Genomic DNA, 121,896 nt, shown 5'->3' with positions numbered 1-121,896 from the left:
ATACTACAGTACTTGCTTAAGCAGCATATAATGAATCCCTCATTTCATCTGGGACTCCTCGCAGATACCGGTGACTTCAACACCACCAGATAATGCCCCCCCCCCACCTTTTGTAGTATTTTGCCTGATGAGGGACCTGGAGATCTCAAACGTTTGTGCCTCTTTTGGTTGTTCTAATAAGGATGCTACCTTAATACAGATTTTGGACTCTTCCACATGGGCAGGCAACACAAGGACCTTTGTTATGTTTTTGTACGATAGCAGAATCCTTTATCAGTGGAACAAACAATACTGCTGCTGTTACCCCGGTCTACTAACACTGGGAAACGCTAAAGGCGGCAGGAAAAGGGGAAGACCACATACTAGATGGATTGGCACCCTAAGGAACCCACAGGCTTGATTTTGCAAGAACGGAGCAGGGCTGCTGAATCCAGGACATGGTGGAGATCGCACATTCATAGGGTCAACATGAACCGGTGGCGACTTGACGGCACAGAAGAAGAACATGGCATCCGAAATAGTGTCACAAGAAATTTTGAATCCAGATAAAGGAATGGTCGACCTAATACTTTTAGAAATCTATGGTGGTTCAGAGGGGCGGCTTGGAAGATTTTCCGCGCCAGCGGAGATACAAAGGAACTTCCAGTAACTAATACAGTAGTTATTGTGCGCATCAGATTTCTTTCCATTTTTCTTTCAGTTAAAAACAGAAACGGAAATGGCTGGTGAAATGGCGGCGGAGAATAAAAGCAGCAAGAATTTTGAAAAGGAGAGGGTATTGTTGCGGGTACATTTCCGCCACGCACAAGATGACGGACGCAAAAAAAACCAGTTGTTTTTTTTGAATGGCCTCAATCAATTTCTAACCAGCGCCTGTGACTGACGTCATCGAATCGCGCCAGGCCGGGCGCTCGGAGATGACGGGCGGTGGGACACCTCAGTCTTTGCCGGGGCAACCCGCCAGACAGCTGATGTAGCGGGCATGAGAGGGCCGGCTTGAGGAGGTGAGGTGGGCGTTGTGCTAGGAGTACAGTATTAGAGAAGCAGGGGCTGCACCTCGCCTCAGATGCTCAGGTGTTATTTGGTCTCAGACTTGAATAAAAAACGAATTTCTTTCTTTTTAATTCCCAGGGTCATTCGATCTTTTTCTCTGTCCTTGTAAAGTTTTCGATTGGGCTGCTAGATATCAGTAATAATGGGAAGAAGCTATTATGTTGAAGAATCTGTTGGACAGTATCTGTCAGAGCTGAACGACAAGCCCAAAGCTCTTGTCACTGGTCTTTTTATAGGTCAGGTAAGTAAGTTGTTGCTGTTGGTTGGTTGGTTGGTTTGCGTATTAGCAACGAATGTCCAGTTTTGGTCCTCTAGATGGGAAGGAAAGGGATTTGAGGAGTTGAGACCCAAATTATTCAGAGGACCAAAAGTTGAGAACCACTTCTTTAAGGGAGTCTTCTCTTTTTACTCTCACACCACATGTTAGGAACCTCTTTTCTGAAGAAAAAAATATACATGTAATTTTAATGACAACACCAGTTAACCCTAAACATCTTGCTCTGTTATTATACATACTTAGAGAGATCCATAGAGTTCAGCATGCTTAGAAATGCCACCTGAAGGCACAGTCTGGTAAGAGAGTTTGTCCAAGTCCAATGGAAATGAATGGCACTGTACTTGTAATTCCTGGTTTCTAGGAACTCTGCTGATATACTGTGATGGTTTGTACATTGGAAATGGGTTTTTCTTATAAGGAGCCTTCTCAAGAGTGGAAAGCATTGTGAGTACACTCGGTTGTCCCCGGGGTATCATGTCCATCATTTTCAAGAGCATTGCACTGCAGACTTGCTGATGAGCAAAGTGAGCCAACAATTCTTTTAGGATCACAAATGACAATAATTATTAGCATTTTAATTTTTTTAAATTTTTACCTAAATTTTATAGAGATCCATAATTTAAGCAACAGACTTACATGAATAAAGTAAGATGATGAATGGTTTGTATGTATGGAACAATGTCTATGCCTTGAAAGAACAGTTGTAGAGCAGTGACAGGTTTCAATTTCTTGTGTTTTAGTACATTATAGATAAATCATGAAAATGCCATTTTGATAGATTAATTGTTTGTAAGCAACTAGCTTCAGCTATATGGCTTTTGTTAATTTTTTTTACTAAGGCTGAAATAGAATCATATTTCCCAGTGAGTTGTATCAGACCTCAGTAATGGAGAATTGTGTTTAAGAAGTAGAAGAGAGCTTAGGAAATTACTTCAGTAAATGATTGTAAATGTAGGCTATGTTAACCCATTAATATCAGCCTTCCTGAAGTGCCATCTCCATAGACCTGTTTACTAATGTATGAACTTGGGTTTGTTGTCAATTTAGAGCACTTTTTTTCCTTTTCCCTTTTCCAGTGTGCCCAGCAAAGAGACTATGTCTTACTAGCTATCCGAACACCTCCCAAAGAGGAAGGAAGTGAAAAGAGTGCAAATTACTATTCAAACTTGTCTAATATTGATGAAGAATGGATCACAACACACGCCAATCAGGTTATAAACTGTTTTATTCAGTCTGGTTCTCAAAAATGCTACTGTTCTTACCAATCAATTTCCTTATTGGGAATGGGTTTTTGAGCTATTGCATGCCTTTGATTTTTAGCAGTTTAGTTGCTTAAACTAAACATTGACAAACACTAGGATAAGGTGCATAACTATGATGGCCCAAATCCTGCCAGTGTAGGTCTGTCATGTAAATCTTAGCTAGGAATTTACTTGGCCTCCAACTGTAAATGACTTTCCAGCCTTTTTTAAACTTGCAGCAGTTCACATTTGAAATTTATGCCTTGGCATAATTTATGAGTTGGATTCTGCTGTTAGCTATCAAATTAACTTAAGATGCAACTATATTGCAACACACTCCTCCAATTACTTTTGGTTTAGCATAATGCAATTTGATTCAAATTTTCCTTACTATCCCGTATTAGGGGAAACATGCACTTTTCTTTGAAGAGTCATTAAAAAAAACCTATCAGGATGTTGTTTCTTTTAAATGATTTTGTGTTGTCCTGTTTTTTGACCCATTTTTGCTTGTGTGAATGACGTGTTGTATTCTGTGTGTTCCCTGTGCTGACGTCTTGGTGATGTGTTTGAGGTTGTGCAGCTGCTGGCCCATTGAGAAATTAGCAATTATGCCTGCTGTCTGAACTGTTTCTCTTTTTTAATAAACTGTTTGACTTTAGCACTGAATCATGTAGGTGCTGGAGTCTGACTGCAGCACTGATATAGCACTATGCCACTTAGAATTAAAAAAAGAGAAAAAAATAACTTTGGACAAGACAGTTAAGGACAAGAACAGAATGTAGGTGGAGTCAGGACAGACCTAAATCAAAGTGCCAACCCCAGGTCTATATTTAGTGCCATTTAAAGAACTGTTCAGTCCCTTGCACCAAATCAGCTCAGTTCAGTTGAGGCTGCCACATGAAGATGGGGATAGTGACACAAAGAGCATGTGATGTAAATCGATACAATAATAATCCCACACAACTCTCAAATTATTTGTAGTTTAACCCTAAATTGTAGTCTCGCTCTAAGTTGAATTTTCCTGCCACACCTTGACAGCAGAATTTTTAGTTCCAGATACTTCCATGTAATAATAATAATTATAATAACTATAATAACCTTTGTATTCTCAAAGGCTTTCACGGATGGCATCTGATGGTGGTTGTAGGTTTTTTGGGCTCTTTGGCCATGTTCTGAAGGTTGTTTTTCCTAACTTTTCGCCAGTCTCTGTGGTCTGCATCTTCAGAGGATAGGAGTCAGAACTCTGTGCTCTGGTGCATTTTTGTGGGATAGCTGAGTATTTATAGCTGTGGGATCAGCTTTTGTCCTTTTCAGGAGATTGGGTGATTATGGTGATCAGCGTGTTTTTTGTTGTGTATGTATTGTTGTGATGGGGGGGAGATGATCTGTCACTGTGATTGATTGGCGTTGTTAGTTGGTCTTTTGTGTGCAGTGATCACTGGTCCTTATGACTGGGTAGAGTTTATTGACCTTTTTGCAAGCTGTATTTTTCAGTGCTGGGAGCCAGGCTTTGTTGAGTTTTAGACTTTCTTCTTTTTTGTTCAAGCTCTGCTGGTGTTTGTGGATTTCAATGGCTTCCCTGTGCAGTCTAACATAATGATTGCTGGTGTTTTCCAGTACTTTTGTGTTTTGAAATAGGATTTCATATCCAGCTTGTTTCAGGGCAACAATATGCCCACAACAAAAAACATGCTGATCGCCATAATCACCCAGTCTCCTGAAAAGGACAAAAGCTGATCCCACAGCTATAAATACTCGGCTATCCCACAAAACTGCACCAAAGCACAAACAGAGTTCTGACTCCTGTCTTCTGAAGATGTCGGCCAAAGAGAGTGGTGAAACATTAGGAAGAACAACCTTCAGAATATGTCCAAATAGCCCAAAAAAACTCAAAACAACCAATAATAGAAAGCAGTAAGACATAATCAAACTATTTTGTTAAGAACTCATATTTACAGAATCCAAAAAGCAAAATGCAGAAAGCATTCAATTAAGAGCAGAACATTGCCTCCTAACAGCTTAGCAAAAAAAAAAACAAAAAAAAAAACAAAACAAAAACAAAAAAACCCTGCAATTCTTTCCATGATATCATCTACCTTCACTGATAACATAAAACAAACTTAGTCCAGATTTCCCCTCCAGCTTTAATAAAATTCAGGCAACATACTTTGTACAGTAGTCCTGGTGGAGTGGACAATACAAAAACATATTGACACTATCCTAGCCTATGTCATCTAGCTCTGTTAGATAACATAGCCTAACTCGATCTGAAGGACCATACATTCCCCACCTTGTTCTCTTATTTTGTATCTTTGCCCTAACATTGCATAGTAGGTACTGTGGACAGAAATGTAATTTGAAATTGAAGGCAAGTCATTTGTTGATAAGATAGAACTGCTGGATAGCTCAATGATTTAGGTCTCTGGCTGCGGAGCCAGAGGTTGGGAGTTCAGTTCTCCACTGTACCTCCTTGACAGGCTGGATTCAATGATCTGTAGGCTCCCTTCCAGCTCTGCAGTTCTGAGACTATTATTATTATATCCCTTAAGTTGTAAAACCCCATTTAAGTTGCATCTCAGTATAATGGCCTCTTCTGGCCAACTGAATTGTGAGACAGAATCCCTTAAAGAGAGCAGAGTCCTACTTGTGGATTCTGTATTCTTTATCCCTAAATAGGCATTATGTGTATTATTCATGAGATTTCAGCAATATCTACGTTGGGCATGTCGTGAAAATGGCTGATGGTCAGATTCTAAAAGATCTCTTATATCGAGAATTAGTGCAGGGAAAGCGCTCCAGAGGGAGACCACAGCTGTGATACAAGGATATCTGCAAGCGGGATCTGAAGGCCTTAGGAATGGACCTCAACAGATGGGAAATCTTGACATCTGAGCATTCAAGCCTGGAGGCAGGCGGTGCAGCATGGCCTCTCCCAATTTGAAGAGGCACTTGTCCAGCATGCCGAGGCAAAGAGGCAGTCCCAAAAGCAGCAAAATCAGAGAGCTGGATAGGGGACAGATTGTATTTGTCTTCAGTGTGGAAGGGATTGCACTCTCGAATTGGCCTTCTCAGCCACACTAGACACTGTTCCAAGACCTCTATTCAGAGCACATTACCATAGTCTCTCGAGACTGAAGGATGCCTACAGGACATGAGATTTGTCAACAAGGCAGAGCGAGGAATGCTCTACTTATTTGCCACATCCCTTGTGGAACTCCTGTGGTTCATTGAGCTATACAGGTGGATCCATTTAGAAAGTAACCCTGACATGATTTCTATTGGCTTGACTCATTAGGTTTCAAGAATGCTTCCTGGAGGACTGCTTGTTCTGGGTGTTTTTACTATTGCAGTTCCAGAGGTGGCAAAAGAAATCCAAAATACTCTCCGGAAGGTAAATTATGCAGAAGACATAGCTAACGCTCACTCTTAGACCCTACTGAATAGCAGTTTTTAACCTACAGACTTGTTTATTAAACATAGATCATCCTTCTGTTCTATGTAAGTACCTATGGAAGCTTGTACCTGTCTAAGTGGTCATGTTGTTAAATTATGCAGTTAAAGTAATGTTGAAATGAAAAGTCTACAAGGACAAGTTAACAAACAGGTAAAAGCAGTTTGATACATATACTTCTCTGTTACTTTATAATTTTATCATGATCAGCTAAAAATTCCAGAAGACAGCAGAAAAAGAAAATATGCAAATGAGATGTCTTCACTTGTTGGGACAGAAGGTTATCACAAAAGGGTTTAGACAGGCATCTCTACGAAAGGAAGTCTAGAGCCTGGGTACAGCAGTCCTTTTTAGAATCTTCTCTAGAGATGTCTCCGTTATTCTGTGAGACAGAGGTCTCTGCAGGTTTATATGGGAGAAGCAACACTTTTCAGCCCTGTATGCGGTGATGCTAATACAAATGCTTGAATCGGAATACTGAATGTTTTCTGCACTGAAGAATTCATTGAAGCCGCTCATGATGAGTACAGAAATATCTTGCCTTGGAAACAGCTGCCAGCTTTTGGTTTTAGCAAACATAATTTGAGGTTTTTTCCCCAGTATATTATGGCAAATGGAAATGAAATGTAACTCTGTTCTTATTTTCTTCCTCTCGTAGCTTGTTTTTTCAGTAGAAAAAACTATAGCTAGAAAAAGGTTGTGGAAGACATCAGATGACGACATGTCAGACAGAGTGGCTCTTCATCTTTGTTCTGTTACAAAGAAGTATCCTTTTTACAACAGTCTACCATGCAGGTAAAGGTTCCCCTTGACAGTTTTTGTCCAGTCGTGTTCGACTCTAGGGGGCGGTGCTCATCCCCGTTTCCAAGCCATAGAGCCAGTGTTTTTGTCCGAAGACAATCTTCCATGGTCACATGGCCAGTGCAACTTAGACACAGAACGCTGTTACCTTCCCACCGAGGTGGTTCCTATTGATCTACTTGCATTTGCATGCTTTCGAACTGCTAGGTTGGCGGGAGCTGGGACAAGTGATGGGTGCTCACTCCGCCGTGTGGATTCGATCTAATGACTGCTGGTCTTCTGACCCTGCAACACAGGCTTCTGCGGTTTAGCCCACAGCGCCACCACGTCCCTTTAGCATGCAGAGAGTATGCTAATATTTCTACTCTGATTCGTCTGATTTTAAATAACACAGGTGGCAACCCTATGCACCGTTACTTGGGATTAAGACTTACTGAATACAGATTGATTTCTACGTAAATCTGTATAAGATTTTAATAAAACTGTTTTATAGCCATGCTCATTGACAAAGCCTGTCCTGCCACCAGGCATACCATGAAAAGCTTGGTAGTATTTGAACTAATAAATTATAAAAAGCTGATGTTTTGAATGTCCACTTGAACTCATAAATCAATTTATATATACTCATGTATATGTGCCTTTCAGAAATCGCATTTGATTTTAGAAAAAGGTATGTGTATGTGAATAGATATCCTTTTATTTATAGGTGTTACCTGACATTCCTATGGCAATCCACATTTCAATTAACGTAATTTTTGCTTCACGTAACATCCCAGAGAATGCATTAACGTTGTAAGCTGAGGTAAAGGTAAAGGTTCCCCTTGACAATTTTTTTTGTCCAGTCGTGTTCGACTCTAGGGGGCGGTGCTCATCCCCATTTCCAAGCCACAGAGCCAGCGTTTTGTCCGAAGACAATCTTCCATGGTCACATGGCCAGTGCGACTTAGACACGAAATGCTGTTACCTTCCCATCGAGGTGGTCCCTATTTATCTACTTGCATTTGAATGCTTTCGAACCGCTAGGTTGGCGGGAGCTGGGACAAGTGATGGGCGCTCACTCCACCGTGTGGATTCGATCTAATGACTGCTGGTCTTCTGACCCTGCAGCACAGGCTTCTGCGGTTTAGCCCGCAGCGCCACCACGTCCCTTTTGTAAACCGAGGTACTACTGTATTTATACTGATAAGCCCTCATACTGATCTTTTAATATATGGTGATCTGAAAACATGAGTCTGAGTTCAGCTTGTCTGAAATGAAAGGATGTATATTCTACAGTGAGTAAAGTGACTTTTCTCCTAAGAGTTTGTTATAGTGTGCTTTAGGAACACTTTGTTAATTTTTCTTAACTGAGAACGAATATTTTGTCGCACATATGATGTACAAGACCCAAAGGTAAGGGGTGTGTTGTGTGGGCATGTTAACTCTGGGCTCAATTTGGCAAGGCTGTCTTTGCAAACCTCACTTCATAGGAATAGAACTTTGCTTAGAATGAATGGGCTCTTTTGTTTCTTACTGATGCAGGCATTTACATGAAATTTTTAGCTAGAGACCGTTGTAGAGATATAATTAGTACTGGGCAGTGTTTTTTGTCCTTCCAACCCCTCACCCCACCATCCAGGAACCAGGAGGTTTTCCAGAGCAGCAGGGAGAAGGAATGCTGAACACTGGTGCTCTCTCTTCTTGCCAGATTTCTGTACAAGATTTAGGTTTGACTGTCTTTTGCTGCTTGTGTTTAAAGGATTATACGCTGAAGGATTTTTGAATCTTTGTTGCTGTTACCACTTTCAGGTTCTGGTTTGTTTCAAAAAAGTGTGTTAGACATGCTGAGATGGTGCACAATCAGAGCTATAGCCTGAAATTGCCAACAGCTGCAAAAGAGATACAAGAATTCTGTGGAGAACAGTGCTTCAGGCTGAAGCAGTGCAGGACTGTCAAACTTAATTTTGCAAAGGTAATCAATGAGAAGGGGAAAATGTTTCTATTTTGAAGCCCGGTAACATAGTCATAGGTTTAAAATACAGTGTGTGTGGTATAAAAACACAGCATAACATAACAGACTGATTCCCACAATGCAGGAAGACTCAGAGAAAAAAAACATTGTTACCTGGATGACTTAACATCTGCAAAATGAGGGTCATCATAGTTTTCATTGTTTGCTGTTTTGTACTTCATGGCCCTTTCACGGATTGCTGCCTTGTCGCCACGACAAGGCAGCAATCCATGAAGGGGATCTACAAATATGTAGATCTTGTCAATTAGAGAAGTGGCTTATTTTGAAAGTTTGTTTCTTCTTATTTTCCCTTTTAGAGTACGGCCAAGCCAGCAGACTGGAAATATCAGAATGGCCTTGCCAGTTCCTGGGCATCTTTAGAATGCACCATTAATGTGAATATACACATCCCACTACCAGCTACATCGGCCAGCCATGACCTGGAAAAAAATACAAGGGTAATGAAGCAGATGCAATTCCCAACTTGCATGTTTCATTTTAATATTTCCAGCTTAAAACAATATTTTTGTGAATTCCTACTTTTGTTTCATCTGCATTGCTGTTCCTGAGCCATGGTCTGCCCCTTAAGACACTCCCTGCTCTCAGATCTCCCCCAGCATACTTTTTATCTGGGCCTATCCCAAATCATCACAGTGCTAGTAGTCTTCTCCAATCTGTTTCCAACTCATTTTTATCATATTTTTGCTATTGTCTTTAAAAAGATTTTTCTTTATCCTTGTTCCATTGTATTTTGCCAAGTAAATGCTAAGTTCTGTATAGTGCCTAGTGCTACTGTTAGTACAATTTATCAAAATGCATAATGGGAGAGAAAAGGCAAAATGTAATACATATTGTGAAAGGGTAAATCATGTATTTAACTTTATGATATCTTTTTCACTTATCAATTTTTGTGGAATTGATAAAATGAAAGATGTTTGTACTCAGAATTCCACTGAATAGTAAGATTATACTATACTATAAAATAAATCAATTGATTTATTTTATCTTATTGAGCGTTTTTAGGTTTCATAACTTGGTGCCTGAAATCCAATAGTAAGTTGCAATGGTAGTAGGTCCACTGAATCAGAGGAATTCTGGGTACAAATACACAATGGCAAAAATTCATATGGATCCAGTTTGAATTTACAACAGGGAAATCAGATAAAATATAGAAGTATACAAATGTTCAAAAAGGAAACAAATAAACATCACCCTAAAACAGTAAATAAAATCAACACAAAAATCAAATTCAAAGCAAAGCAACAAATAGGTGTTTACTCACCAAATATTCACTGATTCATTGAGCCTACTCTAGTTATATTTTAACTATTGCATTTTAGCTATAGTTTGTTTTTCACTGAGAAGCTGTTTTAAACATTTGCTTGAGGTGTGAATCTTTTCTAGTAGTTGTGGCAAAGAAACTATAATTTTGACTGCTATAATGTTTGCAAAATGAGTTGGTTGGTGCATATTGCATTGTGAATCTCTCTTGGCTTCTGCCAGGCGAGCGGCTTCTGTAACAAGGAATTCACTACAGCGAAATGCTTTTAACATGACACCAGGAACATAATTCCTTGTTTTTTGTTAGTGGGATACAGTCTGAAGACAAGGTTTGAAGTTGGTTTATGATTCTTAGTTTGTTTGGGAACAACAAATGAGGAGTCTTGGCTTTATTGTAGCATTGTGTTCTTAATGGCAAGTTCCTCGTTAGTAAAGTCACTCAAAAAACAGGATGATGTGAATGAGCCGTTGGAGAACACATTTGATAATGAACACAAGGGCTAGGCTTGTGTTATTGGGCTCTTTTTGAACTCTAAATCAGTGGTTCTTAACCTTTGTTACTTGGATGTTTTTGAACTGCAACTCCCAGAAACCCCAGCCAGCACAGTTGGTGGTGAAGGCTTCTGGGAGTTGCAGTCCAAAACTCCTGAGTAACCCAAGGTTAAGAACCAGTGCTCTAAATCCCAGAATTCTCCATTCTGGGAGTTCCACCTGTCAGATCTACACCTGAATTTTCCTCACCTGGAGGAAGGTTGGGTGGGAGGCTTCAAACAGAAAGTTCTCTACAGTTTAGCCTTCCATGCTCGTTGCTTTAAAAAAGATGTACTGAAGAGTCTTAACTCTCTTTGAAGGGAAAAAAGTGTTAGATGGTTCAGTTGTCTCCCTGTGAGTTAATTTTCTTTCACATCTTCTTTCCAGAATGGAATAGCGCGATGGGCCAAACAGATAGAGGGAGCTGTCTTTTTGATCAATGGTCAAGTCAAAGATGATGATAGTGACCTAGTGGAAGGGCAGGTAAGTGCTCTACAATGTAGGCTTAATGCTGATGTAAAACAGAGTGTTTGGTGTGGCATTTTTCACTGATAGGCTTATAGCCTGGGAAGAGCCACCAAGAATGTCTTCCATCTGCATTTTTGTTGTTGTTTAGTGGTTAAGACATTTCCGACTCTTTGTAACCCCATGGACCAGAGCATGCCAGGACCTCCTGTCTTCCATGGCTTCCTGGAGTAGGGTCAAATTTATGCTGGTAGCTTGGATGACATCGTCCATCCATCTCGTCCTGTGTCGTCCCCTTCTCCTCTTGCCTTCACACTTTCCCAGCATCAGGGTCTTTTCTAGGGAGTCTTCTCTTCTCATGAGATGGCCAAAGTATTGAAGCCTGAGCTTCAGGATCTGTCCTTCCATTGAGCACTCAGGGTTGATTTCCTTCAGAATGGATAGGTTTGTTCTCTTTGCAGTCCAGGGGACTCCCAAGAGTCTCCTCCAGCACCACAATTCAAATGCATCAATTCTTCAGCAATCAGCCTTCTTTATAGTCCAGCTCTCACTTCCATACATCGCTACTGTAAAAACCATAGCTTTGACTATGCGGACTTTTGTCGGCAAGATGATGTCTCTGCTTTTTAAGATGTTGTCTAGGTTTGTCATTGCTTTCCTCCCAATCCATCACCATACTAATCTGCATTTTAAAAAACAACAGTCTGCAGACAAATGTATGCATTTTAGCAAATATTTTGTGATGACATGTAGATTATTATACAGTGTTGGTTATTTTGAAACTGATTTCTTTGTTTTAAATTCAGCAGTGCATCAATTTGGAGTTTCTTCATTTGGGAATCAAACTGGGTGGCTTCCAAATATGGACCAAACAGAATCCTCAGTAATCTCTTTGAATTGACCATAGCAATTACTTGTTTCTTTTTAAAAACAAAACAAAGGATCTCGCCATCAGTCTTCCTTTTCCGATTCAGTCATTATGCATCTCCTTCTGACCTAAGTGTACCTCTTTATTTTGAAACTGCATTTCTTTGGTTTGGAATGTTTAAAAAGTCACATAGTAAAACTGCATTGCAACATGTGGAGACCCAAGAAGCTTCAATGAAGATTTGTTATCTCCACTTTTTATATATAGTAATGTTGTAAAAATGTTATTTTAATTCTTGTTTTGAAAAACTCAATGATATATAATTATTGAATTATGCAAAAGTTTGAATAGGCATCCTTCTCCCTGTGGATTATGTTTTAGAATATAAGACCTATGAACATTTTGCTTTCTGTGTTTCAATTATCCTTACAGAAAAAGTCTACAAGAAACATGCCATCAGCTACTCAAACCTTTGATGTTCAAGTTCTAACACAGTTGGTAAGCAAATTCAATGGCCCTGATCCCCAGAAGCTCACATATTGTATTATGATATTTTTATTTATTAAAGTATTGCATACTCTTGCATTTGTAGAATAGGTATCACCTGCTCTTGCAGCTTCCCTTTTATTTTAGTAAATTCACCAGGTAGATGATGAGGTGGTATGAAAAGTCCTTGATGCAAATCTCACCTCCTTCTGTGAATCCACTTGTTGTGACTTGACCTCAGATCAAATGCTAGTGGCGGGCTGCTTCTAAGACTTACTGCAGGAAGGAAGAGGTGTTTTTCAGAGCTAAGGTAGGATGGTGATCAACAGATGCGATCTGGGACATCCCTGCTGCAGATTTCTTCTCAGTGGTTATCTCTATTAAGGAGCCATAGATAAGCTACTGTCTCTCAAATTAAGAGCTAAATGTTCTAGAAAGTCTTGTTAAGTACTGTGTTGCCATTTCTGCACTGCAGGTTATGAAACTTGTACTACAGCTTGTCAGGCTTTAAGGATGTGGTTGCCACCCTTAATTCTGTAGGAATCATTCAGATGTTCCAGGAGACTAGATGAAAATTAGAGGGGTCTCATCATGTTCAGTATCCTGGTGTTAGTCTTCAGAAATCAAGATTAAAGGTCATTTAGTTTTGCCCCTGGTGTTTTAAACTGACAATGAGGCTAAAGTGGTAACATTTTAATCTGTGCTATTGCTTTTGTATGTTATAAATTTGTGGGTGTCCTATTACGTTAGTCAACAGTATAAGAGCAAGATCTGTTGCACTTCATGCAAAAATAAGAAGTAAGCTAGCTATATAAATTTAATTCATTGTAGAATACATTTTAATTATAGAAGGTCAAATTAAACTGGTTTTTAAGGGAGAAAATAATAGCTAGTGGAATGTAGGGTACTATAAAAACTACATTTCTAGCAGCATTTGCAAGTTTTGAGACAATGTAAAACTGACTGTTTAATGAATAATAAATTATATAATACTTTTTTGTGTGTTTTTTTTCCCTTTTCCAGTCACAAAGTTCAAATTCCAGATCCACAGCAACGGTCCAGGTCTGCAGTGGGTCAATAAACCTTAAAGGTGCTTTAAAATGCAAAGCTTACATCCATAATAACAAGCCCAGAGTTAAAGATGCTGTTAAGGTACTTTTGTTGTTCTTCAGTCTGTTGAAGGATTTGGTCATAATATCTTTCCTGTACCAGATACTCTGTTCACCTGACATTGAAATCAACTTCAAATTAGCATACTCCAAAAATGATAATTGCAGTGGGCTGTAGTTTTCACCCACATATTTCACTGAAAAATCCCAAGTGCAAACCAATCGTTTCTATTCTGCCTTTGTTTGAGAAAAGTACAAATTCTGTCTCAGTTCTGACAAAAGTAGATTGGATGTTTGTGTTTAGTTCTGGGAGGAAAAAATGGAGATGTTTTGCTTTGCATATTTATGACCCCTTGAATGCAGTTCTGTATGTGTCAGCTCAAAAGGAAATCTGAGCTTGCTGGGACTCCTCTGAGAATGAGCAGATAAAAGATTAGAGCCTCACATATTGGTGGCAACATGAACTGAGGCAGGGGCATATTTGACCAGCTGGCCAGGACCTGGCTGGCAGTGTTGTCAAAGGGAAGAGGGGATGAATCGGAATGGGAGCTCCCTTCTCCTTTATTTTTCTCTTCTGCCTGTGCACTTAACAGCCCTGAGAGGGGTTGATCAAAGATGAGACACAACTTTCCCTGTTTTGAAGGGATGACAAACATACAGGATGTACACCAGCAGCTGTCTCACTTCATTGCTGGATTCTGCTGGATCTTCTTTCCTCCTTTAGATAAAATAAAAGCGGTTCAGCCCTGAAGGAAGGTTGAGTTTCCACATTGCTGTTTAATGTTCAGCTTCTTCCTAAGATGCGACCAAATTGTGGAAGCATAGTCACAAATTACTAATAAATAGACAAATATAAAAAATGGTGGCATGTTGGTCATATAAGGCCTAATTCTTTCACTTCCCTTCAAAGCTTAAATATTATGCATTTGATTCTAGATATCCAAAATAGATTTATTTTATTTCATTCTAATCCATGTCCATGTGGTTTTTACAGCAACCAAATGTTTTCTGACTATAGATGCCTATGGAGAAATGGAAAGGAAATGCACTGCTGTCTTTTGATCTTAGATTTGCTGTGTGTAACTATACTTCATTCATTTCACTGGAAAAATGGGCGTTAAATGTAGAAGACAGTTATTTTTTTAGTTGGGGGTAATTTTTTGAACTTTAGCACTTATTTGTATCTTTTTGTTCTTGACTTTATAGGCTTTGAAACAAGACATAATAAACACCCTCTCTGATCGTTGTGAAATCTTGTTTGAAGACATGCCTATAAATGAAACATCACAAGAGAAAGGTAATGGGGAAAAGAAAGTGTTTGGGCACTTGGAGTTTTAAATTAAGGTAGTTTTGCCACTTTCGGTTAGGTTTCCCCAGGAGAATTGCCTTTGATAAGATGAACAATGTGCTCATTAAGTAGTGAAAAGAAAAAATTAGAATCATATAAATCTATGTGTTTGACTGTTGCCTATTATGGACAGTAATTAGTGAGATGCTGCCCCTGGTAAAAGTGGGAAGGGCATAGTCCCTCCCCCTTGCAGTCCCCTGTATGCCCTAAAAATGAATTTTGAAGGAATGGAAAACCCTCCAGAGGATACTGTGGGGACGAAAAAGAAGTCCCAACGCTAGTGCAGTCTTGCATGTTGCAGTTTGGACATCTCAGTTAAAAAATTTCCCCACAGAGTGAATAAAGTGGATTTTATAGCATCTTCTATCAAGTGCATATTCTGTCATATGCTGGATAATGTTGTGAGCAGTTTCTATTCAGTTCAAGCAAATAATTTGCTAGAGCAGGTAAGGAAAGAAGGTCCCCCTGCAGTGTTGAATTGAGGCCTGTTTTTTTTTTATTGGCTGTTGCACATTTGAGCACATAAATAATTGATTATACTTATTTTTGTGCCGTGAAATGCTTCCCTTGTAGATTTCTCCTGATAATGCTCTTGCAGGAGCAAGGCATTCAGTGGATTCTGCATTTAAGATACATGTAAGCTGCTTTGAATATGTACTACTAGCTGCTTGCTTCTCTGAATTTATTTGCTCATTACAGATTTTGCAACTGCACACTGTAGCAAATGTGGTGCTTCACAGGTCATTCTGCTGAGATATGGAATAGCTCCCCCCCCCCAAAGAAAATGCTGAGGAAATGCAAACCACTTCTCAAGCCTTATATTGTGAGAGCTGGGGCAGTTTCTCCCATCTTCTGTGTGGGTTTTTTTTTCCTATTTTGTTTTCACTTGCCATAAACTGTATGGAAACTGTTGGCAGCATAAACTAGTGCATAATAAGATACAGCCTAGATTCTAGGTGCTATTCTTTGTGGAACTCCATTAACTAATGTATCTAAATGATTGTGTTATTAACTGTCTGCAATTTTCATGTTTGTCGGTAGGTGGCACATATTGTCTATATTGTGAAGAGTTTGGCATGCTGCGTGCCAAGGATGGCTTAGACTCAAATCCTCTGTTCATGATTGCTTCTGCTTCCTGTAAACATTCTGAGCCCCTCAGGTTCTTCCCCCCCCCTTTTTTTTTTCTTTTTTGCAGCTTTCCAGCTTACAGTGTCTTAGTTTGCTGAGGCAAAAACAACAAAGAACTACTTGGCACTTCTAAAGCAAATAGCAGTTCTAGACCAAAGTCTCCTGCATCAGAAGCTGTGATGCTGTCCTGGTGGTTTAGAAAGACCAGCAAAATATATTCTGGGCATAGTTTTTCCTTTCCTAGTTTTCTTATTCCCTTTCCTTTGCTGGGAAGTTTATCCACAAGGATCCACATATACACATCCTTCTATATTTTTGCTGAGAAGTCCTGCTTATCACAACAAGCTGATTCTCCACCTGCACATTATTTATCTTAGTATCAAAAGTAGGTGACAAAAGGATATTGAATCCCGTGCCCAGGAAGCAAGAAAATGTAGTGTGGGCAACTGTGTTCATCTGCCTTACTGTGCAAAGGCAGATTGTGCATATATTTATTGCAAAACTGGAATTTCTTACAAATTTGTGGGCCCATCTAAGTGATCACTTTGTGTAGTGCAAGAACAGTGGGCTTATTACCACTTTGGACAAACTATGTTAACACCACAACTGTTTTCCACAACCAGAACATTTCTAAATAGGGAATGTTACATTATGTGTGATGTTTATGCTTTCTTTTTGAACATAAAGCGTTAAAATATGTGTAACATTTAATACCTTACCAAATAATTTTGAGGGTTTTTTCCAAACTTTTAAAGATATGAATAAAAGCATTAAAAACAAATGCCTCTAAAATTGGATGCTGACAGCCTAGAAGGACGCATAATTAAGCTGAAGGAAAAATGTATGCAAAGGTAGCATTGATACTATGTTTACATCAACACTTTCTTTGTTGAAAGATTTTACAGTTGATACTCTTATACATACATGTGCTACAGTGCATGCCAATATTCATACTGTTCTTTAATGCTGCTTAATGGGGGTTTTGTTTATTTTCTCTCTTCCTCATTTTTTGCTTTTAGGTTCAAAAAGGGAATACCACACCTTGCCTTGTAGAGTGTTTGGTCCCATTGCAGGGTCCAATGTACTGCTTTGTGATTATAAGTTTGGTGATGAGACGGTCAAGGAGATCCAAGAGCATTTTCTTGAGATGCTGGATCAAGCTGTTCAAACAGAGGATTTGTACACAGTCGAAGAAATGAATACAGGTAAATTTAGCTACTCGATTAAGAGCAGTAGAAATCCTGCTGCTTACCATAGTAAGTAGCAATTAGAGGAGGCTCACTGAATCAGTGGTGATTTGGTGAGTCAGCTCCTTCATAAGTTCCCTTGATTCAAATGGCATACTCTAATTCTTATTTACTTTAGCGCAGTGAGTTGCAACTAGAGTTGGCCCATTTGAATCAATGGAATTACAGAGGAGTTGACACATGAAATCACAACTGATTGCAGTAATGGGCCTTCTTATAGTGCAGTTTATTTTGCTAAGAAGCAGCATTTCAACCTATATTTGTGTAGCATATACCCATCTCTCCTTTTTTGTTCTAAGGAATATATAGAATCCTCATCAGATGAATAGAGAGAAGGAGCAGTTTAGATTCTTGTCACCCAGGGTCTGAAACAGATCTGTAATCACAAATGTGGTAGTAGGGTTTTGGGGGAGGCTGAAGGGTAGGACTGTTGTAAGTAAGGCTAAAAACACAAACTAACTAAATATAAGTATCCTAATAAAATGAAAACATGTAAATTTGAATTACTAAGGCTAGTATGGTTGTTAATCATATTGGTGAATTTGACTCAGTGGTCAGAAAAATCGAATCTCAAAGCAGGTTTACTTTTTATTGAGACTTATACCCAGGGACCAGACCAGAAATCCATACCATTATCTCTTCAAGGCTTCCCATGACATGGTCCTGATCCAAATCAGAACTGCTCTAAGCAAAAGAAAGATGTCTTTTCCACGCTCAGCTGCAAATAAAAGTGACCCCTCTCCGGAGTTTCAGAATGAGCAAAATAAAATCATCAGTATATTAACTTGCATATTTTTTAAAAAATTACAATTTTGATGCATAATTTAATATGCACATGAGAGATGTTCATTGTTAAGGACGTCTGTTCTTCGCCATGGACAAATAAGATTTGCATTGGCAGTTGCTTCTGCTAAATCCCAGCTTCTCGTATCAGAGGGTTACATCCACTGAGTAGATAAACACAAATAAGATTTCAGGGAGGATAATCTCTTTCCCTGAACTCGTTCCCTGTTACCTAGTTGAGGACCTAGAGCTGGGCTGTTGTGACTTACATGTGAGTAGTTGCAGTGTCATAATTGAGATGGCATCCAAGGAGAAGCCAAGCAGAGCCCGGTTTACTTGGTAATGCCATGCAGTTGAATATTGTAGAACAGAGATTTCCTGAATTCCAATTTATACACTGACTTGAAATTTGAAATTCATTCTTTCCATTTCGTAAGTGTGGAGCAAACTTTGCAAGAAACAAAGTGCAACGTTTTGAGCAAGATGGTATCAATATTGTATATTAATATTGTACCACTTTTATTTATGGTATGGACTTAAATGCATTGGCAAAAGACTTAAAATAATGTGGGGACTGAGTCAGATAAACTTGAAAAAGAAGATTTGAGTGTTGGAAATATAAAAGGACAATGTCTAAAATGTTGCTGAAGTTTGAATGTAACTTAAACCTTGCTCTGGGTTTAATGGGTCCTACTGGATTTCAGGCACATAGGATTATGCCAGTGATGCATCTATCTCAACTAACACTGTGATTATCTGTGTATCTGCACAGAAGCTAGTTGTACTTAGTTTGGTGGAACTGAATTCCAGATGAACATATGTAGGACTGCAGCCCAAAGAGGCTGAAAGGCTGGTGCATGTAAACGTGCCACATAGCTTTTCCTGAGCTATGCCTTTTTATACTCTTTCTCCATTTCCACATTATTCTTCCCATGAGAAATTCTATATGTGACTGGAATATTTGCCAGGACACTGACATGCCTGTCAAAGCAGCCTACCACTGTAGTTTGCAGCATGGGAACAGTGCTAGAAACTAAGATACTGTGACAATACTGAGGATTTTGATCCAGCTCTTTGTGTTTCTGCTACAGGAAAATCATGAGCATTTCTTATACGAATTAGCAATACTTCTTATTCAGGTTTTGAGTGGATGATGGCATTTTTATTTGACTTTATTTTTCAAATGAAAAGTGTAGCACTGCAAGTATTTTGCAATTACCTTTGAGCAAAATTCTATGAACAGAATGTATTTGGAGAATTACCATTGCCCCCTATTGTGTTGTGTGTGTACTCTTCACAACTTCTGTTGGGTTTTAACCTGTTATTTTCCTTTCTTCAAAATGTCACTACATGTATTATATACCCATTTCTAAATTATTCAGCTGCTGGGACCAGAAAGAGTTTAACAAATTGCTCATAAAGTCTTGTTTAGCATTTCAGTTCATGCAGGCTAGTCTTGTTTTGTTACTTCAGTGGCTGTGACACGTAAATAAGACTTATGTGCTATTAGTATCTTGTAGATACTCTTAAGTCTCAATCTCAAGATAATCAACATGATTTTGTACATATCTCCAGATTTTTACCCCCAGTCTTGGTTCCAAAAGTGCATTTTGAAAATAAATTCTGTACGTTATTTGTTATGCAAGCAAGGTTGAAAACAAGGTGAGAATATAGAGCAGTGGTTCCCAACCTTGTGTCCCCTGTTTGTACTTGGACTAAAACTCCTAGAAGCCTTCACTACTATACTACCTGTGCTAGCTAGGATTTCTGGGAGTTTTAGTCCAAGGACATCTGGATATCCAAGGTTTCAGAACTCCTGGTCTAGAGCCATTGTCTGAGATATGGAGGGTGGAAATAGGTGTGGCCACAAGGACACATCATCTTGTATGTTTTTTTTAATGCAGTAGAAGTAATCCCACCGAAGGAATTCCAGGATGATGTGCAACAAAAGCGGTTGACAAAGGAAGTGGTTCTATTGAAACTTCATCAAAATATAGGTATGTAGGATTCAGCCATTGCTCTTGCACTTTGCACCTCACAGTTAGCTTTCCAGGCATGATCAACAACGCTAAATAATTATCATTGTATTGCCTCTTACAGCAACAACTTGTACAGCTGCGGTGAAAGGGGGGTAGCTAGGGTGGGATGCAACCTGCATTTGCAGTTTGTGGAAGTTGTTAGAGTCATACAGTGCTGCCCTTTGTAAAGTCCTTATTCTCCATGGATTACCAACAGTTATGATAGGGGAAAAGAATGGGACTAAGATTATTGGATTCAGACCATTAAAATGTGTAAAGGGGAAATAGGGAAATATATTGACTTCCTGACGATAATCTTTGCTATCTGAAATGTGATGATTCAGTCATTCATCCATTCATTCATTCATTCACTCAGTTTATATACCGCTCATGTAGCAAAATGCTACTCTGGATGGTATACAACAAATTATACATTATATAATAATATAAACCATAAATTATTCAAAGTCATAACTCTTAAGTGGTTACAAATATCTGTGCAAATCAGAAAGGGGACCATTCTATCTACAAGCAGCTTTCAAAACACTCAGCTGAATTTTAGTAGCAACTGGAAAATACCTGCCATGGAAGCTAGCATATTACCTGCTTTTAAATGTAGCATAGTAGTCAGCTGAAAAAATTCAGTGATGAACAGGAAAAATAGCAAACCACTAAGATGAATTTGAAGCAAGCAAAATACATGTTTTTAAATGGATTACACTGAAATTCAGTGGTGCAGTGAGGGACCAGATTGTAGCAGGGGTGGATTCTTGACAAGAGAAAGGTTTCCCAACCATAATGTAAATATTACATAGAGTAACATATCTCAAAGGCTCAGGGTAGCATTCTGAACTAATATTTGAGTAGCTGGGGACAATTTTCCTGAATGAATAGTGGGGATGCAGGAATGCACATGGCCTCCTCCTGAGTCATATTTGCCTTGTATGTTGCATATAGCATGTAGCAGTTCTATGTGTCTGAAGGTCTGTAGCTCTGCTGTACAGAATTTTAATATGCTAGACTCCACAATGGTTCCGGCAAGGCTTAACCAATATTTCAGTCTCTCTTTGCACAAATTAAGTCCACTTTAGGAAGCTGTGAAAGTTCTGATGAGTTGTGCTCAACATTTCCAGGTTTTATTGAAGTTGTCCCATACAGGCTATCTATTTGGATGGCTGTCTCTCTGCATGTTCAGCAGGGACGTCCTTCCCAATAGCTAAAGGAGGCTCATGCATTTAAGGACCACACTTTACCAGACCTTCAGAGATTAGACTGTGTACACAGACATTCAGTTACATGCTACATCCAATACACACAGGCATGTCAGAGCCCAAATTTGGTCACAGTGTCCCTACTCCGTGTTGATTCTTAATGCTTTATGTAAATAGGATCTGTATATGAAGGAACAGAGAAAATATATGCTTTGCTGAATAGTATCCAGGTAGCTGTCTAAGCCTGTTGCTGCCATCTTACATATTGTGAATGTTTTGATTGTATATCTGTGTTTGTATCATTCCCACTCCTTGCTTTCTGCTTAGATACTGAATTTGCTTCTCTTGTCAATTTTTAGGACTGGTGATAGCAGTGGCTGTTGCAATATCTGCTGCAGCTTTCTCGTTTAACTACTTCAGTGATTAAGCTTCAGCTGTTAAGAACCATCCTGACCTACTCCTGTCACTATGGATGCATTCAAATGATGCACATCTCTGGAACAGAATACTGTTAACCACCTATGTGTCACCCAACAATACCAATTAGCTGTTCTAAATAATGATAACTCCTGCTTTCTCTTGTTTCTGCATGCAAATGTAGGTATTATGGTTTTAAATAGCCAAATGGAAAACCCAACAAGATCAGGTGGCAAGTAATAACTGTAACATAATATTACTTTTCCAGGAAGGATAGTCAAATGTCTAATTTGGTTTTCCCCATATTAAATAAAAGGGCCATTATTAAAATTGTTTCTTGTTTTTTTTTCCCCCAAAAGGTTTAGAAATTGCTTAAATTTAGGGGATTTCACCTTCCCTGTGAATTATCCCATACTGCAGGGCTTTTTTTAAAATGGTTTCCTCCCATTTCAGGAAACACTTCTAGAGAGGCTTAAGGTGTGTAAACATTAGAGACACAAACTGCTGTAATTTATTTAATTTTCCCAGGGATTAAGAGGAACTCCAGGTCTGTTAAGAAAGACTAGGAAATGCTTAGCAGACTAGTTGTCATCTTCACTGAAGTCCCAGAATTCCATGTCAAAAATCATAAGAATTACGTTGAACTGTACATATGTATAGTAATAGTTCTTCTTTGTGGCCTCTGTGAATCAGTCCCTGTAAGAACTTCAAGTGTGGAGTCCTCCATTTTCACTTATCCAGATTAAAACTCCATCTTTTGGAACAATCCCTTCAATCATCCAAAATGGCCCAACCTCCTTGTAAGGCCATCGCACAAACCAAAGCAATAGAGAAGACTCTTTCTGAAGCCTCGAAACAAAATCCATTGACCACACCATCCCACTCTGACGCTCCATCCACTTTGTTTAAAACTTCAAAAACCCATAAATCAAAGCACTCAATATCGAAGCCCTCCACTAAATGTTAAATGTCCACTGAAGCCTCTTCGGTTCTGGAGCCCTCTCCGCCTAAAAGACCTAAACAGCATAAATCTAAAGCTGCAGACATCTCTCAGCAGCTTCAACAAACCGCCAAATCAATCTCCGGAATGGGATGACAGAGTCGATCGATTAACCTCTTCTCCTCCCAGTCCTCAACACTCTGTTCTTTTGAGCAACCCTTCTGTAGTTGCTTCACCTAACAGGGTTGACTCCGAACAACAACTAGAGGCCATACCTTATTTGGTAACATCTGATCGTCCACCACGACCGCCTCAGAGACATCGGCCCCAACAGTCCCTGGAGCCGTCTATTTCATTACGCATGGCTCAGACCCACGTTCAGCACTCTCATTAAGTTGCCATTTGCCCTGACCAGTGCTTGACCGGACAAACAGCAACCACCAATGTCAGTTGGTCTATCCAGCTCGGCCGTACTTTCTCATGGCGGGCCTCGATCTTGACAGCCATCACTGTTGAAATGGCCATATCACCATGACCCACATGGACTCCAACCTGCTCTCTACCTGGCACCTAAAAGATTCAGGACAGTTGAGCAATTTTTCCCCAATATTTTCCTGCTAATCCAGATGAGAGAAATCATTCCTCTCGCTTGGCATCTCCAGTGTCTATATACGCCAGTGGTCCCCAACCTTGGGCCTCCAGATGTTCTTGGACTTCAACTCCCAGAAATCCTGGCCAGCAGATGTGAAGGCTTCTGGGAGTTGCAGTCCAAGAACATCTGGAGGCCCAAGGTTGGGGACCACTGATATGCGCCACTGCTTTATCAGCTTGTCAACAACCTCCGTTTTGACATCACAGAGACAGAGGCTCTGATATTGATGATCCTCGATATCCATCCTGGTACATGGACATTCATTCTGTCCCTCTATCGATGCACGATTTCTGGCACCTGATAGAACCAAGCCATCAAACTTGACATCATTATGACCCCGAATTCGACACCGACATGCAACCATATCAAACAACGTGCATGGACACTCAGATGACATCTCACGGTATCAAAAATCCTCAACACTGACAAATGCCCATGGACATGCCGACTCCATCGACATTGAGGCACAAATGTCAATACAGTGATGTCTTGCTAGACGGTTGCCCCGCTTGATGACGAAATCGGATGGTTCCAGTGGGGCTTTTTTGCTCTACGAAACCACCCGCGCCCGCTTTAGAGCACTTTGGAGGCTTTTCCTGACAGTGCATGAAAAGTCTCCAAAGTGCTCCAAAGCAGGCGCGGGTGGTTTCGGGGCACCCCCTGCAGGTTTCTGATGGCTTCTGCACCATCAGAGCCCTTGTGGGGGTGCCCCAAAACCACCCACGCTGGCTTTGGGGGTCCCCCGGGGCTTAAGCATTTTTCCCTTCCGAGGTTTGCCGAAGGCTGGAGGAAGAGGCGAGAACTTTAAAAAGGGTTTCAGACAAGCCTCTGCAAATGCCGATCGCTACGCAGAGGGACCCGGGCGAGTCCTCCCATGGTGCAAGGTAAGCCCCGGGGGACCCCCAAAGCTGGTGCGGGTGGTTTTGGGGCACCTCCACCAGGGCTCTGATGGTGCAGGAGAAGCAGACTCTTTGAGTGGAGCTCTGATTCACACATCCAGCCCGTCCTCCCCACTGTCACACCATTCTGCTTAATGTAGCGGCAGCTGACACAACTGAAAGGGGAACCTTGGCACCAAGATACTTATATGAGGGGGAGGGGCCTTACTTGAGCCTTTAACCACTGAGCCTCGTGGCGCAGTGGTTAAAATGCTGTACTGCAGCTAAAACTGTGCTCACGACCTGGGGTTCAAATCCCAGGTAGCCGGCTCAAGGTTGACTCAGCCTTCCATCCTTCCGAGGTCGGTAAAATGAGTACCCAGCTTGCTGGGGGGGGGGGGCAATGTGTAGCCTGTATAATTAAAAAATTGTAAACCGCCCGGAGAGTGCTTGTAGCGCTATGGGGCGGTATATAAGTCCAATAAATAAATAAATAAATAAATAAAAATAGAATGTGTTTTTTGCTACCACAGAAGCTCTAGAACTTTCCAATGAGGTGCCGCGCAGGCACGGATCACCCAGGGTGTGAATCACAGAGGTCCACTCGAAGAACTACAATTACAGGTAGGTAACCTGTGGCGTGGTGGCGCTGTGGGCTAAACCGCAGAAGCCAGTGCTGCAGGGTCAGAAGACCAGCAGTCGTAAGATCGAATCCATGCAACGGAGTGAGCTCCCATTGCTTTGTCCCAGCTCCTTGCCAACCTAGCAGTTCGAAAGCATGCAAATGTGAGTAGATAAATAGGTACCACCACGGTGGGAAGGTAAAACGGTGTTCCCTAGTCACGCTGGCCACTTGACAACGGAAACTGTCTTCGGACAGGTGCTGGCTCTATGGCTTGAAAAGCGGGATGAGCACCGCCCCTAGAGTCGGACACGACTGGACTAAAAATGTCAAGGGGAACCTTTACCATTACCTTTAACCTGTCGTTTTATCTGATAAGCCCATAGATTTCTTGTTCAACCAATATGTCACCTTTTGTGAAGAATATGTACAGATTTCCCATTGTATATTTGGAGATTACCAGTTGACCCAACTGTGTCTTCAGCTGTAGGCCTGTAGAATAGGAAAAAGCGATCTCATCAGACTTACTTTTGCTAACCTGCTCTTCTCTCCCTCCTTCCCCTGCCAAACACTGCTGTGGTTGTTTGAGCAAACTCCTTTCAACAATACAAATGTTAAATCATGTTCACTTGCAATTTCACTGCTGCTCATGTTTGTGAATATATTTTGTACAGTGTCCTGCAGTAGGGAGATTATTTTTGTCCACAGTGCTGAGGCAGGAGCACAAATGGTCTTGATAGCAGAACAAAGCACAGCAGGCAAACAAAAAACAATACCTCATTATTCAATGCTACACTGTGCAGAGGTTCTTGAAACTTTATCTCTAGGGTGGTGGCCATTTATGCTTCCCAGGAAAGGAGGAAATGCATAATCAGAAAAGGAGCATTAAATGTGCAAATGCTAATTTGTAGACAAAGATGCTGATGGAGAAAATTAAAAGCAAAGTAGACATACCGTACAACTCATAGTAAAGATGACTGATCAATTGGCATGCTCATGTTTGCTGTTCAGGGGTTCTCAGTTCTAAGCAGACTTAGGCTGGGTAGGCCTTCAGACAAAGAACTGCTCTCCATAAAGTAGACCATGTGACCTCCATAAGTTTTCTGGCACAGGGTATATTGGCCCACAAAAAAATTGTAGAAACCTCTGTTTCACCAGGCTATTTCCCTTGCATGTATATGAAAAGGAGCATTAAAAGGAGCACCTACCATATTATATGGAGGCAAAGTGCTTCAAAGGAGTGTCAGAGAAGATGGATTTAACTGCAGCAAAGGAAGCTGGAGTCAGAAAAAGTTGTTTCGTTCCACCACTCTACAGAAGTACAAACAAAGCACCCTCACTGTTTTCCATCTCTTTGTTTTCCTTTCTTGAGGCCAGCCCTGAAAAACTGGTTCAATATGTGCCAATTGGTGCCTGATGTTACATAATTCCCCGTCACCACAAAATGCTTTCATTCTTGCTTTTTAAAACAAATTTAGCTTTTAAAAAAGTAACTTTAAAAAAAAAGAGAGAGAATAGATATAAATATGTGTGCTGTTTTTGTAGATAAGCAGGCACATTTTGGAGATAAGCAGGCAGATTTGAAGCATGGAAGTATTTGATAGTTGGGATTCTGGTGCCTCATGGTGAGTTGTGCAGGTGTCATGGTAAGTGTCCACATCTCTTAAAGGAGGATTGGGGGGGTAGATGGTCTGCACCCCTTTGCAGATGTTTGACTGCAACTTCTATGGTTCCTCACCATTGCCTGTGTTGTCGAAACCTGGTGGCTGTTTCAGCCCAACAGCATCTGGATTGCCACAGGTTCCCCGTTCCTGTTTCAGGAATTCCGAATTTATAGGAGGACACATGTTCTATGGGCAATTCATCAATGTCTTCACAATATTGGGAAGTGACTGCAACTCAGCTTACACTGGAAACGTGGATCTTTGCATGGAAAGGAGCAGATAATGACAAGAGATGTCTTTCACTTCCCTGGACGGCCTTTTACTTACAGTGCTGTACACTGACTTTTCTTCCTAGATCAATACTTCTTAGGTTTGCCAGGCACCAATATATTGTGCATTAGCATTAGGCAACATTCTCTAAGGCAAATAAAAAAGAGGAGTGCCCCAAACAAAAAATTATATCTATGAAACTGGACCTGGGATCTGCATCAAATATGGCACAGATGTAGCAGAAAGTCTGCTCTTGCTCTGTGCTAAATTTGGGGTTGTTTGGGTGAAGGGTTTTGTGATATTTTTAAAAAAATAAAAACACAGTTTTAACTCTGAGGAGAAACATAACTTCAGAGAATTCCAAAGGACCTATTTGCATGGTACAGCATTCTGGTAAAACCACTTCTTAAATATTTCACTTACCTTGAACGCCTTATTAGGGTCACTTTAAGTTGATTCCAATTTAGGAGGTTTATAAGATTTGACTGATGCAGTCAAAAACCGATTCAGTGGATCTACTATAGTAGGGGTAGCTACTGAATATAGAATTGTGTTCCCAGATTTGCTATCCTGATGGTCCCTCTACTGCGGTGGTTCTTAACTAGGGCTGTGTGCACACTTGGGGGTGCGAGATAGCATTTTAGTGGTGTGAATGGTAACAATTGTTTTTTTAACTTTTAGATTTGTAATATAAAATTTTAAACTGTATAAATTTGATTCAAGTGTACTATGTACTGACGGTTGATGTGAGTACATACATACTGGCAAATGGTACAATCAGATGCTACATTGATATGACCCCCACTACGACCCACCCTACTTTCGTCACTGTGCATGCACTCGCTAATACCACAAGAAACTGCTCAAAAATGCACTTTGTACACAAACGTTAACAAAGCAGCCCAAAGCACAAACACTAATTTTCTTTGTTTTCAGTAAGAATTATAATTAATTTTTGTTTACATGTTATTTTATAATGTACTTAAAATGTGTAATTACATTAATGTGTAAATATTACTTTATTTTTTATAGTAACCCTTGCCATGTCAAAAAGACACCAATGCAAAGACAATTAAGTTGCTTACGGATTCACTTGTACAACAGAAAGATGGTACCCAATGACCACAATGCATTTTATGTTGCAAGATATTTTCAAACTCCAATCTCAAACCATTGAAGTTGTTAGAACATTTCAACCACCAGCATGGTGGTGAAGCTGCAGGACGTACATTTAACATCTTGAAGTCTAAGAAGGGACGATTTGATACCAGTGATGCTATCACAAAATCTGACTTTGCGGAAGTTCAGACGTGTTTGTTTGAAGCTTCTTATCAGGTGGCAGATGTGTGCGCAAAAGCTGAGGAATTGGTAGAACTGTATGCATTAGAAATTGTGAAAATTGTATTAGGTTCTGAAGCACATAAGAAAATCCAGCAGATTTCCACTATCAAATGATGTGATTCAATCACACATTTAAGATATCAGTCAGGATATTTTACTGCTAGTACAAAACATTAAAGCCAGTCCTCTGAAAGTGAGGATGAGTCCACTGATATTGACAATTGCATTCAGCTATTAGTACTTGTGTGATGCATAAAGAAGTCCTAGTAAGAAAGAAGTCCAGTTGCCATGACTCAACTTCCAGATAAGTGTGAATGGGAATGAGCAGAAGAAGGCATCCTGTAGACCATCTTAACTGCTGCCATTGGTATTGCCAACATTCAGGCTGCCTTTTGCTATGTAAAGCTTGGCATCCTTTTTCCTGCTGGCAATGTGGGGCACGATATTATTCAACAAAATTGGGCCATTTCCTGACTTTTTGAATTGTGGGTACAGAAGCACAATATCCACCCTCATAAACCAAAGTGTGTGGGGTTTTTTTGGGGGGGGGGGGCGGGCAGGAGAGAATTGAATCTCTTCTTGCTTGCTTTCTTGACCTTCTCTTGGAAAGGACAGAGGAGGCATCTTACCATTATTCCCATGAAGTAGGAGGCAGTTGCAGTTCCGCCCCAGTTAGCCAGAAATAGGATTCCTATTATCTAATTTTCTAAGAACACTATCTTCCTTATTTTCCTAGAATAAGAAGACTTAGATGTGATTTCTTTCCAAAGGGGGCGGTGGCGGTGTTCTGCAAACCATTCTGATACTGAGATGCAGGCTCCACAAGCTAATTACCTCTTTCTGTTAGAGATTAGAAGACTCAGCAGTAATGATGCCTTAAATTGCTACTTTAGGAAGCTAACAGTAAAGAGAAGATGGGGAAAACCCAGGAATGCTGTGCTTCAGTGCATCAAAGAATTATTCATTGGGGTGTATCCTCTTAAGGGAAGTCTTCTGTTCGTAACTCCTCCCTGCCCACTCCCTCTGCATTCTGCCTTCACTTGTATTTTTAGGTTAAGGCTTGTTTTGAATTTTACCCACTTGTTTTCAGACAGGTAATTATCTCCTCTTTTTTGGCCAGCAAATGCCCACTGTGCAAGCCGGATCTGTGTAGTCATAATGATATTGTGCCAGTGGGAGTCATGGTAGCCTTAGCATCCTATTCCCCCCCCCCCGTTAAAGCTTAGAAATTATAAGAGTTAGCCTAAGTTGAAACCTCTGGTGTAACATAATCACAACTGTGGTTTGATGGTTTCTTCCCCTGCCCCTCCTTTAGGAACAAAGGGCAGGAAAGACCCAGCCCTTTTCCCTTTTTTCTGTGGGTAAAGTGAATAAAATAGCTATCAGAATGCCTTGAGGGGGTACCAAGCCCTGCAAGTATCCTGCCTCATGGCAGTGACGGGTGAGGTAGTATGTAAAGCAGGAATTTGCCTGTCTCATCTGTGTTGGCTTGCCACTAATTTCCATAACTGGGTGGAATGTAACTGGAACAGTGTTACAGTCAACAGGCAAAAGCATTTCCTCTGTCTTGCTTGCCAGTTGTAAAATTGCTGATGATGCCTCCCTTCTTATGACTCAGACCTACTAAACCTGGTCACAAGGCACCAAACTAGGTGCTAGTCTGTAACTGTGCTCTAAAGACTGTTAAGTTGCAAGTTAGCTTGCTTGGGACTGTAGTTTTAGAAGAGGTAGCTGTGGTATTCTGTGCACGAATATTGGGCAAAAACAATACTGTAATGATAAAAGTTAAAAAAAAAACATTGTGGCGCCTTAAGGACTCACTGTTATATTTTAACGTGAGCTTTCACAGATCGAATCCACTTCTTCAGACATAAGAGTGAGATTACATGGGAAAATTTTAAATGCTTATACATGGCACCCAAACTGAGAGACAAAGTTTCAGGATGAAGAAATTGAAGATTTGATATCTATCATGTGGTTCTGTATTATGCTTAGCACCTGAAGAATGCTTCACCAAAATACATTGAGACAGAGCTTTTTAATTACCCATTTAAAGAATACAGAATAAAGAACTTGATTCTAATTTCTACATCCTGAGACTTCATCTGTCTTTATAATCTGGACTTCCGTGGATGTACCAGTTGCTTTTGTTTTGTTTTACCCAAATTGAGAGACGTTCGTTGGTTGGTTGGTTGGTTGGTTGGTTGGTTGGTTGGTTGGTTGGTTGGTTGGTTGGTTGGTTGGTTGGTTGGTTGGTTGGTTGGTTGGTTGGTTGGTTGGTTGGTTGGTTGGTTGGTTGGTTGGTTGGTTGGTTGGTTGGTTTAGAAGATGCAAGTTGCAAATTGTGTGAGTCAATGTGGTATTTCACACTGGGTATTCATATCTTTTCCACTGAAAGTCTGGGAATGGTTAAGGTCACCAGACTCTGTGTTTAAGGATATTGGCCTCTTCCACTGTGGATGGTAGGCCAAGGGCAGATCCAAATGGGTCAGGGCAGGGGCAGGATGGAGCCTTATGGCTGGAACAAAGAAAAGACTGTAGGAGCCATACTCCAGGTGGAGCTGAAGTAAGATATGGCAGGTTTTAGGGTTAGTAGTAGTGGTGAAACAAAAAAGAAATTGGCCACCCTACATTCTGGTGGCCTCGTAGCTCAGATCTCTGAATAACTACTTCCAGGTCCAATATCTCTCATAATCCGCCATGCTGGTTGTGTGATTCTGAAAGTTGTAACTGGGGAAAGTAACATTGTCTCATATAATAATAATAATAATAATAATAATAATAATAATAATAATAATAATAATAATAATAATAATAATAATAATAATAATAATAATAATAATAATAATAATAATAATAATAATTTATTGTCATTGTAAGTATATATATACACAGTATACCATACAACGAAATTCACAGACACCCAGAGACCAGACACATGCATACACATAACATTCCCCAAACACTCCCCACCCACTAGAAGTCCCCCACTAAAAATACAAACATCTACACCTCAGGCCAAGTAACACAGTCCAACTAATTATTCACTACTGGTGGTCTTTAAGCTCATTATTAAGTGCAATTATAGCTTTGGGATAAAAACTATTCAGAAAACGTGTGGTCCGAGTCTTAATTGTTCTATATCTTCTGCCAGATGGCAGCAGTTCAAAAAAGTTATAAGCAGGATGGGAAGAGTCTCTCAGGATGCTGTGTGACTTTCTCAGACAGCGGGATGTGAAGATGTCATTCAGGGTTGGTAGCTGGAGCCCGATGATACTCTGGGCAGTTTTAATGGTTCTCTGTAGAGCTTTTTTGTCTGCTACAGAGCTACTCCCAAACCATGCCAGAACGACATAGGTTAGGACACTCTCAATGGTGCTACGATAGTAGGACAGAAGTAAATGCTGAGATAAATTTAACTTGCTGAGCATTCTCAGGAAATACAGCCTCTTCTGTGCCTTCTTTATTAGCATGTTGGCATTTATAGTCCATGAGAGGTCCTCTGAGATGTAAGTACCCAGAAATTTAAAACTACCAACTCTCTCCACTTCCTCACCGTTTATGTACAGTGGTAAATGTACATTTCTCTTCCTCCTAAAATCAATTATGAGTTCTTTAGTTTTTTTGATGTTAAGTGTGAGATGATTTTCTTTACACCATAGTATCAATCTTTGTACTTCCTTTCTATAAGCAGACTCATTGTTCTTATTTATGAGTCCCACCACTGTCGTATCATCCGCAAATTTAATAATTGCATTGGTGTTATATAGTGGGGTGCAATCATGTGTGTACAGGGAATACAGGAAGGGACTTAGCACGCAGCCCTGGGGAGCTCCTGTACTTAGTACCAGGGTAGAAGAATGGTGGGATCCCATCCTTACTGACTGTGGCCTATCTGTCAGAAAATCCTTTATCCACATGCAGATCTCCTGAGGTAATCCCAGGTTGATCATTTTTAAAAACAACCTATTTGGTAGAATGGTGTTAAAAGCAGAGCTATAATCCACAAACAACAGCCTCGCATAAGTTCCCTGTTGTTCTAAGTGGCTCAATACAGTATGGAGTACGATGGACACAGCATCATCAGTAGATCTATTTCTCCTGTATGCAAATTGCCATGGATCCAAAGAAGGTGGAAGACTAGCCTTAATGTAATCCAGCACCAATCTCTCAAAACATTTCATAATAACAGATGTTAAAGCTACTGGTCTATAATCATTGGGAGATACCACAGCTGACTGCTTTGGGACTGGCACTATAATAGATGTCTTCAGGCAAGTGGGGACAGAACACTGCAACAAGGATAGATTGAAAATATCCGTAAAAACTCCAGCTAATTCTGCAGCACAGCCCCTAACAACTCGTCCCATGATTCCATCTGGTCCAGCTGCCTTTCGAATATTAATATTCTGGAAAGCGCGTCTCACATCTGAAATCTGCAGTACTAGTGGTTGTCTGTCGATGGTAGATTCTAGTGATGTATTACGGACAGTAGGTGCTGGAATAATGGTTGTTCCTGTTTCCACCTCAAAACGGCTGAAAAATTGATTTAACTGCTCAGCCAAAAAATCACTGCTGCTACACAGACTGTTTTTGTTACTCTGACCAGTGATTTGTCGTAGGCCGTGCCACACTCGGCGAGTGTCAGAACTTTCAAGGTGTTGTTCAATTCTCTGGCTGTACATAGCTTTGGCATCCCTAATGCCCCTTTTCAGTTTAGCTCTGGCCTCTCTATACTGTAGTTCATCACCAGAATGAAAAGCAGCATTTCTGGCTTTTAATAAAAGGCACACTTCTCTATTTTGCCAAGGCTTGTTGTTAGAAAACACTCGTACTTGTCTTGTGGTAGTAATAACATCGATGCAGCTTTTGATATAAAACAGTACTGTCGAGGCATAAGTATCAACATTGTCCTCCTCAAACAGTGTCCAATCAGTGCTCCTAAAGCAATCTTGAAGTTGCTCAGTTGCATCCACTGGCCACACTTGTATTTCTCTAATTGATGGTCTGATTCTTTTAACAAGGGGTCTGTACGATGGAATCAAAAAAAGAGATATATGATCTGACTGTCCCAAGCTAGGCAATGGCTTCGTCTTATATCCATGCATGATGTTACAATATACCTGATCCAAGGTATTTTCCCCTCTAGTGGGACAGTCCACATACTGATAAAAGTTAGGGAGGACGGTCTTTAAATTGGCTTGATTGAAATCACCTGCTACCACCAGCACTCCATCTGGGTAGGCCTGCTGCTGTTTGCTGATAGCAGTTAACAAACAACTCAAAGCTGTGGTTGTGTTAGCATCAGGAGGTATATATATATTGCTGTTATTATAACAACATTAAACTCACGAGGCAGGTAAAAGGGGCGGCATTTCACTGCCAAATACTCCAAATCAGGAGAACAGTGAATGTCCATTATTTTAACATCTGTGCTCCAATTATCGTTTGTGTAAACACAAACCCCTCCACCTCTGCTCTTCCCAGATTCAATACACCTGTCTGCTCGATGTACTCTGCGTCCTTGTAGTTCAATTACCTCCCCTGGGATGGAAGAATCACAGTTCTATAGAAACACACACACACAAAGAGTGGAGAACTGAGATGGTCATAGAGAAAGCAAATTCCAAGCCCTTCTCCTTATAAAAAATATTCTTGAAGCAACAAGCAGGTGTCTGGCAATGAAAAACACACCCGGTGGGCAAACAAAACCCCCATGCTGCTTTTGCAGAATTCTGGGGTTTGTTTGGAAGAATTGTTGGGTTATATTACTGCCTGAACATTAGAATTTTTTGCGATGCATACAGCTTCCTCTAGAAGACAAGTCTATTTGTTAGTTCAGTAAACAACAACAACAACAAAACCTAGCATATTAGAAACCCTATTTGAGGCTCCTTTGCATTTCTCTTTGATTTCAGAACTTCCATTTCAGGTGAACTCACAGTAACAGTTTATTACATATGAATAGGATTAACCATTGAGGATTAGAAATAGACTACCAGAAGGCTTAATATCAAATTAGTAATGATGTAAATGGAGCTTTACTGCTGTTACGCCCCTGGAATACATGAAATGGATTTGATAGACCAGTTGAAAATTGTGCAACTTGGATTGGATGACACACACCCAAGATTTAGTAGAATATTAAGTGTGTCCGATATGTCTCCTTTCAGCTAAAGTGGTGGGAGACAAGGAATGAGCACAGTGAAGAAAAGACTGTAGTATAGAACAAGAAGTCTTACTTCACTCAGATCACTAAAGAATAGTTAGGTACAGAACATACAGTTTGAATACAACAGATCCCAGATCAAATGCAGAGAAAGGTTCCCATTTAAAACCCTAGAAAACTTCTACCAGTAGGAGGTAGCCCTTATATAAAAACATAAGAAGAGCCCTGCTGGATCAGGCCAAGGACCCATCTAGTCCATCTTCCTGTACCTCACAGTGGCCCCACCAGATGCCTCTGGGAGCACATGAGACAACTAGATCCCTGTCTCCTGATACCCCTCCCCTGCATCTGGCATTTTGAGGTACGTAAGTTTTAAGCCTGGAGATTATACATCCCCATCATGGCTTGTAACCTGCAGAAATCTGTCCAATCCCCTTTTAAAGGCATCTAGGCCAGAGACTAACAACACACTGGGTCAAGAAATATTTTCTTTGGTCTCTTCTCACTCTCCCAGTACTCAATTGGAGCGGAGGTCTCCTGGTTCTAGTATTGCGTGAGAGGGAAAAAAGCTTCCCTCTATCCACTTTATCCACCCCCTGCATAATTTTGTATGTCTCAATCATGTCTCCTCTTTTCTCTAAAGAGTCCCAAACGTTGTAGCCTTTCCTCATAAGGGAGGTGCCCTAGGCTAGCCATCATTTTAGTCACTCTCTTCTGCACCTTTTCCAGCTCCACTATGTCTTTTTTGAGGTGCGGCAACCAGAACTGTACGCAATACTCCAGGTGTGGCCTTACAAGTGTTTTGTGCATTGGCATTATAATATTGGCTGTTTTATTTTCAATCCCCTTGAAATGCTTCCCCTAGCATGGAATTGCTTCTTCACTCCCGCTGCACACTGGGTTGACACTTTCATCAACAGTGGGTTGACACTAGCCCAGCAAGATCTCTTTTCTGATCCATTACGGACAGCTCAGAACTAGACATGGGGTTGAATAAAAATACGACTGTGATATTCGTGAAAAATCCCTAATCTGGCAAATGTTCATCCCTTCATATTCATCAGTTCCAGAGACCCAGACGAATATGAAGGGATGAATATTTCCCCATTTTAATTCATCCCCCATAGGCGTAGTGGCAGCAATTATGGGGAGTGGCAGCGGGAGGGCCGGGGGGATAGCGTGGCAGGAGGGGGCACGTCATGGTGGGGCAACAGGAGTGAGGGCTGTCCGTGTTGTTTTTAGATAGCCTTTGGCTGTCTAACCCTCGACGAATAAATTTGTGCTGCATCAGTTTATGGGGGGAAGCTTTGTGCTTTGTGATTCATCAACTTTGATGGATCACGAAGTAGGGCGAATTGCCAAAATGGCGATTCATCCCCATCTCTACTCAGAACCCATCAGCTGATAACTAAATTTTTGATTGTTTTTGCCCCATGTGCTTTACTTTACATTTTCTTATATTGAAATGCATTTGCCCTTTTGCTGCCCATTTTCCCAGTTTGGAGAAATCCTTCTGGAGCTCTTCACAATCCCTCTAGTCTTCACCACCCGGAAAAGTTTTGTGTCAACTCACTGCTTATCCCTCTCTCCAGCTCATTTATGAACAGGTTGAAAAGCACTGGTCCCAGGACAGGTCCCTGGAGCACACCACTCTTCACCTCTCTCCATTGTGAAAATAACCCATTGACACCTACTCTGTTTCCTGGTTCTCAACCAATTCTCAATCCATAAGAGGACCTGTCCTCTTATCCCCTGACTGGAGTTTTCTCAGCAGCCTTTGGTGAAGGAACACGTCAAACCCCTTCTGAAAATTCAGATAGACAGTATCCACTGGTTCGCCCGCATCCATATGCCTGTTGACCTTTTGACCTTCAAACAGTCAAACTCAGTACAATTTCCCACCTCTTAATCCCAAATGTGAAACCATTTCAGTGGGCTCAGGTGAGCATGGCATCCATCTCAGCTTCTCCTGCTTTTGCATGTTACGAAGATGTCCAAAGACCGCCTGTGCCACACCAAATAAAATATGACTCTGATTTCAAGAATTTAAGTCCTATTGAGGCCTTACTGTAAGCCTGGTGTTAGCCATTAAGCCTGAACTGGCAATTAATTTATTCAGGCAATAAGCCTGAAATCCTGTAGGGCTCCATGTATGGTAGGGACATGAGGATATTGGTATGTCCCCTCCTCATACTGAAGTCTCTCAGTCCTTCATGAAGGACCTTAGAAGTGCTTTCGGCTGAATTGACAGCAATCACATGATTTACCTTGTACAGGCTCCTGATCGCTTAACTGCTGTACATTCATTCAGCTGAATGTCCTTATGACTCTTTTGCAGACCTTCATATTAAACATGTGACAGTGTGAGAGACTTTGAGGTAGGACAGGGACCTGGAGATAGGGTTTAATCCATTTAATGCTTGAATAAGGCCTTAAAGTGTGAGGCTTCAAGGTGTAATGGAATAGAACTTCCCTGTGATTAACAAAAACAGGATAAGTTACGGAAAATTAAGGATCTTCCTGATCTGAATGATTAATGGAGGTTATTAGATTTTCATCATATGTTTCCCTGGAGCAAAAGAGAATCTTGCTATGTGATATATTGTTGGACAGTCATAGCATCTTGCTTTCTGCTGGCAGGAATCCTGGTGAGTGCTGTGATCAAAGGCCTAATGTAATTTTATTTCATCATATGCCACTATATTGAGAGCAGTCAGATGTGAAGGTTTGGCACCATGTAGATTTCAGATTCATTTTAATTTCATGATTTTTTCCTGGGAAATCATGTTTCTGCATGTTTGAATGGCTGCCTCAATTAACTATGCCTCATAGACACTCATTATTAGACTGTGAAACCATGCCAAGTTTTCTTGGAAAAGGTGGGATGTGCTTAAGCAAAATTTATGCTTTACTGTTCTTAACCATCAACCAGCCTTTACAGCACTTTACTCATCCTATTAACCATCTGCAATGGGATGTGCCCATAAGGTGTGTGTTTTTGTTTTGTTTCGTTTTTAGGAGTAGATATTCAGCCCATGTACTATACACATGCAGGGGCTGTGATTCATACTGATCCCATTAGTGCTGATTTTCACTTCACGCTTTACATTTGGGGAATTGAGTCAGACAGAGTCAGCTTCATGTTTCATCTAGGAAGTGTAACGTACAATAAATATTGAGCTGTAATGCAGCACCTCCTTATGTCAAATGGCACCAAATCTTGCTAAATTCACCCATGAACATTGCTGAGTGAATAAATTGCCAATATAGCAGAGGGAGGCAGAGACAACATTGTGTGCAATGAGAAACTATATCCATGAGCCTTTTTCTTCCCTTTGCTGTCACTTGGTAGGTTCCATCATGGAAAGAAGAGAAAAGAAGAACAGTTAGCCTATTGGCTCAGTTTAAAGACCAAAACCTGTTGCTTCCCATTTTCCTGCATATTTCCCACTTTGTCTAGTCATTATAGCAGCTTTGTGGCAGGGCTCATCTCTCTTCCTTCCAACCCCTTTCCCTTTGATTTCATGCCTTTTAAGGTTGCTCATTAATGTCCATTTGCTTTTTCTTTTGCTTGGTGACAGGATGACACAGGATGTAAAGAGATCTAGCAGCAGAGTGCCTCTGTCCTATGCTAGAGCAAGGATGAGATGGACTTAGTGAGCCAAGTGAGGCAAAAAGGGACCACTTCAGGTTGAACTTTAACATGGAAATCAGTGCTGCCAGTGAGAGACAAGATTGAGTTGCCACAATTCAGCCAGGGGTGGATCCCATTCTTCCAATCCCATGCCACATACTCATAACAAGCCTGCCCCCCGGGTGGGCTTCCCACTTCAAGGTGGCAGCACTGTGTGGAGAAAGCTGGACTTGTAAACAACAAATCTGGAACCTGTTGGATTTTAACCACAATTGCCAGTCCAAGGACTATAATAATATTGATAAGACTTTGGTGGCTGATGCTCATCATAGGCATCCTTCAGTCTCGAGAGACTATGGTAACGTGCTCTGTATGGAGGACTTGGAACAGCATCTAGTGTTTTGATGATGCATGTGAAGCTGGAGTGTCCTCTCCAGGGCACAAAGCCAGGGTAAAATAATATGGAGGATAGGCTGTTCCCCAACCAGCAAATCCCCCCTCTCCACGTCGCTGAAATAGTCCAATGGAAAGGCAAGAGCCAATACAACTGGTTCCAGCCATGTTGCAGGAGTTGACAGAACGACACAAACCGCCTCCAGGACTTCGGCTCCGGATTTTGCCTCAAGGTTAACTCCTGAAGCCTTTTCCATCAGTGGATATAGCCACAAGGCAATGGAGGTTTGAAGTCAGAGTTTTCCTTCTCCAGCTGATGCTCATAACTTACTGTTAATGTTTACAATCGTGTTAAAATACTTCCCTAGTCCAAATTGGCACCATAAAGTGGTATAAAACCAAGGGTCTTGCAGCAGTCAAAAAAAAAAAAAAAAAAAAAAAGCAGGAAGTCACAGGGGAAAACAGTGCAGAGCAAGTTAAGAGGAATGTTGTCTGGATGTAGGGGAAGTTTCCATTAAGACCAACTCAAATTCTGATACTTAAAAGGAGAGCAAATTCTCCAGCTGGTTTACACCTTAGACTGCTAGCCTAAGCGCAAGGACTGTCCTATTATTTACTGAATTTTTTAGTGAGACTTCTTTGGCTTATTGTTTAGTGAGACTTCTTTGGCTTATCGACCTTCCTGTAAAGAAATCTCTACAGCTTAATGTTTTAAATGATCTACCCCTGTCACACTACTTGGGCAAGGGCTACAGAAAACAAATGAATAAACTAAATATCTGGAAGAATTTTGAAGTATTCCAAATATGGAGTTTTAAGTTACCCTTGTGTATTCTTTTAATAAAATATCAGCTCCTTTTAAAATATGCTTTTTGGCTATTGTTTATTAATTACACTATTACAAAATATAAAGGTTTAATATACATTTTCAGCAAACATTAATGTTTAATGTATCTTGCCATATTACACAATAGTATTCAATAAAGAAATACATTTAAATACATGAGTAAATTTTTGGTACCTTTTCCAACCAGAAGTTCAAGAAGTTCACAGAAGTTCACAATGATTCAAGATAAAAAACATGTTCTTTCATTTCTATGTGACTTGCAAATATTATTTCCCTGATTAGCTGTTAGTAATAATAGTAATTTCTAGGCAGAAGACCTAGTAGCTAAGCTATTTTTATGTAATTATTTTTAACTAATGAGTGGGACATTTAAGTGGGATATAAATGCTAGTTGGTTTAAACAAAGCAGAAAAATGAAGGGCAGACTCAGATGTAGTCTTTTAGGAATTTGAAACTCTGGAAAAAAATTAGATGTTAATCCTTCGTGGGAGTTGTTGTCCACCTCTATTTTAATAGCTATATGCCTATTGTGTCTAACACAGTGGGTATCTATATTTTAAAGCTATTTTCCCATCTATATAGCACTTAAGTGCAGTCCAGTCAACTGCTGCTCAGCTAGTCATCATAGTAGTGAGTAATGATGAGAGATGCAGCCCTACAATGCCTGACAGGTTTCAGATTCCAAGTCCTGTTCTAAGCCTTCCCAGTTATTCACCAAGTAGCTGCTGGTGATACAGCCCTAGAAACTCATTCCAGTTCTGCAGGTGGGGGCACCATGCCCATTCATTGGCTTATCTTGAGGCCTAAAGCAATTGTGCCTTCCATTCCTTCTGCCATTCTATCGGACTGTCATTAACCCTATTGCCACACCATCCAGGCCATCTTGCTCTCTGAAAACTTTCCAACTTGCAGATTGTATAGAGGTGCATCACCTGCATTTCTCCTCCTGCCCTGCTTGTTTGCTAGCATTTTCTAGACATGGAAACAAAAAGAAAAACAAAAGCTGCAGCTAAGTGCCTCAGACTGGGCCCTGTGCATGCATGCATTTGTGCACTTCTGTGTGTATATATGCATACACTCATTAATTTTATTGAATTATCTGCACTTTCCTTTTAACCCTTATAATAATATAATAATACAGTGATGCCTCTCTAGACAGTTACCCCGCATGACAGTTTTTTCACTAGGCGTTGACTTTTTGTGATTGCTATAGTGATTTGCAAAACAGTGATTCCTATGGGAGGATTTTGCTGGACAATGTTTGGTCCCTGCTTCGCAAGCCAACTTTCGCTAGACAACGATTTTGACAGCTTCCTCTGTGCTCGCAAAACAGGTGTTTTCGGGACTAAGGTTTGCAAGACTGATTTAAACAGCTTATCGGCGGTTTGCAAACCGGCTTTCCTATGGCCGATCTTCGCTAGACAATGACGATTCTTCCCCACTGGAATGTATTAAACAGGTTTCAATGCATTCCAATGGGGAAATGCTTTTCGTTAGACAATGATTTAGCTAAACAGCGATTTCAGTGGAATGGATTATCATCGTCTAGCGAGGCACCACTGTATAATAATATAAGGGTTAAATATAAGGTATAATATAAATTGATATGTATAGAAGCAGCTCATTTTATACCGTATTTTTCCATGTACTGTATAAGACTATACTTTTGTCTAAAATCATTAGACTAAAAAATGAGGGTGGTCTTATACATGGAAGTAAGCTGAGGAGAGAACAAAAAGAAGTGGAGGGGAAAGCAGGGATCAAAGTGATCCTGCAGGGCTTTGATCCCTGCTTTCCCCCCCAGTTGCTAAGCCCCACTTAGATGTCTTAATTTTGGGTTAGAAAAGTGGGTGGGGGAGGAGTCTTAGACACGGAAAAATACGGTACTTTAGTTTGCAATCTTTTACACATTCTCCTGGGGATAAATCCTACAGAATGTATTTGGGCTTACTCATAAGCATGTCTAGGATTGCTCTGCCAGGCAATTCATTTATTTTATTACATCAGATATGTGCACTATTTGCATATATAGCAGAAGTACATGCCAGCATTTGCTAAATGATCATAGGCCAAGGTGAGATCCAGTTGCAATATGTACTGAGGTGATGTAGGAGATACTGAAGTATGCTGTCAACTACTCAACTTCCTGCTCCTCCAGGTTGCCATTCCCTAGTCCTGGAACATCTTTTTCGGGTAACAGCCCATACTCGTTTAAGAACATTTCCACATCCCCAGCAAAAAACTCTTCATTGAAATGCTCAGTCACGCTAATGAAATTACTCACTAGCTCACCAGCTCTGTAGACCAGAAGAGTTGGGAGAACATCAGTGGAGAAGCGTTCTCCAGCTCCCGTGTTAGAGGCCTTGATCTTGCAAAATTTCACTGTGGAGTATTCGGCAGCAAGGCAAGTCAGGCTGCTGTTGAGTGCCTCACAGCCCTTCACCTCGTCTTCATAAATGTGTACAATGACGGTGGTGGTTTTCCGTTCCTTCTCAACAGCTTCAAGGAACTGTTCCCCACTCTGCAGCTCTGCAAGGTAGCCGTATTTTGGCCCAAAGCTCAGTCGCTGGTGCATGTCCTGCATACAGCGCTTGCGGTACTTCTGTAGGCAATTTTCATCTTCTTTATCATCATTAATTAGCTCATATTCCTGCATACTCATCTGCAATCATTTGGAAGAAGACATTTAGTCACTAAACACATTTGGTCTATCTGTTAAACACAGAATGAAAGACTTAATGCAGTCCTATGGAGCAAAAGGACTACCGGATAGCTCAGTGGCTCGGACCTCTGGCTGTGGAGCCAGAGGTTGGGAGTTTGATTCCCCACAGTTCCTCCTTGACAAGGGAGAATAGGAGAGAAGCATTTGGACTTTGCTTCTTTAGTCGTAATGGTATTGTTTTTAATGTTTGTTGACCATTGCAATATTGGAAGCTCTTCTCTCAATGACAAGAGCAATTTTAGGAAAGGATTTCCCGGTCTATGAATGTTCTGGTAAAAATATGAATAAATACTAAGTAAGCATATAGAAAAATCAGGAGAGACAAAATAAATATTAGTGCACAAATGGATAATACCGTATTTTTCACTCCATAAGACGCACCTCTCCATAAGACGCACCAAATTTTTAGGAGAAGAAAACAGGAAAAAAATCTGTTTTCTTCTCCTAAAAATTGGTGAGCCTTATGGAGAGGTCTGTCTTATGGAACACAACCTAGGACCCTTTGGAGGCTCACCCAGACCCCCTGAAGGCCAGAGGGGGCAAAATCACCACCTTCTGGGGCTCTTTTGAGGTTTGGAAAGCTTCAGAAGAGCCCCAGAAGGTGGCAATTTCGCCCCCTCTAGCCTGGTGGGGGGGCAGGGTGAGCCTCCAAAGGGTCCTAGAGTGTGTTCCAGGACCCTTTAGAGACTCACCCTGCCCCCCCCCGAGGGTCAGAGGGGGCAAAATCACCACCTTCTGGGCTCTTTTAAGGCTTGGGAAGCTTCAAAAGAGCCCCAGAAGGTGGCGATTTTGCCCCCCTGGACCTGTGGGGGGGTGGGGGTAGCGTGGCAAGGGTCCGAGGGGGCCTTCCAGACCCTTGCCACGCTACCCCCCCCCCCCACGGGGCCAGCATGGGCGAAATAGCGACCTTCCAGGACCTTTTGAGAAGCTTTCCAGCCTCTCAAAAGGTCCTGGGAGCTGGCGATTTCGCCAGGGCTGGCCCCATGGGGGGGGTGGGGGCAGCCTGGCAAGGGTCCTGGGAGGCTCCCTTGGACCCTTGCCACGCTACCCCCACCCCCCCATGGGGCCGGGGGGGGGGTTAAAATCGCCAGGTTCTGGGAGTGTTTGGAGGCTCCCCAAGCCTCCAAACACTCCCAGAACCTGGCAATTTCGCTAGGGCTGGCCCCGTGGGAAGGTGGGGGCAGCCTGGCAAGGGTCCTGGGAGGCTCCCTTGGACCCTTGCCACGCTACCCCCACCCCCCCATGGGGCCAGGGGGGATAAAATCGCCAGGTTCTGGGAATGTTTGGAGGCTCCCCAAGCCTCCAAACGCTCCCAGAACCTGGTGATTTCGCTAGGGCTGGCCCCGTGGGGAGGTGGGGGCAGCCTGGCAAGGGTCCTGGGAGGCTCCCTTGGACCCTTGCCACGCTACCCCCACCCCCCCACGGGGCGGGGGGGGTAAAATCGCCAGGTTCTGGGAGTGTTTGGAGGCTCCCCAAGCCTCCAAACACTCCCAGAACCTGGCGATTTCGCCAGGGCTGGCCCCGTGGGGGGGTGGGGGCAGCCTGGCAAGGCTCCTGGGAGGCTCCCTTGGACCCTTGCCACGCTACCCCCCCCACGGGGCCAGGGGGGGTAAAATCGCCAGGTTCTGGGAGTGTTTGGAGGCTCCCCAAGCCTCCAAACACTCCCAGAACCTGGCGATTTCGCTAGGGCTGGCCCTGTGGGGAGGTGGGGGCAGCCTGGCAAGGGTCCTGGGAGGCTCCCTTGGACCCTTGCCACGCTACTCCCACCCCCCCACGGGGCCAGGGGGGGTAAAATCGCCAGGTTCTGGGAGTGTTTGGAGGCTCCCCAAGCCTCCAAACACTCCCAGAACCTGGCGATTTCGCCAGGGCTGGCCCCGTGGGGGGGTGGGGGCAGCCTGGCAAGGGTCCTGGGAGGCTCCCTTGGACCCTTGCCACGCTACTCCCACCCCCCCACGGGGCCAGGGGGGGTAAAATCGCCAGGTTCTGGGAGTGTTTGGAGGCTCCCCAAGCCTCCAAACACTCCCAGAACCTGGCGATTTCGCCAGGGCTGGCCCCGTGGGGGGGTGGGGGCAGCCTGGCAAGGCTCCTGGGAGGCTCCCTTGGACCCTTGCCACGCTACCCCCCCACGGGGCCAGGGGGGGTAAAATCGCCAGGTTCTGGGAGTGTTTGGAGGCTCCCCAAGCCTCCAAACACTCCCAGAACCTGGCGATTTCGCTAGGGCTGGCCCTGTGGGGAGGTGGGGGCAGCCTGGCAAGGGTCCTGGGAGGCTCCCTTGGACCCTTGCCACGCTACTCCCACCCCCCCACGGGGCCAGGGGGGGTAAAATCGCCAGGTTCTGGGAGTGTTTGGAGGCTCCCCAAGCCTCCAAACACTCCCAGAACCTGGCGATTTCGCCAGGGCTGGCCCCGTGGGGGGGTGGGGGCAGCCTGGCAAGGGTCCTGGGAGGCTCCCTTGGACCCTTGCCACGCTACCCCCACCCCCCACGGGGCCAGGGGGGTAAAATCGCCAGCTTCTCGGAGTGTTTTGAGGCTTGGGAAGCCTCAAAACACTCCCAGAAACTGGCGATTTTGCCGGTGGGAGGAGCGTCGCAAGGGTCTGAGTGAGCTTCCAGGACCCTTGCAACGTTCCCCCCACCAGGAAGCTGGCGATTTCGCCTGCGCTGGCCCCGTGGGGGGGTGGGGGAGCATCGCAAGGTTCCTGGAAGGCTCCCTCGGACCCTTGCGGTGCTCCCCCCCATGGGGCCAGTGGGGGCGAAGTCACCACCTTCGCACCATAAGACGCACAGACTTTCTACCCCCCTTTTGGAGGGGGGAAAAGTGCGTCTTATGGTGCAAAAAATACGGTATTTGTAATTACCTTTATCTGAAGAATGAAATATAATCTGCCCTTTTGCAGCAAGCAGGAAGTATCAGTCTTGTGAATCCTTCACAAAAATAAATATGTCACATTTGGACTGTACCATGTTTTAAAAATCTTCACAGATTAGTTAACCAGGATGTGGTGATGGGTGCCATTTCTGATCTGACTTTTTATGGTTCTCTTTTTCTTCAGGATTGTCAGGCCTAGCTTTTAAATCTCAAACTGGAAAGCCAATAAAGAAGTATTCCATGGGGCATATTAGCAGCCGGACTCTGGGAAGTTCGAATTATATAGGGCTCATATGTTCAAAAATGTATGACCGTGGCCCTACGCTGACTACAGCCACATTCACCTTCCCTCCATGGATTTGGTATGTGTCAGAAAGTACTGCGTTGTTACTGTCCAGTTACATAACAGGATTCTTGACTAGGTTAAGATCTCCCTTGCATGAAAGATATATATTTCTCTCTTTCTATGTTATGTATGTATGTATGTATGTATGTATGTATGTATGTATGTATGTATGTATGTATGTATGTATGTATGTATGTATGTATGTATGTATGTATGTATGTATGCATGCATGCATGCATGTATGCATGTATGCATGTATGCATGTATGCATGCATGCATGCATGCATGCATGCATGCATGCATGTATGTATGTAGATTCAGAACTAGTTTACTATTCTTTTCTTCTGGGGTGTTCTAGGACTGTGCAGCTTTCCCAAGGCCACACAGGCTGGCTCTTCTCCCATGGGACAAAGTGGGGAATCAAACTTCCAACTGGTTATCCAATTCACTGAGCTATCTAGCCAGCTAGATACATTAACACATGTGTAAATGCTTTCTCATGTATACTAGGTGATTCAGATGATGCAATCAGGGCCACTGAACACAGGGGCAATGAAGCAAGGCTATGCTCACAGACCACTATGTACACAGCCCCCTTGTATCATTTAAATTGTACATTGTATTTTTCACTCTTTACCTTACGACTGAATCGCTCTCTGGTGTCTTTATCATCTCTGCTGTGAGCACGGTAGGGTGAAGACATTTGCCTGATGAGGATCTCTTTTTTGCTTAGAGGAAGAGCATCTCTGTCTTTGCTTTCTAATTTGAACTTCCTCCAATCATTGATCACCCCTTTTGGTCCTAGAAAAAAAAATGCCATTTCATATTCTTTGAATTATTGATTGATTGATAAAGAGGATTACAGGTCCATTGAAGCTTATCCCAGAAACTCAAGAATCTACTGAATGTCAGATTCAGTGGATGATGGCTTCTTTGCTAACACCTGTGGGTCCAAACAGGGAAGGGGAGGCACACCCTGAAATGAGGATATGATCCTGAAATGAGGATATGATCTTGCTTGAACCTCAAGGCAACTTGGTAATGCTTGCAGTGCTGACTGGGTTGTATTCAATGGTGATGCAAGTGGGAAGCAGCTTGTACAACCAATATTTCTATTCCCTGCTTCATCCCGCAGTCCCCTCTGCAATATTGCCCCCAAACCTCAGCCTCTCCAGGGAGTCAGAGGATCAGTCCTACACAGCACAAGCTATGTCAAAACAGAAATACAGCGTGCAGAGAGGATTGCCTGAAATCAGACAGGAGAAGGAAGCCCATACAGAATGGAACTCTTCTCATGCAAAATTGGGTATATCCCTCTCTGAGATGAAGGGAAGAGGAGATTTTGGCTTGGAACACTTGCACCACATGATTTTCCTGGGCTGTACTCAACGCCCTGCCACAGTCAGTCAAGAACTCATGTTTGTATAAGGCTTTGTGCTACTAGAGGTATCTCCAACAGAGAGAAACTTCCCATACAGAATATGGAGAGAGGGAACACAAAGGACTTTGTGTGATACCCATTAGTTTACTTTTAAGGTGTGAGGTCAATACCTTGGTAGAATCCCTCTTGTTCACGACAGAACTCTGCATTATTACATCTGATGTTCTCGCCTACACACAATAAAATTGTGCAGCAATTGGAATGCTAGGCCAGTCTTTTGGAATGGCCTCTACACTATCCTATGGTCATGAATAAAGTATGTATTAAAGAAATACATACCCAATTAAGAAAACCATATATAATACTATCTGCTTTTATTGTTCATGTCCTATTACTTATTATTTAAATTTACATGTCACTTTTTTGCTGTGAGCTCAAGGCAGTATATGTGGTTGAGAGCAAGTTAGTAGCCCAACCACATCCACTGAACTTCATGGCTCAGGCAGGACTTGAACCAGGATCTACCATGTCCCCAGTTCAACACTCGAACCCCTACACCAGACTATCTTACATTGATGCACTGCAGATGTAGGCAACAGGTCTCAAAAGAGGGCATTGCTCTTTAAGAACAAAGATGCCATTACTTCCTTACCTGTATGTGTGGCTTCCGGTGCTTCAAATTCATCTTCCAGGCTAAGTTCTCTTTGCTCTTCCATTGTTGTGAATAGATTGATAGACACTGGTGAAGTCAAGAAAGTAAATTATTAATTTAAAAAGTAAAAATATGAATGAGAAGTTTCTAACACATACTACTATGTGGTTTCCTGTTGCCACTGCTTGCTAGTTATACTTTACAGTAGTTTTTCCCCCCATCACAAAACTTAGTGACATTGCATATATTTCATGAAGCATTTCATAAGTCACATAAAATATAGTTCCGGAACATTACACCATATGGATGACCCCTTTGTGACACAGATATGTTCCCAGGAGCCACTGTTGTCCATGGATTAACTGCATATTTTCAGAAATGTAAATCCCCTTAATACTGTATATGGGGTTGTAGAAGGGGGTACTCCTGTTTGTCTGTGCAAGTATTATCAAAAACAAAATAGAAATTAAAAAAACACATGGTGGCACCTTAAAAACTAAGTTTTATTTTAATTATTTTTTTAAAATGAGTTTTCATGGACAAGTCCACTTCATCCGATATAAGAGAAAGAGATTTAACATGGCAAATATTTATACACAACATCAAAATATAGATATCAAAATACAGAGATTGTGGTTGGTTGAGAGGAAAGCCATTGTGCTAACTGATCTGTAGTGAGAAAACCTATCCCAGGGCTGTTGCTGTTGAGTTTATATTTATTTGCACTATGACATAATTGGAGGAAGTGCGGTTCATAGAGTATACAGACTGTTTCTATCTCCCACATTAGCTTTTCCCAAGTGTTGGAAGAGCCTGCCGAATTAAGAACAACCATGGCAACTTTAGCATCTTGCTACCTTTCTCCTTTGTTTCTAACAAAACAGTGAAAGATTGCTAAGCAAATACTCAGGCTGGTATCTTTAGAGATAGTGTGGTGAGTGGAGGGAAAGAGTTCGGTGAGGAGTGTGCAGCAAGACTTAGCAACATTCAACCTCAAACTGCTTTTCTCCATCACTGAAATTTTTACACACACCACACTCAGAACTAATTAAAAAGAAATTCTGTTTAATTTCTTTAAAATCAAAAACTAGGGGTCTGATCACATATAACGACAGACAGAAACAACAAGACACACTAATCACCCATCTACAGAAAAAGACAAAAGCCTATCTCACAGCCATAAATACTGCACTCCCAAGCCAACTACACCAGAGCACAGGTTACTGTCCTCTGATGATGATGCTGGCCACAGAGACTGGTGAAATGTTAGGAAGAACAACATTCAGAACACAGCCAAAGAACCCAAAAAACCCACAATAGCCATTAGATCCTGGCCATGAAAGCCTTCACAAATATACAGACAGGAACCTTTATTGTCATACTGTACAAAATTAAAACACACTCAAATGCAAATAAAAAATTCAACAGCTAACATGTGGCAGGGAACAGCCAAATGTGTATTTAGGGCTCCACATTCTGCAACAGCATGCTGCATCGCCTTTTCATGATGGAGTAGATGTATCTGGCTGTTATCAAGGCAAGTTCCTTAACACCTAGGAAGTGTTGAATTTTTCTCAGATCGTCCAGAATGGGAGGAAAGGAAAGTGCTCAGATAACACAGGGAGATATCCTTATACAAGATACAGTAAAACAACATATGCTGCAAAGATTCAACCACTCCCTGACCACAAGGGCAGACTCTCAGTTCTGTGAGCAAACCCATATATCTGCCCTGTGCTTAGTTCGAAGGTACAATGTTGCACCTAGCAAGGGTAAATGCTCATCGATCTTGTGGATGCTCTAAGTGATGGAGGTAATTCAGTCTTCTGCCATGGGAGAGGGGCAACTGATAGTGGGGAACAGACCCTTTGTGAAGCACTATGCAGGGTTTGCCCCTCAATATCCAGAACTCTATTTTTTATTGTATGGAATATCTTGGAAGGGGATATTGAAACCAGCAGACCTCCAGGGTCTTGATTTTCTTGCGCTTGGAATAGGATATCCTGGGCTGAGAAGAAACAGATTCTGATCCACTATTTAAAGAATCTGAGCCAAGCCAGGCTCTCAATCCTGTGCTGCCTGCCTTCAAGGCATAGGGTTGCATAGGAGACACAGTGGGGCAGGCCAAAGATTTTATACAGGAATGTTGATTGGACTCTTTCCAGGGAGCTATGGAATGCAGACATTCAGATGGGGATACCATAAAGAAGCTGTGCTGCTGCTTTGGCATTAAAAATCTGCAGCGCAGAGGGGATGTACAAGTGGCCCCAAGTATGAAGGAAGTGTAAGATAGCCTGTGCTGAAAGCTTTGCTGACTTAAGTGCTGTCTTTCGGTGAGTCAACCAAGTATGTCTATAATGAAAAAAGACACCCAAACAATTAAACTCTCTGACCTGCTGGATAGAGTTGCCATTGAAAGACCAAGAAAAGGGTTTCCATGCTTTGCCAAAGACTATAATTTTAGTGGTTGTTGTGGGTTTTTCGGGCTCTTTGGCCGTGTTCTGAAGGTTGTTCTTCCTAACGTTTCACCAGTCTCTGTGGCCGGCATCTTCAGAGGACAGCACTCTGAAGATGCCGGCCACAGAGACTGGCGAAACGTTAGGAAGAACAACCTTCAGAACACGGCCAAAGAGCCCGAAAAACCCACAACAGCCATTAGATCCCGGCCATGAAAGCCTTCACAAATACTATAATTTTAGATTTCTCCAAATTTAGTTGGAGCTTATTGCGTATCAGGTAATCATGGCAAATGCTAACGAGCCACTTTAGGCCAACCCTTGTGAGGGACAGGAGAACCATGTCATCTGCATATAATAGGATCGGAATTTGTATAGGGCCTATTTTGGGACTATGGCCGTTAATATGATGTAGGAGTGGGGCAAGATAATTAATAAATAAGTTAAGCAGGGTTGGCCCCAGAACACAGCCTTGCTTCACTCCTCTGTTGGAGAAAATCTGATTAGAAATGGCCCCCTGCGTAGACATTTTTATGTAATAGGTAGAGCCCGCATGGAGATTTTGAATCAAAAAGAGGAAACTCCTACCAATGCCCGGCCTGGAGAGCTTTAGCCATATCTCTGTCTATGGAATTAAAGGCCCCTTTTAAGTCTAAGAAATCTGCAAACAGACAAGAGTTATGCTGTAAAGCGTATTTGGAGATCAGATGTGATAAGATCATACAATGGTCTAGTGTAGACTTTACTGCCTTAAAACCCACTTGTTCAGGGCCCAGAATATCTTGGTCTAGAAGTCAGTATTGTAATTTTTGGAATAAGTAGCTGGTGTACAACTTTCAAGTGATGGCAAAAAGGTTTATTGGTCTATAATTTGCAGGGAATTTCTTATCACCCTTCTTATGGATGGGAATCACTATGGCCTGTATCCATGCTTTGGGCGTGATACCAGATCGATTGACAGAAGTAAATAAAGCAGCAAGAACAGGTGCCCAACAATCGGGATCAGCCTTTAGCAGTTCCGGAGGAAGGGCATCAGGACCCGGTGCCTTTCCAGTTCTAAGGTGTTCTATGAGCTTTTTAATTTCGCTAGTTGTGACTGGGGACCATCTCTGGGTAGGAGCAGATCAGTTGGCACTGTGGACTTGCATCTATCATAAAAAGTGGCCAAGAAGTGCTGTTCCCATGTCCCAACTGGTATATAGGGAAAGTCCTGTGAGTTCTTATTGAAGATGGAAGAACCTGAAACCATCTCCCAAAATTTGTTGTTGTTGTCTGTATTGATAGCCTGGGCTAAATGAGACCAGCGGTCCAGAATGAAATGGTGATGCAGCTTCTTAATGGCTATTCTGAGGTGGTTTTCCAGCACAAAATACTGTAAAGGCAGCCTGGAGGCCCCTGAGGTCCTGTAGTGATTATAGATTCCCCCCCCCCCCCCATATCCAGCTTCAAAGCAAGACATTCCTTGTCTAGCCTAGGACACATGTCTGGGGCCTGTCTGTTCTGAGATTGTTGAGGGAACTGCCCAAGGCTAGCTATTATAGTGTCTGTTAGGTTCTCAAAGCCTTTGATGTGATCTTCAGGATTTACTGAAGATAGCCAGTTGAGGGAGCCTTGAGGTGTCGTATCTTGCTTAATTGTTTCTAATATAAAGGCAAGAATGTATTTCATCCTCTTACAATATGGTCCTTCTAGGAAACACAGATCATACAGTGCTCTGTGCCTGAGATATTAAAGATGCAAACAATGCTTACCTGCACTGTGGAGACTCTTTGCCCACGCCTCTCAGAAAGAGATGGGCAGATGAGGATGCCTAAAGGCACATCACATGTGACAAGGCTGGGGGTGGGACTATGCAAAGGGATTTATTAAGCCTGCCTGCCCCCAGCTAGCTCACTTTTGCAAAAGGCAACCCACTGCCCACTCTGGGTTCGGTGTAGCTTCTGTGGTCGCTTTGGGGCCTGATAGGAATTTTGGGCCTGTCTTAACAAATTGGTAACCAATTAGCCTTACCAAAAGCAAGGCTAATTTGCCAAATTCATATTGAAGCAAATTATGTGGGAATAAACAGATAGTCTTTTCTTCTTAAGGGTCTACTGCTTATAGAAAAAGAATCCGTGCATCACTTACTGAGGTTTTAACACTACCAGCTTGGAACAAACAAGCATCTCCCCCTTTTCCAATCAAAGGAGATTTGTGCCACTGGGAGGGATGGAACAATATACTTGGCATGTAATCTTACTTAAGTGGATATAATTGATTTTGGCCATGGAAGACACTACTAGACTGTTGCTGCTGCTGTTAGGTGCCATCAAAAAGATCTTCTATATGGAGAATTAGTGCAGGGAAATCTCCCCAGAGGGAGACCACAGCTGTGATACAAGGATATCTGCAAGCAGGATCTGAAGGCCTTAGGAATAGACCTCAACAGATGGGAAACCCTGACATCTGACCGTTCAGCCTGGAGGCAGGCGGTGCAGCATGGCCTCTCCCAATTTGAAGAGACCCTTGTCCAGCAGGCCGAGGCAAAGAGGCAATCCCGAAAGCAGCAAAATCAGGGAGCTGGACAGGGGACCGATTGTATTTGTCAGTGTGGAAGGGATTGTCACTCTCAAATTGGCTTTCTCAGCCACACTAGATGCTGTTCCAAGTCCTCCATACAGAGCATGTTACCATAGTCTCTCAAGACTGAAGGATGCCTAATCTAGGTGCCATCAAATCACCTCCAACTATGAATAAATGAGCTCCAAAATGTCCTGTCCTTAGTAATAATGCTCAGCTCTTGCAAACTCAAGCCTTTGGGAACCAAAACATCTTGTATTGGGTCTTCTTCTTTTCCTGCTGCTTTCAACTTTTCCCAGCATTATTGTCTTTTCCAGAGAATCTTGCCTTCTCATGATGTGCCCAAAGTAGGTTTCAGTTTTATAATTTTTTTTTATTCCAGAGAAAGATCGGGCTTGATTTGATCTAGAATTCACTTGTTTGTCTTTCTTGCAGTCCAGAGTATCTACAAAGCTCTCCTCCAGCACCATGTTTCAATTGAGTCATTTTTTTTTCTATCAGCTTTCTTCACTGTCCAGCTTTCACCCCCATACATGGTGATCAGAAATACAAGAGTGTGGATGATCTTAAGAACATAAGAAAATATGAACATAAGAAGAGCCCTGCTGGATCAGGCCAAGGGTCCATCTAGTCCAGTTTCCTGTATCTCACAGTGGCCCCACCAGATGCCTTTGGGAGCACACGAGACAACTAGATCCCTGCCTACTGATATCCATCCCCTGCATCTGGCATTTTGAGGTACCTACCTTTTAAGCCTGGAGATTATATATCCCCATCATGGCTTGTAACCTGCAATGGACTTTTCCTGGAGAAATCTGTCCATTCCCCTTTTAAAGGCATCTAGACTAGATGCCATCACCACATCCTGTGGCAAAGAGTTCCACAGGCTAACAACACGCTGGGTCAAGAAATATTTTCTTTTGTCTGTTCTCACTCTCCCAATACTCAATTGGAGTGGAGGTCCCCTGATTCTAGTATTGAGTGAGAAGGAAAAGAGCTTCCCTCTATCTACTTTATCCACCCCCTGCATAATTTTGTACATCTCAATCATATCTCCCCTTTTCTCTAGACTAAGGAACCCCAAACGCTGTAGCCTTTCCTTGTAAGGGAGGTACCCCAGCCCAGTCATCATTTTAGTCGCTCTCTTCTACACCTTTTCCAGTTCCACTATGTCTTTTTTGAGGTGCGGCAGCCAGAACTGTATGCAATACTCCAGGTATGGCCTTACTAGTGTTTTGTACATTGGCATTATAATATTGGCTGTTTTATTTTCAATCCCCTTGAAATGCTTCCCCTAGCATGGAATTGCTTCTTCACTCCCGCTGCACACTGGGTTGACACTTTCATCAACACTGGGTTGACACTAGCCCAGCGAGATCTCTTTTCTGATCCATTACGGACAGCTCAGAACTAGACATGGGGTTGAATAAAAATACGACTGTGATATTCGTGAAAAATCCCTAATCTGGCAAATGTTCATCCCTTCATATTCATCAGTTCCAGAGACCCAGACGAATATGAAGGGATGAATATTTCCCCATTTTAATTCATCCCCCATAGGCGTAGTGGCAGCAATTATGGGGAGTGGCAGCGGGAGGGCCGGGGGGATAGCGTGGCAGGAGGGGGCACGTCATGGTGGGGCAACAGGAGTGAGGGCTGTCCGGGTTGTTTTTAGATAGCCTTTGGCTGTCTAACCCTCGACGAATAAATTTGTGCTGCATCAGTTTATGGGGAGAAGCTTTGTGCTTTGTGATTCATCAACTTTGATGGATCACGAAGTAGGACGAATTGCCAAAATGGCGATTCATCCCCATCTCTACTCAGAACCCATCAGCTGATAACTAAATTTTTGATTGTTTTTGCCCCATGTGCTTTACTTTACATTTTCTTATATTGAAATGCATTTGCCCTTTTGCTGCCCATTTTCCCAGTTTGGAGAAATCCTTCTGGAGCTCTTCACAATCCCTCTGGTCTTCACCACCCGGAAAAGTTTTGTGTCAGCTCACTGCTTATCCCTCTCTCCAGCTCATTTATGAACAGGTTGAAAAGCACTGGTCCCAGGACAGGTCCCTGGAGCACACCACTCTTCACCTCTCTCCATTGTGAAAATAACCCATTGACACCTACTCTGTTTCCTGTTTTATTTTCAATCCCCTTGAAATGGAATTGGCCTTCCCTTGCATGGAATTGGCCTTCTCCACTACCACCGCACACTGGGTTGACACTAGCACACCAAGCTGTCCACTAGCACACCAAGAGCTCTTTCCTCATCCGCCACAGACAACTCAGAATCCATTAGCTGATAACTAAACTTTTGATTTTTGCCCCAATGTGCATTCTTTTACATTTTCTTATATTGAAATTCATTTGCCCTTTTGCAGCCCATTATCCCAGTTTGGGGAGATCCTTCTGGAGCTCTTCACAATCCTTTCTGGGATTCACCACTCAGAAAAGCTTCATGTCATCTACAAACTTGACCACCTCACTGTTTATCCCTCTCTCCAGGTCCTTTATGAACAGGTTGCAAAGCACCAGTCCCAGGACAGATCCCTGGAGCAAACTGCTTTTCACCTCTCTTAGTCTTGTTCTCCAGTGATGCATCCTTATGCTTGATGATCTTTTCTAGTTCCTTCATTGCTGCCTTTCCTGGTCTCAATATTCTTCTAATTTCCTGGCTGCAGTCTTTATTTGGCATGATGACTGAACCAATCAAATTCAAAATTCAGTATTTCAGTTTCTTCATTGTCAACTTTAAAGTTGTGTAGTTCTTCTGTAATCATGATTTTTGTCTTCTTAATGTTCAAATGGACTCCTGCTTTGGCATTTTCTTCTTTTGCTTTCACTAAAATGCATTTCAAGTTCTTGCTGCTTTCTGCCAGTAAGATAATATTATTTGCATACCTTAAATTATTGATGTTTTTTCCACCAATTTTCACTCCTCCTTCATGTGAATCTAGTCTGGTTTTCCATGTCATATATGCTGCATACAAATTGAACAGATAAGGGATAAAATGCACCCTTTCAGATGTCTTTCTTCTGGTCCCTGGTGAACTGAGTTTAGTAATACAAATGTGTTCTTTATATGGACTTTAATCAGAAATGTTCTTTAAAGTATATTTTTGCACTATTATTCTTTTAGAAACTTTTTTCCAGCTTTACTCTAATATCAGATATTAACAGTTCATGATGAGTACCACAATACACTCCTACTCTTGTTTTGGCAGAGAGAAGCCTTTTTTGCGATTGCAAAACGATGCTTCCTATGGGCAAAATCTGCTGTGTGATGATCAGTTCCCTGCTTCGGGAACAAATTTTTCGCATTAGGACAATCAGCGAACAGCTGATCGTCGGATTCCAAAATGGCCGCCGGCTGAAGAAAATGCCACCCCGCTGTTTTCTAGGATGGATTCCCTGCTAGACAGGCACCGAAAATGGCCGCCATATGGAGGATCTTCGCTGGACGGTGAGTTTTTAGCCCATTGGAATTCATTAACCGGGTTTTAATGCGTTTCAATGGGTTTTTTAATTTTCGTTTTACGATGTTTTCGCTCTACAGTGATTTCACTGGAACGAATTAACATCGTTAAGTGAGGCACCACTGTAATCTTATTCAGCATTAGTAAGTGGAGCATAGATTTGAATAATGATTATGTTCATAAGTTTTCCATAGAGTATGATCAATACTATTCTGTCAGACCCTACATTATAGCTCCTAACTGTTCTATCTTGCCTTGGTATTAGAGGGGCTTCATTTATTCTGGGTTTGTCATTTTCAAAGTAGAACCCTTTATAGTTATCTGACAGAAAATATTCTGTTCTAGTGCACTTGAGTTCACATAACCCTTATGTGTTATTTTAAATGGGGGCAGAATATTATTCTTCTATCAAAATAAACTTTCTATCAGAAGAACTTGTGGAAAGCCGAAAACTCCCTACATTCTGTTAACCTCTGATATTTCCACACCCTCAAGTCTAGTTCATCACATCTGTGGTGCTAGAAATGTCCTGTGGTAACATTAACTAGAGTGATGGAGGATGGGAAGGTGGTGACAGCTCCCCTCATTTATGTGCATCTTATGTTAAAAATTTGCTTGCTATACAAGTGAAAAAAACCAGACACATGGGCAACAAGCCTCTCTCTATAACATCTTGTGTGAGCTGCAGTGTGGTAAAATGAGGCAGTGAGCTGCCCTGAGGTACAGGTTCTCCTGATGAAAAATCATTAGTAGTCTGCATTCTGGGCTGTAATCCTAAATGTGCATACTTGGTCATAGGTACAATTAAATAAATGGATATTGCTGCTAGGTAAAATGATTGTAGGTTTAAAATGAGGTGTAAAAATACTCTCAGAGAGCAATGAGTGTTTTGAGGAGATTTTATTGTGAGGTGTGGTTCTGAAGAATGAGAAATATGGGCATTCTTGCTTTGTTTACAAGCCAGGACCAACCCTACCATTAGGCAAAATGAGTTGGCTGCCTTAGGTGGTAGATACTAGGGAGATGGATATTGATGGTACTGAAGTGTCAGGGAGCAGACTAGTATGTTTCCATGGCTTGCCTTGTTTTTAGCATGCTCTTCTTCAGTATGGTGTTGTCCCATTGTTAGCAGCAAAGGAAGATTCCAGTCCTGGTCCAGCTCGCTTCCATATGTGGAAGGTGAGCGAAGGAAGAGGCATCATTTTGACCTTTGCCTCAGGCAACAGAACGATTTGGGGTGTCCTTGTTAAAAAGGGAATTGTTTGATTTGTTTTGCTCAGTTTGGCCTGCAGTGCACACACACACACATTTATAGGATTATCCTAAGGACACAAGTTGGCACTATTAAGTGATATTTTTAGCTGTTGCAAGTGTGAACAGGAGAAAACTGGCTGCTGTAAAAAGAGATAAATATCTCTGGCTTCATGCAACTACTTACCATAATCATTTAAAATTAATTAGATAAATGTCTTTTACTACTTCCTTATATATTTAAAGGCCTGAGGGAATACATGATACCAAAGAAGAGCGCTCCTACAGCTCAGTGATATCTGAGATTCAACCCCTAGCAATTGCAGGGAAAAATTAACAGTCATAATTAGTGCAAGGCTGCTTCCAATGCTGTTTTTACATTTAAATCTTTCCCAGTATTTGGAAGTATAATACCCTAAGCAAAATTCTCTTTAACTCTCCCATGAAAAGCAGAAACATTGTGATATTGTATTTTAGTAGACGTTCTACTTCGTTGTGCCCATTCAGCTCCATTTCAGCCTACATGTTGCCCATGTGTATCTTTGTGCAATGATTCAACATACTAAAGCCCAATTAGGCAACAGCCCAAATCCTCTTGCATAAATATGCAAATGGCATAAATTTGGGAGGCAAATTATGCCATGTTAAGAAATCACCATAGACATTGTCAGTTGCAACTCAGTTTGCAACTTGATAATGTCTACTGTGATTTCTTAACTTGAGGAAATTCACCAGCATAATTAGTTAAGAAATTTTAGATTATTATAGGAGAGAAGTGAAGAAATTCCACCAATGTTTATAGTCAGGACAGGTTGTTTTGACATAGGGAGATGGCCTACCCAGGACTCTTTTAAGTTCCTGGAAGAAATCTTGCCTCCAGTGAAAAAATGAGACACCAAATTTTTTTAAAAACTATACTTTTTTACAATTTGCACAAAATGTCTCTAATGTCTTTTCCTTTTGTGAAGCTAACTGTGCACGTACAGAGGAAGGGCAAACTAATAAGGTGATTGCCCACAAAGATGCAAGCAACTCATCTAATGTTTCCGCTTTTGAAACTGTCCATGCAGCAAGGCCATGTTACCATGGTTTACATTTACAGGAAGTGCTCAAAAGCTGATTTCATAAATGTGCAAATTCTTCTGTAGACTCTCTTATTTTGCTCTCTCTCTCATTCACTGCAGAAGAACAACCCAGATCATGATTTACATTTCTAATCAGGGTACATAGGTGACCTACACTCCCAAAGTGCGCTCTCCAGTAAAAAAAAAAAATCATCTACTTCCTCCCAACTTGTTATTAAAAGCAATTATATGAAAGCACCCCAAAATCTCTTCACTTACGCTCTCTCATGAAATCTGTACAAATTGCAAAAAGCATGGTAACAAAACATGTTTGGCATCTTATTCTTTCACTGGAGGCAAGATTTCTTCCAGGAACTTAAAAGAGCCCTGGACAGATCATCTCCCTGTGTCAAAACAGCCCACCATAGCTATAAACATGACATTGGTGGAATTTCTTCACTTGTCTCCTATGATGGTCCAAATTTTCTTAACTAGTTATGCCGGTGAATTGCCTCAAGTTAAGAAATCACAGTTGCACATTGAGTTCCAACTGATAATGTCTATGGTGATTTCTTAACTTGGGGAATTGGTCTCCAAAAGTTATGCCATTTGTAAAGTGACCCTTTCCAGTGCAATAGAATACACTCCTTTCCTATCACCTCACCACATCCTTTGAATGGCAATGAGAATAAAAACCAGGGAGAATGCATTGAGGGAGTGATGTATGTCAAACCGAGCTCATAAGAATCTGTTATTACCTGGTTTTGCAAACATGCTTTCAGAAATCCAAGCATTCTTGTGGTTATATGGAACAAAACAAGAACAGATTAAAATGTTTCTAGAGTGAGCACTGTGACAGACTGAATACATTCAGTAAGAAAAAGAAATAAACATAAATGGAAGGTGTAGCATTCACCCTTTGTTACGTATAAGTCCTGTATTATTCATGATCTATGCAAATGTGGTGGAGAGGCGGAGCCGAGAGAGAGATTAAAAGACAGAGCCTGAGAGGAGGAGTTGGTCAGTCAAGAATCAGAGGAGATAGATAGAGTTAGAGATTGGTTAAGATAAATAGATAGAGAAGGTGGCAATTAATTATATGGCAAGAAGAAAGTATGTATAGAGAGACCTGTGAATGATTTGCTTGTGTACAATTGACATCTGAAGAACATCTGTGATTATTATTAACTTTGCTGCACTTCAATAAATAAGTTCTGTTTGCATTTACCAGACAAGTGTTTGGACTAACGTCTTTTATATTGTGGATAGAGGTAATCCACTGGTGGCAGTGAGGGAAACAAAGACTGGAACCTTTGTGAGGGCACAAAAAAGGTGGTGCTTCATAGAGGTGAACGTCACAGAAGGCTTTTCCTTGTAATGTTGAAACACAGTCATTTAAACACTTCAGCCACTCTGATGTAGGAAACCTGTTGTGAAACACTAACATGTATTCAGTAAGGGTAGTATATTCTGTGCATGTGAAGGGAAAAAAAGAGGAACACCCACCAAGGATGCCAAGCTGCTCACCCCGCCCCCTCGGGAGTGGCCTGGAAGGAGCTATAGGGCTAAAGGCAAAAATGGGTGGTGGAGAAATCTCTCTCTCTCTCTCTCTCTCTCTCTCTCTCTCTCTCATACCCACTTGCCCCTGTCGCCTGCTATTCCAGACAGAGCATTGTTTCCTTGAAGCATTAAAAGGCTGTGGCAGGAGTGTCTCCAGCAGCGAAACTGTGTTAGGGAAGTGGATTTCTTGGATTCTATTGAAGATTTCTTCAAAATAGCTTTTAAACAGAAGCAGCTTTCATAAAGAGAAGAGGACGCCGCCTAGAGTGGTCGTAACTGACTAGATCGGCGGGATATAAATTCAATAAATAAATAAAATAAATAAATAAGGACACAAATCCTGATAAGCTGCATGGTCCTTTGGCATCACCCAACAAAAGAAGAACGATGAATGCTCCTTGTGGAGGAGCCTTCTCTTGCGCTAACCCTTGTTCTCCCTCCATCACACTGCGATAAACCTAAACCAGTTACGTGAAGAAGGCTTTTGTCATTAGGCTAAAGGTTGCATATAGCTTTAGAAGTTCAGGCCACCCACACAGCGTGTCAGGTTGTTACAAAACAGAAGTTAAGAAACACACTGAACTATAGGAAGTCTTGACAGAAGAATTCATTCTTCTCTTCCCCACCCCACCCCGCAAGAATACTTTTCCATGTAGTGTCTGGGAAACTGAGGTGAGAAGTGGCAATAGACGGCCAAAGAACTTTTAAAAGAGATACACACGGTGGGCTATACCTCCAGGAATGACAATAGCTCATTCAGCCTATGGGATTCTGCAACAAAAGTAATAGCCTTCTCAATTACACTATAGTGATAACTACAGCAATAATGTTATATTCAACAGAAAATGGAAAGTTGTTTTAATTTTTTCACAATAGAAGTAGCAGTTTGAGAGGAGACTCAATTTAATGAGACACATTCGAACCTCCTGTCTCTCCAGGACATTCTGATAAATTTGTTGTTTATGACTTAACAGGTATCTGTGACAGAACATTAGAAAAATATTGCTGGATTGGATTGGGCCTTTCCAGTACAAAATTCTTCTCCCAAAGGGGCCAACCAGATGCCTATGGAAAGCCCTCAAGCACATTAGCACCCTTCTACTTGGGAACCCCAGGAGTTGGTATTCAGAGCCATGTTGTCTCCAATATTGGCAGAGATATCTAGCCAGCTGTCCGGTCTTGAAGCCACTGATAGGTTAGTGCTGTATGAATTTCCCCAATTCCTCTAATTTTGGTGACCCTCACTACATTTTGTGCTATTCTTTAGTTTCATTGTACTCTGTCTGAAAATATATTTCCTCTCGTATCTCCTAAATAATCTACTACTTTGCTTAACTGGATGACCCTGTGTTCAAGGATTATGAGGCAAAAAGCAAATGAACAAAAGTGTCCCTCATTCCTCCCCCCCCCCCGTGTCATACATAATTTGATACATTCAGTTGCCACAGTGAGAAAGCTAGGTGCAGTTTATGTTGCAGAGTTTTGAATTTTTGATTAAATTCCTTTAGTTATGCAGCAGAGGTGCAGGGATTCACAGAGCATAATAGCTTCAAGATCCCCTAATTAGTCTACCCCTTTTCTCATTGAGCTGGCATTTACGGTCTCAGTAACTTACTCTGAGACATTAGTAAGAGAAAGAATAAAAGGTTTCATTATTTACAATTGAAACGACCAGAGAGCAAACTAACAAACAAGGCTCTTTTCAGTAACAGCCTTCTGCAGACTCTAGAGGGGGGAAAGAGACAATGAGCTCTTTGAAGAGGGAGCTATTGATTCATGCTGGATAGATTTACAGTCACCTCAGCCCAGAAAGTTTCCTCCCGGGCACATCTACTAGAGACAGCATGCAAGATTGCAAAAACTCCAACAGTTTGCAAGGCCCCATCTGCAGTTTGTAAAATGGAGTTTAATTAAATTACTTAATCAGGTCAGTCAAGGAGGTTTAATTAATTTAGATAACTGGGTCGCTCCAATGGCCAATGGATGAAAGAAGCAGTATGCTGTAATGTTGAAAATACAGAACCAAGTAATTTTTGAAAGATCTATTCATCATGTTGGAGTTTGATGCTTAAGATAAAGATGACTCACAGTAAGTTGTGATCCTCTATCAGAGAAACGCTCTCAGTTTAACTTAAAAATATAAACCAGTGGTTCTTAATCTGGGTGATATCGCCCCCAGGGGGCGATTTTGTTTTTCAGGGGGGCAGTGGAATGAAAAGGGGCAATGTGGGGGCAAAGAAACAGAAGGGGATGGTAGGGGGGGCCATGGAGCGAGCCGCCGCCAGCTGGGGAGCTGCCTCTTTTGTTGGCTGGTTCTTTCATTCTTTCCTCTTCAGGCTGGTGTGCACCGAGGTTGGCTTTGCTGGATGTGTGCGTCTGTGCCCTCCCAGGCCCTTTCTCCCTGTCTCCCTCTAGCTCCCACTGCTGCCCCACTCCTCCCTCCTGCCGTCACCCCCACTGCCCCCCTCTCGCCACCAAACCTGCCCCCCACCGCCGCACCACCTCCCCTGTGGATAGGGTCACTACTTCCCTAGAGTCCCTTTGTATGAAGACTGAGTGGCACCAAGGTGTCCCTTCCTTTATTTCTATCTGAAAACATTTTAAACTGCATCCCAGCCTCTGGAACTCCCTGACACTGGAGGCCAGACTGGCCCCATTCATTGCTCTCCTTCTGTGACCCGGCAAAGACCTTTCTCTTCAGGCAAGCCTTCCCTCAGTAAACCAGCTATGGTTGTGATTTTTAGATAGCTTGCTGTTTTGATTGGATTTTTAGGTCTGCTGCGCTGCTGCCCCCTCCCACTGTTGCCGGGCCGCCGGGTGGGGGGTGATGATAACTTCCTTAATGGCTCAAGGGGGCGATTCTTTCAAAAAGGTTAAGAACCACTGATATAAACTACTTCAATATTCCATTAGTATTGAGATAACTGGGAAATATGGGTATGAGCTATCCAGGCAAAGTCAAAACACTTTAAAGCTCCAAGAATTTGAACAGGTGATTTTAAGCATTGAAATCTGAAATCAATTGGATGCTTAATAAATGCTTAATTTTGGTGCCATCTGTACCCTATCTCTGTAGAAACAGAATTGTGTAACTATTGTATACTGTTTAATTGTTTTATATCATTTTGATTGTTTTATATCTGATTATGGATTATTTCAAAATATAGGAATTAAATTTATTTTGGGTGTGTTTGCATCTTTGTAATCACAAGAGGCCTATCCCTATGACTGCTGAAAAATTATTAAAGTGTTCAGATTAGTTATCAAAATGTGTGTTGTAGAAATGTCTGGTGTGGCCAAACACACAATGTCCTAAGGGTACACGTTATATTTTCAGTGAAGTAACTGGGACCTGAAACAAAATGTGACAATGGGAGTCCGCCCCAATTAGGGTTTCAGTTGGCTAGCCAAACCCTCTTCCATGTTCCACTGTACCTATCTCCCAAAGCACCAAGAGTCAGTCTTTAGATGCTAAACCACCTCAGTCCTCACTGAGTTATGTTTTGGTTTGTCCGCTGGATCATTTTGTACTTCTGCAAACCCTTGGACTTCCTCAGACCTGCAAATACCTCTGACTTGGGTCTCGATCTTGCCATTTTGTGTACATAAAGATCTACATTCCTCTCTGAACTTTGGGGAAAGACAGAAAGGAGAAACATACCCACATTCCTGTCAGAATTTGCACATCAAGGTTATGAAACTGAAATTCAACACGTGTATTTTTCACAGTTCAAGAGAGCAAAGAAATGAGGAAGATTGACTGCACTTCAAACAGAGGTTTTTCCCCCTCTCCTTTGATTAGCCACGCTCGATGCCAATCCAGCTCTAGCAATGCTCAACAAAGAAGGGCATGTTTCCATCAGCAGCGGAAGACATGCCCAGCCATCTTAAGTGATATCCAGTATGATAATTAGCTAAAAGGGCACATCAGAAATTCAACTGCAGATATAGCTTAATGAGAGAAACCAATTAACCTGACTCTGACCCCAACAGATGAGAGGATGATTGAAGTTTAAGGCTGGAAAAGTTCACAGTACATTATGAAACCTTCCAGGCTAGCTGAGGGACCCCACCAACCATCCCTGTTTTTTTATCCACAGGAAGTGTCTTGTTTTGGTTGTCTGCTTGCATTATACTACAACATAACTGGAGGCTACTGTAAGATATATTATTCACTCCAATACACAACTCTTTCCAATGTAGTATGTTACAAGTTGCATAAACCTGAGGTAGAGGATACATTATAAACAACTTTGCTACTGAAAACTGGTTTACACTTCTTGAAATCAGAGCTGATGTACATGTGCTCTGCTTTGTAAACATGGAAATTTTCCAGTCATATCTTTGTTGAATTTCCCATAATGCTACCAGCATTCTGTCCCAGTTCTGTAACAAACTGTAGGGGGTCTTTAAAAAAAAGTACTCCATGGAAGTTGTGTGTATGCATATATGTCTACAAACTGTATTCACTTGGGAATGCTCTTTTCACTAACTACGTTCATTTATGTGCATATGTTGCATTTTGGGGGGGGAACAATACATTTTTGTATACACTTCTCCCTGAAATGTATGATGAACATGAGAGATGTATGGATTTCCAAAGAAAGATGGTCTCATTTTACCCACTGTGTAAGGTACAAAATGTACAGGAGTTTGTCTGGTAGTAAGTGCATCACCCTCCAAAGCAGATATAAAATAGATTTCCTCATCCATCTCCATCATTTTCTGTGGAGCACAGAGGGTATAATGTAGAGTATTTAAATTGTGGTGCAATAAGAGGATGAGAAATGACAAGAAATGTGGGACTATAGGTGGTCTTAGGGTTGATTCACACATGTATTTTCATGTGACGTTTTGCATGGGTGAATGTTCCACTATATATAGTATGCCAAAAATAAAACTTTCATACCAGCTTGCAATGTCCTGGTGCAATGCTTTTCTAGAAATGTTGCATCCCACTGATGGGACAAATGCAAGATACAAATCAAATCCATCAATCAATAATGTGGTGCCAAATCACAAGGATTTATATGGTTATAGCAGCATGTGAAGTATATCCAAATTTATTTTTAATGACCCAAGTAGCTGCTCCCTCCTTTGCGCCATATACTATAATAGCATTCTTTGCCATACTGTATTTGGGTCAATATGTCCTTGTGTATTACACTTATAAATAATGGTGGTCAACAGCACCCCTTTCAGCTCTTGGCTTTTGAAGTGGAGTCTATATGCTTCTTCCTGGGTATTCTGTACCTTGAAATAAACTTGCAGACTCTTCTTTCATTCTGACTTCTATTCCTAGGTTTCACCTGTTGCGCCTGCACCAAAACTTCAGCTTGTTTAAGACCCTGGGAACAATTCAGTATGCTTTTAGATTATACCCTATTTCCCCAAAAATAAGCCCTAACCTGAAAATAAGCTCTAGGATGATTTTCAGGATGTTCATAATATAAGCCCTACCCCACAAAATAAGCCCTAGTTAAGTGAAATTCTGCCCTCCACCATTGTGCAACATTGTGCAGCAGCCAGAAGATGACATGACTGTAAAATAGAACATTCTCTGAAAATAAGCCCTAATGCGTTTTGGAGCAAAAATTAATATAAGACCCTGTCTTATTTTCAGGGAAAACACGGTACCATTGTGGATGATGCTATTGGCTGGTCTGCTTCAGTATATCTCAGTGTCCTGGGTTGGCCCAGATCAGTGGTGTGAGCACAACTGACAGCAGGGACAAAGGGTTAAAGCACACTGCATTGCTGATTGGGAGTAACACACCCAACCGTGACTACTGTTTACAGTTAGTAAAATTCAGAAAACTGACTACTGAAACAATAATGTCACGCCTTGTTCAGTCCTATGGTTCCAGATCTGTGTGGAGGTGACAAAAGAGGATCAAGAAAGTATAAGAGCAGGTCCTTAGGAATATATGTGCTTGGTTTTTAGATCTGGAGGCTGACGTTTGTGATTGAAAAGGGCCCTGGGGATTTTAGTGGGTTCTTTAAATGAATCTGTATAGTACAAGCCGTTATAATAATCATATACATAAAGTGTCTCCCCATATGAAAAACATCCTGCTGCTCTAAAAACAATCTGCTGGGGGCAGATTCAGGATGAACTCTACATCACTATTTCTGATCATGTTGGAAGATATGACATCACAGATTTAAGAAGGGATCACATGACAGGAAGAGGATGAATAAACCCTGAGTCGGCTGGCGTGGTATACTGTCAGTTTCACTTAGTTCAGTGGGACTGATGAGAGGGTCAGTGGATTTACTCCACCTATCCTCTTTAGCAGAGCTAATGCAGTGTTTAATTTGGGACGATGGAAACATTGCAAATAGTTGCAGGGCAAAGTTTCACTGGTGATTAAATGATGCTGAATTCGCCCGCTGTATGTGCCGTGTAACAGTCCACAGTGAGCATAAATCTTTGAATGAATCTGAGAAGGAATGTGAGAATGTGTAGATTTTTTTAAGTAACTGCAGAGCTCCTTGTTGTATTAGTATATGTACTCTTGTACTGAATACAGGTTTGGTGGCCCAAAAATATCATTGCAGTGGCAAATAATTTTAACATAGGTTTGCAGGGGTTACATGACTGAGAGTGTTCATAGTTAGTCAATGTTGTTTGTGTGTTGCCCATTCACAGCACTATCCCATTCTCAGCCACCTCACAGCACACAGTAGTTAGTTATCCCAGTTAACTTCAGCGAGGGGACAGGAAAGAATAGCCCCCTTTCAAAATGCTGAAAGAAAGTGTCTAGGGATTTTGGCTCCATAGTGGCCAGCCCCAACTCTGCCACAGGCGTATCCAGGAGCCATTTCCTGCCTCTGCATTCAGTGCACACTGGGATAAACACTGTGTGAATATCAATATCTACTGTATATGTACAGCTTTTTCACATAAGGGCAGACCTGGGCAAAGTGCAGCCTGAGGGCCACATAGGCCCACAAGCCGCTCTTGTCCGGCCTGCTGGACATCAAAACCATTTATAGCTTTTTGTCTAAACTTGATCAGTTGCTTATCTTTAACATAACACAAAAAATTCTAGTATTTATGAAGGCTAACAAGTTTAAAATAAAAACAATCATAACATCACTGTTTCATTTTATTTTTAAGTAAAGTTGGTTTGGCCCCTGAATACAGTTCTAATTTTTCATGTGGCCCCCCTATAGAAATTAATTGCCCACCCCTGCATAAGAGGGAGCCTGAGCCACAGTCCTCCTTAATGTCTATTTGTAAGTGCATAGAGTCTTTTCAAAAGCATTGTAAAGGTCAGACAACGTAGGCATGTGTTCCCCACATGGCAGTATTGAAAGGGAGGCGCTCCCCCCATTGGGTTCCAATGGGGGTAGGACTAATCAGAACAGTGGTGTCTCCCCATTGTTATAATGTGATGTGCAACTAGAACACCTGGCCATTTAAGCCACAGTTTCCTGAACAATATTTCCAGAAGTCATATGATTCCTTGCAAGTTTATTAGCAGCCAGGGCTTGGCACAGTTACTTTTTTTTGGCCAACAGCTTCTAATATGCTCAGGCAGCATTGGCATCATTTGGACTTAGCAAGAAACTACAGTTTATCATTACAGAAAGGAATCTAGCCTCCACCTGGGGCCATGCTATCCCTCATCCTCTCTCCTCTTCCTTGGGTGAACGTGGGAAGAGGAGTCTGAAAGTATTCACTTCTCACTGCAGCTTCCTATAACATCCTAGACCATCTCTGATTGGTTTTCAGTTTGATTAGCTGTAACATGTCAGCTCCAAATCAGTGGTAGCAAAGTCAGCTTTCTTCAATTGGTCTTTGTTAAGATGAACAAAAATGGCGCTGTGGGCTAAACCGCAAAAGCCTGTGCTGCACGGTCAGAAGACCAGCAGTTGTAAGATTGAATCCACGCAACGGAGTGAGCTCCCGTTGCTTTGTCCCAGCTCCTCGCCAGCCTAGCAGTTCAAAAGCATGCAAATACGAGTAGATAAATAGGTACCACCTCGGTGGGAAGGTAAAATGGTGTTCCCTAGTCACGCTGTCCATGTGACAACGGAAACTGTCTTTGGACAAGCACTGTCTCTATGGCTTGAAAAACGGGATGAGCACCGCCCCCTAGAATCGGACATGACTGGACTAAAAAATGTCAAGGGAACCTTTATCTTTACCTTAAGATGAACAGCAGTTGAAGGATCATATATAATGTTACATGTGGCTAATTGAAATTTGAAGTGAACCTTCTTAAAGGTTGACTACATGCTATTTAGTCTGCTGTTTGGTTTGCTGCAGGGACATGGCAATCCGATGATGTCTTTGCTGAACCAAACTCTATTGCCTTCAAAATATTCCTACCTGTACCTTTCTGGCCCCTGTCAGAGGCTTCTACTTTTTTTGGTATGGATCACTCTCTTTTGATCGATTTTCTACATGTATGATTGCTGGGAATGAACCAAAAGGCTTCCTTTTTTGATTCTGCAACATTATGGCTTAATAGAGCCACATCAGGATATTGGGTAACTAAACACTTAATCTGCTCAACTGTGGAGGGGCAGAGGCAGTAACAAATGTCTTATGCCTCTATTGGACCAGCAAAAATGAGCTGCATCAGTTATTATAAAAGTTTTAAAAATATTTTCTTTCCCTTGTCTCAAAAGGGAATCTGTTGCCATGGCAGTTTCTTGAGAGACCTTTTGAGACAAGAGGAAGAAGTGTATTTGTGTATTAGGTACGTGTACTAATCTGTGAAAGGGTCTGGAGGGGACCTTTAAGAGATCCCTTAAAAATCACTTGTAACACACATACCTTTTAAAAAGCAGACCAAATAGTGTTGCTTGAGGTGTGTATGCCATTTGGACAAGAACATCAATCCTGCTCCAAGCCAGGCAGGCAGAGAAGCCCCCAGTCTTTTTCTTACAACCATGCCAAAGAAAGAGAGGATAAGCAGAAAGCACATAAACCTGAGCTGTGTGTATGTAAGGTTAAAGGACTGCATATGTTACTGCATCAAGTCCCTCTAGGATTACAGTAACACTTATGAATTAGTGAGCATCGAATGTCCTGTCATTAACAGCCATGCTCAGGTCTTGCAAACGGAAGGCCCTGCCTTCCTTTATTAAGTCAACTCAATTCAAACTATGTCTTCCACTCTTCTTAGCATTACTATCTTTTCTAATGAGTCTTGCCATCTCATGGTATGTCCAACTATAATAGCCTAAGTTTAGTAATACTGCTTTCTAGTGAGAAATGGTGTGTGTGCGTGATTTGCTGGAGAACCTTTCAGCAGTCTAAATTATCTTTAAAGTTCTCCTTCTGCAGCACACTTTTTTGAATGGGTTGATTTTCCCCCTGACAGTTTCCCCCACCATCCCATATTTTCCAGCTTTCATATCCACACATAGTATGTAGGAATACCAGAATATGGCCTCCACTGATGCTTCCTCAGTTTTACCTCCCCCCCCACAGTCCTTCACAGCTACCCTTCAAAGTCTCCTCTTGTTCAGCAAATTGTCAAGACAATGGCCACAATCCTGTTGCTAGTTCACACTAGAGTTATGTTGATTCAAGCGGACCTACTCTACTTGTTACTTACTTTACCACATTAAACATCAGTTAGGATTAGGCCCACTTGACTCAATGAAACTTACTGAAGAGGTGAAAACTTACTGAAGAGCATAAAGCTGATTATTTCATCAGCCAGGGATTAAAAAATAAACAAACAAACATGTCTTTCTCCCATTTTGAGGCATCTACAGTTCCCAAGTGTAGTCCTTTCCATTGTTGGAAACCTGTGTGGGCCGAGAGATAGGAGGATGAAGTCTTTACCACCATCATCATTGCTGGTAAAGTCATCCATCCCAAGGGTGACAATTTACAGTACCTAAAGGTTTTCCCCTCCCCTCCCATAAGCTCCTAACAATAAAGTAAATTACCTGCAACCCTTGGAGGCTTTATAACAGCATAGAGAAATGTTTAATTTCCATAAAATTGCCCTGATTGATAATATCACCCTTATGCTGGGGAACCTAGATAAAGAGGATTTCACCTGATTTATAGTCCAAACTGCAGTCCAGTTTTCTTAACCCTGAAGGGGGTACAGTGGACCCTCGACTTAACAGACGGCTTAACTTACAGACTTTTCGAGTTACAGACTTCTCTGGCCACAAAATTTAGGTTTGACTTGCAGCCAAAAAATCGACCTACAGACCAGAAAAAAGCCAAAATGGAACAAAAATGGAACAAAAATGGCCAGTTATGGGATTAATCGTTCTTCAGTGCATTGTAGGTCAATGGAGACTCAGCCTACAGACTTTTTGACCTGCAGCCACAGTTCCAATATGAATTAATTCCGTAAGTAGAGGGTCCACTGTATGTTTCTCTCTGTTTTAAAATCTGCTAAAAATACAACTGTAATTTTCCTTGAAATGCATGCGTGCGCGCGCGCAGACACAGACACAGACACACACCCACACCCACACCCACACATGCACAAGAAACTCTAGCTGCAAAATGTAAAATACAAACCCTACATTCAATTAATCAGGGTATTCAAAGTGTATTAGACAGAACCAATAGCAGTAAGCAATGGCTTTCCCAAGCCTCATACAAGTGTCTTCTGACACCTTTCCAAAGGGAAGCTGAACTAAAATCTTCTGTTTATGATGCAAAGATTCTTTCATCAAGTTGTACAATAACTTTTTCCACGTATGTTATTTTCCTACATCCTATGCTGGACCATCTTAGAGATAGATTTTATAATATTTTGCTTGCTAACTGCCTGTGCACCCAGCTGTGTGATCAAAACAATTTTATTTTGGATCCAAAATGGGGGAAAATGCTGCCATTATTATTCAATCAAACCGAAGCTCAGGAAGCATCAGATGTAACAATCTACGAACGGAGGGGTGAGACAGCGCCTTATTTGAGGATATGTTGACGCCAGTAGAAGGAGCACTTCCCTAAGGGGAAAAGACCTCTTATTCTGACAAGAGTGAGCTTCAATCCACATTTGCTCGCTTTCATTTTGCAGCTGGTCAATTGGGGGGGCAGGGTGGTTTTGACTGAATATCTGCTGTTTTATAGGCTACCTAGCACAGAGAGAGTCTTGCAAGCTTGAGAGAGAGAGAGAGAGAGAGAAAGAACATGTGCGTGTGCTTGCTTCTGCCTTAGGGCTTTTCCAGAAAAAGGGCTGCTCATGTTTCCAGTTAGTTTAAATTTTTTATTCATTTTCAATAGGGATAGAATTTGGGGATAGAGGGCTGGGGGGCTGGGGGAGTGGACATGGGTAGGGAAAGGGCAAAATTCCAGAGAGCACAAGGGTACTTTTACATCCACTTATATAATTCAATGACAACGACAACGACGACGACGACGACGACGACGACGACGACGACGACGACGACGACAATAATAATAATAATAATAATAATAATAATAATAATAATAATAATAATAATAATAATAATAATAATAATAATAATAATAATAATAATAATAATAATAGAACAACTTAACAGGTTTTACCAGAATTGCTATAGTTACTAATCTCTCCATTCCCTAATTGGACCTTTGCATCCTTCTTTTTTCTATGCTTTCCAGTCCGTATTTCAAGTCCAGCTATAAAATCTTTCCAAATTTTTCCTTCCTTTTTAAGATAACTGTGTTTCTGTTTTCTTCCAAGGTTTCCCATATTATAGCTACAGTCATTACATTACGTGTATTGTTTCATTTCTTTATCTACAATCTCAGACATAATACTCAATTAACACAATTCCAGTTTAAATGATACCTCACAAAATACATTTCCCCCCAACATTTCAACATTTCATATAGTAATCTACAATAATCTCCAATAATTTTCTGTTTCCTTACATGTCTACCCAACATAGTTGGAAGTACCATCCTATATTTTACATTTCCAACACTTATTAAAAAACATTTCATAAAGCAGTTCTTTATTTTCATACTATAAGTTTTGAAGACAGATAATGTCCAATTTTAATTTCTATATTTGTTCATAAATGATTTTACTTTTGATGTTAATCTATTCTTTTCATATGAGTTTATTGTTATTAAGATTTCTATCATCTTCTTAGATCCTCTTTTTTTCCATGGTGGGCTCTCCTTTGGTGTTTCTATTTGGTTTTCTAACTGAAATTCTGAACTTCCTTCTGAGTTTGGTCTTAATGATCCACTTGATAGCCCCTCTTCCTGTTTCTCGTGTGTTTTTTTCTCTTCTTTCCTACCCATTCCTCTCTTTTTTTCATAAAGTCTTCTGCCTTCATTGTTGAGTTAATATAACATTCCTGCACCTGGAATTGGAAAGAGACACCTTCAGGTATCAACCACTTATATGTAATTGAGTTTGTTCTCAGGAAATATGACAACTCCATGAATTGTCTCCTTTTCTGTTTTATTTGCCATGGAATATGTTTCAAAGTCTTAATTTCTTTTCCTTTTATAGTGGATCCTTTATCTTACATATTTCTTAGAACTTTTTCTCCAAGTACCATTCTCGTAAATTTAACATGAATTTATTTGGGGAGTTTGTTATTCCTGGTGTATGCTGTATTAATTCTTTGTGCTGTATCTATATTTTGCTGTACTTCTGGTGGAGCTAATAAGTTAGTTACCAATTGCACTATGTCTTCACCTTTTTGTTCTGGAAGATTCTGGAATCTAAGTATGAGGTTGGCTCTCTCCATTTGTAACTTTGCAGGTTGATTTCATCTTGTTTTCTTTCATGTTGCATCATTACCAGCTCTGCATTCATAATCTCTGTTTTCTTTTCTCTCTTTTTAAGGTTTCTTATATTTCAGCTATTTTTTATTTTCTATAATTTGGTGTTTGGTATCAGTCATTTGTGACCCTAAATCTTTAATTTGTTCAGATAGCTGAGCCATTCTTCCTTGTATCTGCTGTAATCCTGTGGATAGCATATTTTGAATGTTCTGTTGCCAATCCTTACGTGCCTCTTGCCCTAGTAATTTCAAATTTTGTTCCTGTGCAGATGACCCTCTTGGGGCCTTTTCCTTTCCTCCTTTGCTGTCATCTTCCAAATTTCTTAGGATGTTGGCTTCTAAAATCACTACGATTCCTATCACTTGAATCAAACAGTGGCCAACAACTCTTCCAAATTTCTTAAAAATGCTGTCTGGTTTCTTTCCCAGCACATGTTGCTGCTGCACCACCTTTCATTCAAACAGCACTATTTATCTAGCCCATTCAAAACATAGGTCAGCACCTCTCTCTCATCAAAATGTTATCACAGCTGCCAGTCAAAACAATAAGTGTTTAAGATAACAAACAATGCCTTGAGGCAAGTAACATTTGCAGTTCAATCTTTCTCTCCAGCCTCAGTAATAAGCGGTAGGTCCTCCAATCAAAATTCTATTTTCTGATTCTAGTTTCCTCCATCAGCATTGTAATTAGAAAGCTTATGATTAAACTATTTCACCAGAGTGAGTACAGTATTTACCTTTCATTAAAATAGTTCATTCACCAAATAACTTTCTCACCTCCTCCCGTTTTCTCTTCCTTTTTCTTCTGTTTTCCCAATCAAGGCTGAGGGATTGGGGGGAGGCTCATTTCTACGGTGGCTCAGAGGGTTACAGGATCTAATCCACTTTCATTAACTTGTTAACCCCAGCTTTCTTCTCTGTCATTTTTTAGGTCCATAAAGATTTCTTTATATAAGACACATATCTTGATTTACTTAGAGTCTTGGTCAAAATATTTTCCAAAATCCTTCTGTATTTCTCCACTCTCTGCAAGGTATGTTCCCAGCTCTTTGCCCAACATGACTTCGACCTCAGTCTGTGCACTTAGAAAGACTTCCGGGGGGGGGGGGATGAGTAGCTTCTGACAACATCTCTCCCCTTTCTGTTGCCTCTGCTGCTTCAGACCCCCTTTTTCCTTGTAGACAGTCCTTTTGCCCCCTGCATTGCGGGCCTTGGAAGCAAGGGGTCCTGGTTAGTTTCAGGAGCTCTCCCGAAACCCAACCCATCTCACTGTGATGAAACCCCACCTCCGCTGAATTAGGTTGTGGATGTCCTCATGTTTCCAGTTAGAATGCACTTTGTGACTGTAACATTTTCCTCATAAGTGGATATTCTTCAGTTTAAAAAAATATGACAAAAAACAAGGAAGAATTATGACTGGAGGGTGATGCAAAACTGAGTGAATAAGGCAGGGCATGAGAAAAAGCATCATCTGGATTTGTTTATAGTCATGCTGGAAGTAGACCCATTGTAATAAATGGGCCCTCTGTTAGTCATTGACAGTTTAAATGCATTTGTAATAAGTCTCCTCTGTGTATGAGTAAGCTTGGATTCAACACATAAACAATATCATAAGAGGGAACATGAAGGAAACAAACATCCAAGCTGATTTTGAAGTAAGTGGGACCATCAACATCATTGATATATTCATTGTTAGTTCATCAAAACAGAGACATATATTTATGTTGCAAAACTTGCAAATGCCATCCTTAATGTCTTTCGAAGGCTAGTTTAATACATTTCTCCTTCCTCTTTTTTCACATTAAAACCTTCGATAGAGGTTAGACAATCCTATATTTACACTGCTATGTTGTCAGAACAGCTGGATCCAATGGAGATGATGGCTGGAGGAGGGCAGGGCACAAGGCTATGTCTGGGCCAGCATTCTCTTAGCACACTCTGCTTGCAAAACAACCCATCACCCAAGCAGTTGGGCTTTGAGTGATCTTGTACAATGTGGCATCTTCTGCCTCCTTATACACATTATAAAGCAGCATTCTGCTTGTCAGGGGAATCTCTAGTTAGCAAAAGTGTAAGCAGGAGTGCTTGACCTGCAGGTCATTGCATTCTATGATTCTGAAGAAGATACTGGTTGAAAAGAGTGAGAAAACAGAAGACTTATCCTCATAATCCCTGGATACACGGCTGGTATCCGCCATTTAATATACAGGGTTTTGCATCTCCTTGTGCTATCCACGATCACTGTCCTCTTGTACCACCCAACAGGTGGGGCTAGCAAGAAAAGGCAGCCAAAGGTATACCTTTGGTCACCACCTCTGGTGACTCAATGTGTTAGAAAGCAAGAGGGACTTTTTCTGAATCCAAGGGCTGAATTCTAAAGTTGGAACACATCTCTGGAACCTCATTCCAACTCAAAGCAATGTGATTTCTAATTTCACTCCAGCCTGCTTCATGTCTACTAAGAAGGAAGTAAGGTTCAGCAGCCCTTTCAAATAACATTTGAAATACCAGACTGCTGATTGTCTAATAATACAGGAATAGTATGCAAGGTTGTAACTAGGGTGGGCCAACCAGGGCTTTGCCACAGTGTGCCAACTTTGGAGGCCATGCTCTTTCCCTGGCCACCCATAGTGAAGACATCTCCAATCAGCCTTCCAGGAGTGGTCTGGTGACCTGGAGGAAAAAGTGGCAGTAGACCAGACCTCTGGGGCAGCCAACAGTTTTTGTCAGCTACACAGCCAGTAGACCATGTTGTCAGGGAGGAATGAAGGACACATGGTTGGTAGACCAGGCCTCTTGACAGAACAATATGGAAAGTCAGCTTATTAATACATGTAGTATGGTAAATTTGTAACTACAATCCTGGCAGCCTGATTCAGTCATTCAGCAGCTTTTTCTCCAAGCCTCAAACTGCCTTAACGCAGCAAAAATCTTATTTCCAATCAGCTATTGAATAGAGAGGAGAGCTCATTTTAAAATCACCCTATATACCAACATAGAATGTTAAGTGCTAAGCAAATAAGCAGTAGGCCAGCTGGAGATCCATTGCTAGTGGCAGCTGTTGGCTACTGTGGTTGGTAGGGTAGAAGGCATATTGGCCAAGGGTGGCAACTGGCAGAGTTGGGGCTGAACGTCAGTGTCCATATCTACATAAAAGTACTCATGCACAAAATCAAAGGAGCACATTTACCCAGATAGTGGCTCACCCTCATTTCATTCATTTCATTTCATTTCATTCACAATACAGCTGATGAGATTTTTTAAAAAGTCTCAAATTAGAAATATTCTACATCTTCCTGATTCCCTTTGTGCCTGGCAGATGTTGTATTCACTCAGTTTCATTCTCACATTTTATTTCTCTCCCCCATCATCTCTCTCTTTTACAGGCTGGGGATACAACAGCAAGACAATACAGGTGGGGCTTGACTGTGTACCTTTGACAAAGAGGCAAGCAGCAGGGGGGCTCCCTGGGAATGACCGATCCTTAGTTGGGGCAGTGCTCCATTTCTCCTAATGGACCAGCCTCTACTGCCCTTGCAAATGGTTTCCTATACCTGCCATAAGGCACAGAGTTGGGAAACAATACGTTTTTTAAATAATATAATTGCAATAAAACATTAGACTGTGGGAAATGAGTGTCTTTTTAATTTGTTGTTGGACTTAATAACATGCTTCTTGCTATGAAGTACAGAACATCCAAAGTAGAGAACATATGTCCAATGCTCCATATCACTCAAATTAGGAGATCTTATTGGCATATTCTGCATCTGCAGCATTGTTTTTCTTCCAGAATGTCATGCATCCAATTGCACAACCAAGATGACCCTGGCATCTTGACAATTAGCTGCAATTAGCTGGTGCAAACAGTGCCCAAACCTCAGCAGGATGCCAGTAGGATTGTGGCCTATAAAATCTGCAAAAATGATTTGACAAAAGACCATGGCAAGACACACATGAAAATGCTCTACTTCTGGGACAATGACAAACTGTATTTGTGGTAGAGATGGCAGATCTTTGAGATGGTTCCACATACAAGGAGTATACAGAAGATAGATGGAGTTTGTTCTCTGTCCACAAAATTGGTTTGGCAGTGGTTTGCCTTGCTGTATTTCATCTACACTTCGAACTTCAGCATATTCACACATGGTCACAGGCAGGGAGGCTTCAATCCAGGGTGACATTTTTGTGAAACACATTCATGGATTGTAGCAGCAGCCTTGTTGGTGTAAGAAACAGAACATACCAAATACGTACCCTTTAATCTGCAACAATATTCTTTGCTGAAAAGCATTCAAGAGCTAAAGTTGCAGCTAGGACCCCACTTTCCTACTCTGACAATTATACTGTTGGAGGGGGAGGTTGGCATAGCTCACACAACCAAGGTACTTGGGGCCCCCAAGGAAGTTTTTTTTTTTTTTTTTTTTTTTTTTTTGTAATAGCAAAACAAGGGTGGGTAATGCCTTTGTTGTATTATGTGCTGTCAAGTCAGAATCAAGTTATAGTGGCCCTAATGAAGCTTTCAAGGTAAGTGAGATAATTAAGGAGTGATTTTACCAGTTGCCCCCCCTCCACTTCTCAATGACTCTCCTTGATCCAGTGGGAATTTCACTCCAAGATCTCTTGAGTCTTAGTCTGTCACTCTGCCCAGTACACTTACTCCAGTTTCAGACAATACTTTTACCGGGCAGCGAAAATGGCAGCTGCATGGAGGATTTTCGCTGAACTGTGAGTTTTCCCCCCATCGGAACACATTAAACATGTTTTAATGCGTTCCTATGGCCTTTTTTGCCCCGCATAACGACGAATCCATATAGCGACATTCTTTTCAGAACGGATTATCGTCACTATGCGGGGCACCACTGTAATCCGTTCCGGCTGCTTTTGGTTCTTAGGTCGAGGTGTGGTTTGTAACTCGAATCATTAGTTCCCATAGGAACGAATGCAAAGCCAATTAATCCGTTCCTACCACTAGGGGCAGATTTTTTCTTTTTCCCCTTTTAACCTAAGATGACTTAGGGTAAAAAAAAGGAAAGAAAAGAGGGAGGGAAGGAGGGAACAGACACCTTTTCAACAGAACAACTTGAAAAGCACCTTTTCAATCAAGACAAGCCAACACAAGCACCTTTTGGGGGAAAAGGACAGCAAAGGAGGGACGGAACATCTTTTAAAAATCCAAAAATCCAAAATGTTTTAAAAGCCAAAAAATTAAAATACAGTCCATACAGCACTGTACCAGGCAATACCAGGCAGTCTGAAGCCTGTCTCCCAATCCACTCTCAAAATGCTGGGAAGAGCGAGGAAGCAGATAAGCACCCTCTTCACTGGCCAACGGTTAACAGAAAGTTCAAATTTCGCGCCCTCTCCACTTCCCACATGTTTTTTCGGTTTGTAACTCAAGTCTAAGTTTGCAAGTCGAGTCAATATTTTTCTATCAGAGTGGTTTGTAAGTCAAAATGTTTGTAACCAGGGCCATTTGTAAGTTGAGGGTTGACTGTATATAACATACCACATAAGGTCATAAGGCTGCAGTCCTACCCACATTTGACTGAGTGTTAGTTTGCATCACCCAGTGAAGATTAATTCTGACAAGATAGGGTTAAAACTACAGTCTGTGCTATCTCATGAGGAAACAGGCTGGTTTTGTTTATTTCTCCACAACTGACCTTGTTATTGTAATAACCCAGAGGAATAAAGAGGTTGGATTAACACACTAGCTTTTTCGTTGGAGAGGCTCAGACCTTTATGAGCATAAGGAAATAATGGAACTATACTACTTCTCATTTGCAAATAAATTTGCAAGAGCCTTCATAAGAAAAATGTGAACATCCTAAATTCAGCTGGCTTGAGCCAATAGGACCCCCATATGTACAGAAGATAGAAGGCTACACAGAAATAATGTTTCTCAATATTTAGGAAGGAACTGGCTTTTGAAAATAGAGTATGCTGGAGGTAACATGATGTTCCCTTCTCTCCTCTCATGTGCACATTGCAAACCAACAATAATGAAATAGCAAGAGGTAGGAAACAGGTGCTTAAATTTTTTAACAAATCTTTTTATCCCCAAGGGTGGCAGAAACAACGATAATTCAGCTTGGAATCAACCTACTTTCCAGTCCAACCTCTAGATTTCTCTCTGTCTCAAGTAACATAAAAATGCAAGAACTTGAAAAATGTAAACAATTTCCAACCAAATAAGCAATGCTGTTATAAGTGCTTTCTAAAAGCTTTCAACCTAAGATTATTTTCTTCCTTGCTTTTTTCTTTCCAAAAAGAGGAGGAGGAGAGGGAAAGGGACTGCACAAAAAAGGGAAACTCATATGCATTCCTTCCCACCTCCACCTGCAGCTCATTTTCTGCTAGCTTAAGGCTCTCTATTGCTTGAAGGACCTGTTGGGCAAGCAGGCAAAACTGCATAAAAGCTAAAAACAAGCAAGGCTGCTACCATGAGCAAGGTAATCAACTACACCACAATATCCAGTTGTGTCCATCACTATGCCACAATTTAAGCATGCCCTGCCTTTTTCTCCTCTACCAGGAGTCAGTAAATGTTGCAGTTTTAGCCCTTAACATTTCACAGATTCTGCAGGACAAGGAACAAAGATCCAGAAATATTTGGAAGATGTTACAGTGAAGGTCCAAAATATAGTGCATTTTGATGCCCATGTGAGACTGCTGGAAATCTCTAGATAAATGTTGAGATTGTCTAGTCCCAGGGATCTGTTTCTTGTCTTATTGTACATTTTCTAGTCAAAATCCATTAACCAAATCTTGTCAACCATTCAGTCATGAATCTGCATTTCCAGACACTGCACTTGTTCAGAATGTTGATGTCAACCAAATCTCAGCAGTTCACTGAAATATAGAAATATGTACTTAAAGATCGACATTTCAAACTGGAGGTTAAAGGTCTTATTTAGCAGAGAAAAGCAAAGATGATCAGGAGGGAGCCAAACCAATACCTTTACATCTTAGCATTAATCTCTTATTGACCTAACTAGAGAAGGCTCTTCATCTGAGACAAGTGCTTAATTACTATATAGAGCAGAGGACTGGATGCTGCTTTTAATAATTGTTTGTCATTCTGTAATGTTTAAGGTAAAATAATGATTTTGGTATACTAAATATAAACTAGTCCACAACCAATCAAGTTTGCTTTAATCAAACAAAAGTATATTAACCTTTTGGTTACTGCTTATTATTGGTTCTATTGGTGGATCTCTATATTACTTTAACATTGTAGCTTAGTATTTTAATATTTTTGGTGTATTTCAGCTTTTTTAAAACTTATGTTTATTTTATTTTATTTATTGTCTTGTATTTGTATTTGTATATACACTCTAAGGGCATTGCCAGCTGGCTTGTATGTAAAAACGTTCAATCAATCAATCAAAATCAATGACTCACCAAACTTTAAAAAAAAAGATTTATGTTGAAAAAAATTGACAGATACAGCCATTTTGAAAATAGTGATGTGCTTGCAACGTCAACAGCAGACTGAATCCAAAGATGTCTTATGTAAGTGGCAAGGTGCTCAAGATGGTAGCTATGAATTCGATCAACCTTGCCTCCTGATATCCCACATATTTCCTCCGTAATGAATTTCAGAGCACTCAGAGCACCAAAGAAGACACAAGAAGACAGGAAAGTCCTGCTGATGAGTAGATCTTTTTTCACGCTTTTCTGGAGCTAACACAATAATCCATTTTGTATTAACTGGGTGGGGCTAGTGAGCAGAGCCAGGGAAGAAAGTGCAAGAATGGGACAGACACAGGATGGAAAATGGCAGTATAAAGGAAGTGCTGGGCTGCAATTCTTGAGGAGGAAACCTGCAAGATTTTGAGATATTAACTAGCACAATCTGGTAGGTCAAGGACAAAGACAGGGAAACTTTAGGTTGTGTTCTCATACACATATACTTGGGCACAAGTCTCACTGAACTTACTTCTGGGCAAATGCCTTGGTTTGTGCTCTTACTGGCTTTTTAAATGCCAGTAAAGGTAAATTTAGATAACAATGCTATTTCAATTTAAGAGCAGCACAATTTTCTGTTTGATAGATGAGTGTTCAGTCCTTGATAAACAGGTATCCAGTCATTATGTTCTGAGACTAGGGGTAGGAATCATGTGCACATGAGTCACATATGGGTTCCAAGGCCTTTGATGATGGCTCCAAAGCACCCCTGAAAACAGGGCCATTGGGTTTTGAAACTGCCCACCTGCATTTGAGAAACAAAAAACGAGGAAAATGAAAGAAAGGAAAAACCCAATTCTCTGCCTTCCCAGTCTCAGAAACTTTGTAGCTTACAGTAGGACAACACTTTACTCATATGAACAAGGGGTCCACTCATAGAGGAAGGAGTTGACTAATATAGATGTTCGTTGCAACTATGTCCCGCAATACACTTACTTTGGATGGAGACTTCTCCCCTGGAGTGTGGTTCCATGAAGGAGTAAGCATTTACGATTAAAGGATAAATTTGCAATTTCTTCCTCCCCTTGTATGAACATTAGCACTTCTCCTCTTACAAGTACTGAGACCTCTGCTTTAATGCTTCCATAGGTTCACTAATAGTTGACAATGAATCACCCAAACTCTTCATCAGGAGCAGGATGAAGCAAAGAGAAACCACCCCAACATTAATAACTTTGATCAAAAATAAGAAGGGCTGATTAGGATTCAGATGGAATAAATCTTTTTTTAAAAGAATACAAAAATAGTTTGCAAATGACAATTTATCAAGTGGCAGTCATAATAAAAATAATTCCATTTTGGTTTTTTGCATCCTTCTTGCTCAAGATCATATTTTCCAAAGGATTTTCCAAAGATATATTTGACTTGCTGAAAAGTAACACAACTATATATTATTATCGTATTAGTAAAATTACTACACACTCCATACTTATCTAGGAATATCTTCTGCAGAAGTAAAAAAAAATTACTGTATTTTTCGCCCCATAAGACGCACTAATTTTTTAGGAGAAGAAAACAGGAAAATATGATCTGTTTTCTTCGCTCCATAAGACGCACAGACTTTCCACCCCCCTGTTTTGTGGGAAAAAAGTGCGTCTTATGGTGCAAAAAATATGTTAATACTTTTGAGTTACTTTCCAGAGAATTTCACAGCCAATCAACATCTTATTAATCTTGGCCTTCTAAATGCACTATTAAAGAATGCATTTTTTACAACATTACTTTCATTGACTCCAGTGGGGTTGCATTTGAAGTAAATGTGTTTATGATCAAGAAGAACAGGTGAGTTTGTCTGAGGTGGCAATTAAAGTTCCTTTTCATGACTGGATTCTACACTCATAATCCTTCATCATATATAAATACTATAAAATGAAATCATTTTTCTCTGAACTGCAATAAAATAGATGCCACTCAAAAGGTTTGCAAGCATCTTGAGGCAAAGACATTGTCTGTGCTATACAGATTAAGTGATAGTACTGTGAAGTTAAAACATAACAATAGCAATATAAAGAAAGCTACCTTATCAGCTCAGCTGCTCTGCTCCACTCTTCCCAGCGTAATCGCCGACGTCCTTGATCAGATGAGGCTGAAGGGGATGTGAATCCCTGGCTGCTGTATACTTGGGGACAGATAGGTCCAGGTGGAGATTTAGGTCTTTGGATCATGATGACCCTAACAGAAATAGCTCCGGGGAAGTAAGAGGATTACTATAAAGGGATTAGCAAATTCTGCTAATTACCCCGGACCAATGAAATGCTAGGGTTCCCAGAGATTTAAAGGATTTAATACGTAGATATAACTAGGAAAGAAGAGGGGGGGAAACCCAGCCAGAATTACCTGAAGACACCATAATATTATATAGTTATTGGCACCTTAAATTGCCCATTGGAAGCAAATGTGGTTAAGATATCTGGCTGCAAAGTCAGAGGTGGGGAGTTCAATTCCCTGCCATACTTCCCTGACTGGGGCTGGACTTGATGATCCCTAGGTCACTTCCAGCTCTTATTATTATTCTGAAGTGCCAGCACTGGTTTCTCTAAACATGTAATTAATCTAAAATAAGGACTGAGCTAAATTGTCAATTGTAATGGTGTTGTAGCATTTGTTTCCCCATCATGGCTCATGTTGTGTATGATGTGTTGGTACCTCCAGCTGCATCTCAATGCCAACAGTGCTGGTGTATCTAACATGACCTGCTTTTTCCTCTCTTGTCAATTGGTTCTTAAAACTGCTGAACAACTTCTGAAAGACTTTAATTTTTACACAATAATTAGACATATTCATGACACCTGCATTCAAGCGTTTTAGACTCATCTTTAACTAATGCAACTGGGCTGGCAGAAGCCATCTTCCTCACTCTTCAAAATACAGATACATCTCTGACTCTATACTGAATTATGCCATGCCCTAAAAAAACCATTTTAAACAGCTAAAAACCCTAAGCTACAGAGGTCACACTGGTTTGATTCAGAGTGTTTATATGAAACACTTGAGAGCAGCTGTGCGCCAGACCCTAGGGCATTGTCCCGCAATTAAACAAGCTGAACTGTTAATTATTAGACATGAATATAAGAAGATAATTACTAAAAAAAAGCATCTTACAAAGCCAAATATGGGCAGATTTGGAATCTTCAGCAAAGGGAACAGACTCAGGTTTTTTTTTTCCTGGAATACTGTCTCTGGACTTCTGAAGGAATGTAAATTTCAGCTTGATTCCCCTATCCCCGCTTCAGTCTGGGAGACTTCTATGAAAATTTATTTTCTGTATCTAAGCAGGAGTGTGTCCATAAACCTTTCCAGCATATGGGTTTCCCTCTATAGTTATGCAGTGACTAAGGTTATCACCTATTGGATAAGAGTTCAAAGAATAGATTCATATAGACTCCCCAAGTTCTGCTTAGTAGAACAGACATGTTTGGCTTGGACCAATTTTAGGTTTGGTCCACTTACCAAACTAATTGATCAATATGGTTCTCCATTCAATATTTATTTTCAGAAGGCCCCCAGGCAAAAGAAATATACAGACAGAGAGTCCAGGATATTAGTGCTCAAATGGACATAGAACTGCTTTCTAAGAACAAGTCCTTAGGTTGGTTATCCAAGGACAAAATTGTTTTTCAGTCTGAGAGATATTTAGAAATAAACCTGTCTCAATCTCTTAGAAAGGCTTTTACCAGACTCAGATTCGAACTGGTAGACTCCATGACGAAACATGGTCACTTCCTTCAATTGCCTTACCACGAAAGAATTCGTATCTGCGGTGCCCCCACTATTGAAGATATTACACATATTTTATTTGACTGTGAGCTATATTCCACTACTAGGCAAAACTATTTATCCATCCTGTTGGGGAAAACAGCCCACTGGAATATGAACTTTAGACTTTTGTATTTTCTTCAGAGTGCCAATACGAAAGTTGTCTGCAATATAGCTAAATTCATATCTAAGGCGATGGGCATAAGATCTCACTACATTGATCAAATAGGAGTTCCCTGCAGGGCTGACTCAATTAAAATATGTACATGTTTTATATTTTACTATTGAAATGTATTTCATCTCTTTTTAGCTGTTTACTTTGGATCTGTGTGATTTGTATGCTTTTTGATATGGTTGAAATGACTAATCAAATAGATAAATAAATACTGATACTGATCATTGTTTTTCAGTTTTAAATATTGTCTTTTAATATTGTAAGCCACTTTGGGTCCTTTTAAGGAAAAAGGTAGGGTAAAATATTTGAACCATATAAATATGGTCACTTGGGGTTGGATGGAGGTATGATATGCGATTTGGTGCACTCCCCACAGCAAAATGGCATATCAGGGCTCAAGTGACTCCATTCGGTCCCACTCTAATAAATGAGCCACTTCAGCTGTATCATCATATCGAACACTTACTCTGCTGCTTGTGAAGAGGCAGAGGAAGTTATCTTTTTTTAAAATTCTCTAATAGGTCATTGCTAGGTACTATGTCACTTTAAAAAAAGTAATAATGTTTGGTTTCTCTTAAAGTAATGGTGATGAAACTGTACGCAGCTGCAATCGTTTGGCCCTTCAGGCAAACCAAAACAATTGTTGTTGTTTTTCCTTTTTTTTAAAAGGGATGCAGTATCTCAGAGTCTACCAGTCTTTTAAAAAGAATTGACTTCCCCTAACCCTTTGCCAGAAAGATCTTTTCTCACGTCCTCATCAAGTGCACCTGTGAGAGCTGTGGAACCAGGCAAAAGGTTCGGCCTGATAATCTCAAAAGCTGGGGAGGCTTATATGGGAAGAGACACTCTGTCAGATAGTCTGGGACCAAATCATTTGGAGCTTTACAGATCAAAAACAGCCCTTCCAATATCCTGGCAGGGTTGTGTCATGTTGAACAATGATATTATTTACTATCCTTGTGTGCTAGCTTGATATTCCGCTGAATTCTGTGTACTGTCAATCAGCAGAAGAAGATTGTATTAACACTTAATGCACATTTTATGATGTTGACTTAGAACTGAGGTATTTTAATATTGTATTCGCAAAGGTTTTCACGGCTGGGATCTAATGGTTGTTGTGGGTTTTTTGGGCTCTTTGGCCATGTTCAGAACATGGCCAAAGAGCCCGAAAAACCCACAACAACTATTTTAATACTGCCAGAAAAAGAGAGAGATCCTTTAAAAGTCTGTGATTGTCTTATCACAAGAAACAGTGTAAGTCATATGATCAATATACTGTCATTTTTCCACTTCCTTATGTTTAGATAAATATGCCATCTTCTAGAAATGATTGGATGAACAAATAGTAGATGTCTTTTAAAAGTCCCCTTCTAAGAATATGTGGACAAAAGGGGGCAGTATCACACAACTAAGCTCTTCATATATTAAAAGTAGGGCTTAGCTAAAAGGACTTCCTGTTTTGAGTAGAATTTTAAGCAGCAATCCTTTTTAGCAGTTTTCTAGCGACTGGCAATAAATAGGATTGAAAGAACTGCTGGATAGCTCAGTGATTTAGGCATTTGGCCAGAGGTTGGGAGTTCAATTCTCCACTGTGCCTCCTTGACAGGGGTCTAACTTGATGATCCATAAGGTCTCTCCCAGCTCTGCAGTTCTAAGATTATAAAATGAACACCTCACAATTAAGGTTATTCCTTATCATTTTCATCCCCTCCTCCAAAATCCTACTGTACCAGGTTCAAAATGAAAACTGACGCAGGGTCCATTTGGCTTAGCACTAATTACAGCTACACTTTCAGGCTTCCTGCTATAGAGAGATACCATAATTTGCGACTGATTGTTATCCACAAATACATTGAAAATAAATAATATTGAATAAGGTGTTGATATTTATCTATCTGCAGTTTTGCAATTGTTAGGTTCCTGGACCATATTGCTGCTTGTTTATATGAACAGCTATATACCTGTTGAATAGAAGAGTCCTTGACATTCAGGTTTATAGTTGTGTTCTGTGATTTGTCTGGCATCTATGTCGTGAGTTAAAGCGTGAGGAAATTTGGTTTTTTGCAGTCCCAGTATTCCAATTACCAAGTCGAGAGAGTTAGCCTTCAAAAACTAACTTTCTCAAGCTCTGTTGTAAATATTGGTTCATATAGCTCACAATGTATTTATACTTACGTAATAATTCTTGGGTTTGAGTTATTCCTGAGTGGTTGGAATGATTGTATGGAAATGCAGGCACAGCAGTGCCGGGCATGGTTGGCAGTAGCATGTAGCTCTGTGGTGCCTTTTTTAGGAGAAAGGCAGGATAAAAATATTTTAACCAACCAACCAAATAAATTTCCAAACATTCTAAGCTTTTGGGAAATTGTACAATTTGGGAAATTGTACAATTACACACCATGTGTTTTCTTTCTGATTACGTGTCAATCACCTTTTTTTTTTTTAAGATGACACATAATGGAGATGATGATGGGTATTCTGTAGTAAAACAAAATGTAAGCAAGAATCAAAAATCTGACTGAGTTCAGGGCTCCTGCCTTCCAGGCCTCCCATCTTCCAGACTATTATTTAGACACTGCTGTCTAAATAGGTATATTTTAAGTCGTTGTATGGGAAAGGTGAGATATGGAGGCTTTTGATACTTTCAAAGTCTTGGTGAATATGATGTTTGTGTGCCACCTATCCACATACAATCAAACAAAGCTATTTATGGCAACCTTTTAAGAAGCATGTCTTTCTTGCTATATCTATATCTATGACTGAACATGAGAATACAATTTCACTGTGCTCCAAATCTTATTTTATTTTATTTTATTTATTTATTGCCACCTTTTCCCTACAATTTGAAAAAGAGAACCAACTATGTTTAAAATGTAATAATTTGATCCACTTAATTTCTGAAGGCCTGCCCGAATAATAATAAAGAACAGTAATTGGGTACCATGTGAGATTTTTTTAAGGAGAATATTCTAAACTTGAGCATCCACAATGGAAATGGGGGCTTCTTTCTGGTACTGAGATGGTGCAGCTCCATCTGACTCTGCAATTTCATGTTCCAGTTTCCCTTTCATGTGCCCTTTATTCACAAATTGCCACTTTAAAGTAAATAGGCATTTCATGAAAGCTGAAATGTTAAATTACAACTTAAGGGTATCCTAGGTCTATTTAACTTAGTTTCTTGGAAGAAGGATGGGATAATGGCTTTACAGAAGGAGAGGTGGGAAGCATGACACTATATCAACATGCTGTGAGACCAGCTTCTTCTGCAGTTATCATCTTCTAGTGATTTTCTTCATTGGCTGCAAGACACTCTCTTTCACTCCTTATTTATTTGTGTATTTGTGAATTTATGGTATGTATTTATAATATTTATACCCCATCTTTCTTTTCAAAGAAACCCAAGGGGACTAATAAATGGGAGCCTGAACTAACCTGAGCATTCTTTGTTGCAGGCTGTGTGGTGGACCAGGCTGATAGTGAGCATCAGAGGGTCCAGAACCAGCAGGGCAAGTGCCCTAATGGTGTTCACTGGAGCAAAAGTGTGCTGCTTACAGTAAAGTCCTCTCTAGGAGGTTTACAATTTAATTATGCAGATTACACATTGTAAGCAAGCTGTGTACTCAGTTTACTGACCTTGGAAGGATGAAAGCTTGAGTCAAACACAAGCCAACTGCCTGAGTCTGGGATCAAGCTGGGTCATTAGCAGAGTCTTCACAGAGGTACTAAACTTTAACCTCTGAGCCATGAGGCTCCTTGAGCAGAGGCAGCTGGGGCAGATGGTTGTGAGTGGAATCCCCCCTCTTTCTGACTTCTCATTGGCTAGCAGAGAGGGAAATGCCCCTGCTGGCTTTATGTTGGCCAGTGGGGAAATTTTTGAAAATACCATAGGACTGTGGGGCAGGAGGACCACAAGGCAAGAGTTTCCAATCTGGTCTGCCCACTTGGCAGAAAAACCAGGGGCTGTTCTGGTCAGCCTGCAGTTCACCAGCTCTTTTTTCCTTCCTCTATTTGGTGGTAGGGCATGAATGGTATGGGCTACTGTAGGATATGAGTGCTAGAGCTTGTAGTTTTCTTTCAACGTTGTCACAACTTTGTTGGCAGTTGGGACATTTGAGTTGGATCCTGTTCACCCAGATTGATATAGGAATCTCCCTATATGGGGAGCTTGAGGCACAGCCATGATCTGGCCTGGCTCAAGGCCCACTGGCCCAACTTTGCTCTCAGGTGGAAGAGAGTCATAGAATGGCTGATGCCCATGTAGTCTGCAGAAGATGGCCACTCCTGGTGGAACCATCAGTGACTGCTGAAATGAATGGTGGCGAGCACCAGGGGCATTCAGGCCTCTCGATGAACTGGACTCAGTTCCTCAATGCTAGCTTGGGAGTGGTGTTGTAACCAACAAAGGTGTAGCCTTTTCTTCTGCAAATAGTGTCTTGTACTCTTTCCATGTAAGTTCAGACAGCTTGGGGATCTGATCAGCAGTAGGCAAGCCATAAAAGGATAGCAATCTTAGCTGATCAAAAATGAAACAATTGTTCAACTGATTGATGTCTGGGATACTGGGCTGAAAAACACTGCTGGTTTTTCTCTCTATGCAATATTACTATCACAGAAAATGCAACTTACATTGTAGTCAAATGGTGGGAAAACATATAGAGGGCTGGAATTCAAGTGACGAGCTAATTTCAGGGATAGACATAAAACAGGCCTTTTCCTTATAAGCCAGGAAGTGATTAAGACCTTCTGGGAAAACTTTTAATAGAAGCTGAGGAACAAATTAGGAGTACACACAGGTATTTTTAAAACATGATCAACGTGTTTCTTTGGGCAGGAAACTTCAGGGTACTTCCAATGTCTCTCTCACTTGTTTTCATGGAAGAATTTGGTATATTTCCCCTGCCCTTTTAGTCCAATTAACTGTGCCAAATTCCATCTCTGAAGCTGTCCAGTGTACATTACTTTGAATTTATTTGGTTTACATAAGCAAAACATATATTTCCTTAAAATATATTGAACATGAAGAATTTCATCATTCTGGTTGGTCCTCTAGAACGTCCCCTTATTTGGGCACATCATTGTTCACTGCAGAGTTGACTGAGCAGAATATGGCCTCGGCTCAACTGTCCTGTTTGTCATTCTCCATATGAATGAACTACCCACTATTTGTGGACTACCATTCACAAAGTGACAACAAGCAGGAGAAAATCCAGAAACTGACTCTTATTTTCATCAGTTAACCACTTTTCATCTAGACACAAAGAAATTTGTCAGAGCTCTGTTGGGCGCTCAATCAAGTCAAGCTTGAATTCTCATGAGAGCAAAAAGAAGTGAACTGAGGCTTCGTTATATCATGCACATATAACAAAAATACAGAACCAACCAGAAAAGACAATATTGTATCAAAAGTGCAGGAGGAGGAGAAGACCCAATGTGAGACAGATTGTCTCCATAAAGGAAGCCACAGATGTTAGTTTGCAAGACCTGAGCAGAATTTACTGGAAAAGACAATATTGCTTGGAAGAAAAGGCAGTAGGAAGAGAGAACAACCTAACATGAGATGTTGTTTGTTAGAAAAGTTAGAATAAAACATTACCAGAACAGATTTAAAACCAACAAAAATACACACAAACTCATGTTAAAACCCCTCTTAAATGGCCAGTCACTAAAGGAAAGCCTGTCTGAAGAGAAACGTCTTCACTTGCTTGCAGAAGGACAACAGAGATGGGGCCAGCCCAAAGATGGGGCCAGCCTCGTCTCTTGTGGGCTGGAGTTCCAGAGTCTGGGAGCAGTGACAGAGATGGCTCTCTCCCTTGTCCCCACCAACTGCACCTATGAAGGTGGTGGGACTGAAAGAAAGGGCCCCCAATGATTTTAGCACCTGAGCAGGTTCATAAAGGGAAATGTGGTCTTTGAGATAGCTTGGATCCAAGCCATTTAGATCATTATAGCTAAAAAGCAGTACTTTGAAATGTACTCAGAAATGGATTGGCCACCAGTGGAACTGCTGTCACGGGGGCTTACGGGATCCATGTAGCCAACCCCAGTTAAAAATCTGGTTGCAGACTCACTGAACTTTCCAAACATTTTCCAAAGGAAGCCCCATGTAGAACTCATTACAGCAATCCAGCCTTAGGGAAGAAGGTAGGCAAATACTATTTGAACTCTCACACATTTTTCTATAGCAAAAAGAGGCTGAAAAACCACCAGTCCCCACCCACGTAAATCTTTGTGTTTCAAGTCATTTCATGATTGTGCAGGTGGCTTTGATTGTTCCACCCACTCTCTCACACACCAAAGTACACAGTTTTACCTCAAGGAATTTAAAACCTGTTTACTTTTGCCCAAATATAAATTATAATTTGGATCCCTTTTCTGTACATGCTTGTAGTCCCCTAAGACTCTGTATAATTTTGTCCCACTTTAACAGTGATGATAATTTTTAATGCAAGAAGGGTGAATATAAATTACATTTTGCCAAGTGATAGCATAGCCTAGTAGTGTACATGTAGCTAATTCATAGGCCAGCCATCTGGTTACATACTGATCACATTCTACAACAGAAGCAGTTACTTTTCTCTTCATTCTCTATCTATTTTTCTTTTGTGTTGGGTTTCTGAGACAATAAGCTTATGGATGCTTTTTTTGTTTCTTAGCTTTTTCATTGGCCATGCATGATTCGCCCTGGGAGGTTTTTGCCTAAGCAGTGGCATGACAAACAAACAAGATCGAGGGTACAGAGGGAATAGAAATTCACTCAAATTTTTAGTACAAACTTACACATTTTGCACCTCTGAAAAGGTTACATAAACCAGAACACATCTTTCATGATGTTTACAATCTGGTTTGCAATTAAAAAATGATTTTTTTTTTTAGAGAAACCACACATGAAGGTGTACATTAGAGAAAAGAATGCATAAAATCTAGCTATTGGAAATGTTATCTTTCCACTCGGAATCTGTGAGGTTCTGGGTGTTATACTCCAGAAAGCAATGTTTCAGAATTCTGACAACAATAAATTCTGTTATGAGAAAGATCACTTGAGAAAAGTGTACACACTAGAAAGAGTGTGTATAAATCGCCTGTAGTGAACAGCCCTGCCCTCACCTGTCCGTCACAGCTGAACAGTGGAGAAGGAGCCAATGAGAGGATGGAAGGTGGAGCCAAGGGGGAGGGGGCTGGATATAAAGGCTGGTTTATGGAGTCTGAGGGAGAGATTCTGTGAGTGAGAGACAGTGTGAAACTTAAAAGGGAACTAAGAGTGAGTTAGAGATCTGTAAGGACGCTGAATGGAACAGAGAGTTGATAGAGCTTTAAAGTTAAAATAGAATTGATTCAGATACAAGTGATTAGCAACCTGTGATTTGCCTATTGAATATTAATCATATATTTAAATTTCCAGATATAATAAATCATTTAAGTTTTAAAATCACACACGTCTCTTTGATTGGATGGTAGTGAGGTATCAATACCTGGTGACAGCGAAGAAAGAAGAAGGGCGAGAACCTCGTGAAGACCTGGGGAATAGGGGCTTCAGAGGGGATCACCACATCGCCTTTTTCAGGAGAAATGTGAAATGGAAATCTGCACAAATTTGTGTTGACTATTTTATATCTCAGATCTGTAAAACGATTGTCAAATTCTCCCATTCTCAGGAGTGCTTAATATTCCTTTTACTCTTTCTTAAAAATGATACAGAGCCCCCATCTCAATGACCAAGCTGCCCTTGGCGTCAGCTGTAAGGCAAGCTTGAGGAATTTTCATCCAGAAGGTGAACAGAGCCCACAAGTTTCATCATCTTGCTTGCTCATGTCTCTTCTCTCCACCACACTTTTACTCAGTGCTGAGCTTTAATCTCCAAGCATCTAAGAAGCAAGGAGGAATTATGGCAAGAAGAAGAAAAACTGTCCTCCTAATAGCTCAATGGCTTGGGTCTCTGGCTGTGGAGCCAGAGGTTGGGAGTATAATTTTTCACTGTGCCTCCTTGATAGAGGCTAGACTCAATGATCCATAGGGTACCTTCCAGCTCTGCATTTCTATGATGATGATGATGATGATGATGCTGTTCCCAGACCAGTTCTCATTTGCTTCTGCTGATCAGATATGACAGCTTTTCTGTGTTGCATTTTGAGAAGTGTTGTGTTCTCTCTCCTTAGGAAATTTGCTTTGTGCCATCTCATTGACAAATTGAGCCTTGGGAACGCATGCAGTCAGAGCTACTCCAAGTGACAAGGATGATGTTCAAGGAAAAGGAGATACAGTTCTTGGTACACTTTCAGAGCCAAATGATCCACTACATGTAGCTATAATTAAAGGAAGGAATTCCTTATATGCTGAAAACATATTTTTAACACAGCACACATTCAAATCTCTCATATTTACTTAACTGTTTCATGCTTGGTCTTCTATATGTGAACAAGGGCTTTGTTTGCCAGTCTGATTCCTCAGTCACGGAAGGACTGCCTGAATCACACTAATGGCACTCGGCTCATTTGGCCCTCAGATGACCTGTTTCATTAAACAATTCCAACATAGCAAGAGAGCACATGGATCTAAACCATATATATATATATATATATATATATATATATATATATATATATATATATATATATATATATATATATATATATATATATATATATATATATATATATATATATATATATATATATATATATATATATATATATATATATACACCATATATATATATATACACACCATATATATATATATATATATATAATGTTATGTTATGTTATGTTATGTTATGTTATGTTATGAAAGGTTGGTGAGGTCATCAGCCACAGCCATTCTTCAGAAATAAAACATTTCCACTTGCTCCCCTGAGGATCTACAGATCCCTGTGTAATCATTTTCATCATTAGGAAGATGTTGTGGAATGCAAGGGGGAAGTCTTTAATAATAGAAAATTGATGCCACCAGGATGGTTTTACTTCTATCCAGTGTCCCCTGATGGATTCCCAGTGATGCAACAGATTCCACAGAAGCCTTGGGACTTTAGGGGAGAAATCAGTAATATTCGATTTCTGAAAAACTGCTGCAGCTGATGACATCAACCTTACATGGTATAACTTATGCAAGAGAATTTCAGCCAATGACTATTAATTATGTTGGTAACTCTTTTCTTCTTTTCCACCTCTTTTAGTATATCGACACATTTCTTGAACAATAATATCCACAAAGGATTATCCTTCCCATAAAGAAATGTTACATGCCTGTAGGGATTAGTTAAAAAAATCTGTTCTTCCAGACTTCCAAAGTCTACTGGGGTTTTTCTCCTTTACAGCCAAATGCAGCTGTCTTTCCTCAGCATCTTAGTTCCATGTTTCATCATTAAACATCAGATATGTTTTCCTTTATTTGCTTCTTTCCCTCATTTGTCTTTAAAGGATTTATTTCACTGCCTTTTCTTTCTTTGAACAAAGACTTAAGCATTTGCCTGAATTTCCTATCTTAAATCACTTGAAATTGTCTGCTGCACATCTCATCAGTCCTGATGCAAGTCATTTGTCTCAGGGACAGATTAAGTAAGGAAGCCTCTCTCAACATGTGAGTCTGTTTTTTCATGTGCATCCTGCCGTACATTCTATAGAGTTCATAGGTAAGCACTGAAGGTAAAGGCAAAGGTTCCCTTTGACAATTTTTGTCCAGTTGTGTTCGACTCTAGGGGGCGGTGCTCATCCCCATTTCCAACCCATAGAGCCAGCATTTTGTCCGAAGACAATCTTCCGTGGTCACATGGCCAGTGCGACTTAGACATGGAACGCTGTTACCTTCCCACCGAGGTGGTCCCTATTTATCTACTTGCATTTGTATGCTTTCGAACCGCTAGGTTGGCGGGAGCTGGGACAAGCGATGGGTGCTCACTCCATCACATGGATTCGATCTTACAGCTGAAGATCTACAGACCTTACAGCACAGAGGCTTCTGCGGTTTAACCCGCAGCACCACCACGTCCCTCCGCAGCGTCACCACATCCCTGAAAGCTTCCTCTAATTTAGAATTTTGGAAAATTTAGAAAATGTATGTGGCTTATAATAACTGATTTATGAATGGGGTATATGCACATAAAAAAGAGATTCATTTTAGAATCCTCTTTATGTCAAAGAGCAGGTAAAGTGCAATCGCAGGAAGAAGAAAAAAGCAGGTGTAAGAGAAGGACAGAAGCATGTGATGCACCTTGATGGAGTGAAAACAGGCATACATTTATTGATTATAACTGAAGTATCATGATGCAGCATAGGGCAGTGGATCCAGGCCTGACATCTGATGCATGGCAGTCATCCCAGCATAACAAGGCAGAACCAGGGGGTTGCGGTAAGCCTGAGTTCACATTAGCAAATGCGACATTGTGATTTCCCTGTTGCCTTGCTTGCTCACACGACTGGATCAGACCCAATGCCAGAACCAACTTACCACAAAGGTTAACAGCAACATATTTCTCCTATTATTGAGTGTCACATTTTTACAGAAAGGAAGTGTGTACAATCAATGGATCAAGTGGTCAATCAAATAAGACAATGATTCCCAATCTTGTGTTCCAGCTGTTCTTGGACTAAAACTCCCAGAAGTCTTAACCACTAGCTGTTCTGGCCATGATTTCTGGGAGTTGTAGTCCAAGAACATCTGGGGACCCAAGTTTAGGAAGCAGCGAAATAAAAGAATAGAACTCTGTATGTTTGCTGCTCTAAATCTCTTTTCCTTTGCTTTTTCTGAATTCATGGTTCTGTTCCATTTCTGTGAATTTTTGAAAATCCCATTATTTTGTGGCTTTGTGTTTTCAGTTCTCAAGCTCTAAGTGAGAATCTGAAGTTCCTGACTAGCAGCGCATCAACTCCAACTTGCCAAATGATTTGTACAACAATTCCTGATGACTTTCAGGTTGGCATGTACTAGTGTGGTTCCCGCATCACCCTGTATAAGTAAGAAAAAGCAGGTCCACTTTGTTATGTTCTTTGACATCATGGTGATTTCTGGCCTTATCAGGAAGTGAAATGAAGAAGCTGCATTAAGTGGCAGGTTTTAAGGGTCTTGTAGCGACATGTTGCTTGATTTCTTTTAATTCTTATTTTTTTATCTGATACACTTTGTAGAATTTCTGTTTCATGTGCTAAAATGTTGGGCTGACCCTCTGCGGTAGAACAAATAATGATTTTGTTATGAATGAATGCACAGTGGGGTATAAATCTAGCGCAAAGGAAATGCTTCTACTATGCTTCACAAATGATTCATCCTGAGCTCCACCCTTGTATCACCAGTGTCAATGCCTAGTCTCTGCCCAATTTTATCGTGCATTTACTGTAGATTTGCATTGAGAAATGGGCCATGTTCGGACTGATTTTTGCATTCCATCCTGATCAGTCTCTGGCTGGTACAACTATGATTGGACAGTAAGTTCAAGATACATTCTTTTATCATGATACATCCAGTTCTTGAATTCATAGTAATAGTTTCCTTTCTTTGTTAGAGTCAAATGTTTCTGTACGTATGTGCTGGGATGAAGAACTTTGCACAATTTTTAAAAATTCTAATTACTTACATTTTTAATAGATATTTTTAAGAAACCTAACATTCATTGGATTGGAAAGAATCCTGTTGTTAAACAACGGCCAAAATTGTGTTGCAGAGTTACACAAATGATGTAACTTGTTGGCACAAAATGCTGTAGGGTAAGAAGTCTCCATAGGCAGTTTCTGTTGCTCTCTAAGTTGTGTGACATAGTATGCAAGAGATAATATCTACAGAAATTTCTTAACTTATCCAAATTGCTTCCAAAATTATGCCATTAGCGAAATGCAGTGGGATTTCAACCAATGTTTTAAAAGACATAAAGTTCACAGGAGTATAACTTTGTTCTCTACATGACTTTATCTTCCATCCTTATTTCACACTAGCATAAGAACCAATGCAGTTACATTTTTGCTCCATTTTGGTCCTATGCTTTATAGGTCTTCAGTAGTAAAAATGAACTTTTCTTAAAATAGAAACCACTACATTAAGAAGAAAAATATGTACCGTTGTTTCCTCCCTGATACAGTATTTTCCAGGAGATTAAAAAAAACAACCCAAGAAGTTTTGGTCTTGACAACTCTTTTCCTGCAGTCTGAAGGAACTTTTGTTCCACACGGTTGTGCTGTTTTTGTGGAGCTCAGCTCTAGGATACAGGTTACTCTTTCTTAGGCTGCACATAGACAACAAGTATTTTGAATGAGGCTAGATACACATTCTAAGCAGAGCCCATCTCCGTGGATGTGCTTATGCAATCTTCTACAAAAACAAGCCAGCTGGATACTGAATGGTTTAGGTATCTGGCTCCCAGAGGTTGGGAGTTTGATTCCCCAATGTGCCTCATACACCCAGCCTTTGTAGCCTTGAGCAAGCTGCACAGTTCCAAGGGCACCCCAAAAGAAGGGAACAGTAACCCCTTCTATGTATTTTTCTACCTTGAAAACCCTGAAACCAGTTGCTATTAGTCAGAATTGACTTGATGGCACGTGATGATGATGGACAGAAATAGAAAAATCCATTTTATGAGTACTTGCTATATAACCCACCTCAGCTGTCATTAGAAATATCTGTATTATAAGAAGGTATTGCTAATGCAGTGCTTAAAAAGCTAACACTAGGTGATGAGACTCTCCCACCCAGATTGCACTGCTTATGACAAGCTATGAAGATAGAGTTTGGTTGACAAATAAGATGAGAATTCTTCTGCTAGGACGTTTTCTTAATGGATTCATTATGCGTGCAAAATATACCTCATTCGGCACTGATCCTTTGGGTTGTCTCTGACAGTCTCATCCAAACTGTCTGCACTACTCTGTCATTACTGTAGAACAAACACATGCTCCTCTGTAGCTGTCAGTTTCTAAGTTTGTTCTGCTGATACAAAATCCATGTAGATTATGTAGCACACAATATGGAGTTGTGTGCTAAGGGTAGATGATATCTCTTTTGGACCATCAAAAGAGAGAGTCAGAAACAAATGTTAGCTTTTGGCCTGTACAGACCTTCATCGGGCTGGAAACCATTTATCTGTGCGTAGTGCAGAAAAAGCGCAAGAGTTCCAAAAATCATAACTTAGATGTCTATGCCAGTTTTCAAAAGAAGAGCTGCAAAGTCAAGCCAGAAGTGTTGGTTTTAAATGCCACCACTGGCAATGTTGACTAAATTGTCCCAAACTCGTTAGACAAAAGGCAGAGCCAGCCATTTAGCATCCCTCACCCCCAACTGCATTACACTGAAAAGTTCCTTTCCTTTGGCTGAGAATTAGGGTGATACAGAAAGGTGGCAAACCTCTTACCAGAGAGACTGGGATAAAAATTAGCTTACCAACTAGGTAAGCCAGTTACAGCCAAATTTATAATACTATCTTGTGGCTGGAGGAGGATGTTGTCCTCAGTCTGCAGTCCTCCTTGGGTGGTGTTAAGTTCCCGTGCTGTGTTGCAGATGGTGTTCTGGCTCAGGATATCTTCCATATTTCAACAAAAAGAGAAAAAAGCCATGTGGTCCTTGTATACAATCCAAAGGCAAAGGTAGGTTATACCTCTGAAAAATATTACAAACAAAGCTACCTTGCAGTCTATACTTTATTCTCCTTTTTGTCAGTCTATGGAAGATACCTTCAACAGCTTTTCTTTCAGATGAGAGAACATCTCTTAATAGATGCATTAGAAGAACTTGGTCTATATTACAATAGAAATCAAGTTGAACTCATGTTAAGAGCAAGTGTGTGCTTTCCATCTGAGAAACAAAAAGGCATCTCAAAAGCTTCAGGTTATCTGTAAGTTGTCTAGGTAGAACACTTTCTCCCCACAAATAACTAGGTATTATTTTGGATTGTATACTGATGTATAAGAAACACTGCCTAAATACAAAGAAAAAGATATCTTCAAGGAGCAATATTCTTCAGAAGCTATTGGGGACCATTTGGGGCACACAACCACAAACCCTAAGAACTACACCCTTGGCCCTATGCTATTCTGCAGGCAAATACACCAGCCTGGTGTGGTAGAGTTCGGCTCATGCAAAACAAGTAGAGCAGTACTTAATGAAAACTGTGGAATCATTACTGGGTGCTTGAAACCATCCAAAATCGATTACCTGGCAGGCGCTCATTCCAGTGACATATGGAGAGAGGTAGCAGCTACTAGTGAATGATGTAAAGTGTCTGCATCCAAATATCTGCATTCACTCTTTGGCTATCACCCCACCCTTCCCAGATTAAAATCAAGGATATGATTTTCCAGAACATCTGGGAATCTTGAAGGAACAGCAGCAAATGCCAGAACTATAATGTGGAAAGAAAGAACTACCAACCACTTAAAATGGATGGAACCCTGGGAAAGTCTAGCCCCTGGTTACATGGAGAATTGGGTTACTTGGAGGTCACTTAATAAAGTATGGATTGGAGTTGGCACAACCAAAGTGAACCTAAACAAATTGGGAGTCTGCAAACGCACAGTCCTTTGTGAGTGTGGAAAAGACCAGGCAAATTCACACCTATCGTAGTATACCCTATGCCCTTCAACATGTACTATGGAAGAGTTGATGTTGGCTGCCCCAGATGCTCTTGATGTTGCCCGTTACTGGACAAAAAAAATCTGATATATTTATTAATTGTATTGTAGTGCTTTTGACACAAAGAGAAGATACCAACTGTTTCTTTTAAAGACAGTCTTGAGCCCGTCCTGGTGCATATTCCCACCACCACCACTGGATACTTGTAAAGTTGAATTCAATCATTCTCATTATTGCTTAGTCCCAAGGTAAGCTAAAACTAGTTGCATTTGTGTATAATTGTCTGTGACAGAGTTGAAAATCATCTTATTTTCAGCTTTTTTTTTGTTTTTGGTTTTCTTGTCTGGCACTTCGTTTGCACTGTTCACTCTCAGTTTTACTCTGGAGCAGCTTCTCGTGGCTTAAGCAACATAACAACTCGGCCAAATCTGATGTGCTGCCTAGCACTGTGTCTTTAGAGATTATGCAGTCCTATGATCCTTAATTAGCTGGAATCAACCACTGAACTCATTCCAGAAGTACCGGCTCAATCTCAGTGCTTTGACAGCAGTCTGATTACCATGGGATTCCTGGTGTGCTGGGATCACTTCTGTGCCTCAGAGCTGGGCTACATGGTTGATATATCTTGCACTAAATATCACGGTTATGAATTCAATTTATAGTCATGTGACAATTGTGTGGCAATCATGTGATTACAAATTGCTGCTAGCATTCTCAGTTGCCCAGCTGTGGGTGGTGATGTGCTGCCTCAGCCCCAGCAATCTGGCTCCATTTTGAAGACACTGCAGCTGGCTTCGCTGCCCGGAAGCTGTGGCCAGGAGCCAGTTGACAACAGCAGTTCCAGGGAAGCTGGTCTCTGGGATTGAGGAGGTGCTTTGTTGGCCAGCTCAAGGGTGGTGAAGCTGATCTACTGTGTTTTCTGTTTAAGTACTGCTATCTGGTATAGCACTGTATCAGATAGCAGGAATTAAAGAAAAAATGGGCATACAGTGGTGCCTCACTAGATGATGATAATCTGTTCCACTGAAATCGCTGTTTAGCGAAATCATCGTCTAGCGAAAAGCATTTCCCCATTGGAATGCATTGAAACCTGTTTAATGCGTTCCAATGGGGAAGAATCGTCGTCTACTGAAGATCAGCCATAGGAAAGCCGCTTTGCGAACCGCCGATCAGCTGTTTAAATAGCTGTCTTGCGAAGCTTAGGTCCTGAAAACACCCGTTTTGCGAGCACGGAGGAAGCTGTCAAAATTGTTGTCTAGCGAAAATTGGTTTGCGAAGCAGGGACCAAACATTGTCCAGCGAAATTCCCCCATAGGAATCACTGTTTTGCGAATCGCTATAGCGATCGCAAAAAGTCAATGTCTAGCGAAAAAACTGTCATGCGGGGTAACTGTCTAGTGAGGTGCCACTGTAGAGGCATTCACACATGTGGAATCAATTTAAGTGAATCGATTCCACATCCCTGTTTAAATAAACAGACTTCTGGAAGAGGAGTAAAAAACTTCCAATAAAAATAACACAAATTCCTTCCAAATTAATCCGTGCTTGCACATTCTTTTTGCAACCATCCAAATTTAAATTGACCTAAATTTATTTATTTTAAATCATGCTGAACTTGATTTAAATAAGTGTGTTTGTTTTGTTTTTTGGGTTTTTTAGTAATGAGATCAGGCTCTAACCCAGGAAAGAAATAATAAGGACCTAGGACAAAGCCTCAGTGCTGTAAAAGATAGGGGGAAATGTTAATACCTCTTAAGAGAAGGACGGAGGACAATTTTACCCAATTTTACCCTGAACGAACAGGATATCATCATGTTAAAGCTGGCGTGATTGGTCACTGCTTGTTCATATTTCTTGTTACGTATTGTCAAGTCACCTCTGACTAATGGCAATGCTATGAATGAGTGATGTTGGACTTAAGTCGCACCCACGACTTGACTTGGACTCGACTTGGGAATTTCTGGAGTGACATGCAACTCAACTCAACACTTGGACCCATTTGTCCAAGTTTCGTTGTCAAGTTCCTATAAACCCCACCCCCCGCCAGCCTACCTGCTATCCCTGCCACCATCCTTAAAGGCATTGATCAGAGGGCCTTTCATGCTGATGCTCTAGCCTGCTGTAGACAGAAGGCAGGTCCTCCAACCTGTCTCTTCCTGTAATTCACCCTGGTGATGCTCTAGCTTGCCAAAGAGCACCACCAGGGTGACCAACAGTATATGGCAGGTTAGAAAAGGCTTTCTGCCTTCCTCCAGTTTCAGAGTGCCTGCCTGTGCTGGCCTATCAGCTGGTCAGCATATGTTTGTCAGGGGAGGCAGCAGCCTGGCTCCTGAACAGAGCAGCAACCACAGGCGGGCCAGTGGCTGCAGGGGTGGAGTTGGGAGGCAGGAGGCCTGATTCTTTAGCATCAAGTCCTGAGTCTCAAGCTTCAGGGGTAGGGCAAGCAACTCATAACTTGGACTTGATGCTTGGGACTCAGGACTCGGACCCAAAGACTCCGACTTGTGACCCAAGACTCAGGCTCGGATTTGGGACTTGAGCCCGAGGACTTGCCAACATCCCTGCAACTCATCTCATACTTGGTCTTCCTTATCTCCTGATGTCTTCATGTTTTCCTAGCATTATTGCTCTTTTTTTCCTCAGAGGATCCTGCCTTCTTATAATGTGCCCAAAATTTCAGACTGGGCAAGGATTGGGATAAGACATGGAGACAAATATAAAAATGAATCGCAATATTCAATGAATATCATTGATTCATCATATATTCATTGCTTAATATTCATGAGGTCTAGAGACCCCAATGAATATGAAGCAACAAATGTAACCCTTTTATATTCGTCCCTTCGTCTATCCCTATCTGCTTATGCCCCTCAGCTGTTCATCAGGGGCATAAGCAGAGAGGGTTTTCCCTTCGGGCGGCTTGCTAAAGTCTTCCTGAAGGGAATCCCCCCCCCCCTAGTTTACAAAGATGGGAGGTAGCTTTGCTCAGGCTTCCCTTGTCTTTTTATGCACACCTGGGCATAGAAAGACTGGGGAAGCCTGATCAAAGCAATCCCTCACCTCACCGTCTGCAAAGACAGTAGGGTGTGGGATTGCTTGGTTCCCACTTATCTTGTCTTTGTATGCCCAGCTGGGAATAGAAAGATGGGGGAAGCCTGATGGGAGCGACCTTTCACCCCCACTTTCTTTGCAAAGTCAGGGGGGGTCGCCTTAGTCAGGCTTGCCCAAAGGGAAGCCCTCCCCACTGCTCCTAGCAAAAGCTAGGCTGATGGAACTGAAACCGCAATTCTAGCAGTCTAGCTTCTATTTCAGCAGAAGCCGTCGTGGAGCAGGAGGAGGCAGCTGGGCAAGGTGAGGGGCAGTAGGAAGGGGGTGAAGGCAGGCTGTGAGGGTGAGGGGCTTCTTTTTTAGATAGGTGCACGAGCTAAAAAAAAACAAGCCCTGACCGACAGATGAATTGATTTGTGGTTTGTTGGACCACTGAGGGGCAATTCGTCAACGTTGATAACCCACAAACCAAGACAAAGTGCCATTTTGGTGCTTTGTCCTCAACTCTAATTGGGATCTTGTAGTACCATCCTGCCTTTTTCTCCACATATACAATTGATCTATACATGAGTGTGCCTTGACTAAGTATCAGATAATTACCTTAAGGGTAATTTTTTCTTATTACCTAATACCATATGTCCTGTGTCCTTCATCTGACCTCTCTAAAGCTATTTCAGGACTTCATCCAAAATGGAAATAATTGTGAAACTCTATCTGCTATTGTAGAATAAATAAACCATTAATATATTTGAACAGGATTTTCCAGGGGCCTGTTCTGGTTTCCTTTTATTCTTGTTTTCTTGAGGAAGAGATTAAGAATGTCTATCATGCACAGTTTTCAGTCTATAGTTCATAATTCAATGCATTTGTGCAGTGTGATCTGGTAGAAATATCTTAAGGATATGTTGGAAAAGCACAAAGCCAGAGCAGAGGGCTGTACTCTCAAAGAGGCACTTTACAATTAACAGAAACCCTAATGAGAACTCAGCAGAATTTTATATGACATTAGAGTTTAAAGTTATAAAATATAATTACTAGGGAAGTCATGAAATGGTCTGGGGGATATCTCATATTGTTCCGAAACTAACGCCAAGAGACAGACATTATGGGTGTTAGACCGCAAAGGCGCTGACTGAAATAAAACATGCCAGACCACACTCAGACCTCCAATGACTGTAAAATTAAATACCAGTCATACTTTCCTTTAAGCGCCATACATTCTACGTGTTGGGAGGAATTACAGTTACACATTGCACATCTTTGTACAGTCATTGTTACGTGATCTGTCTGTGCCAAAATTATCCTTCATTTGGCAATGACCCCAAGGCTGTTATCTGACCATTTGAAATGACATGGTCAAATATGGTCAAGGAGTGGTCTTGTGAAAAATGACCAAATTGTGTTCCCTGTATTATTACATCAGCCAAAGAGTGAGGGAGAACAATAGAGGGTTGTTGAAAAACATATGTTATCAATGTCAATTTAACATTGACATTGATAGCATTGATAAACATTGATAAACAACATAAAGACACTAATTTCATTAGCCCTCACCTATAATTGCTACAAGCAAAATGTAAGAAATGTCCTCACTGTTCATAACTGTCTGTCCTTGAAAAAATTATTCTAGTTTAGCAGAATCTCCCTTGAAAAAGACCCCTGCATAACTCTCTTGTTTTTCTTATTGTGGGTCAGACTTATTGAAGTTCAGCACAGTGTTTATGATTAGAGATGGGGACAGATAAAAAAATGGATCGTTTTTTCCGACGAATATAGCCGATTCATTAAATATCAATTGATCCATATTAGGGGGTTCCAGAGACCCCCATGATTATGAAGGGATGAATATTTACCCGATTGGCGGCAGAAAGGCAGCCACCACCCCACACAGCCACCCAATACCACAGCCTACCCCACTCCTTCTTTTCCCTACCTTAGCCTTCCCCCACCCACCACCGGCAGCCCTTTACCTTAATCGAAGCTGCCAAGGTCTCTTGGCCTAGTCCAAGCCATGGCACATAAAAAGGGAGACTGGCTGCCCTTGTGAAGATGGCAGCTGCGGCTTCATTTAGGGTAGGGAAGCTGCAGCTGCCATCTTTGCAAAGGGCAGCGTGGATTTCCTTAGCCTGCCTTTGAAACATGCATCAAATCAGTGATATAGCATTTTGAAACTTTTATGGTGGCCATGCAGTTGTCACTCAACACAACAAAAGTGATGCTGTCATGAATGCTGAAGTTTCCCAGCACTATTGTTTCTGGTGTCTCCAATTCTGCTCCACAAAACCTCAACCAAGGAGATTATGGGGCATTGGGGTAGTGATCAAACCAATAACACCTCCTTTCTGCCGCTTAGACCTGATACCAGATACGCACCCTCCCCACAGAGCTTCTAAGCAGATTGGTTTCCTGTTAACAGAAATTGAATTCTTAGAGATTACTGGAATCCTGCTGTGGCACTGAATATCCAGGCAGGTGAAAGCGACATTAGATCTGGCTCATCTAATTAGATAGATACTTAGGTCTCCTTTATGCAAAACAGCTCAGCTCCTTCGTCCATCATGCAGGTAGGGATGCCTAATGTTTTACTATGGACCATTCTATCATTTAACGGCAGCATAACCAAAATGGGAGACTGACACAGCTAAACAAATCTTGAGGAATCAGTTGTATTTCTCCCTCCTATGATAATGTTTACTTTCCCAACTTGCATGTTTTCTCAAATGAATGTACTGATGGTGTGGCACCCTAAATCTGCCCTTCTATTGCCCCTCCTATTCAGTCACACATCCCTTCCTATGGTTTATGCCCAAGACACAGTGAACAAGATATTAAAAGCGGAAATGAAGTATAAAAGGCAGGAACACGAACTAGGCCTGTTGAATTTAAAGTGCAAGTGCTAGAAAGGGAGAGCAAGGTGAAAAAGCCAGCCATGATACAAGATATAAGGCAGTTGCAATTACAGGACCAGTAGCCATCCAGGGATCATTAAAAAACAAAACAAAACACAGTTGCTGGAGTTCTCAAGAGTCATGAACACAAATAAAGAAAACCAATGGACCTCTTCTTAGAGGCCAGCCTGTGATCTGAGGAGAGATTAAAGACTGCTGAGTTTCATGACAGGGCAGGCTAGTTGATGTGGTTTCCGTCTAGCTTCCCAGTGCTGAAAGGCTTTGTGTGGATTTTCATCCACGGACTTTTTCCCATTAGACTACTATTTATAGATACAGGAAAGAAGTCCAAAAGGCTAAGTCATAACAGCTTATGGAAATACCTTCCTCACTCTCAGCAAAAGAAAGGAAAAGTGCCGTTAAAGCTATTCCTTTTATTGGTCTTCTTCAAGATACCTAAAATATCACTGCACATATTAAAGTAGACATCTAAAAAACAAACAAACCCCAACACTTTGGATTTGTCTGACCTTAATTTTACTCTAATCCATGATCACCATGTAGCTTTTACCGATGCAGTGACTTCACATATAGGTTAATTTTCAAAGCAGTGACTCATGGGATACATTGTGCTTTTGCTTTTCACTTACTTGATTATTCATTCGGGAACTGGTTTCCATTTCCTTTTGATGAAATTCAAACCAAAGGTGTTAGTAACTTCCCCAGCCTTGTGACTACTTATAATTTTCTTGGATGAAATTGCTTCCTTTCCCAAATGTGATGACTGGAAACAATTAAAAGACAGTCAAACACAAAGGCCAGTTCTTATTTCCATGTATTGAATAAAAGGCAGATGCATACAAACTACTCAAGCTACTTAATAATTATTGGTGGGTTTCTAGCCCTTCAGGAAATTATGTATAATGTGCTTGAGAGATGTAATTTTTCAAGGCAGCAAAACATACTGGACAGCAGTTTTAAGCAACAGTGTTTTTTCATTCTTCGAGAGAAACAACAAACTACCAATCATGGGATACCCCAAAGCTAGATAATGCTTTCTGTTCCAGTGATGAATCTGGGAAAAGTAGATGAGGATGTGGAGGGTGATGAACACAAAGTAAGTGTAGCCATGAATAAATCTTAGCAATCTGGACATTTTCTTACATGCAGAGCACAGGTCACTTCAGAGTAAATGCCAATACAGCACCTTTCAAGCACAAATTAATTCTATGCATAACATTTTAGGGGGGTGTCCCAAAGCAACAGCTTTTTGGCTTGCATTCCAGAGTTAATTTCCATGCAACTGCTTTTCAGGCTGTAAAATCATTCCTCCAATTCCAAACAATTCCCTTCTGGGTCTGCAATAAAAAGGCTGAAGTCAAATAATAAGTAGCAACTAGAGTAGGACCATTAAATCAATGGAACATTCATAAGTAATCCCACTGATTCAATGGACCTGCTTTAGTTACAATTTACCAGTGGATTTCACTCAAAGCAGAGCTCTGATTCCAAACATAACTTCCCTGGCCTACAAAACAGAACACTGGCTTTTTTTTTTTTTTTTGGCAAAATCTTCATAGTCTCCAGAGAGAGTTTCTGTTTCATGTAGAACAGGGGTCAGGGAACTTTTTAACCTTTTACCATCCCAAAAAATTAATATACGCCAACATTACACCGCCCCCTCCCAGCACTGCCCCTCCACTCTCGCTATCCGTGGCTGACCCACCACTTCTGCGCTTGCCTGGGACCTGCAGCCGCCACCCAAGCAGTCAGTCTGGAGCCGCCACGCCACCAGGAAAGTGTGTCCTTGGTGAGGGAAAGTGGGCACCATGGGGCCGGCAGGTTCACTGGCCATGAGCTCAGGTGAGGCGGGGTGGGAAGGGGGCCTTCTCACCAGCGCACCAGGCTGGTGGGTGTGGGCAGGAAGGAAAGCCAGGGATCCGCCAGGCAAAGAGTCCAGCTGGCCTGGTCCACCACCCTCCCCCCCACTTTGGAGGCGAGGAGGGGAGGTGCAGTTCCTCATCGGGGCTTGCTCTCCCCACGATGGAACGCCTGCCTACACACAGCATTGTCAGAAACAAAATGCCTGGGCGTAATGAGGATGGTCGCGCTGCCATGACCGTCCTCATTACCTCCAGGATTTTCATTTTTACCCCATTTGGGGTAATTTACCCCTGTTCCCTGGCCACTGATGTAGAATCTTCCCACTCTGCAAACCAGAGCTTCTGTTCAGTGCAATACCTCCCCAGTTTGCAAACCAGTGCTCTACTTGAGGCCTTACCAGTTATAAACATCTCAATTCTATGTAACATGTTACTGAGCTTTAAATAATCTGCTGTTTTCCACCTCAAAGATAAAAACAGAAGAAATAAGCCTGGATGGGAAGAGATAGCTGTTCTGTCTGGTCTGCAGGCCAGAGATTCACTGTCCCTGACATATATAGATGCTCTTGCACTCCTCTCAGTATAAGGACGGTCCTTTGGTCAGGGAAACATACATTTCCTATTTATTTAAAAACTTTAGACTGTAGCTTTGTTCAGAAAAGGGAGCTAAATACAGCTCATGACAGATATAAACACCATCGGAAAAAAAGTCCCTAACTTAGTAACCATGAGATGTATTGGGCCCCCATCAAATCGAGAGTTGGCAGGGAATAGTGGACATTGTAGTCCAGCACAACTAGAGATGGCCTGGTTGCGGGAGAATGGTTTAAAACAGGATCTTGACACAGACTTACTAAACGCCAGAGTTGTATTAGGCAACTATTCTCCTCCTCTAAATTCCTCTAAATTGTTTTGCTACCACAGCTACTGGCAAAAAGAAGCACCTTATCCAACTAAATGCCTGATTTTCGATGTGTATCATTAATTACAGACTTAAGTGCATCAGTTAATTTCTTTAGGGAATTCTAGTTAGGCATTGGAATCTGAAAAACTGTGTAACTCCTCCTAAATACTTTGTTATGAAATATATAATTAGACATCATGTTCTTTGCGGAAACCCTGAGCTTCCATTTATAGAACGTTAACAAGCATGCTTTTAGTTAATCTAGGTACTTAATTTTACCTCAGACGTATATTGCCAAATTTATCATAGGTTTATTTTCATCAAATATTTATCTGTTTATCATGCCATAACTAGGTAACAGGGTGGTTGTTTTTAGGTTGCATCTACTTATCTTGTCTGCTTTGCATAACAAGTTCTTTAATGTGAGTCACTCCAAAAGTGTTGAGTACATATATCCAAAACAAAATACACACACAAACATGCAAATAGATATCTGGCTCAATCTCATGCTACTTCTGCTTCAGCATGAGTAGTTAGGAACACCTAAAACCAAATTAAATAGAATGATGTGCAAATATTTAATGGCAGCTATTTTTGGCAATGTTGGTAGCATGAAGAAAATCTGGAAGGAAAGACCTCACCTCTATTCATTCTCACACATCAGCTTTGCATTTGTGTCCTTAGAAGTACAATGGTTTCAAACGCTCAGCTTCTTTAACTGGTATCTATATTTTGCATACATTTTCAGGCTTTATACTAGATATTGGTTGGCGATAGTGTGTGTTATGCTCATATTTGGATTATCATGAAAATTAAAAGTTTCCTTGAAGTCTGAAAATTATCTCTGGCAGTCCCAATAAGAGAACCAACAATGAGACCAACAGCTTTGATTTTCCTTCCTTCAAAATTGTGGATGCACCTATTAAAATGTCAGGACAGTCAGACTATTTTTGACCAGAGATCAAGATGTGTACAGAACTGTTTCCTCAGTTTCAGCCATTGTGCCAGGGGTCAGTATCCATGAAGTGTATGGCTTCGGTGCTGTTCCAGTGCAACACCTCTGGAAGTGAAGGATTTTCCACCTGCACACCATTGCTCATGGGATGCCTGGGTATACTCACAATGCTTTCGCGCTTTTCAGGGAGGCTCTGTTTATGCACCCCAGTTTTGTTCATGAAAGGCTCCCACTCCTTCTTAAAGCTCCCAAAGGCTTCCCCAAGTGGAACGGGATACCTAGGGAACCTTGAACCTGATGGGTAGGTATAGAAAATGCATTTTTTTAAAAAAAGATTACCTTCTGTGAGTAATGACATCATCAGGATTTTTGTGTGAGCAGTTGTGCTACAGATTTTCAGCCCTTGTAATTTTTCGCTGGCTGGAAAAATTGAAATCAGGTATGCGTAAAAATCCTTGCAAAACCCAATGATATTTGCCACCAGAATGCTGAGATTTCAAGACTAAAATTAAAGACAATATTTTCATAGATTCAAGGATGACATTTCTCTCAGAAAGATATTTTTTCTCAAAAGACCTCATTCTGTGGATAAGATAGATAATGACAACAGTTTTGACTGTACTATTGTGCAAAATAGCTTATTTGTAATGAAGGCTAATTTGGAGAATTCTCTTTGTCACAATTCACAGGAATGAAAATGAACGAACAAAACACAACATTAACAACATTAACATATGTACATACAGACATTAACATAAAACTCCTTGGAATGAGCTGCCATCCAAGAAAAGTTAAACTGACTATCAACAAAACCAATTAGACAATTAAAGTCAACATACCTGAGTCACTCTCTTCCACCTGACAACTATGGTTCCAAGTTGAACAGAAATATTTTCAAATCTCATTTAAATTTGTCCAACTCTGGTTCCATAAAAAGGTGCAAGGGGAGAGAATTAGTTAGTGGAATTCTTGAGGGAGGGATGTGGTAACAATGCTTCTATGTGGTTACTGATGTGGCAATTTCCATGTGTGAGCCCCCACCTATGTGAGGCCTGAGAGAGTTGCTCCCCACAAACACCCTACATGGTTAACATTTCTTCTGCTGAATTCAGGTTGCTTTATTGTGTGAAGTTTTATTGCCTTTAAATTCCAGTGTTATCACAACATATTCTGTCTTGCTGATCTGTGTGATGGCATGTACTGTTTTTTTAAATTGTTGCTGATGTAATAATAAATCTTAGAACTGCAGAGCTGGAAGGGACCCTACAGATCATTGAGTCCAATCCCTGTCAAGGAGACACCATGAGGAATTAACCTAAGCCACTGAGCTGTCCAACTGTTCATATTGGCTGTGTGGTATACTCAACCTTACAGAAATATATGTCACTTAGCTCTAGAGGACCTCTCCTTCCCCGAGAACCTTCCGTGTCATCCCAAAATCTTCTCTAGAGTTTTTTTCCCAATTTCTGAAGCAAGTTTTGAGTTTCATGAGCAGCTGAGAGTGATCTCCCAAGCTTCTGGTGATGGAAACACTTCCATTAGTAGAACAGCCTCATTGGATCTAATTGGAGCAGAATTTTCATTCACATTGCCACATTTAAAAATAAATGATTTCATTTACATTTGATTTGCAAAATATTGCAATTAGAACTAAAAGAACTTTACTGCCCAATTTTGGCTCTTTGAATTCTAATAATTGCTTAATGCTATTTCTTTTTTAATGTTAGTAATGACTTTAATGGTAGCTCACTGTTTTCCTAGCTAAATAAACCCCAACACCTTACATTGCTAATCCAACAGATAAAATTTTTGCCTCAAGGGTGCCTCACTCAACAGGGTATCTCATATATATTTTTAGGTTTCTATCCTTAATTCTGTTTCTATTTAGATTTCAAATTTCATAAAATACAAAAATATTTCAGTGATGCAGAAGAGAGTAATGCATTCCACTCTGAAGGAAGGCTTTAATTTAGGGGCTAAAATTTGATATCTTTGTTACAGTATATGAAGAATAAATAGAAAATAACCCATCTTCTGCTTGAATATATGTTCAGTTTACTTGGATGTAGTGGGATAAACAATAGGGCATGTAGGTTTCACTAAGCAGCACAGTATTTGGCACTAGGCTGAAAGAATGAGGTGGATAAACACCGGGGATGATGAAAAATAAAAGGAAATGCTTGCTGTGAGCTAGGTGCAAAACAAGGAAGGAGATAACGGGGCAGGACTTAAACAATTAGAGCATTGTTTTGTCTCAGAACTGAAGTGTTTGCCATATGTTTTGTGGAGCATCGGGGTTTAAAAGAGGAAGAGTGGGTGGTAGACACAGAGATACGAGGGGTGAAAAGTGTGGAGAACAGAGTAAAGAAATGGAAGCGGGAAGCAGAGGAAGATGTGTGTGTGTGTGTGTGTGTGTGTGTGTGTGTGTGTGTGTGTGTGTGTGTGTGTGTGTGTGTGTGTGTGTGTGAGAGAGAGAGAGAGAGAGAGAGAGAGAGAGAAACAGTATCCACAGGAAATGTTACAGCTTGCTTTCTGTGTGTAGACAGGAATGTCAGAACATCTTATAATAAAAGACATGTTATATAAAGATTCTGGAAAAGTAAATTCCACAAAGTACTATTAACAACAGGTAAAAGGAACACATTTTAATTCATCTGACTGGATAAGCCCTCATTGAAATCAGTAGTGTTTATATCCTAGGAGGTGTTGCTGATACCTTTCATATATAGTTGCAATTCTACTTTCTGTACCAGAAACCACTTGTTGGGGTGGGAACTGTACAACCTACGACCAAATAGTGGCCATGTGTTCGCATCGTGCTCAAGTAAACTGAAGCACAACAAACTTCTCCTTCATCCCACCCACTATTCATGCATCACATTAACCATAGTTCAGCACAGTCTGCTTGAGCGAAAATGTGCTCCAGATGCTTCACATTTATTCCCAGTCCCCTTTTTGTGAGGCTAGGGAGGTATTATTTTCACTTTTCTTATTTGTGGCCTATCTTGTAGCCTGTCGTGTCATCTGAGTGAGAAACCGTGGTTAGCACTCATCATAGTTACTTTATAATGGGCTACCTTCAAGTTACTGAAGCTTACTTATTTAAATAATCACCAGTTAATGTTAACTACATTTCCTGGTTATGCTGCTGAGGAAGATGTGGTTAACTACAAATGGATAGGAAGTTTCCTATATCATCTTCTTGGCTTTGGCAGAGAACAGGGGAGGAAGTTTATGAATACCTCCGTGCCCTGCCCATGGATGTACACATGCCCCCTTCACATGGACACATGGATGCCCTGCCCTTGCATGGATGGACACACACACACCCTGCCCATGCATGCACAGATGCTGCCTCCCGCCCCCTCCACCCACACGCTAAACCAGTCTGCGGTTCGGAAAAGGTTGGAGACCACTGCTCTAGTGGATCCCAAGCTTTAAAGCCCCCCTAGGCTTACTCTGCACAAGATATAGATATATATTAGACCTGCATAATTTGTGATTCAGCAAGCCAAGCAGAACACCAAGTATGATGGCTTGATAAACCTCCTGGCTTTGCTGCATGGCTGAGCCTACATGAAGAAGTAGCATGTCCAGGGCTGGTGCACGGTATTTTGGTATTTGAGGCAGAGTAATGAATGGTACCACCCAGGAACTAAGTCAAGGTATCTAATGTCTAAATCTGGCCAAATCCTGCCATGAAGCACAAATCCCCACAAGCACTTTTGCTTCTTTCAGCAAAATGAATATGCTGGAATAAAGGGCAAGCCACTAAATGTGTATTTTTAAAATCTTTATAAAATGTTGGCCTGAAATCTGTTGGGCTTCCAGTGATTGGAGAGCACGGCCTGCAGAAATGTTGTTGGGCAAGCAGAGGATGGGTTTTCTTCAAGGAAATTGCTTCTTGTACAATGGTATCTCTTGCAGAAACAGCACAATCATTCCACTCAGGGGAAGTGGAAGAGGCTACAGGGCATTGTTTCTTTATAATTTTTTTCTGATTGTATAACTTCAGGCTTATATCTCCATATCTAGACTTATATCAAGGTCATGGATATTTGCAGTTGATTCATCTTGGCATATTGTCTGTGAAAAATTGGGTCCTTTCACTACAAGTATTATGTCTGTCAGTTTGGCCTCACCCATGTAACACCCATGCCAATAATTTTCATTTCAGCATTTGCAAACTTATCTGTTGGTTCCTTCTTAAATAGCTCAGTGGTTTAGGTATGGTTGAGACTTCAATTCTCCACTTAGCTTTCATCACGTTGGTTTGGAGTGCTTGTTCTTGTGCAGCAAAAATCAAGTCTTTGGTTGCTTTCTCAAGGGATTCAAGTTTTAGCCATGCCCATGTTGAATTATGATCATGCTTTCCATCAATTCTTAGGTTTTGTCCATGTAGTGGTTTATTTTCCAGCTGTTTAATTTATTTTCAATTTGTTGTTTCTTATATTGAGCCTTTGTTTCTGTTGTTTTCAAAATATTCTCCATTTTCAGCACCTTAAGTAATTTTTCTCTACTTGTACTGATATAATCATTTAGGCTTCTTTTTTCCTCCTCTACTACCTGCTGTATTTGCAGTAATTCGCTGCCTATGATTTTTCGTGGTAAATATAATCCTTCCATATCACTTTTGGAATGTAGTGTGTTATGCATGTTCTTCAGTTTCTGTGTTTTTCATCCAATTCACTAATTCGTTTTGAGTCCAAACTGGGTATCTAATTACTGGAACTGCCCATGTGTTTATGGCTTTGATTGTATTTCCATTGTTTAATTGTGATTTTAAGTTTTTTCCATAGTCTTTTGATATATTCCCTTTCTATCAGTTCTTTAACTTTTGTGTGCACAATGTTATCTGCTTCTACTATTCCAAGGTGTTTATAATTTTCATCAGTGATTTTAAAATATTACCATGTTTTAACTCTATTCCATCTAATTTTCGGATCTTGACACAGTGTATAGAGAAAGCTGCACATTTGGTAATTCCAAATTTCATTTGGATATTGTCACTAAATATGTGCACTACGTTTAGCAGTGATTCTATATCCATGGAAATTTTGCATACAGTTTTAGTTCATCCATGTATGATTGATTTTTCCTGCTTGTTCTGGTAGCCCAATCCAGTTTTATATAAAATTATTGACATGGGAATTAGTGAGATATTAAACAACAGTGGTGACAAAGAATCCCCCTGAAATATTCCTCTTTTGATGTTAACTTCCCCAATTTCTTCGCCATGGGCCATTAAGACAGTTTTCCATATTTCCATTTTTGGGCAGCCTTTGTCATTCCATGTTCTGGTTAATATGGGTTACTGTTTTTTTTTCTTCAGTGATGTTTGCATTATTATTATTATTATTATTATTATTATTATTATTATTATTATTATTATTATTATTATTATTATTATTATTATTATTATTATTATTATTATTATTATTATTATTATTATTATTATTATTATTATTATTATTATTATTTTATTGTTGTTGTTGTTGTTGTGGTGGTGGTGGTGGTGGTGGTGGTGGTTACTACTACTACTACTACTACTACTACTACTACTACTACTACTACTACTGCTACTGCTACTACTACTACTACAGTGGCACCTCAACTTACGAACTTAATCTGTCCCAGAAGATGTTCTTAAGTCGAAATGTTCGTAAGTTGAATTAGCATCTCCAATTGAAATGCATTGAAACCCAATAATCCGTTCCGGCTCTTTTCTGTTTGCATGTATAGGTGCCAGTTGTAAGTCGAAGCAAAACTGGTTAATGCACCCTCTACCACTAGGGTGAGAATGTTTTTTTTAAAAAACCTAAGATGACTTAGGTTAAAAAAAGAGCAGGAAAAGAGAGAGGGGGGGAACAATGGGGAATAGAGGAAAGAAAGAAGGTCATCACTGGGGCACACAGACCCCTAAGACAAAGGTTTGTGCTTTAAAGCACAAAAAGAGAGAGGACAGAGAGAGAGAGAGAAGACAATGGGGAAGAGAGACTTCGGAGTCTAAAACACATTTTAAACCCACACATGCTAAACCCACACATTTTAAACCAATCCAAGCACCTTTTAAACCAAACACCTTTTAAACCAAACCAAGCATCTTTTAAACAAAACACATTTTTAACCAAACCAAGCACCTGGGGAGCAGAGAGAGAGAGAGAGAGAGAGAGAGAGAGAGAGAGAGAGAGAGGACAATTGGGGGGGGAGTTGAGTCTAAACTCCATTTTAAAGCACACCAGCCAGCACAGATCCTTGCCAAAAAGAAAATTATGATTTTAAAACCAAAAGACTAAAATCCATTTTAAAGCATACCAGCCAGCACAGATCCTTGCAGAAAGGGTCTGCAAGACCCATCAGAGCACAGAAAAATAACCCCCCCCACCTAGCCCAAACCCAGACTGCAAAACCCCTGTACAGTAAATACAGTGTACTCATCCAGAACAGGCAGTGTCTCTGTTTTAAAAAAGAAAGTCAAAAATACAAAAATCAAAAACTAAAAAAGCCCCCCAAAATACAGTACGTACAGTACAGTATCAGGCAGTACAGTATAAGGCAGTACCAGGCAGTAGGCAGTCTGAAGTCTCTCTCTGTATCCACACCCTCTAATCGCTGGGGAGAGCAAGGTATCAGACAAGCAGCCTCTTCGCTGGCCAACGGTTAACTGAAAGTTCAAATTTCCTACTTTCTCTGGCTTCCCAGTATTTTTTTCCTGTTTGTAAGTTGAAGCTTTGTTCGCAATTTGAAGCAAAATGTTGTGACTGGAGCTGTTTGTAAGTTGAAATGTTCATATGTAGTGGTGTTCGTAAGTTGAGGCACCACTTTATTATTATTATTATTATTATTATTATTATTATTATTATTATTATTATTATTATTATTATTATTATTATTATTATTATTATTATTATTATTGTTGTTGTTGTTGTTGTTGTTGTTGTTATTGTTATTATTGTTATTATTGTTATTATTGTTATTATCGTCATTGTCGTCGTCGTCGTCATCATCATCATCATCATCATCATCATCATCATCATCATCATTATTATTATTATTATTATTATTATTATTATTATTATTATTATTATTATTATTATTATTATTATTATTATAAAACACCAGTCAAAAATATAAAAACACTGACTGGTATTATATAACAGATACAAGTTTTAACCATAGTCAAAACTATGGTTTTTCCAGTAGCGATGTATGGAAGTGAGAGCTGGACCATAAAGAAGGCTGACTGCTGAAGAACTGATGCTTTTGAATTGTGGTGCTGGAGGAGACCCTTGAGAATCCTCTGGACTGCAAGGAGAATAAACCTATCAATTCTAAAGGAAATCAACCCTGAGTGCTCACTGGAAGGACAGATCCTGAAACTGAGGCTTCAATACTTTGGCCATCTCATGAGAAGAGAAGACTCCCTGGAAAAGACCCTGATCTTAGGAAAGTGTGAGGGCAAGAGGAGAAGGGGACGACAGAGGACGAGATGGTTGGACAGTGTCATTGAAGCTACCAACATGAATTTGACCAAACTCTGGGAGGCAGTGGAAGACAGGAGGGCCTGGTGTGCTCTGTCCATGGGGTCACGGAGAGTCGGACATGACTAAATGACTAAACAACAACAGCAATGTATGCTGTTCTTCACACCAGTGCTTTCTTCAGGAGCTTTTTGAAGGGAAAACATTGAGCTGCATAGTGATAAAGGACTGTCAAGCGAGAACATAGCAAACACCACTATGACACATTTGTGCATTTACAAAATACTGTGTATTTTTAAACGTGTGCATACATCCCTGTTGATTGGCAATACACTTCATTTAGAAGTTTATTCAGGGTGGCAAAAGAAAATCCTCAGAACTGGAAAGTTGACAGTAGCAATGTAGAAAAGTTGTTAGAGTCAGCCTCACAGAAGAAGTACAAACACAAAACAAAAGAAAAATAAAAAAACTTGCCTTGGAATGAGAGAAATACTGTAATAATATTTTAAAAGTAAGAACAAGGGAGAGAATCTAATGTACGAACACCGTTCAGCACCTTTGTTAGCAGAGTTAGATTGAATTCCTGGGATCACTGCTCTTATCATAACATTGAAAATTTCATATGATTTTTTTGAATGGAAGGAGATTCCCTTCCATTTGGAATAAATTCCAATAGAGAGAAAAAAATTATACTCCAAGTAATAAAATAATTTGGGAGAGCTCTCTGATACACAGACTAGTTGTCGTAAGTGGATAAGTGAAATTAGGTAACCTAGTTGAATCATGCTAGATGGAATGAGAAGCTGTTACATTTGGAAAGATTCTTCCCCCCCCCCAAATTTTGGGTCCAAAACGTTGTTTATATGAGCAAATGTGAAAACAGCTGTGTGATTATAGCTTTCCAAGTTTTCTGACAGCTCACTTCCTGTTTTTCTAATGATCCTGCCAGGGGCAGTCCCAGCTGGAGATGAAGGGGACAGAAACCAGCTTGCTCTATATCCCAAAGCCTAAATTGCAGCAGAGCCTCCTTACTCCTACTCAAGTTTCCTTTCTTACGCAGTGCATCCACTCTTGGTGACCTGTGGGAGGAAGTGTCCCCCTGTTCTGACCATGAGCTGCTTATGACAGTCACATATAAATGATTCAGGCGAATTGCTTCTGAACAGTCACTGAATTCATACATGGCTAGTCCTGTTTCATGTGAGGCCAAGGGACCAAGGATACAATCCTGCTCTAGAGATTTGCTAGCGAAAGAGCTATTCAGGCATGACATAAGGTCCACCATCACCATGCCACGACAGCCCACCAATACTTTAGAAGAACACTATGTTGTTGCAGCCACTAGACCAGCAAATATGTGCTAACAGAATGGCCCAAAAAAGGGTCATGTGGAATCATGCTTTGGATAATGGCACAACTTTTCTCAGTGGCTCTAACTTTTGAGTAGAGGCATAGATTCATACTTTTGTATCTGTGAAGATTCTGTGAAAATTCCCAGTCATCCAGGTGAGCTTGTCTGGAAGTTCAGTCATGGCAACTAGACTTCTTTCTTGATAGATTGAAATGTTTCACTACTCATCCAAGTACTGTAGCTTCAGACTGAAGAAGCTACTTGGATGAGTAGCAAAACATTGCAGCCTAACAAGAAAGAAGTCCAGTTGCCATGACTCAGCTTCCAGACAGACATACTTTTGATACGGTAGTACATCAGCATTATTATCTCTGCAATACACAAGTCATGGCTGAGAGAGAGAGAGATGAAGGGTCAAACTATACATTTCAAAAGAGACACATTAAAAAAACATGAATCTTTTTTACAAAAATATTTTCATATTGAAGCTACCAGTGGTGAGTGGGGAAGATAAACATGCTCCATTATGCTTCCATAATTGCTATTTGCAGACATGTATTTTTCTTACCTGGGCAAATAACAACAGGTAATGTGACTGAGAGGCTTTCTTGACCTTCCATTACTATTTGCAAAGCATTTAGGGAAACAGAGGTACATGCATTAGCATCATTAATAGAGTCGGCGCAAGTCAGACATGACTGGATGGTACATAGCGACAACATTTGACTTAAGACTAGAGAAGTAGTAATACCTTCCTCCACCAGTGTAATGAAGGTACAATGAGAGTGACAGTGTTGTCTGTGCACAATCTTGTCTGCTTTCACTGAGGTAAAGAAGAAAAAAAGTCTGAGCTTACCGCATTAGACATGTATTTTTACTGATTTTAATTTTGTTGTCTACTGCCCTGGTACCCAATTCTGGAAGAAAGAAAGGACATGAAGCTAAATAAATACATAAATAAATGTCAACCTTCCCAGAAAAGAGAACCAGGGTAGTTGATGACAAAATGAAAAAAATAAAATAAAAATAAAGATACAGCCAAAATGTTGCATAGAAAAATTTATCACGCTAAGCCACAATTGAACAAAGTACAATATTAAAAGACTGATGCATTCAGAACATAGCAGTTTTTTTTAAGCGTAGCATCAGCTTAAAAAGCACTTTCATGAATTGCTAGCCAACTGGTGAATGTAAAAATCCTTGGCCGTTTGATAGAAAGTCTTGCCTCTGTTGGAAAGGAGTTCCAGTATTTGTGAACAGCTGCAGAGAAGGCTTTTGTTCATGTTCCCACTGAACATGCTTGTGAAGGTGAATTAATATTTCTCCTTACAAAAAGACCTCTTGTGATAGATAGAAGTCAGAAAAGGGTTCCAGCATGGAGGAACGTACAGCACAGTAATTCCCTTCCTGCAATCTGGCTTGCTACAACTCAAGCACAGCTTTGCCGACTCAGAATTTGATTATACGTGGAAAAAAAACACCTTTTTTATTAAATTGGGGTCAGCGTGCTTGAAAATCAATCTTCCAATTCATTTTCATAGGGTAACCACACTCTCAGTGGCTAAAATCCTGTTGCTTAGTGCAGTTAGTTGCCACTAGAGTAGGCCCATTTGAATCAATGGAACTTATAGAGCAGTTCATTCACCAAATCTCCACTGATTCACTAAACTTACTTTACTCTAGGCTACTGTATGAAACAGCACGATTTCTGTCAATGAAAACTAGACTGATTCTAAATGAGTTGTGCTGGGTTTTATACGGGTTTTTGAAAAACCCAGCATGCTCTGTTTGGCATCTAACAGCAGAGATATAAAAGAAGTGTCGCATTCATGTCAGTGTGTGTTTTGTACACTATGTACAATGGCTTTCTTAGATCACTTTCAACCCTCCTAAATATTATTATTTTCTCTTGCCAACTTTTCCATCAAAGAGGGGAAGAAAGTCATTTTCTCAGGGAGAAATTACAAAAATTAAAAGATTGACATCATGTGTTACAGACACCGCAAGTAGTTCGTTGGAGAGGAAGGGATCAAATTAAATCCTCAGACACTTCTTTGAGACCCAGAAAAAGCTTATATGGACATCCAGTACAGTAATACTTTGCATCCGATCAGCTGCAGACCATCAGTTTCAGTTTGCTGGAACTCAGTCAGGAAATGACATTAGCATGAGTCTATGTTTTTGATTTTAGAATCTTTCCCTTTTAACTGAAATTAAGATCAGAGATGTTGGAAGAGACAGGCTTTTCCGGTCACGCCAACTTTCTCTTTGGACTTTCTTTGCTTATGTAAGAATGTGTTTATTTTGTCTCATGAATGATTCAATCCCACAAATTCCCTGAAATGATTGTGGGGTGGGGGGGAGGTGAAGGTCAAAAGTGTAATGTTTTGAACCGGAATATACTGGATGAGGTCAAATTCAGCACTACACATCTTGGTTGTCAGTCACATGAATATCACATTGTCACAATATTTCTCTGGTGAGGTAGATGGAGTTGTCTAGATTCCCCAGACCCCTTAAGAATAGGCTTCACTGACAGTCATTAATCATTACTACCCGGGCCCAACAACACAGTATTCATTTAGGAAAAATAATTTTTTTTCATAATAAACAAAATATATGATCAATGCAGTTAGAACAAGAATAATATTCTAAACGTATTCCTAATCACCTAAGCCCCTCTACTTTATATTGGAATTGGGAAGGCATTCACGGTACCCTTCCATCTCCTTCTCCTCAGTTTAATGGTGATAATAATGATATGCTATCAAGTTGGTTCCAATGAAACGGTGATCCTTTCCAGGGTTTTGCAAATATAGAATTCTCAACAGGGGTCATTCTGAGACTGTGCTGCTTGCCCAAGGGAAAACAGGGTGACTGTTCCTCCAGGAGGTACAGTGAGCAAACAAACGTCTAACCTCTGTCCAGGTACCCAACTAACTGAGCTATCCAACCAGCCCCCTAACTCTAGTACTTCCAGATATGGATGATCTAAGGAAAAAGAGGTCCATTTGAGGTGATATACAGTGAGAGTCTCTGCATCCTTTAAAATCTAAAGCACTAACATGCTGTACATCCCACTCTTTGATCTGCAGATTTCTTGACACCAATGTTGAAGAAACCTTTGCAGTGTGTTTCCCAATGCTCCACTCTGGCCCATCTACTTGACAAAGGATCTGACTGGCACACCTAGTAATTGAACATTGAGGACTTTAAATAACCCTTCTGGCTCCCAGAAAACATTTTCTATTCACACACAAAATTATCTTTAGTATCATAGAGCTGTAGAATCATAGAATCATCATAGGGTTGGAAGGGACCTTGGAGGTCTTTTAGTCCAACCCCCTGTCCAAGACAGGAGACCTCATACCATCCTAGACCTCATGCCATCCCAGACACATGGCTGTCCAATCTTTTCTTGAAAACCTCCAGCAATGAAGCACCCACGACATCGGGAGACAAGCTGTTCCACTGCTTAATGGTTCCCACCATCAGGAAATTCCTCCTTATTTCCAGGTTGGATCTCCCTCTGAGTTTCCACACTGCTGACTCACCATTAGGCGGTGGTCCACCAGGACACCTAAATCCCTCTCACAGGTACTACTGTTGAGCCAGGTACAGTGGGGTCTCGACTTACGAACGACCCGACTTGCGAACAATTCGAGTTATGAACCTGCCCTATAGGGAAAGTACGGACTCGACATGCGAACTTCCCTCGAGTTACGAACAGGGAAAAAAGTCCCCCCTCCCTCCCCTTAGAGGCTTCTGAAGGGGGGGAAAGGGTCAGAAACTTAAAAATAAATACTGTACTGTTAAATAAAGTCACTTACCAGGCCTTGGTAGCCCTCAAACCACAGGAAAAAGAGCAGGAAAGAGCTAAAAGCCGACACCCAGAAAGAGCCTGGCAGCCATTTTGTGGTTTTCCCCGCTCCTCTCCCCGCCTAACAGCTGATCGGCTGGCTCTGAGCAGGCTTCCGGAGGCTTGCTCAGCACCTAAAAAGCCTGCCTGAGTGCCTTTGTGCTGAAAAAATCAGCACAACATGCTTTAAAACATTATTTAAAATTGGCTTCGTTTTTTAAAAAAAGAGTTCTAAAGTGCTGCCTTTAGTGTTCCCTGCCTTCCCTGAACCTAAGGGGAAAAAAGAAAGAAAATATCCCCCTTTAGTGGCAGAAGGCAGAATAGCAGCTTCCCATTAGTTTCTATGGACAGAAAAGAGCAGATACGGATTAAATGGTTTTCAATGCATTCCTATGGGAAATGCAGATTCGACTTAAGCACTTTTCGACTTGAGAACCACCTTCCAATATGGATTAAGTTCTTAAGTCGAGACCCCACTGTACCACCTATCTTGTACCTGTGCATCTAGGTTCTCCTGACTAAATGCAGGACCTTACTTTTCCCACCATTGAACTGCATCTTATTGGATAGGGCCCAATGTTCAAGTCTGTCTAGATCCTTCTGAATATTGAGTCTATCTCCCAAAGTATTAACAATTCCCCCCAGCTTTGTATCATCACCAGATTTGATGAGAGCACCTTCAATCCCCTCATCCAGTTCTTTTATGAAGATGTTGAAGAGCACTGGGCCCAAGCCAGAACCTTGAGGGACCCCACTGCACAATTCCCTCGATGTAGATGTGGTTCCATTGAGGACCACATGTTCAGTGCAGTTGGTCAGCCAGCTGCAAATCCAACTAGTAGTTGCACTGTCTATACCACTTTGTTCTATCTTATGTAGAAGTAGGGTGCGGTCTGCCTTATTATTTTATTTATTTATTTATTTATTTTATTGAGCTTATATGCCACCCATTTAGACATATTCTACTCTGGGTGGCTCGCAACACGCAAAATAAAAACAATATCAAATAACAATTTACAACATTTACACAGAGTAGATAAAGATAGAGAGAAAGAGGAAATTACATAGTTCCCGGAGGGAAGGCCTGTCTATATAACCAGGTTTTGAGTTGGTTTTTGAAAATGCCAAGCGAGGGGACCAGATAAATCTTGGGGGGGGGGAGCTTGTTGCAGAGACTGTGAGCCACTGCCGAGAAGGTCCAGCGTCTAATAATACCTAAGGCATTATTAAATGCCCTAGATAAAGGTAAAGGTTCCCCTTCACATTTAGTCCAGTCGTGTCCGATTCTAGGGCATGGTGCTCATCCCCGTTTCCAAGCCATAGAGCCAGCGTTTGTCTGAAGACAGTTTCTGTGGTCATGTGGCCAGTGTGACTAGACATGGAATGCTGTTACTTTCCCACCATGGT

General features: G+C 40.9%; 2 protein-coding genes and 1 long non-coding RNA gene across 4 annotated transcripts; 2 read left to right on the top strand and 1 right to left on the bottom strand.

The window, feature by feature from the left end:
• Positions 1-873: 873 nt before the first annotated feature.
• ODR4 (odr-4 GPCR localization factor homolog) lies at positions 874-22,035 on the top strand. 2 transcript variants are annotated; one of them, XM_020795113.3, is made up of 14 exons: positions 874-1,004; positions 1,132-1,294; positions 2,407-2,541; positions 5,867-5,962; positions 6,681-6,787; positions 8,179-8,215; positions 9,131-9,271; positions 11,013-11,108; positions 12,391-12,456; positions 13,468-13,596; positions 14,760-14,850; positions 17,049-17,234; positions 19,964-20,056; positions 21,648-22,035. In XM_020795113.3, the coding sequence occupies exons 2-14, from the start codon at positions 1,196-1,198 to the stop codon at positions 21,713-21,715; spliced, it is 1,344 nt and encodes a 447-aa protein (XP_020650772.3). In that variant the 5' UTR covers positions 874-1,004; positions 1,132-1,195; the 3' UTR covers positions 21,716-22,035. The 2 variants fall into 2 exon arrangements, with proteins under 2 accessions (XP_020650772.3, XP_078248463.1); XM_078392337.1 differs by lacking the exon at positions 5,867-5,962.
• A 2,163-nt stretch (positions 22,036-24,198) lies between these two features.
• Positions 24,199-29,812, top strand: LOC140706736 (uncharacterized). Its single transcript, XR_013544598.1, has 2 exons — positions 24,199-24,799; positions 27,764-29,812. It is a non-coding gene; the product is annotated as an uncharacterized LOC140706736 (long non-coding RNA).
• A 7,424-nt stretch (positions 29,813-37,236) lies between these two features.
• PDC (phosducin) lies at positions 37,237-83,116 on the bottom strand. The gene is made up of 4 exons (XM_020795116.3): positions 81,665-83,116; positions 47,084-47,170; positions 45,688-45,851; positions 37,237-41,777 (listed from the first exon to the last, which is right to left on the bottom strand). The coding sequence occupies exons 2-4, from the start codon at positions 47,145-47,147 to the stop codon at positions 41,250-41,252; spliced, it is 756 nt and encodes a 251-aa protein (XP_020650775.3). The 5' UTR covers positions 47,148-47,170; positions 81,665-83,116; the 3' UTR covers positions 37,237-41,249.
• Positions 83,117-121,896: the final 38,780 nt, after the last annotated feature.

The sequence above is a fragment of the Pogona vitticeps genome, chromosome 4 (genome assembly GCF_051106095.1).
Source record: "Pogona vitticeps strain Pit_001003342236 chromosome 4, PviZW2.1, whole genome shotgun sequence".
NCBI lineage: Eukaryota > Metazoa > Chordata > Lepidosauria > Squamata > Agamidae > Pogona > Pogona vitticeps.
The sequence above is the reverse complement of the archived record's forward strand: the minus strand, read 5'-3'. Positions and strand labels throughout refer to the sequence as shown.

What these genes read in the sequence shown, in the direction of transcription:
- ODR4 (XM_020795113.3), top strand. Translation starts at nt 1,196, where the DNA reads ATGGGAAGAAGCTATTATGTTGAAGAATCTGTTGGACAGTATCTGTCA. An exon ending in GTGACCTAGTGGAAGGGCAG is followed by an intron (nt 11,109 to 12,390) that starts GTAAGTGCTCTA and finishes TTATCCTTACAG; the next exon opens with AAAAAGTCTACAAGAAACAT. An exon ending in TTCAAGTTCTAACACAGTTG is followed by an intron (nt 12,457 to 13,467) that starts GTAAGCAAATTC and finishes TCCCTTTTCCAG; the next exon opens with TCACAAAGTTCAAATTCCAG.
- PDC (XM_020795116.3), bottom strand. Translation starts at nt 47,147, where the DNA reads ATGGAAGAGCAAAGAGAACTTAGCCTGGAAGATGAATTTGAAGCACCG. An exon ending in ACCGGAAGCCACACATACAG is followed by an intron (nt 45,852 to 47,083) that starts GTAAGGAAGTAA and finishes TTTTTTTTCTAG; the next exon opens with GACCAAAAGGGGTGATCAAT. An exon ending in GAGAGCGATTCAGTCGTAAG is followed by an intron (nt 41,778 to 45,687) that starts GTAAAGAGTGAA and finishes AAATGATTGCAG; the next exon opens with ATGAGTATGCAGGAATATGA.